Source organism: Ictalurus punctatus, chromosome 13 (genome assembly GCF_001660625.3).
Source record: "Ictalurus punctatus breed USDA103 chromosome 13, Coco_2.0, whole genome shotgun sequence".
NCBI classification, from domain to species: Eukaryota; Metazoa; Chordata; class Actinopteri; order Siluriformes; family Ictaluridae; genus Ictalurus; species Ictalurus punctatus.
This window is the reverse complement of record NC_030428.2, coordinates 16,715,224-16,858,711: the sequence shown is the minus strand read 5'-3', so window position 1 is coordinate 16,858,711 and position 143,488 is coordinate 16,715,224. Positions and strand designations below refer to the sequence as shown.

The window sequence follows — 143,488 nt, the reverse complement described above, 5'->3', positions numbered from 1 at the left end:
AATTTCACAAGTAGTTGATATAGAAAGGGATATATATGATATATGGGAGATATATGATATCACTTTATAGCTTACTAATGTTTGACCTGAGATAACTGGTTTAATGTTTATTTTCTCTTACAACAGGTTAATATATTTCTATGAGGTTAATGGAAATGTACGATATGAATTCTGCTGGCTCTATTACTGCAGCTCAATTTGTTTTGTCTCTATTTCTTTTTTTAATTACCATGCACTTTTAATTTGTGTTTACAGAGACCAGGCGATATCACATTTGTCTTGGTTGGCTACTGTTAGACTGCCTTTGATTACTGCTCAATAGTGAGGCTGAGGAAGAGGCATAGCATATCAATAAGAGACTCACTGACAGCAATTATAGTGAGTAATATGTTGCTTGCATGCCCACTAATAAGTCACAAATAGGTAAATAAACATGTAAAAAATATATATATTTGTTTACAATATATGTTACTAGTAGATGTTCCTGTTTGGCAATTTTAGAGTATTCATATTACCTTCCTAAATTTCAGTCTAGAAACTCTCAAGTATACTTAAATTATATTTGTCTCTATGAGCTATTGTTTTTCACTTCATGATTAAAATTGTTATAGGGCAATTACAACTGCAATATCAAACACCCTTTAATTCTCTGTAATCAAATCCCAATCCCAATTTACTCCACAAGTATTACACAGTTGTCTCTAGGAAGGAAACACACTGTGAACTATGCACATCATTAAATCTCTTAGGAAACCTCTTCATGTCTCTACTTGTCCTATAGTGTTCACAAATATTTCGGTGTCTTTTTCCACCCAACACAACAGCTGTATACATCACCTCAGCTTCAGAATGCCCTTCTCGCTGCTCCACTTAACGATACCTTCACCAGAAACGCTGTGGGGTTCAGAAAGTATTCTGATCTGGTCACGCTCCACAAATCTAACCTACTTCCCGGCCTCTATAAAATCCTTAGGCAGTAAGGAAAGGGACAAAGAATTCATTTGAAAAAATGTTCTCAACTGATCATTGCAATAGATACCAAGATCTGTGCTTGGAGACATTAATAATGCATTTAAAGTTGTTCTGTTTTCTTTACAACATTTTTCTGGTTGATACCATTTCCTCAGAGCACAAATAGTACTGCATTAACAGTCCTGCTGAAGCAAGGACTGAGACAACATCTGAGGGGAATCCAATTAGAACAACTTCAATAATTTAGCATGCTGAGTGTTTTCCCAAAATTATTAAAGTGAGAAGTTTGTTTTCCATTATGGAAATGTTATATACTATAGAATACTTTGAATGCATTAATAAAATTGCATTAAGTACACCTAACATAGCTCTACTAGTTCTGTTCTTGCTTCAGGCTAATGTGGTGGCTTAGTGGTTAGCACGATCGCCTAACACCTCCAGGGTCGGGGTTTGGAGTCCCACCGAGGCCCTGTGTGTGCGAACTTTGCATGTGGGGGTTTCCTCCGGGTACTCCGGTTTCCTCCCCCAGTAGGCTGATTGGCATGTCTAAAGTGTCCATAGTGTATGAATGGGTGTGTGAGTGTGTATGTGATTGTGCCCTGCGATAGATTGGCACCCTGTCCAGGGTGTACCCCGCCTTGTGTCCGATGATCCCTGGGATAGGCTCCAGGTTCCCCGTGACCCTGAAAAGGATAAGCGGTATAGAAGATGGATGGATGGATATTAACCTGAAAGTACACATTAAAATTACATTTTTAAAAATCTAAAAACCAAGCGAATTCTTCCTCTATAATGTACTATTGTTCTGGGAGTGGGAAGGTGCTTGTATGAACTACCTTCTCAGAGATAGGAAGACTATTCTTCCAATGTGATTGTAAGGACTTACAGTTTAGTGGTTTAGTTATTTAGTGGTAAGTTTTATATACTCACTTTTCTTTTTAAGGCACATTCAAAGTCAAGGGTTGGTCAATGTTCTGACAATCAAGTTAATGAGTTTGAGCAGCCGATGAACACCAGAGGCAGGGTTTTGTGTTACAAACCTACACAGGTTTGTGCAGGAAGTAAGTCTGGAATTACTAATGACTCGTTTCAGCTGTTCAGAATCGGTTCCTTCTTTTGGGAGTTAATAACTCTGTTTGTCATGCACGTTGGTTTTTGAAACTTTGCAGATGTTTTTACATTGACAAACAGCTATATAACCCACTGCATGAAAGGTAATATTTGAAAAAACATAATAGGTGTACTTTAAAATGCTAGCTAAATACTCAATAAAATGTATTTTGGCCTTAAAACCTGCTTGCATAAAGCCTAAATAACTAAGTTTGTTCTAATATAAATAGTAGTAGTAGTAGTAGTAATTACTACACCCAGAATTATGTTTAATAAATGTATTATTACTAGTATAAGTGAAAGTAAACTAACAGTTACTACTGTTAGATACGACTACTATCTACTCTTCCCTTTAAGTACTTGTACAAGTGCTTCATCTGAAAGTAAACTTAATATATAAGTATACCCATAGTATACTTTCAAAGAAGTATAAAGTATTTAAAAGTATACCTGACACACAGTGTGATTCTATGATTGAATTAACTTATAATGTACTCAAAATTATTTTATTTTTTTTATTTATTTTTTTTTTTGTAAAGATTAGCGGATACATCCCTGGAACATTATTGTCTCTTTCCTAAACAAAAACTGCTGGAATGGCTATCTCTCCCAACAGAGACAAAGCTAAATATTGGATACAATTTTTATCTCAAGGACTTGTCAGTAACAGTCCTGGTTAACCCAGGATAAAGCTTCATGCATCAGGAAAAAGAGGTTTCAGTTCATTATGTGCACCAGCAAATGTAAGCGGATAAAACTTCTTATTCTAGGGAAGACTGGATGTTTTGACTGGATATCATTCAAGCATTGCTGATATATCCAGGATTTCTGGTGTGTTAAGATGCTGGGGTCGAACCTCACTATAATTCAGAGGTTAATATGGATGCCTCAAGGGAATACCAAAAAAGGGCCATCCAATGTCTCCAGGTTTTTCATTAAATGTGACAAATTATGATTGTGATTGCTCTGATGAAGTGGTACATCCTATTGGAAAGACATCACCAAGGCTAATACATTACATAGTAAACCATTACTAATACACTACATTTATATGTCTTCACAAAATACAGTATCCTAAGAACCTTTAATTAATTTTGTTCTGCCTACCTTCTGTCAGCCTAAAGGGTTGATTTAATTATTCAATTTTATGAAAGATTAATCATCATTAGCTATATTAAGACTGGGCAGAGGGTACTTTATCTGAAACCTGATTGTTAGAAAGGTGCTATAAAAATGGGACTTATTATTATTATTTGTAGTAGTAGTAGTAGTAGTAGTAGTAGTCGTATTCAAAAGCTTTGTGCAACATAATATGAATAACTTACCAATGAATAACTTTTAAAAATTTCAGAAGTTTAAATTTCAGAAGTATAAGTCAGCTGTCCTTTCCCAAACTGAGTATATTATTAGCTTTAATTGTTGCAAGGGATCAAAAATGATATGTTTAAAATTCATTTATTCAGTCATTTACATGAGAGCCAGTAAGTGGAGCAGCAAAAAGTGGAACAACATGATACCTAACAAAATGACAGTGACAACATAATTATACATAGTCTCTTAGCACAGTTTCTTTGCTATTAATACATAAAGGTAAATATGTATAATAATAAGAGACACCAGAATATTAAGCTTAAACCCATGTTCATTCAAAACACATATATAATAGTAGAGTTGGGGTACTCGATCCCAGACTCGGACTCGAGTCCAATTATGATCGAACTCGGACTTGTCACACACTCACGTAAATTTGTACTTGAACCTGACACGGACTTTGACATTTTGGACTTTTCTGAGTACAGTCGAGTCCAAAAGAATGCTAAAAAAATAATAATAACAACATAAATAAATGTGTCCCTGCCTGGCCTGGGGCTTTCTGTGCACACACTTGAAACACGCACCCAGAAAGCTGCCTCATCGTGAGAGTACCGAATTGAATTCTCTTTAGAGAGTTATTACGCTTGGCGGTCAAATAAATACACACACACACATCATGTCTAAATGCAGGCCTGGCCGAATATTAACAAACACAAACACAGTCGGTTATGTCTTAAGTGAATGTGAACAGTCGGGGGAGAAATCGGAGGTGTGTCAATACAGTATATTGGATCTGTGCATTAGGTCTTAAAGTGACAGCAGTCTAATAAACCTGCTGCTGTCTGTGTCATTAATGTTAATCAAACAACAAAAGACAAAGAGAAAATCACTCACTCACTCACTCACTCGACTGAATAACTTCAGTAAATTTAATAAGAATCATTGCATATGTCATACAGTGAAGTCTTACTTGAATACTACTGAGTTCAAGTTCAAGTGGTTTTATTGTCATTTCAGCCGTATACAGTTGGAACAGTACATAGTGAAACAAAACAGCGTTCCTCTAGGACCACGGTGCTACATAAAACAACACACTAACCACATGAGACGACACAGAACTAAAATAAGATCTACAAACATTCTACATAAAGTGCATGTGCAGACGTGTGCTAACAACGCAGGACAGTACAGTAACTACTAAAGCAGGACAATAGGCACAGTAAGTGACAGTGTAGTGCCGAACAGTACACAGTTTTAGTGTGGAAGTGTTTGATATAACAGGTAGTGCAAAATATAACTGCCAAGGAGTAACAATGTCATTTAAAAATGGTATAAATGTAAACATAACATGCTATGACGTAGTATTCAGCAGATTAGCTTATACCAAACATGGACATAGCAGTTATTGTGGTAGCAGCCAGGTAAAGTGTATATAAAGTGTATATAGTGACAATAAATTAGATACTATATTTTTATAATACAGTAGCAGCAGAAAAATGCAACAGTGTTAGTGCAGGAATGTGCACGTATTTCAATGGGAGTGGGATGGTGTTCAGTTCAGAGAGAGAGTGTGTGTGTGTGTGTGTGTGTGTGTGTGTGCGCGTGTGTGTGTGCATCAGTCCCGTCTCTGAGTATTGAGGAGTCTGATGGCTTGGGGGAAGAAGTTGATACACAGTCTGATTGTGAGGGCCCGAAGACTCAAGTAAGTCTTACTTACTTGAATACTATAGATAGACCTTAGAAATTAAGAAAATAAGAAATCATTATCCTGAAAAAATATTGTAGTCATATTGCCCACCCCTACACATTAGAATTTGGTGATTCCAGTCTTGAATTTCATGTAAAATGTGAAATGTACTTCTTAATGTAGTAACTATCATAAACCCTGCTGATAGGGATTTTTTTTTTTTTTTTTTTAATTTTAGGAATTAAAATGGAAAAAAAAGGTTACAAGAACAGCGCTGTGTTCAGAAATGAGATTGTTGTCATTCATAGACAGATTAAAAGCAGCAATAAAGCATGAAGCTTGTTGTTATGACATGTTGCTAAATGTAACTCTAATCTGTACTCTCTTAGCCTATATAATTGTGGGTTGAGAGGCATCAAATCATTGAAATTTCAACTCGAACCGAAGGACACAATATAGTGTGATATAATAACAAATCAGATTAATTTGTATTTTCTTACACTTGTAATATAATAAAAGTTCTACATATACCTCTATATATGTTTTTTTTTCTTTGAAACCATTTCTAGTTGAGCTGTTGACATGAAATAAAAAATTTTAATGGCAATGGCAAGATGTAATAGTGGTATTTTTTGTTGCATTTATGTTGCCATTGGTTTGTGAAGGTTAAAATATTAATTTAACAGCTCAGTTCTGAGTTTACAATTGCAATTTCAAATCTTTTTTTAATGTAATTATTTTCTGAACTCGACTCAGGACTTGGTCAAGGACTTGGTCTTGATTCAAACTCGACAAAGGTGGCCTCGGATCCAACACTATATAATAGTATAAATAGATTATGTTATATTAGTTATGTATTAGCATCTGCCCCTTGTTACTTGATATTGAGGTATTTTTAATACAATAGGACAATCAGTCAACATTTTGCCCCTTATACTCTTTAAAGTGTTATATATCTTAAGATGTTTGTTTTGTTTTGTTTTTTGTTGTTGTTTTTTTTTAAATACTTTTAGAGGTGCTTCCAAAAGTCATAGAGAACATATTGAGCACTGAATTGGGGGGAAAAAAAAAGAAAAAGATGTTTAGGGCTCATGTAAAGGTTGTCAAATTCCGTGGATGGACACCCAGGAGAGAGTTAATCCCCTTAAAATCCCAGCTATTTAGTATTTACAATAAATTATTCAGTAATTATAGTAAACATAAAAATAGAAAAGATAGATAATTATGGAGTTGGGTTTAAAGGGTTAATAAATATCTTTTGTGGGTGCATGGTGGCTTAGTGGTTAGCACATTCGCCTCACACCTCCATCGTCGGGGGTTCAATTCCCACCGTGGCCCTGTGTGTGTGGAATTTGCATGTTGTCCCTGTGCTGCAGGGGTTACCTCCGGGTACTCCGGTTGTGCTTAAGACTCCCTGGGATAGGCTCCAGGTTTCCCCGTGACCCTGAAGGAAGGATAAGTGGTGTAGAAGATGGATGAATACATATGTTTCACCATGATTATTTTGTGCTCTTAGTATATGAGTGTTTATGAGTAGCTGTGTTAAAACAAAACACAATAATCATGCCAATGCACACTAATACTGCTCCTGATCTCATGGGATTTGCGTTATGTTTTTAGCTTTTCTAAAACCGCATTTCAGTCAATTTGGGCTTTTGTGAGCAATCTGGGTGTTTATTGATGCAGAGAAACATGACATCTGTTTTGGTAAGCTAAGTATACTTGTGTGGCCCATCTTGTACCAGTATTAATGCCGGATAGAGGATGATGTGGACATGAGTGTGCCACATTGGGACCAATTAATGCTGACAACGTCAGTCTTTTTTTTATTTATTTGACATGATAGAACAGTAGACAAGGCAATGGAGACATTGTGAATGATGGAGCAAGGACAGACAGGAGCTGCAAGAATGCTGCATGGACAGCCTAAAGTTTTTACCTTGATCAATGGAAAACTCTCTAAGGCAAAGCAGATTTACTGTGAACTTTTTGTTTTGATGCAGATTGGTCACAAAAGAGCTTCTAAGTACCCATTTAAAATCATCTTCAGACACCAAAGGGATTCGAATTTTCTTGGTCATTTCCTAAGATAAATGCAAATAAAAAGTCTGTCCTTTTCAGACATGTGATTAATACCATCCAGAAAGCTGTAATTCAAAAGTCTAAATACATGGCATATATAGGACAAGAAAATAATTGGCTAAGAGCAGACAATCTACTCAGTGGTTATGTTCACTGCCTAAAGTTTAAATAAAACCATTCAAGGTGAATATTCTTTCAGCAAAGAGAGAAAAACTGACTGTCTTCCAACTGTTATACATATTTATAAAATATGTTACATATTTTGCATCACATATTTCAGACACCCTTTAACTGTTGCTCTGTAAAGCTTATTAAAAGTTATTCCAAATATGTTGGAAATCTTTAACACTAGCCAAACTGATCAGTACTCACAAAAGGTAAGATGTGTTGCTATGTGATAACACAGATCTTTTAAACATACATGTTGTATCAAAAAAGCATGACACTGCACAGTAAAGCTCCACGAATGTTAAAAATGATAGCACATTTATAATGACACATATTATATAAAAAATTTTACCACCATCTACTGTATAACTACCACATCTGGGAGTGCGTGGGCTAAAATGTGCTTCCTACCAAACACATGAAGCCAGACACTCCACCTTTCCACTGTACATTAACTGTCCATTTCCATATACATGTACTCACAGAAGCTTGCAATTGCCTAATGTTACTCTGATCATCAAGGGAGAGAGGAATTCCATCTTTCCTGTGCAGAGGGTAGATTCAGATATGCTGTCTTAGGTTCATTTCCATGGGTAGCTTTGGAGACTGGTGGCATTAAGGTAAAAGTTCTCTGAAGTGATGTACAGTAAGCATCTAGTGCATGCAACTCAATTCAACAAGAGAAACGACCAGTCCTGTGGAAATATCTCACATTAGCCTTGTTGTGGGTGTGAAATGCCACCCTTCTGACATAATGCCATCCCTCAGCAAATGGGCACTGTCTCACACATCTGTCTAGAGTCTCACACTTAATCCTACCACATCTCCACACTAGGTCTCTTCCAGATGGTGGCCTAAAGAGAGTGCATTTTCCAAAAGAGTACTACCTAATTTTCCCAAATTTGTTCTGGAGACATTTGTTAGCATGCCATTAAAACAGATGAGCTGTCTAGAGGGGGTCTGATAGCAAACTGGATTAAAGTGTTCAGAAAGACGTGCTAACAGCAGAAAGCAGAGCACAACATCTCCAGACTGTGCGTCCTGCCCTTCATGTCAAATGAGCTGACATGTTCACAATGCATTGCATTCAAACTGGGTGAAGCCAGACTGAGACCTTTATGTTGAGACAAATAGGAGTAAATGGGGTGTGGATACAAAAGTTAATGGGTGATCAAATGGGTCAATACATTCTCCAAGGGCATTGCAGACTGTCAAATACATGGACATTAAACTGAGGGGCAATGCACAGGAGAGTATTATTATGTTTACTGTGTTGCTATTTGTATTGTATGTGACACAAAATGGGCACAAGGGACAAGTTTTTTATTTTAGAGATAATAGTTTGTGCTTTCCACCTAATATTCCTCAACTCAGTAAATTCATACATAATGGGCAGACTCAACAATTTACCTTAGTTTTCCCCTCCATGACCAAGGTTGTCTGTGTTTGAGAAAACAAAGAAAGACAGATGTATTTATTTTAATCTTGGATGTGATCCATTGTCATTGTGCTACCAAGGTTTCTTACAGGACTACAATAAAAAATATATTTATTTCTTTTTTTCTTTTTTTTTTTACATTTTTTTATGATTTGATGATTATTTTTTACAGCACCTCAATGAGTAGACTGATCATTGTTTACTGAAAATCAATATTTCATGTTACTGCTCAGATTCTGATGAAAGGCGCCATTTGTCTGGTTACAAAATCAATAAAATAGGCAATGTTTTATAAACATAGATCTTGATTTGATGCTCCCTCTGGCTTTGTTTTAGGTCTTCATTAGGCATTCAAAATGAAGGAACAAAAGGAGTGTATACACAGTTAAGGCACCCAATTAGCACCTTAAATCCTTGCACACAAGCATATCTTACAGGTAGCTTCCTATCAGTAGAGAAAATCTCACACCAATTATGTAAAATAGTCCCTCACTTACAATCAGATGTCTCCACTGCTATATAATTTAAAACTCTTATCTTTCCACCTCCAGTAAGTCATTGTTTGGAGTTGTTATGAAAACTGCGTTGGTTTGTTGTTATCTTGATATGGTTTATGTCTTTTCCTCTGATATATGTGTATTGCTATCCTCTGTAAATCAGCACTGGATTTGAGACTGTGTTCATTCATTTTTTATAATAACACAGCTCTGACAGTAGTTCCAGCTGCCATTCAAACTGCAAGTTAATATTAATGTGCTTGTTCTGATACGTTATCATATACGTTATATATATGTTAACATATTTATTGTTACATGTTATGTTCTTGTTTCTGTAGATGCAACTAATTTAAATGAAGAATTATAACATTATAACAGCACACCTTGTCATGTTGTATTCCTTATATAACATTATTATTATTATTATTATTATTATTATTATTATTATTATTATTATTATTCATCCATTTTCCATACTTATCCTACGCAGACTTACAGGGAGCCTGGAGCCTATCCAAGTGAACTCTGGGCACAAGGCATAGACACCATGGACAGGTTTCCAACCTATTGCAGGGCACAATGTCACACACATTCACACACCCATTCACACACTATGGACAGTTTGCTTATTATTATTGTTATTATTATTATTATTGTTGTTGTTATTATTATTACATGGTAGCTCCGTGTTTCACTGATCCACTTGTTGTGCAATAAAAGAGTATGCAAAATGTGAAAAATTTTGTTTGTTTAGCCCTTGTGTTTTATGAAGATTCTGGCACTTGTTTGGAAGGAGAGTTTGTCATAGGAAGTGCTGTTGCAGTTATCTGGTGTACTGCTGTCACTGAATAAGGCTGTGTGTCTGAGTTTATTTGTTGCAGCTGAATCTGCTTGTTAATTCAATCCTCATTCATTGGTACAATCAAATTTAAAAATAACTATCGAAGGTGCATAAAAATAAGAGGCTATTTGCACTTCAAACAATCGAATGTTTGTATACTATTTGCACACAGTGTACTGTAGTCATTACACAGTATAACAGTTAGTATAATGTTCACTGTCTTGATAGCAACTAATGAAACTGATCTTGAACAGTCTGGCATGCTACTGTAGGTTATAAATATGACACATTCACATGTTGGAAATCACAGAATTGTAGGTGTGGATAGTTGAAAATAAGCTGTACACTAGACACTAGCGCCTGCTGATTGCGAGTGAGTGAGTGAGTGAGTCAACGAAGCAGTGGTGGGCAGGCAGGTCACTCACACCTTTAATAAGGCCAGCTGACAGGCTGATAATCACTGCCCCAAATTAGGCAACTTCCATCCTCGGGCCTGTAGAGGCTCATGGCTGTGTTTAGCAACGTGACAAGTAAATTGAAAATGAAGTCCCTTTTGGTCCACATGGGTAAATTAAAAATAATGTGTTTTTTTTTTCCAATTGCTTCAAAGGTCTGCTTGTCACATGTGCTTTTTCTACCCATTTTTATCCAAAAGCAGAACCACTAAACCACACAACATATTGGTTCAAAAGAGAGCTGTCTGAACTGCTTTATTTTCTATTTAAAAAAAAAAAAAAAAAATAGAACCTGAAAGCTGAAAATAAAGGAAAACATGAAATTCTTTCCAACAAGCTGGCATTTGACCTCAAGAGTCTAGATTAAGAGAAAAAAAAATCACAGCCACACAGGGAAAGCAGGGAATAGGGAAAGTGTCTCAGATAAGCCTTTGCCAAATGCTGGTCCCTGCCTGGATGCCTGTCTGGCAGATGGGACACAGCGTTTGGGTGTCATGTGAAAGATGGCTTGCCAAATGCCCTTTTCCTCTTACGCACGGTCCTGCTGCTGACAGATTGAAAGCAAATAGGTGGGCGCAATAAACACAGCCACCTGTGAAACTAGGAGTGAGCTGAACTGCCCTGAGATGGCCACGTCTGATGGATGTCACACGCCCAGATTAAAGGGCCAATTAAAGTCACATTAATGCATAATGAGGCCACTTTTGCAAACTGAGTCACATAAACAATATGTGCAAATGATGAAGAGCCAATATAAACAGTTTGTTTATGTTTTTGTCTTGTTTACAAATTGTGACATAAAGAAAAGCACTATATAATTGGTCAGAAAAAGTAATTTCACAGGTGGATTTTTTTTTCTCAGAAACCAAAAGTAGTATCATCCACTTTTCAAGGGCTATTTATATTTGTAATGTAACAATTTAAACGAGAAAGAGAAATAAGCCACATAGATGGTATGGAATGTGTTAAAGGTTTAACCAGGAAAGATGTACGGCTCTTTTCGATGTCATGTCTGTAAAGCCAAACCATCTGTGGACAGTGGGGTGCTTTTAATTTGGACCCAGAAGCCTCACAGATCTGTAATAAGCTCAGGCACCCTTTTATCCCAAATCCCTGTGTGTATTCCAATACGTAGTCTCTGAGGAGGTTGGATTCAAGCCTTCCTTACACCTTACTCCTACTGTTTTGTTGCAGGCTAGTTAATTCATGACATGTATGTATCTTTCATAATTTATGTACGTTTCATATTTACGTATGTTTTTGTTGTTGTTGTTGCTAACAAATTTTCAAAACTTCATAAAAGCTGTTTATGCTTTTCATTGTGAAGTATGTTTTGCAGACTGATGAGAAAAAATATTAGTTACATTTTAGAGTAAGGATAATATAAATAGTAATAATTAATAATAATGTTGCTTTTTGTGTAAACATAAAATGTGAAAAATTAGGGAAAAAAAATCTGGAATATTCTGTAAATGCACTGTAAATGTCAGTGACAAATTTGAGGAAATGTCTAAAATTGTGTATAAAAAGCTCCCTAATTATCCCTTTATTCTCATTTAGGAATACAAGTTTCTTAAATATACAAATACAACCTTCTTAGATATAGCCATACAAAAAAATAACATTCCCTCATATCAAGCCCTTAGCAGTATTTTTGACAAGGGCACAACCATGCCAGTTAGATAGATGGAAAATCATCGTTAGAGGGAGAAAATTCTTTTCCACCCAGTTCATCTGTCACTGAGGTTCGTTTAAATTTATCAGGACACAGTTGAGGATCCATGCATCTGTGGTGTTGAGTATTCAGTTAATTAAAGCGGGACCACAGTGGATAGTCCCTTATGAACTAGACAGTCTCTATAGACTTACCAAGGACTTTAATCAACCAACTGGACACACTCATTCCCCCCCAAAAAAATGGAGCAGAGCGTGACTTTAAAGTTAGAAATGCAGAGCTTGTGCTCACTGCGGCTGTGTAGTATAACTCATGGGATAAACTGGAGAAACTGTTCCCTCTTTCAAGCTAATTATGTTAATGAGATATTTTAATTAACCATCTAAACCTTAAGGCAGATTTTATCCTATTTTTCATGTTTTGTGAATGTTATTAATTTAGTCTTTCTTTAGCCGCTTTGCTATCTTCTTGTTTACCTTTGGCATGGATGAAGACAAATGCAACAGGGGGAAGGTACACCCTCAGGTAACATGATTTCTGCTTTTCAGCTGAGAATCAATATGCCAACAGATAAGTGTAATAAATGGCCTCTCAAACGTTAGACATCATATACCTGCTCTCAAAGGTGACCCTCATATGTCTGAAAAGGATTGTGGAGACCTGTGTTTATCCATTAGGTCTTTTTTAGAGTAATTGATACACTGTATACACAGGATTAGGGATAAGGCAGACACAATACAGGCACAAAAGTAAATCTATTCTCAGTAAGCAAAAACAGAGAGTCAAAAAAAGGAAAGAAAAGGAGACACTGGGAAAAACTGGGAACAAGGAAAACTAGGAAAAGAACAAGAAGAAAAACACTGATAAACAGCTTAAAAGGAAGATAAAGGACACATAAAAAAAGACACAGCAGGGAGTGGTGAAAAACAATTACCGTAAATAATGAAGATAAGATTAAATTGCATTATGAGGGTGTGAGCAGATTTAAAAAAATCTGAAAACAATGTCCAAATATGGAAAGGCAGAAGCTGTGTGTTATGTATGTGTATGTGTATGGCGTATGGGCCAAAACCTGATTGGACATTAATAAGCCTTTTCTAATACACCACTCACAATGCTCAGGCAAAAGAAACCCAGATACAGACCCATGGGGAGTACCTGATTGGAAAGCTGAATCTACTGGGCCTGAACACCTCCATCCCTCCTGACTGGGAAACCTCAGTCAGTCCGGATCAGGAACAGCATCTCCAGCACCACAGTGACCATAGGGCCCCCCCAGGGCTGTATGCTCAGTCCACTGCTGTTCACTCTGCTGACTTATGACTGTGCAGCAACACACAGCTCCAATCACATCAGCAAGTTTGTTGATGACACGACTGTGGTGGGTCTCATCAGCAATAATAATGAGTCAGCAAACAGAGAGGCGGTGCAGTGGCTAAGGGACAAGTGCAGAGCCAACAACCTGTCTCTGAACATGGACAAAACAAAAGACATGGTTGTTGACTTCAGGAGAGCACGGAGCAACCACTCTCTGCTGAACATCGACGGATCCTCAGTGGAGATTGTCAACAGCACCAAATTCCTTGGAGTTCATCTGGCGGAGAACCTCACCTGGTCCCTCAACACCAGCCCCATAGCCAAGAAAGCTCAGCAGCGTCTCTACTTTCTGAGAAAGTTGAAAACAGTCCATCTCCCATCCCACATCCTCACCATGTTCTACAGAGGAACTATTGAGAGCATGCTGAGCAGCTGCATCACTGTCTGGTTTGGAAATTGCACCTTATCAGATTGCAAGACCCTGCAGCGGATAGTGCGGACAGCTGAGAAGAGCATTGGACTATCTCTTCCCTCTATCACAGACATTTACACCACACACTGCATCCACAAAGCCACCAGCATTGTGGATGACCCCACTCACCCCTCACGCAAACTCTTTACCCTCCTACCATCTGGAAAAAGGTACAGAAGCATTCGGGCCCTCGCGGCCAGATTGTGTAACGGCTTCTTCCCCCAAGCCATCAGAGTCTTCAATACTCAAGACACTGGACTGACACACACACACACACACACACACACACACACACACACACGCAGACACTGAACTAAACACCATCCCACTGCCATTGCAATATTTACACATTCCGGTATTGACTCTATGACATTTTTGCTGCTACTGTACTTATAAAAGATATTGTATTTAATTTCTTGTCACTATTACACACTCTTTGCTTCTGCATTAACTACTATGTCCATATTTGGTATAAGCTAATCTGCTGAATACTAAGTCATAGTATGTTTACATTTACACCTTTTAAATTATATTGTTACTCTTTGGCACCTATCTTTTGCACTACCTATTGACACTTCCACACTGGTCTTACTGGTGTACTGGTCAGCGCTACATTGTCACTTACTGTGCCTATTATCCTGTGTAGATCTTATTTAGTTTCACGTCATCTCATGTGTTTAGTGTATTGTTTTATGTAGCACCATGGTCCTGGAGGAAGAATGTTTAGTTTCAGTGTGTACTGTAACAGCTGTATATTATTGAAATGACAATAAAGCCACTTGAACTTGAACTTGTTATTGGGCTGAACCACCTAGGATGAGTCTGGAGCCAGAACCATTCTACAAACTGTGACAAGACTGGAGAACCCCAAACAGAGAAGGAGGCAAAAGACAGAGACTAGGTATGAATTGGATCTTGGCCTAAGAGGGGAGATTAAATTAGAACCACATCACTGGTGAAAAAACAGGCTGAAACTGGGGAAGGACTATAAGGCTATAGCTGAATAGATGACCAAGGCTGACTCTGGAGAGAGAACAGGGCCTGTGAGTGAAATTATAAGGTGAATGTGGCTAGAAACTGGAAGGATTTGGGCTTGATCACTAAGATGGGGGATAGTGAATTCTCAGAGGCTAAGCCTACGAACACTCCATATTCCATGGTTATACATGAAGGTTTGAGACAAGGATATGCTTGACTCAAGGATCAGAGACAGGAGAGAACACAGACTGTGTCTTAGGTGGACATGGGAATAAGCATGAAAAAGATAGGGAATAAGCCTAGCACTGCAAAAGAATCAAAAACTAGAGTGAAGACAAGGCTTAAAACAGAAGAAAAAATAGTCAAAGAATTGACAGGGGCTAAAACAGATATGTGACTAGAGCAAAGGAGGCAGACCAAATAGCAAATAGAGACTGAACAGAGATAGCGGGGGCAGACACGGGGTCAAGAACAGGAGCAGGATCAGAGACAAAGACTGAGTGAGTAGCACGAACTGAACAGACAGATAATGGACTAGAGGCTCAGACTGACACAGGGGCTACACCATGAGCTTGAACAGATAGAGAATCTAGTCCAAGAGAAGGAATGGATACTGATGCAGCATTAGACCCATTGATTAAGCCATAATCACAGGCAGTGGAGCAGTTAAAGGCAGATACATAACAGGATCTAGGAGCATAAATGGGCCAAAAGTAGTGACTGGGCAAGTGGGATATTAGGTCAGGAAACATCAGGTGGCAAAGATAGTTTTAGAGTGAGCACACCAAAACAGACATCATCTGAAGACTGTTATCAAAGTAAGAATATAGCTGTCTTTGAGACAGGGTCTTGGGGATCCAAGGAACACCCCTAGCCATAGTAGAATCACTTATCTGGATGTGATCATGCACTGAAATGTTCCTGAGGCATTGCATTACTGCAAGTAAACATCATTTATGAATTATGTTTTTACTATTTTTTGTCATTAATTAGAATTTCATTTAAAAAGAGAACTCCCAATGAACATTGCAACCTGTAACCAACATATCAATCCATTAGTGAAATGTATAGTAAATGTGCTTTAATCCAAGCACCTCATATTTGAACCATTGAATTAGTTTATGCATGACAATGTACAGTATATTAACCAAGGTTTCAAAACTTCAGTTCAGTTCAGAGCAATTGATTGTTGTCAGGGTTTGAAGGCAGAGATGGATGAAAGTGCAGATTTTAAGTTTTAAGTTTTATCAAAACAAAAACACAAAAAAGACACTATAACCTTGTGGCAAAACTCTAAGACAAAGAATAAACATTAACAAAGACAGAAACAACAGCAATGAAAGACAATGATGGTGTGGTACAGTGGTTGCTGGGAACTGTAATCCAGAGTAGCTTCCGGGATAACCATCACAATTGACTTTGCTCAAATGCTAACATAACAAGTTGGTAGCAAAGAACACAGGACAGAGTGAAAGATCAGGGGACTTTTAGGCAATTTAATATCCTATTTAAATACAGACACCAGCATTTTTTAATGATAAATAACATCCATGCAGGATTAATTTAACAGAATGTGTTTGGTGATATACAGTGCATCCGGAAAGTATTCACAGCGCTTCACTTTTTCCACATTTTGTTATGTTACAGCCTTATTCCAAAATGGATTAAATTCATTATTTTCCTCAAAATTCTACAAACAATACCCCATAATGACAGCATGAAAGAAGTTTGTTTGAAATGTTTGCAAATTTATTAAAAATAAAAAACAAAAAAGCACATGTACATAAGTATTCACAGCCTCTGCTCAATACTTTGTTGAAGCACCTTTGGCACCAATTACAGCCTCAAGTCTTTTTGAGTATGATGCTACAAGCTTGGCATAACTATTTTTGGGCAGCTTCTCCCATTCTTCTTTGCAGGACCTCTCAAGCTCCATCAGGTTGGATGGGGAGCATCGGTGCACAGCCATTTTCAGATCTCTCCAGAGATGTTCAATCGGGTTCAAGTCTGGGCTCTAGCTGGGCCACTCAAGGACATTCACAGAGTTGTCCTGTAGCCACTCCTTTGTTATCTTGGCTGTGTGCTTAGGGTCGTTGTCCTGTTGGAAGATGAATCTTCGCCCCAGTCTCAGGTCCAGAGCGCTCTGGAGCAGGTTTTCATCAAGGATGTCTCTATACATTGTTGCATTCATCTTTCCCCTCGGTCCTGACTAGTCTCCCAGTTCCTGCCGTTGAAAAACATCCCCACAGCATGATGTTGCCACCTCCATGCTTCACTGTAGGGATGGTATTGGCCAGGTGGTGAGTGGTGCCTGGTTTCCTCCAGACATGATGCTTGAGGAGAGTTCAAGCTTTGTTTCATTAGATCAGACAATTTGTTTCTCATGGCCTGAGAGTCCTTCTGGTACCTTTTGGCAAATTCCAGGTGAGCTGTGGCTTCCTTCCTTTCTCATGGCCTGAGAGTCCTTCTGGTACCTTTTGGCAAATTCCAGGTGAGCTGTGGCTTCCTTCTGGCCACTCTACCATACAGGCCTGCTTGGTGGAGTGCTGCAGAGGTGGTTGTTCTTCTGGAAGGTTCTCCTCTCTCCAAAGAGACACGCTGGAGCTCTGTCAGAATGACCATCGGGTTTTTGGTCACCTCCCTGACTACGGCCCTTCTCCCCCGATCACTCAGTTTGGTCGGGTGGCCAGCTCTAGGAAGAGTCCTGCTGGTTCCAAACTTCTTCCATTTATGGATGACGGAGGCCACTGTGCTCATTGGGACCTTCAATGCTGCAGAAAGGATTCTGTACCTTTCCCCAGATTTGTGCCTCTATACAATCCTATCTCGGAGGTCTCCAGACAATTCCTTGGACTTCATGGCTTGGTTTGTGCTCTGACATGCATTGCTAACTGTGGGACCTTATATAGACAGGTGTGTGCCATACCAAATCATGTCCAATCAACTGAATTTACCACAGGTGGACTCCAATCAAGTTGTAGAAACATCTCAAGGATGATCTGTGGAAACAGGATTCACCTGAGCTTAATTTTGAGTGTCATGGCAAAGGCTGTGAATACTTATGTACATGTGCTTTTTTGTTTTTAATTTTTAATAAATTTGCAAAGATTTCAAACAAACTTTGAAATCACAAACAAACCAGCCTCAAATCACCAGCAGATGTCTTTAAAACTGCTAAAGGAATTAAATTGAAAATACATGAATGAAGCAAAAATAGGATCTCTGTGACTTTGACTGTGTCATGGATGTTAGTACCAGAAGGGCTGGTTCCAGAAACTGCTGATCTCATGGGAATTTCATACACAGCAGTTTCTAGAGTTTACACAGAATGGTGTGGGAAAAAATAACATTAATTGAATGGCAGTCCTGTAGGTCTTATTGATAAGAGAGCTCAGAGGAAATTGCCCAGATGGATTGAGTCTCCATGAAGGATATAGTAACTCACAGAATCATTATTTACAACAGTGGTGAGCAGAAAAGCATCTCAGAGTGCACAAAACATCAAACCTTGAGTCAGATGGGCTAAACAGTAAAATACCACATTTGGTTCCTCTCCTGTCAGCCAAGATCAAGAATCTGAGGCAATCATTGGCATAGACCCAAACTGGAGAGTCTGGGTTAGGGTTAGGCTTAAAGATTGGAAAAAAGACTAGGTGATTTTTTTTTCTAATCTTCAGCAGTCTTCAACTAGGCCATCTTTAACCAACATCCATGAGTCAAAGTCACAGAGATCACACTTTTTCTTCATTCTGATGGTTAATGTGAAAATTAACTGAAGCGCTTGACCTGTATCTGCATGATTTTTTATTTAATTTTTTTTGCATTGCGCTGCTGCCACATGATTGGCTTATTAAATAACTGCATAAATGTGCCAGTTGTATTTCTTTTGACTTCCAAGTCAGAGTTCAAAATAGCAAATGTTTCTGCAATTTATCTATGTATATCAAACACTTTGTTTTGAAGGCATCTCAGATGCATTACCAGTGTACCAGAATCAAACTCTGGGAGAAAAGAGCTGTATTTGGGGAAAGAATGTGACACAATACATTTGTCACACAGTGTTTCCTTTGTCCCTAGTGATTAGGAGAAGCTGAAGGCATACTTTAGTCTGTCTCGCTCATGTCTGAGGTTAAGAGGAAAGAACTGAGCTACATGTCACCTTCCCATAAACACAAACTCACTCTCTCTCTCTCTCTCACACACACACACACACACACTCTCTCACACACACGCGCGCACACACACACACACACACACACACACACTCTCTCTCTCTCTCTCTCGCTCTCTCACTCGCGCTCTCTCTCTAACTCCATTGGATGCAGCAACAATCAAATAGAAATTGGAGTGAACTTCACAATCAATGCTTTAAATAATTGTTCTACATTAATAGATCTTTTTTTTATAAAATCATATGTCTGTTATGCCATTAGAATATTGAAAGCTGGATGTTTTGTAATTGATGAGAATATTATCATATTTTAAAAAACTAAACTATAAAGTGTCTATTAAGTATAAACCTTGTGACCTTATAATGACCTTAATGTATCAACCATGTTTTCACTGATTGTTTGTAGAACATTAGACTGAAACAGGTCCTGTGAGACAAAATGCCAACACCAGCTCTCTCTTTATGAACCAACATACCTACTAAGTAGAGTTGGCATCCAATTATGAATGAACTCAGACTTAAACACGCACTCGGGACATTGACAGGGACATTTTGTACTAAATATTTCTGAGTACAGTCAAGTCCTTGTCGTGTAACATGAAAAGAAAGATAAAAAAATAAATAACAACATAAAATGAAGATAACAAGAAATTAATGAATGTCTCCCTGCCTGGCCAGGGGCTTTCTGTGCACACACTTGAAACGTGTGCTCTTTAGCAGTTTATTACTCTTGGCGGTCAAATAAATACACACACATCATGTCAAAATGCAGGTCTGGCCGAGTATTCATGCAAACACAGTCGGGGGGGGGGGGGGGGGGGGGGGATCAGAGGTGTGTCAATACAGTATATTGGATCTGTGCATTAGGTCTTAAAGTGACAGCAGTCTAATAAACCTGCTGCTGTCTGTGTCATTAATGTTAATCAAACAACAAAAGACAAAGAGAAAATCACTCACTCGACTGAATAACTTCAGTAAATTTCATAAGAATCATTGTATATGTCATACAGTGAAGTCTATTTTATTTTACATTTAATTGCTTTATTCAATTTCCATAGTATTTCTTACTTGAATACTACTGATAGACTTATACCTGAGAAAACATATCGTTATTGTGAAATAAGATTGTAGTCATATCGCCCATTACTAAACATTAGCATTTGGTGATTCCAGTCTTGAATTTCACATAAAATGTGAAATGTACTTCTTAATGCAGTAAATATCATAAACCTTGCTGGGATTTTTTTTAAATTTAGGAATTAAAAAAGTTACAAGAACAGGAGCTGTGTTCAGAACGGAGATTATTGTCATTCATAGACAGATTAAAAGCAGTAATAAAGCATGAAGCTTGTTGTTATGACATGCTGCTAAATGTAACTCTACTCTGTACTATCTCTCTCTCAGCCTATATAACTGTAGGGGAGATGCATCAAATAATTGAAAAGACAACTCGAACTGGAGGACACAATATAGTGTGATACAATACCAAAACAGTAGGACTGCACAATTAATCGAATATCAATCGCGATTACAATTTTGAATTTTGACGGCCCACAATTAAATGAACATGATCGACTGCGATATTAACATTTGAAGTTCATCCTCCGCTAATAGAAAACTCCACTGCAGATCAAATCAAGCGCTTCCTAAACTTACAGCCAATCATCATAGAGCGGCGCAGGGATGACGTCATTTTTTAATGCCAAAACCCCGAAACGGATTTATCATTTTAGCACTCGAGCTGTCAGCTTCGCTTCGAGCTCCAGCACGAGGGGAAATCATGACATTAACACGATGCTAAATGGCACTACAGAGGTTGTCGGAGACATTAAACGTCATCACCCCAAACGGGAAAAAAAAATTTGCAGACAGATAAACTCAGGGCTCTACAGTGTGACCATTTCACTCACATTTGTGACTGATAAGTATTTTGTGCGACTGTGAATAAATATTTATTTGCACAAGTGCAAGTGACCTGTTCAGAGTTGTATAATACAATCGGAATAAAAACTACAACTCCAGAATGCATCTACACCAAGCAACAGTTACTTTCACACTGCTTTTCATCATCTCAGTCAACCGAACACGTGTGTAAATTCTGCAGAGAAGCCATTATGATGAAGAGTAACACTGAACAACTTCTGCTTCAACTCACAAACCGCCATCTTTTATTGATCCCGCAAAATGATCTGAACTTGCACCCGCATGTGTAGACACAGCGGCATCGGGCAGAGTAAATTAATAATAATGCTAACGCTACGAGGTGGGTTTAATTCAAACTTCTTTATCAAATAATTCCTCACAAATCATAAACCAGAGTAGCATCAGTTCAGTCTGTAAACATACAGTACACTGCAGCTCTCCATTCACTAACTCTAATTCACGTCATTTAAACTCAGGGTTGCCAGATATCACTAGAAAAGTCAACTCCAGTTTCCATGTTTTGATTGAAACCCCCCAAAACTTAATATTATCAGCAGACATGGCAACACTGTACTGGGAGAACCAATCTAAAACTGATAAACAATAAATAAAACAATAAAACTACTAAAATGTAAAGACAGAAAATGTGCTTAGTTATAAATAAATTATTTAATATAAAAAAATAGATATTACATAACTTCATAAAATATAAATAAAATGAGAAATGAAATGTTTCATTAGAATGGGTTGCATTTAATATCAATTTGACATTAAGCTTACTTCACTATTTCCTTAGAAGGCTCTTAGCCTTTTTCTTAATATGGATCATTTTTGTGTTAGTCTACTTTTAATTAGGATTCTTTATTGTTTAAGATATTTAAAAATAAATATTTTATTCTTGTTTATTTATCAATTAACCAACAGTATTTCTCATTGCTATTATTTTAATTCAATTAACAGTGACCATGAGCAGAGAGATTACATTTAACTGTTTATGACAGACCTCCTGATTAAAGTTTAAACAAAAAAAGATTGGTATCTCGATCGGTTTCGGCTGTAAAAATCCTGATCGGAGCATCAGTACTGAACACCATTAAACTAAAATGCTTTGCATCTGACGGGTAAATGAACTCACCCAATCACATCCTATATGAGATTATTCAGATATATACACAATATACACAGTGCAGTTCGAGAACTGACTCCAACCCAGAACCATGACAGTCTAATAGTCTAATAGTGAATGTCTAATAGTGTAGCTTTAAATATATTTAAGAGGAGCCAACTTCAAACACTGAACATTGATGTTTATTGTATTTGTTTACAAGGTGGAACCGGTTAACTTTTTTTTTTGCATACAGTCTGTAAAATTAACTGAAAGTATTAAATTTAGTTTATCAGAAGGTAAAGTAAAGTGTCATGGCTCACACTATGTTCCTAAATTCTGTCATAATTGACCAGCTCAAGTTTTCTCATGCCTACATGTGTGTTATATTGTGCATGATAACTTAATAAACGTGAAAGTGCAATAAAAATATGTTGTCACTCAAATCAATTAATAATCGTGATAAATAATTGAGATCTCAATATTGATCAAAATAATCCGGATTATCATTTTGGCCATGATCGTGCAGCCCTACAAAACAGGTTAATTTGTATTTTCATACACTTGTAATATAAAAAAAAAGTTCTACACATACCTCTATATATCTTTTTTCTTTGAAACCATTTTTTGATAGGAAACTAGTTGAGCTGTTGATGACCTGAAATAAAAATATTTAATGGCAATGGCAAGATAATAGTAATAGTGGTATTTTTTGTTGCATTTATGTTGCCATTGGTTTGTGAAGGTTAAAATATTAAATTAACAGCTCAGTTCTGAGTTTACAATTGCAATTTCAAGTCTTTTTTCAATTTAATTATATTCTGGACTCGGCCAGACTTGACTCGGACTCGGCCATTAAGGACTCGGACTTAAGTCCAACTCGGCCCCTTTTAGACTTGGACTCGATTGGTTAAGGATTTGGTCTCAACTTGAACTCATTAAATGTGGACTTGGACCCAACATTACTACCAAGCAATGTAGCAGGTGGACCACTGATTTAATTAGAAATATTCAATGACTACTCTGACCTCACATTTGTAGCTGGTCAGAGTTGCACATACAAGGTCATGTGTAATGCTACATGTAATACTAGACTAGATATGTGTATTTAAATCTGGGTTGGCAGACCTGAATCAGCTGTACATATTAGGTTAAAAATATTTAGGGATTAGGTAAACATCATAAGTAATTTATGCATGTGTTATGTGCCATTACATCTGTGTCTGTGTTACAGGGAGAGGAAGTTGTTCTTGTCTTTTGCTCCCCTTAGCTATTGGTTGTAATTTAAACTCCATCATCATCATCATCATCAGAGGTATCACACATAAAATTTCAGTGCTCTTTAGATTCTACAAAATAACTCACAGTGGGACTGTAATCATCAGTGTTGACTTAATGTTCCCTTGATATCATTTCCTTGGTAGTGAGGCTCACAAACACGCTGTGTTAATGAACTGTCACTGGGCCAGTCTTAAAAGTTTGATTATTGATAACTAGTCATTTACTTTAAGCCAAGTGAGTGTTTTTTGTAGTAGTTTTTGTTTTGATTTATTTATTTTGGTTTGGTGCATTTATATTGGCACACCTATACTGTACTTATTCAAATAAAAAGACTAGTTTATATTTACAATTTCAAATAGAATATAATATAATTCAATGTAATATATCATTCAAATAAGATCTAATTGAAGTAACATTGAAGCAATCACTTCAGACACACATCTTGGACCTGTACATGTGAGACAAACAAAACTGTTGTATTTTGTTTGCCCGTTTAAACTGCGATCGTGATGCAGTCTGAGTTGAGTTTGCACTGGATTATTTGTTTTCTCTCAATCAAACAACACAGGCAGCATCAAGGTGACATCTGCTATGTTTATGTCCAGCCATATTGACAAGTTTGGATGGAGACCGGTTAATACACAACACAGACTCACGCACACACATTTTCAGAAACAACTCTGACCACAATGATCAAAACTAAAATCAGCAACACATCCGAGACCTGTTTGCTCATCAGTGATGAATGATGGACAGAATTTAATCTCAGCTGGCCTACTAATCGGTTAACCCTCTACTGCATGCATTATTACATTTACATAAAAATGTTTTTATGGATTTTTATTACTTGAATTACTTTGAGGTAATAAAAATATATAAAACATTTGATAAATATTGGGGGGAGGGGGGTTCGTTGGTAAATTGTTGTGCAATGGTGGAAAGTATCATACACTTTGTGTCAAGAATAACTTTTTCCAGTTACATGGGAAAAATTTGTTTTCTATTATTGCCTATCAAACAATTGGAGATAAATTAATTACCATGTAGTAAAGGGTTAAATACAATTAACAGCAGTGCACCAATGGCATATGTGCCCATGTGTGCACGTGCACACACACACCGTCTATATTCATTCCTGACATTACATTTCATGCTTATTATTCGCACAGTTAAAAAATGTTAATGTCTAATCTAATTTAAAATGACTACAGTCGATAAACAGCTGGTTTATACTAAAACCAAATTTTGATTCTTTAAGAGGACAAAATGGGATGTATTTCGTATATATTTGTATATATTTGTATTTCGCCTGAATAAATTATTAGGCTATATGATGACAGAAGTCGCTTCAGTTGTCTAGTGAAGACTGGAGAAACATTTGTGCTATTAATATGTGTACTGGCACATATACAGTGCTGTGAAAAAGTATTTTTCCTGATTTCTTCTGTTTTTGTGTGTCGCTCCTACTAAATAGTTTTAGATATTCAAACAAGATATGACATAAAACAAAGACAACCTGGGTAAACACACAATAGCATTTTTATGTATTTATTTATTTTTATTGAAGCAAAAAAAAAAGATCCGTCTTTCACTTACTTCTAGGACTAGGATTTAATCCTATGCTTTGGATTATTGTCTTGCTGTATAATCAAGTTCCTCTTGAGTTTCAACGCAAGATCTGTAGACCAGACACTCTCCTTTAGGATTTTCTGGTAGAGAGCAGAATTCAGGTTTCCCTCAATTATTGCAAGTTGCCCAGGACCTGAAGCAGCAAAGCATCCCCACACCATCACACTCCCACCACCATGCGTGACCGTAGCTATGATATTCTTTTTGTGGAATTCAGTGTTTGGTTTACGCCAGATTTAACGGGACCCCTGTCTTCTAATCAGTTCCACTTTCGACTCATCAATCCACAGAACATTCTTCCTAATGGTTTGAGGATCATCAAGGTGTGTTTTGGCAAAATTCAGATGAGCCATAATGTTCTTCTGGGTGAGCAGTGGTTTTCACCTCACCACTCTTTCATGCATGCCATTTTTGCCCAGTGTCTTTCTGATAATGGAGTCATGAACAGTGACCTTTACTGCTGCAAGAGAGGTCTGTAGTTCCTTCGATTTTGTCCTTGGATCTTTTGTAACTTCCTGGATGAGTAGTTGCTGTGCTCTTGGGGGAATTTTTGTAGGTTGGACATCTCTGGGAAGGTTCACTACTGTGCCGAGTTTTCCCATTTGCAGATAATGGTTCTTGCTGTGTTTCTTTGGAGTCCCAGAGCCTTTGAAATAGCTTTGTAACCCTTCCCAGACTGATATATTTCAATCACCTTCTTCCTCATAATTTCTGGAATTTCTTTCAATTTTGGCATAGTGTGTTACTAGGTAAGACCTTTTAACAACTTCATGGTGTTGAAAAAGTTCTATTTAAGTGTTGATTTGATTGAACAGGGTTTGCAGTAATCAGGCCTGGTTGTGTCTAGTCCAGCTGAACCCCATTATGAATGCAGTTTCATAGATTTGGGGAATTAGTAACTGACAGGAGCAAAGACATTTTCACACAGGCCCAGTTAGTATTGGATAATTTTTTTTGCTTCAATAATTAACATTATCATTTAAAAAGTGTATTTTGTGTTTACTCAGGGTGCCTTTGTTTTATCTTATATTTTGTTTTAATTTCTGAAACAATTTAGTATGAGATATACACTAAAACAGAAGAAATCAGGATGGGGCAAATACTTTTTCACAGTACTGTATACTGTACATCTGTATTAATATCTCTAAAAAGCTCATCACCAGGTGCGGAAGGCACAATTGTACCTATGAATTACTTGGCTTAGTTCCTTCAGAGCCTGATGGTAGCCATTTGTCCATTTGTTCTGTGAGTGACAGGCCAGTCAAGGATGGGATTGATTGTCAGGGTTGTGAAGGATGAGAGGAGCTGGGGCTCAGTGTCCTAGTCTGGTGAGGACTGATGGACTGACAGAATATAAGGAGTGAGGTCTTAACACGGCTGGGCTGAGAGAAGCATATCCTTTGAGATATAAGCTGCATAAAGCCTTTGATACATGGCACGTCACAGTCCTTTTGTACTACGCTATGCCCAGATTAACAGATAAAACCAGTAGACTGTTCATTAGTCAAAAACTTTATACTTGAACGTACCAGACCTGAGTTTCAGAGAATTGAAAGTATGTTCACTTTGTTTGCCGGAAGCATTTTGTCTTTGTTCTTGATCAGACTGACCTGAAGCAAATCCTCTGAAGAGAGCAGATGGTTCCTTTTCTGACGTGGGTGTGAATCAGCCTAGGGACCACAGTCCATGGTATTAAAACACACACACACACACACACACACACACACACACACACACACACACACACACACACACAAAACCCTCATCTCATCCAGTCATCCAGACCATCCCTTCTCTGCTTGAGTGCCAGAGTGATGGATATGTGATTTGAAAAGACAGGCAAACCTCCCTGGGCTCCTCCCTAAGGAGGAAGAGCAGAAAAGAAAAGAGAGAGAGAGAGAGAGAGAGAGAGAGAGAGAGAGAGAGAGAGAGAGAGAGAGAGAGAGAGAGAGAGAGAGAATATCTCAATGTGAAACTGAATTAGATCTAGTCCAAATTGTTGATACATCCTGAGAGGGACTTAATTTAGTAGAGATAGGATCAAAGCCCAAGAGATAACATGTCAAGTTCACACAGAGTGAATTTTGCTACTTCACATGTGGGTCACACTTTATATTCAGTAGGTCAGTTATTCTCAGATAAACAAAGCACTCATGGGAAAGTTTTAAATCACCAAACGCAAGCTTTTACTCCTGCTGTGAGTGTGGGCTGACAGGTAAATTCAGCATGTGACGACTTGATACCCAAGAAAAGAACTACATTGTCAATCACACATGATTGCCACATGCATCAGGATCCACACGAGTTCCATCTGATGATTAGCAAATTTGATTTATATTAATATTGCTTTTTGCTGCATGTATGGTCTATCACACTATAAAACATCTTTTACACCAGTACAGCCTCTACTATTATGTACTACATACTATTTTGCTACGATGATAATGAATTCCTTTATCAACACATATTTCTTTGACTGTGTGGTTGTATGTGTGCTGTTTCTGACACTGATTGTGTTGTTGGACACAATACTCAACTCTCCTCCCTTTCAGCCTATTTTCATAAAAGAGCACAGCGCCGTTTCATGCCAAACCTCCTGCTCCTCCAATGGCTCAACCATCAATCTTCTCTGACATCTTATTAACTCACAACAGACACCAATACCCACAGATAGGTTTTGCTGGCTATAACTAGTTCGCTTATTTATTTATTTTCACATCGATTTGTCACAATGTGTAGGAAGAAACATTTAGCCCATGTCCAAAAATAGCCACATGGCACATGGTAAAGACAATAAATACATCCATTCACATTATTCCATTCTTCCCTATGTCCAAGAATAAAGGGCTGTTTGAGGTTTTCTGAAATGTTTCCTGAAATTCTCCATAGTGATGTTTAGTCTATTTGACAGTAGACAGTGGAGCAATTCATAATTCTCAAGACATTGTCCAGAAGCAAAGAAAGAAGAGAACTATGGTGTGATCCTGTCAGGGGAAGTGATTACACGTCCAATAACTCCACTGGTTATCTCAAGAGACACATACTCAAGCACTGAGAACACACATGAGACCCACATAAAAAGCACATCGCTATGATAAATGGTGGTTATAACAGAACTGATCACATCCTTCCGTCAATATCATCATTACTGAAGAGATTAAAACCACTCAGGAACTTCCGAAGAGGATTTAAATTGAGACGCTTGAGCTGTCAGTGTGCCATGACGTCTGGGTCACAGGGAGTTGGAATGGCAGGAACAGACATCAGGCGTAGACGTGGCATTATCAGTTCAGCAGGCGCCTCTTCCTCAGATTGATCAACCTTAATGAACTCATCATTCCCCCACAGAGAGACGTCCCGATTACATCTGCAAGCCACATGGGGTCCAAGAGCACTTGTAGAATTATGTGCTGCCTGTCATGCACATACAAGTACACAGATAATCGCAGGTAAGATGGCCTCTGATGCTGCAGTGTCAGTCCCACTAATGCTATGCCTTCATCTTTATAGGACAATAACTGGATGCTTTATTGGAGGCCCTGAAACTGTATGCATGATGCAGAAAATAAAAAGTGTTTAGCAATATATATTGGGAGGGAAAATCTACTTTTTTCCAGTGAGATGATATATATAATAAATAACAATTTATTCAAGAAAAATCCAAGCCAAAAAGGAAACTACCAGAAATTCAAATTCAAAACAGAGTCAAAAACTTAAACATTAACCTAAAATAAATTCATAACCTCTGCAGACAAAACAGGGCTGTTATCTGGGCCGGGTAGGTGCTCCGCAGTGCTAATTGCTTCCAGGGTGAGACAGAACCTTCCTTTGGCCTCATTAATCAACAGAATACATTATAATCAAACCAGTATAATTAATAAACTAAATTAATTACACAATAAATGGATGCGTAAGTGCAAAATATGGCCTTCACAATTCTTTCTGCACCCCATTTTCAATCGCTAATTAAATTTAAACCATTAAACTACATAATCACCTTTGCCTCTCACATATATCCTTGAAAATGGTACTAGAAATTAAAACCAGCAAAAACACTCAAATATATGCATTATTGGTCCAACAAATCAAAACCCTATACATTTCTCCTATCTACTGTATATATAGACTGTAACTGACGTTTCAATTTCAGTGAGGTTTTCAGTGAACTTGGAGTCATTAACTTGACAGTTCATTGAGATGCATTGGCAGAAGGTACTAGTCTTATCCTGTGCCGTCAAAAAGGTCCTATTATCCTCTAGCTGCAATTTTTTACTCCTTCATTGATGTCCACTGGATGGGGGACACCAGGAAAAAAGGTTGCACCTCCCATTCAGAAACTGGTATTTGTCAGATCAAGTCAATGTAATTGTTGGCAGAGAGGACACAGACATGCCGGTGCTGTCATTAATCCTCGTCTTTGAGGTGCAGACAGAAGCTCCGTATTCTCAACTTCTCATATTTCAGCCTGTTTTATACTTTAAGCAAACAAGTAAGAGTGCCTGGTAAAGCTGCTTATTTTAGAATAGAACCTCTAGATGCTTAAGAACAGCAGATGTTTTGGGAGGTTCCTAAGAATACAATGTGAATATAATCCGGTTTCATTCAACTTCACAGCTTCTAGTTCACCACAACAGGAAATCTATCTAGAGATGATACAGAGTGCATCCTTATTACTTTTCTTATTCCTCCATCCTATTTGCATGTGCACCTCTCATTTTACGCCTTTTAATTTTTTTAAACGCATTTTCAAACATTTCACATATTGATTGATCAGAAACTACTCTCTCTTCTCTCGTTTTGCCTCCAGTCATTACAGCAAAACCAGTGACTGTGCTTAGTGTAGACAATGCACTGTAACTGCTGCAAACATTGAAATAAAAATACTTTACTCTTTCCTTAATCGTAGTCATCCCTTCCAATAACTACTACACTCATACTTACCTGTTAAATCTAATGAAATTGTGCTGTAATGGAAGCACCATTCATTGTCATGGTAGTACGTATGGTAGTAGTTCATACCATTTTATAAACTAAAGTTTTTCCAATTGACCTTTCTGCTGAAACATGTGGTATTACCGTGAAATTTAGTGTTTGTTACAGCTTTCTGCTTACTTTGTTTAGCAAATAATTATACAACATCATATACATATTTCATCATAATTCCTCTTAATTTATGGTCTTTTCAAGCATTTCATGAAATTATTTTTAAATTGTCTAAACTGTTTAAATTGTACATTGTTTTACACCAAAATAAATAACCAATTACCACACATTAACTTTATACTGCACACATACTTGTTAAATAGCTAGAACCTGTCAGGCATTTCAGATTAATTGTGTCAGTACTTTCACGATTATAACCGAATATGAACACATTATTTCACAGATAACGTGTTGTAATCAGATGCAAATACAGGTAAGCATAGGCTAGCCAGAAATTTGATTGAGCCTAAAGGTGTGTATTAGACTGGGAAATACAGTCTGGGTATACAAACTGGGTATACAAACCAAAACAATAATTTTGTGAATGGGATTTAAAAGACAGTAAATACCCGTACAGGTGTGAGTAAATCCAATTGTGAACATGAGTGAGGCTGAGGAACTGTCAAGATTCACAGACAATGGATAGGTCATAATAAGGTTCTCCAATAAGATTTATGCCAGCATCGTAAGCTTCATATTTAATTACCAAAAAACATCCTGTCTTGTTCAGGTAATTCCCACTTTGGGTTAAATCTAAATACAGATACTTATACAAATATTTGGAGCATTAAACAGATATAAATACAGATAGTGGCATTACATTACACCACTTGTACTTACCATTTTTACACAAAATAATTGTGCAGTATTCTGGCGTTTGTACTACACACTTAACCACATAATACATACAGCTTACAGTACAGGACTATAACAGAAAGCAGTACATCAAATCAGTTTTTTTACGAGGTGTATACTACTGTAACCTTTGGAGTTTCCCTCTAAAGCATGAGGCTCAGTAGTTTTCAGTGAGGAGATTTAAAGTACCTATATCTTATTCCTCTGAAGGGAATACATCAGTGTTGTTATTTACATTATTAATTAACAAATGATAAACCACACCAGTACAGTAAACACAAGTAACAAAGTTAGTTAATAGTTGTATTACAGCAACTGCCATTTGTTGAAATGTTTATTTGGCTTATTTGGTTTCTTATTTTAAAAAAAATATTAAAGCTGGCTTGTTCATGATAAATATTGTTTTAAATAATGCTAGATAAGGGAAACTTAATCTAAAGTGTCCTAACCCTGACAATTTTTTTTTATGTTAATAATACAATATCAATAATAGAAATAAAAGGAAATTTAGAATCTAAGTGTTCTTTTGTCCTTTTGCTTCTGGGCTCTTGAGCAATTTTATCTTTAATTACTTTGAGAAATCAGTATCTCAGGGGTCATAACCATAATTATCATTTATGTATCTCATTAAATAGGCTTCATTTCCACAGCACTCATTCTTGGTTATGAATTAGACCTGTGCAGACATCTATGGTGCCGATCTGTATATGAACAGATTTTGAAGAAACAGCTTATGGAGAAATAAATCGTTTACCCATGTTTGTCTGTAATGTACACACAGAACACAGCAAAGGTAGGGAGCTGGAAGGTCTGTCAGTGTATGAATGTATTCTATGTGAAAGAAACAGCTTGTCCACTATATTCACCATGCCTGTCCTTTTTCCAGACATGCACTTTTTCATACAGAATGCAATACTATAGCCAAAATGAAGCTCCTTCCCCCATTTTCTACCCTTTAATATGTACACGTTTGTTACTGTTAATTTGCTTTTTTAATGTCTTTGTCATGTAATGGAGGCTGAGACGGAAGCAAGTGCAGGTATGGCAGTTTAATCAAACAACACTTCCAACGGATAAGGCAGAAGACAATAATCATGGGCAAACAGCACAAACAGGCAGGGCAAAGAGATGAAGTCGTAAATGTAAGCAAAGTAAAAACTCCAGAATAAACAGACACGAAATCAACGCTTGGTAACCACCAGAGACAAACAACAACTGAGTTCATACTTCGCAAAGAGTGAATGCATTGAAAGTCTGTTTAAACTGTGGTTGTGATTGTGCTGTGAATTGGATGCAGGTGTGCATGATTAGAGTGAAGGTGTGCACTGGGAATTGCGGTCCATGACGGCTATGTTTGTAGGCCACAGTGCAGGATGGTAATTGTAGTCACTGGTTTGATGTGACATGACAGGCTTTCAAAGACAAGTAAGTCATCTTATTACTCAAGGCACACTCCATTCATCTTTGACTCAAAGACTAGAACTTATACTGTCCTCAAAATGCAAATAAACCTATTAGTTCTTTTACGAGTCAAAACTATAATGGTTACAGATATGGATATTGTATTAGAAGATATTTGCATTTTAAGAACATGAAGACAAAATGAAAATAGTCAACCGCTTATGAATAGTGAATTGCTGTGCTTGTGAATGATGAGGTCAGTGTGTTAACTGTGTAATGGACATGAGCTTATTCAATCAGTGAGTCATGTGTGTGTAGCACCTGGCTGGCTGTCAATGTCCTCTCTCTAATTCAGTGCTTCCAGCTGAACTCCAATAAACCATCAACTCTAATAAACAGGCAGCAGTGTCATCTTCCAGCATTCTTTCCACACTGCCACAATGGTTCATACATCCAAAACACATCTCCTAAACATACAAATGGCATAAATACAAAAGGAGGGCGTAAACAACAAAAGGGATTTGAAGAATTTACACACATGCAGGTGATTAAAGGAAAATTCAAGGAATACATAGCATAAAGTTTGTTATGAAGATGCTGGGCCAACAAAAGATGTCAGAACAGCTTCAGTGCACCTTGGCACAGATCTCTGGATCTGTACTGGTGGGATGTAACACCATTATATTGATTTGCAGTCACGCATCCTTCTAAGTGGATGAGTAGACCCAAACAGTGCCAGCAAAATAAAGCCACAGATTTTCCCTTTAATTTGTCAAACAGCTGTAGGTTGAACCTGACTCAGGAGCATATTTATGGTACAGTATTGTTTCGCTATCTGTGCAGAAACACCACAAGCTAAAAGCTTTTCATAGCTTTTAGCAGGTTTGGCCCAGCTGCTCATATCACATGCAGCATTGCTGATGTACACTTCTAAAATACACTGTTGTATTTCTGTTTCTTGAATATAAGGATAATGTTTTAATGAAGAAATTGTGTGATGAAGAAAGTGTTATAACTTGCAGCAGTGTCTCTGTAATTACTTGTGATCAGATTTATGGTAATTAGCTTCAGCTAATTAGCTTTCAGAAGAGCAAGATAATGTACAAACTAAATCATAATCATTCTGGAATCTCTAACTTTTGATACGGATAATATTCCTATACCTACAGTATATAATACTTATTATATATTTTATGTGCTTTAATGAAAGAGAGGTTATTGTTCATGCCTGCACTATTATGTAAATAACGTCAAGCAGAATCACACATGCAATAATAAAACAGAAGTGTAATTATGTTCTGTTGTTCTCTGCGAATACTCTGAATAGTTAGACTATTAAATTTTAATGGATTCGTTGTCATCAGAAGCAAACCGAAATATTAAATATTTCATTTCATTTGACTTTCAAATGAATGTTTTAGTATTGTGTACTTTCCAGTCCAACATAATATGATGCTTTTTCTCAGACAGTGCCAGAGGGTTAGTCAGTTATTGTCTTTTGTACTCTGATAGTAAAAATAGCACACTTTGAGCTTTAACAACTATTGACGGCTTTCAAATACTGAATCAGATTACAAACAAAATGTACAAGGAGCACTTCATATATGGTATTAAAAAAACACACAGATCAACTGTTACTGATTTGATAGAAACATTTCTAATAAACCAAAATGAACACTACAGGCAAAGGCTATAATAGTTTTTAAACTGATACAGTGTAGGGAAAATAAATACAAGAAATGAGGGTCGGTTGGTATCCATATTTGGCAAACAATTAGCCCTGAAATGTAAAAAATATAACATTCTATATATATAATAAAATTGCTTAGATTAAAACTAATTCAATGTCACTGCCAGTTTGAGAACAGTCAGCCAGTCAAAATCATCCACCCACCCTGAGGGGACTCGAGGATAAAGAAAAAACTGTACATGGAAAAAGATAAAAGAGATAGTCTCTAAATATAAGTTTAAAAACCCCAGCATCACTCCTGTGCCTGATACACTTACATGCCACTACCATATCAGTACTGAGAATGGTCGACCACTTATATAATATCTGGTCTGTGGTGATCTCTAAAAAGAGTCCTAAACGGTAGGTTTAACTGATAAAACACAGCTGTGTGAGTATATAGACTGCAGACTGGCATGGCATGGCATGGCATATCATGCAGCTGGACGCCTACACTGTGACCAATGCCAACAGTCACAAAATCCACATTAGGGACAGGACAGTGAGGGACAGGCTCCATGCTGCTGCTTTAAGAGTCATTTCAACCCCATAGCACTCTAGATCACTACATCAGGAGACACTGGGACCGTCCAGCTCCCAAAGACACGCAACTTCACCAGGCTCTGTACGTGAGATGGGAGAAATGCTCACAATAATACATTCACATGCTTTTCTTTAAGCACAAGTGGTTAAACAGTGCTGGCTACTGACCTTGTGTCGTTGTATTGTATTTGGCGTGTACACAGTGAAGGTTACAACATCAGTCGAGCAGGCACTGCATGTTGTCAGTATGTGCAGTATGTACAAGTGCATCTCAAAAAAATTTTATATCATGGATAAGTTATTTTTTTCCATAATTTAATTCAAAAAGTGGAACTTTCATATATTCTAGATTCATTATACATAAAGTGAAATATTTCGGGCCTTTTTTTAATTTTAATCTTGATGAATACGGCTTACAGCTCATGGAAATCAAAAATCCAGTATCTCAAAATATTAGAAGAAAGAATTTATAATACAGAAATGTCAACCTGAGAAGAGCTTTAATCAGCTAATTAATTCAAAACACCTGCAAAGGTTTCCTGAGCCTTTAATCTCTCAGTCTGGTTCAGTACACAACCACAATCCTGGGAAAGATGAAAGTAAATTTTGCATTTCATTTGGAAATCAAGGTCCCAGAGTCTGAAGGAAGATTGGAGAGGCACAGAATCCAAGTTGCTTGAAGTCCAGTGTGAAGTTTCCACAGTCAGTGATGATTTGGGGGGCCATGTCGCCTGCTGGTGTTGATCCACTGTGTTTTTTTTAAGTCGAGAGTCAATGCAGTGTCTACCAGGAAATTGTAAATAAATTAACATACTTTTCAGAAGGTCAACATTTCTATATTACAAACTCTTTATTCTAGTATTTTGAAATACTATGGTGTGGATATTTTAAATACTATGGTGTGGATATGGAATGGATTTTTTATTTCCATGAGCTGTAAGCCATAATTGTCAAGATTAAAACAAAAAAGGCTTGAAATATTTCACTTTATGTGTAATGAATCTAGAATATATGAAAGTTCCACTTTTTAAATTAAATTACAGGGGAAAAAATAACTTTAGCACGTTCGCCTCACACCACCAGGGTCGGGGGTTTGATTCCCACCGTGGCCCTGTGTGTGCGGAGTTTGCATGTTCTCTCCGTGCTGCCGGGGTTTCCTCTGGGTACTCCAGTTTCCTCCCCCAGTCAAAAGACATGCATGGTAGGCTGATTGGCATGTCCAAAGTGTCCGTAGTGTATGAATGGGAGTGGGAGTGTGAATGTAGATGTGAGTGTGCTCTGTGATGGATTGGCACCCTGTCCAGGGTGTACCCCGCCTTGTGCCCGATGCTCCCTGGTATAGGCTACAGGTTTCCCCATGACCCTGAAAAGGATAAAGCGGTATAGAAGATGGATGGATGGATGAATGGACCTGTAAACTGAGGAGAAGCAGTTCTATTGAGAATCATCTAGTGCCCCCTGGAGGACTGAATGAGAATCTGACACCATCAGATTATATTGATATCATAAACTGACACAAATATGCTTATTTTAAGATACACAAGACACAATGCTCAGTGCATTTTGATTTGGTTATTCATTCATCTTCAAGAACCGCTTTACCCAGGTCAGGGTCACACTGAATCACGGGTCTATCACAGGATGTCATGCACACACACAACCACACACTCATTCACAAACTAGGGGCAATTAAGTGTTGTCATTTCATTGAACGGCATGTTTTTTGGAAGATGGGAAGATACCAGAGAAGCTACATGAAACTTATGCAGACATGTGGGGAACATGTGACACCACACTCCACGCGGACATTAAACCAAGCTCAAGATAGGGCTGGGAACAGGCTGAACCACACCACCCATGTCATTTTTACATCACTTGTTGTTTCAATTGAATGTTAAACCTAAACAGAAAAAGCTGAGGAGAATAATTAGTGAAATTTTACTTTTATGCTCAAGAAATGCTAAAGGAAACAAAATTTATCAATAATGAATGGACCAAAAGAAAACACTTGTAATCCTGATCAAGTGTTTCATTCTGCTTATAAGTGTAGAAATTAATAGATGGTCCATTTCAAAGTGCAGCAAGTACACAAATGTGGCATATGAATGAAAGAGAAATTCCTTAACTATATGCATCATTCTCTAGTGATGGTGTAATGTCACTTTAGAATTCAGAAAGTGTGATTGGAAAAAGACTTCTGTAATTACTTGATTTGTTTTAATGGAAATTAATGACTTATACATTTACATCATTACCATTACAGTAATGCCTGGAAATTAACACTGAACTGCTGGCAAACCAAATAATTAAGATTTTAAAAATTTATCTTTTTAGCACACATGCCAGAGAAAGAAATTGAAACACTAAAAGTCAATCCATCGAAATGAATGGTCTTTCATGTCTCCCCAACTTTACAAAGGAAAATATTACTAAGTAACCCATAGTTTTCTGTTACTACTGTACAGATGAGGAAGAAATGACCTTTGACTTTGCTAAAGTCCAAACTATGTTTCCTTTCAGACATGGAGTGGAACATTGTATTATCAAACCTTACAAATAAGTCGAAATTAATCATAGATCTTTAAAGGACTCCAAAAATGACACATACACATTATTACACTTATGTACTTATAATATAAAGTGCCTATCTTTTCAGTGCTTTTGACTACTCCTGTGAATTTCCTGTAATATAACCCAACGTGTCAAGGAGGATTTTTCTGGAGTATATTAATTATACTAATTAAAAAGCATAATCACCCTGTGGTAGACCTTGGAGCTATAGAAAAGTCTGTCTGAGCAATTAATCTTCCTCTGAGCTCCCGCTAGCACAACTGTGTCCCCTGACTGTTGACTCCTTTTGCTCTATGTGTGCTTGTGTCGACAGGATAATCAAATGGATGGGGGTCTCGGATAGCTGTGAGGAGAGGGCAGCCCTGTCCACTCAAATTGCCTATCATGCAAGGGTTTCCCAAAGGATCCTCCATACTCCTGCCTCATCAGTGTCACTCAAACTTGTCCCACAGAGTGACACAGGCATGTGGGACTCCATTAAACCTGCATTTAAAAAAAAATAATAAAGGAAAGTGTTAAGCTTTTTTTTTTTTTTTTTTTTTTTTTTAGATTGACAGAGCTTCTGTCTTTCCAGAATGAGTGATGGGCTGTCAGTGGCCATCAGGCTTGTTCAGGGGCAAATGCCATTCACTCACAAAGTAGGAAAGTGATATAATTCAACAATACAAACTCTACAATGAGGATAAATCAGATAACTCTGATCTATCATTAGATTCCCACCAACAAAGAGAACAAATAAACATCATACCTGTTCTTCTAGAAAAACAAAAAAAAAGCTAAAACTCCTTCAGTCCTGAATACTTTCTTCTTTTATAACATAATATCAGACTCTTTCACGCTCCCGCTCTCATTTGTTTACTTGATCATACTGTCACTCTCTCTTCATTGGCTGCCAGCTCCTGCCACTTCTTTTATGTTTAAAGTTTGAGAGCTGGCATATGACACGTGCTAAAAATTATACACAGAGCAGAGTGTGAGTTATTATTACAGGATTGCACAACCAACTCACAGCAGCTCATATCATATTTTAAAGTATATTTTGTAAATTGATTATATAATCATGTTGGGGTGGGTTTGATTGTTTGTTTGTTTTTTACTTTGTAACAAAAATAATTATATGCACTTTAGTTTTAAATATTATATATAATAGGTTCACCTGGTGCATATATGTAGATTTGACCAACAGATGTCACCAGTGTGCTGTTTCTAACGTTACACTCATTCAGTTCACTCATTCATTCTTATATCTTCAGTATCCACTTTACCCTGTATCAGGATCCTAGTAAATCTGGGAGTCCTGGGCCATTTTCAGAAGCAAATGAACTTACACTTTTTGTTGTTTGTTTGTTTTTTTACACATACTTAGCACTGCAAAACTGTAAAGACAATAGTATGGCAACTCCATAAACCTTCACTGTCTCTGTTACAAGCCCTGGAGCCAGCTATAGTCTACATTCAATACTGTAACATTTATTTTGTTTGTCAGGCCCTGTAATACGTGTATACATTTTTGTAATACTTGTCATATTTTTTCTTTATAATCAGTGTTACTGATTAGTTGATCAAATTGTATTAACAATGTTAATATCTGCTCTGATGAATAAGCAACACCAAGGGAAGAGATGAGAACTCGCAATACTCAAGACCATCTCATTGGATGACAAGTCAAGCCTTCACAAGTCAAGGCTTCAAGTATCATGTGTGTTATCCTTTGTGCCAGGTCTAAGTTTTAACTATGCTTCATAAAACAAATGCTGGATTTTACACCAAAGCACATGTGCCAGTAGATGTATGAGATCTACTATGAAATTGCGGATTATGAAGATAGTCTGTAGATAAAGAATAAACCTAAAGTTTTCAAATTTCACACAGTTTTCAGTAGGATATGTATTCTTTTGTTAGATGTGAACACTTCTTGCGTCTTTAAAATCGTATATAGAAGACAAAGAACATCCAAAATCTGAAATTTAATCCAAATTTACCTCTTCATGGTAGGTGTTAAAACAGCACGGATTTTCTAACTAGAATGACATCAGGTCTACAGAAGTGCAACAGTGTGTTTTAAGCACCATCAGCCCTAACTTCTATTGAGTCTTGTGTATCGTTAGTATGTGTGCCCGTCAGATGTTTTCCCTACTCACTACAAAGTGTTTCTCTCTGGGAGTTTAGCAGATGGTGCTGTAGACAGTTCATCGAGCTCATCCTGTTCACAATTAATCCATCATTTTGCTGTTTCATGAAGTGTGTAAAAAGACCCAAATCAGACTAAATCAGAACGGGAAAATTCATTACCACACATATATGTTTTCCAAATATTCCATCATCATCAGTAAATAAAAGTAAACAAATAGTCAAATAGTATATTAATAGTGAAAGAAAAAAAATAATATTACTGAATTTTATATAAACTTGGCCTTTCATTCCACTTTTTTTCCCTTTGTATTTTTGGGTATATGTTTCTTACTTTTCTGGAGCATGGTTTTCACTGTTTATAATCCATATAAACACTTTATAATCTTTATGAACATCTTTTTATAGCCTTCCCAACTCTGTAAAAAGTCAGTATTAGTTTTAGGTTTTGTGGAAGCTGCTTTTCTGTTCACAGCAACATGCCTGAGAATGAATCTAAATACTTCTATTTAAATATATCATGCCTGAAATAAGACTTATTTCTTAGTAAACACTTGTTAACTGTTTTGCCTCTTTTCACATTGATATGAAGCACATTCAAATAATATAAATCGAGTCAATGGTGTGTGCTAATATTTTCTAAATGGTTTTCAATAGAAAATAGACCATTAAACGAACATGAAAGTATAGTTAAATTTTGTTCTATGAGACACCCTTGGGTGAACATTAGGAACAGATTTGCATTAGTAAGAGCTGGAATTCCCTTCACTAATTGATATGGTGGTTTTCATTCTCTTACAACTAGATATGTATTATTTGTAAACTGCAGTCTGTTTGTTCAGCTTTGCAAAGTTTTTCCACAATGTTCACTCTACTGATGCTCCTGCTTTATGTCTTTGTGCACTATGTTATATGTGTTGTGCTGCACTCATCACTCTTACATTACTCATTTACTCTACATTACAGGTGTGGCTTTACTGGCTGCAAACAATAAAACGCAATACAAAAAAGTGGCAAAATGAAGGTGCAAAGGTTTATTTTTAGAAAAGAGACATGTTACAAATGCCTGAAAAACAATTCCTGCTTTAGAATGTTCATTAACCTTTTGCCAAAGTTTTGCATAAGGCGATTTGAGTGTTTATAAAATATTTAATTTTCTTTTATAGAAATGGGTGACAATTTGACTTTTTTTTACACTGTAATAATATATACACTATCCATCCACTTTATTAGGAATACCATTCATGCCACAATCAGCCAATCATGTGGCAGCAGTGTAATGCAAAATATTACACAGAAACAGGTCAAGAGTTTCAGCTAATGTTCACATCAAACATCAGAATGTGGGAAAAGTGTGATCTCTGTGGCTTTGATCAAAGCATGGAAAGTGAAAAAGTGAAAATCCCAGGAGTTCAGCAGTTTCTGAAAAACTCAAACCAGCCCATATGGCACCAACAACCAGGCCATGATTACAGAGTCACAGAGATCAGACACAGATTCTTCATTCTGATGTTTGATGTTAACATTAAGTGAAGCTCTTGACTGCTCGGTATCTGCAGGATTTTCTGCACTGTGCTGCCACCACATGATTGGCTGATTGTATAAAAGTATGAATGTGCAGGTGTTCCTAATAAAGTGCATGGTGAGTGTATATTTCACTTTGCAGGTACTGGGCTAATGATGAGAGCATAATAATGTGTCACTGTGACAGGAAAAAAAAAAGCATTGACTGAGCTTATCTTATACAAGCAAATTTTTAAGCAATTTTACATTCACTAGCCAACACAAATCTGTGGTTGACGTACAAATACTGTCATATTATAGCTCTTGTGCTGGCCCATCTTCTCATTGCCATGTTTAGTCCACAGATAGCACACAGCTTCTTGGTGGTTATTTAGTGGGGTTGTTCAATACTCAACAATTAATTAACTGGAATTCTTTTTGTCCACAAAAACAGAAAGGTCCCCTTTTTTGATTCCCTCAGCTGCAAGAGTAGTTCTCTGATGAACTTTCTTTTTCCTTGTGTAGCTGCAATTTTGCACGGAAAACAATCATCCTTTTTTGACAGTTAAGATGGTGGCCATCCTGTTTGTCTGCTTTCAGCACAGGTGAGCAGATATGTCCTAGCATAGAAGTTGTCTGATATCAATTGTCCCCTGCATTTCTCTTCTCCACCAGCTCTTCTATTTGTTTCTGCCTCCTTTCTAATACTTCTAAGCGTTTGGCGTCGTTACGAGCTCGTTCCTGAGCTCGAAGCTCTTCCACGTCTTCAAAGAACAAGTGCCTTCAGAGACAAAGTCATGTTTAATCGCTGGTAAAGATGATAAACATGTTAAATATGACCTTTTCTGTCATTGCAATTCCAAAGCTAGATGTTTGTGAATATCAAACGACTTGCACTACATAATGCATTTCGTGCCATTAACACACTAGTTTTGTAACACACAAGGTGATGTAGGGCTTGTGAACGCTGCATTATTGTTACCTGTTAAAGAATGCTGTTGCAAGTCCTGCAATCAGTGTGCCGAAGAGAATCGGTTTTATAAGGCGTTTCTTTGCAGACAGTTTATGCTGCTTCATGTTGCAGTATTAAATTCAGTCTTTTAGAAGGAAAAAGTATTAGAGGGCTCATTGAGCGTCTTTTCATACACGACTTCTACGCCTTCTAGGCTCTATGACCTCGAGACGCACATCAAAACACGTACGCATTACTTCCGGAGACCATTTCGTAATGTGTTTTTATTTCTGTTATTGATTTCATATGCGTTTGATACATTTTGGAGTGCTTTGCATAGAATCGCTTATACACACGGCATCAAACATTACATGTCTGTTTACGAAGTTTTAAAATACTTGCACTATAAATCCGGAACTAATCTTGTATGCCTGATCATGGGGATATATTTTTAGACGGACCGGATGTGGTTTTAATTTAACGTGCGCACCAGAGAAAAATGTTCGGGCTGGTCAATTGTTCACAAGCTCTAGTACAGTACGCATGCGTAAAATTGTATTCTGCCACTTTAGGAGGGACCGAAAAACGGGTATAAATAACTGATAACATTTACTTTCGTTAATAATACTGTGACAAACGGTTTTGTGTGTTTGTGGTCATGTAATGATTTAACGTGATCGTTTGTAGAGTTCGCAGAATATCTGTTGGGCGCAGTTCTATAATCTACATCACAGGTTCCCAACCTTGGTCCTGGAGTACACCGGTACCTTTTACACTAGTGATGGGAAGTTCGGTTCATTTTTACTGACTCGGATCTTTGAATCTCGTTCAGAAAAATGAACGAATCTTTTTTCCGAGTCATTGCGTTCATTTCAGCAGAATATAATTAAAATGGTATATGTTAAAATTCCCTCAACACATCTAGTGCTTACGCAAACGTTGAGTATTTCGTTCATCCCGTTACCGCCCCATAGGCTGAATGCAGTGGAGCTGCGAGGTGATGAACAAACGACTCGAAAGATGAACTTTCCGGTACTGCATGGTGCATTGCCTATGCAGCGGTCACCGGAAGAACGAACGACTCGAACCCGAAGACTCGAGAGATGAACTACTCATATCTGTTTCCAGTACAGAACCTATGGGGATGTTGTAGCGCATGCGCAGTCAAAAATTAACGAATCACTCTCTGAGACAACTCGCTGTTCCCGAGTCATTTTAAAGATTCGTTCAAAATGAACGACACATCACTATAACATATATCTTACAGAAAGAGAGAGTAAGTTAGTTAGAACAGGAAGGGCTGTTCATTGGCAGATTCACCTAATCACTATGTATGTTGGGAGCATAGAAATCACAGGGGGAACTAAAGGACCAGCATTGGGAACCAGTGCTGTAGATGATTTCCTGTTAATAGAGTTTAATCTAATATCTATCCCTATACCAAAACTGTGTCTGAAATTTGTGTTACTTGGAATAACATTTCAAAAATGCTTAAGATTGTTTTTCTTAGTAATCCTAAGAGGAAATCTGACTTTGACATTTTATCTCCTTCAGATAACTTAAATATCTTCCGCTCCCAAATTTTACAGGTGTTCTACAGGAATGAATCGATTCTGTGCATCAGATAGGTTGGAATATTTGCAGGGGCTTGTGACAGAATTTCAGGACACTGACAGTGAAGGTATTAGTCTCATGAAAGGCATTTGCATGAACATACACCATTTTTTGTTTGCATAAATATAAAAAGCAACTCCAGCTCTTTCATTCATTCTGTCTAGAAGCTAAAGAGCAAATTCTGGCCAACCTGGCCAACTTTGCTTATGATCCACGTAGCATGGAAGCTTTGCGGATGCTTCAGGTCACTGAGCTCTTCTTGGACATGCTAACAGAGGAAAACGAGAACTTTGTGGAGTTTGGAATTGGTGAGTTTAACTAATTCATTTGCCTTCATGGTCACAATTTATGCTTTAAAATGTACAAATTCTATAAAATGTGTACAAGTAATTATAATTATATTTGTATTATTTCTGATGAAGTAGTCTGCACTGTCATTCCATTCTCTACCTGAGCTTTCATTTTGTTTCTGTCTCGTCAGGTGGCCTGTGTAACCTCAGCATGGACCGGGAGTGTCGTGATCAAATTTTGCAAAGTGGAGGAATTCCTTTAGTCACAGGTTGCTTGTCGAGTCACAGAGACGAGACTGTTTTGTCCGCCATCACAACGTTAATGAACCTTACCACAGCAGCATCACGCTCCCAAACCACAGACAGTGCAGTAGTGCAGAGCATGCTGCGCTTCTCACTTACACAGAATCCTCGCCTCAGCAACCTGGCCACGGTTTTCCTGCAGGACTACTGCACTCAGGACCAGGTAGACAAAGCCAGAGAACTTTTACAAGGACACAGCCAGTCAGCTGTTGGAATTCCTCTCCCCAAGGACTAGGATCTTGTGATATCTGTGCTGGGCTTAATGAAGATGGACAGTATAAAATTTTAAATGGACCTTGTGTAGACTTTTATTCAACATTATTGTGACTGATAGATTTCTCCATATGCTGTGTTTCAGGCACTGCTTTATTGTTCCTCAGGTGCAGTGGTGCAGAGCTACAACTCACAGTTTAATGATTTTTCTACACTTACACTCATTTATACCACAATGGGCTTGATAGTGATTTAGTGTACAGATGCTTTAAAGAACATGCTTTATTTTTCCATCCATCCATCCATTTTTGTACCACTTATTCTACATAGGGTCACAGGGGAATCAGTCTATCCCAGGGAACTCGGGCACGAGAGGGGGACATCCTGGGTGTAGTGCTAACCCATTGCAGGGCACAGTCGCGCACACACGTTCACACACTCCGGACAATTTAAAAATGCCAAACTACAATGCATGTCTTTAGACAGGGGAGTAGACAGAGGAAACCCCCAAAGCACGGGGAGAACATGCCAATTCCGTGCCCACAGGGCACTGGCGGGATTCGAACACCCAACCCCAGAGATGCAAGGCAAACGTGCTAATCGCCAAGCCTTCATGCTCCCTGTGTTTGATTTTTCCACTACAAAAAAAATTGAAACTACTAGTTAAGTTTTCCTTGTTTCCTTGTAATAGCAGCCTAATAGTATTATAGTTAATAATTTAATAATTTCCCAGCTTCTATCTGGAGATCAGTTTACTGTCTGGAGTTTCACTTGTTCTCTCTGGGTCTGTGTGGGTTTCCTCCAACCTCCCACAACATAAGCTTTATTGGATATGCTACATTGCTCTTAGGAGCGAATGTGTGTATGAACAGTGGCCTACAATGGACTGGAGTCCCAATCTGGGTGTATTCCTGCCTTATGCCCAGTGTTTGTAGTATAGGTTCCAAATCCACCGTGACCCTGAGCTGGTTCATGAAAATGAATGAAATTTTGATGTTTTTAGTAGGCTACTTTGGTTTAAGCTCTAAAAAGGCAAATACTGTTAAATGATTGAATGCAAATTAAATATACTGAAATATACTTCACATACAGCAGAGCAGGTGATACTTTCTATCTATTTCCCCAGTGTGGGATCAATAAAGGTTTAATCTTATCTTATCAATCATTTCTCAAACTCTCAGACAGATCTGCCATGTTTCTGTTTACAGTTGCCACAGTATTTTACCAGTTGTTATGGACTTTTATGCTGACTTGATTTATGGAATATTTTATAATATTAAAACTTTTTAACATGAGAAATTTCCGTTAGCCTACAGTAATGCATAAACCTATTATATAAGCCTAATTTATGTTTGCACGGACTAATAATATTTAATTAGGGGTGCCTCGTATACCAATTTAACACCAGGGCACAGCAATTCTGCATCTAATTCACTCCTGTATTAAAGTTCTAGAGGTTTAGAGTTCTTCTTTTGTGGTTTCTAGCTAGAAATATTACAAGATATAATTAACATGTTTTATAGTGTATACCTTTAATCTAAACAGAATGAGTGATATTTCAGAATGTAGGACATTACTACGTTCTGGGACAGTTACTGTAGCAGTGTGCACTCTGGCATTGGTTTAAATCCAAAGTTTGTTAAAAGTTCTAACCGCCACAGAACAGAGGAGAAAATCCTGTTGGATTATCAAACTTCAATACAGGAGTTTTTTTTCTCATTTCTTTTGGTCGTGAGAATTTTGGGTCATGACAATGTATTTAACGTCCAGAAAGAAGTCTTGCAAAAAGTCTAGTCTTGCCAGCTTTCTGTATACAGACCTTAATTCTGTATTTTTGCACATTTCAGCATAATGTTAAACAAAATCAAGAGTGTCAAGTAATCTGCATTATAAGTCACTATAAATTTGTGTAAGATACATTCTTTGTTGCTAAAATAAGTAGTTGACCGTATATCAAATTCATAACATACATTTTATAACATTTAGTATCATATTCATTATTTTTTTAAATCATGAGTCATCATAAAATGGGATTTTGTTTCATTATTTACAAAAATAATGAAACTTGTTTATTCTTGAATATAATATAATTGATTTGATGCAAGGGTGTAGAGAAGTGTTGTTCATAGTTACATAGTTTGTTGTCATAAACATTTCATGAAAGACCTTTAATATGGGTAACATAACAAATATAAAATGAATGTTAATGAAATTCAAATAAAGATGCATGTTATGAACTGGTACACTGATAGAAGTTCATGTTAACTTTTTAACATATTTGTTTAAAAATACCAAAAGTCTCTGAGTTCATAGTCCCAGCTGATTCTCTGTCTGCTCCCGCAGTTTGTTCTTCTGAATCTAAGAAAGGTGAAGAAAAGTCATTTATTCAGTGCTATTTAAGGATTCCGTCTTTCCACACTTAAACTTGTACAGACTGCTGCCCCTGACTATAGAAACCACTGCTGCGGATTTTCTGCAGACAGGGAAATTGCTCAAATTTCTCCAGTCCTGAGATCTATGTGATTAGGCCCAAATAAAAACCACACTTACATTTTTAACATTTTTCCCAAAGTGCCTACAGATACAAATTTTATAAAAAGGTGGTGACCACAAGGAATTTGTGAGGGTATTTATCCAGACTGTGGGACTATGCAAACAATATGGATGGAATGAACTTCATCTTGCTGAACCTATTTATAGATTTATATAAAGTTTCACTGTGTAAATGGTCAAATAAATTCACTTGTGCTTATGTAAAGGTTTATGCACTTACTTTCCCTGAGACAGTAAGAGGATAGCCCTTAACAAAAGTAAAATAGCGGGGGATCTTGAAATGGGAAATCTAGAAATAAAGAAATAAACAGAACAAGTGAAATGGCTTCATGTGGTGTCTGTTATACAGGCTGGAATATAATTTAGTCAGATGTTCGAGCCAGTTAAATGTGTCTGACCTGGCCTTTGCAGTATGTCCTTAGCTCCTCTGCAGTACATTCCTGTCCAGCCTTCAGTTTGATGCAAGCACAAACCTCTTCACCCATTCTCTCATCTTTCACCCCAATCACCTGCAAATAATGAGAGAAGAATGTCATCCGTGTGTGCGGTAATTAATCCGCCTAGTAAAAATTGTTCTACCATCAGCCAGATCGTGAGTCAATGTATGTAGTGCAGCAGGTGATGGGATTTGGAAGCATGTGCTATATTTACAGCTTCAAGGTCGTACCACTATAAAGTACATTACATTAACAAACGAATAGCCCGGACACAAAATCTGTTTGTCTAGGGTGCCCAGGCTAGTGATCTGTCCACCCCTCTAGAACAAAATACAATGGCATATGTGCAGCTTCAGGTACATAATTTTTCAGACATTCTGATCAAATTGTGCATGGAAATGAATGATAAAAAGTCCAGACTCCCTGGATATGCTTGGTCCACCTGTGCTTCCTGGACTTTAGGGTGTGTGTGCAGGAACTGCTCGATTTCAGCAGGATAGACATTTTCTCCTCCACGGATAATCATGTCTTTGATACGTCCCTCTATCTTGCAGTAGCCAAACTTATCCAAACTGGCAATATCACTGTGGAACATAGGTATCAGTTGAATGCCATGAAAATGTAATGTTTTGTAAGTCCTTCAATGCTGAAAATCAACAGTGCCACTCGACGCCCACACATACCCAGTTTTGTACCAGCGGTCTTTAGTGATGCATTCTCTGGTTTTGGCTTCATCTTGCCAATATTCCAGCATGACACAGTAACCTCTGATCATAAGCTCTCCTGGAGTTTCAAGAGGAACAATGTGTCCTGTTGTAGGATCAACCACTTTTGCCTAAAAGAAAAATAAATCTTGAATCATTACTCACTAAAAATATATTATATTATATTTAAACCTGTAGGTAATTTTGGGAATCAAGAATACAGGGATGTGTTTGTGTACCTCAAGGTGGTGGCCGATACATCCAACAGTTTCTGTCTTTCGCTCTATGTTGTCAACTGGGAAGCCACAGAAGGTCACTGGACTGTTCTCAGTGGTACCATACCCTATCTGTTCCAACATAACAACATAACCTCTATGTATAAGTATTGTGTTGAAGGCATGCAGGACCATAAAACATCAATCACTGTCAATAAAGCAAGTTTTTTTTTAAAGTACATTTTAAGACCCTCAATTCCATTATTACCCCGAACTTTCAGATGTCTGGATCCCAATGTTTACACATTTTCATACAGTAGGGTTTGTGTGCCCACCCTCAGTCTGGTATATTGGCCAAACTGGTTATATGAGAGGCTGAGTGGCAGCCAGCTGTGTCAGCCTGTGAAGGAAACCTGGCTTTGAAGGCAGGTGAGGTATGTGGTACACATTTGAGAATTGGCTCTCAATTCTCAATTAATTTAGCCGGCCATCAAAACACTGTACTTCTCGGACACATTAATAGCAATGGCCTCATAATAAATCAGAAACATTTTGTTTTATGTTGCCAGGTGTAGTGATATACTATATATATGGCCTGGGAAAATTCCTCACATGGTGAAGTTTTAACACTTTCTTCTACAGTGAGGGGAAATAAGTAATTGGAATGTATGTTTAAATTATATATAATTTGTGTGTGTGTGTATTATATATATATATATATATATATATATATATATATATATATATATATATATATATATATATATATATATATATATATAGTTTCAAAGTTTCAAGTTTCAAAACATTGAAAAAGGTTTTAGTTAGAAATGCTGCAAAAAAGGCAAATTGCACCTGGTGTCATTATAAAAGATCTTGCCATTGGTTGGGAAGATTATCACGCAATACAAAGCAATCAAAATGAAGGTGAAGGAGCTTTAGGAGAATTTAGCCACACTTCCATCTGATGGGTTTTCCCAAACATATGAGGAATTTGTCTTGGTGAGTGCTTATGTAACTTAATAACAGACTACATTGGACTATTTACAGAATGACATATGGTAAATTATCTAAACTAATTATAGCATAAATAATATACTAGAGATACACCAATCAGCCATAACATTAAAAGCATCTGTTTAATATTGTGTAGGTACCCCTTGTGCCACTAAAACAGCTCGGACATGTCGAGGCATGGACCCCACAAGACCTCTGAAGGTGGTGTGGTATCTGGCACTAAGATGTTGGCAGCAGATCCTTTAAGTCCTGCAAGGTGGAACCTCCATGGATTGGACTCTGTCATGTTCCTCAAACAATTCCTGAACAATTTTATGCAGTGTGACCTGCTGAAAGAGGCCACTGCCATTAGAGAATACCGTTACTATGAAGGGGTGTATTTGGTCTGCAACAATGTTTAGGTAGGCGGTAAGTGTCAAAGTAACATTCACATGAATTCCAAGCCCCACAGTTTCCGAGCAGAACATTGCCCAGGGCATCACACTGCTTCTGCCAGCTCGTCTTCTTCCCATAGTGCCTCCTGATGCCATCGCTTCCCCAGGTACGTGACTCACAGGGACCCGTATTTTTACACCACATTATGTAAAATAAAACGTCATTCAACAGATCAGACCACCTTCTTCCATTGCTCCATGGTCCAGTTCTGATGCTCACGTGCCCATTGGAGGCACTTTCAGCGGTGGACAGGGGTCAGCATGGGCACACTGAGTGGTCTGCGGCTACACAGCCCCATGCGCAGCAAGCTGCGATGCACTGTGTGTTCTGACACCTTTCTAACATAGCCTCTTCTGTGGAATCTGACTAGACAAGCTAGCCTTCGTTCCTCATGCCCATCAATGAGCCTTGGGCACCCATCACCCTCTTGCCAGGTCACCAGTTGTCCTTACTTGGAGCACTTTTGGAAGGTACTAACCACTGCAAGACCTGACCTGCCACACAAGACCTGCCAGTTTGGAGATGCTCCGACCCAATCGTCAATCCATCACAATTTGGCCCTTGTCAATGTCGCTCAGATGCTTACACTTGCCCATTTTACCTGCTTCCAACACATCAACTCTGAGAACTGATTTTTCACTTGCTGCCTAATATAGCTCTCACCTTGACAGGTGCCACTGTAACAAGAGAATCAATGTTTTTTACTTCATCTGTCAGTGGTTACGTCTGATTGGTGTATAATGAGGAGATGCAATGAAACAGCAATTTCAAGGAATATGTACACACGCACACACATATGATGCATTATGGTACAGATGATGCATTTTGTTCACAGTGGTCCTGAGTAGTGCAGAAAAATCGACTTTTTTGTTACAGTGAAGGAGGCCTAGTTTCCAACAAAGCACATACACAATCAACATTAGGTTTTAAAACAAATATCCTGTTTGAAGCAAAGTCAACTGTGTAAACTAGTCACTGCAAGGGGTGGACTGAGATTTGACCTGGTGTGAGCATGCACTTGACCTGCTAGAAAATATGCTTTCCCAATAAAATGTTACATTTGTTGAGCAAACACTAGATTCCACCTATGGTGCAAGTAGCTGTAGCTGTTAGATCCATGGGCAAAACATTTCCCTTAGGGTTTTTTTTTGTGTGCGTGTGTGTTTCTATCAACCAACACAATTTTATTGTGCTTTTTTAAAATTATTATTTATCCAAAGACTAACAGATACAGAGATAAAGATTTATAACTCTTTATAGTATCATATTAGACCTGAAAGACTTGCTTAAGGCAATGATAGTATGAGAAAATGGAAATACAAGCCCACTATACAGACTTAAAAAGAGATGCAAGAATAAGAAGACTGACTTAGACCCAACTTTGCAAAACTACTGAAGTAATTATTCAGTCCATGAAATTCTTGGCATATTTGAAATAGAAGGATACATTTGTACAAAGAATACCCTAACCTTTGAGAGCCAGAAGAAAAACACACTTCTTGTAAGCTGATTCAAGCCACACATCTGGCTATGCTTATGTGTTATAAAACACATCATGTGTCTACACAGGATTGGCTGCTTTTTCTCTTACCACTGACTGCAAAACAATGGAGGTATGGCGAAACATTTACTATAGTTCTCCTTTAACCTCCTAACACCTGGCACAGAATGTGAGCCATTCCACATTTTATGAGCTTGACTGTAGCAATAAAAGTTATCAAGTTTTTTAAATATTAAAGCGGAAAGCAACTTTTCTTTCCAATGTATATTTCTCTTAGAAATTCCACAAAACTCTTTCTATAACTCCAGTTATGCTGATGGATCTGTATGGGGTCATTTGTTTAACATTTTTGTTAATGTAATAAGTTAATATTTCTGTAAAAATGCACTTAACTGACATGATAATGGTGGACCTCTTTTTAAAAGGGTAACATTCTCCATCATCTCCTACCTAAAGAGAGCTACATTTTCAAAGACATCCTACTTCCTCCAGGAGGCAACACCACATAAAAAAAATCTCTGGTCAGTCCCAAACCCAGGAATATTTGTATTTTTTATTTATTTAAATTTTTTCCAAGAGCAAACATTATAAATGCTGGTGCAATCAGACGATAGCCATTCCTCTCTAAAGTCAATCTTTTGCTCTGCCCACCTTTACTTTGTCACACACCCCCTCTCCTTCTCACTTTAGCTCACCTCTAGCTCTCCCTTTCAGCACTCTTACCTTCTCTCACTTACTCTCTTTCCATCCTCCGGATCCCTGCTGCCGTCAGAGTACCTTCTTGCTTCCAGACGCTTCAAGACAGCAGGAGGCAAGAGAAGCACTAAACTGACAAACAACTGGGTCATCATGCAGGTTATAAGAATCCAGTTAGTGGTGTTTATACAATTTTTTGCTATCTTTATAGTAGGTACAGAAAGCCAGTGTCCTAGTCCATGTCACTGTCACGGTGACCTACAGCATGTTATCTGTGACAATGTCGGCCTGAAGAAGATCCCTCGCATCACTGAGGCCACTCGCCTCGTCAACCTGCAGCACAACAACCTGGGTATGCTCCCAACTGGGGGCTTCAGCGAAATGAAGGGTCTCGTCTCCCTGCACCTACAGCACTGCCAGATCCGTGAGATTGCCACTCAGGCCTTCAAGGGCCTCAAAAAGCTCATTTACCTTTACCTTTCGAACAACGAAATCAGCAGCATAAAACCTGGAGCCTTTGAGGACCTAACTGAGCTCACCTACCTTTACCTGGATGGGAACCAAATCTCAAGTCTTTCAAAAGGCATCTTCTCCCCTATGATCAACCTATTTACCCTACAGCTTGATAACAACAAGATCCGAGACCTGCAAACAGGTACCTTTGTTGGCGCTAAGGACCTTCGCTGGCTGCATATCAGTAACAATGAGCTAAGGTCAATGCAGCCTGGCTCTCTTGATGAAGTGGAGAACCTGGCCACTCTCACTCTGGACCAAAACAAGCTGTCTTTATACCCTATCGAGGCCATGAGCAAGCTACGTGTTGTTGAGGAGCTTAATTTGTCCAAGAACCCACTCACCTTCATTCCTGACTATGCATTCAGGAGCTTTGGACGCTATATAGAGAAACTGTATCTTAATGATATGGGCCTGGAGAAGGTGAGTTGCTCTGTAATGCAAAAAGTTCATTACATGTCTAGAATGATGTTTGAAATTCATGTTATGGGCATTTTTTTTATTTTTTTAAACAGTATATTTAAATATCCTTTCATGCATAGCATTAAAACACAAGTCCTGTCAGACAGTTTATTTGTGTTGAGAGAAAATGTAGGATTTGTTTTGGTGCATGATTGAAGAGACTCCTATAAAATACAGGATGTTTACAAATCTCAGACCACAAGGAAACCAAAAGTGTACATACCATATTTCTGAGCTAATGAGACTAGTAATAACCTGCCCCATGAATCAAGCAATAAACTGACCCTCAAAATGCTTCTACAAAGACTATTTGTTAGTAAATAAGGAAATTAAGATTTTCTTTTTCATGCAATTCAGGATCTATGGACTTGTAAATATATTTAATACTTCAGATACAGATCAGCTTCCTATCTTCCACACTTTTATAAGATCCACTTGATGTTGCTTCCATTCTCCTCTTTTCCTGATTTACAGCTCGCATGTGCTCTTTGTGAACCTGCACATGTACTGAGATCAGCAGGATTCTCCTCCTGATCAGTAATGAATTTCAGATATGCATGGAACGTGAATATAGCCCGTACAGTGTTTGATTCATACTTCAAGACAGACACACTACATATCCAAAACAGAGATCATTCAAAGACCATGAATTCAGGTTCAGCTTCAATACCTTTATATGTCAGCTAAATCTCAAAAACCATTTATTTATCACACGCAAACTATTGGCAGTTAAATGTGATGTGTGGATCTCACTGACCTAAGATCCACCACACTGTGGGGACATAGTGCATGAAGGTGCAACAGGAGTTTTCTTGTTCCAGATTTAAGATCCATATGTACATTAATGTCATGACATGGGAAAGCCATGAATGAAAGTAGCAGGGCTAACAAGGATATTTTTAGCATCTGTTTGCTTGATGATTCCCATCCAAACATGCCTTCATCGAATAATTACACGTGTTGTTTTAAAAAGTGTTAATTTCCCTCACGAGGCAAAATGTAAACAGGTCAGTAAGGGTTAGAAGACAGGTAAATAGTAACAGGCTGTTCTCAGACCCATGAAGAGAGGTATTTTTAGGATCTAGTTGCCTCACCTGAATGCACAACTGGTCTCTTTGGAAGCAATTTTGGCAAAAAAGCATGTTGGTGAGGAAAGAGAGTGGGCAAAACAGTCCCTCTATGCTGGAAGTCATCTTCCATAGCCCTCAAATTTCCAACTTTTCTAGCTCTCCACTCTACTCTAACTTGAATGGAAATTTCCAAAAAAGGTCTTCAATCACTGAAGGACCAACACACTCTGTTTGCAATGTCCCTGCTCCTGGGTTTTCCTTTAAGGTGAGCCTCATTCACACCATGCAGAACTGTTCTTCTAGCACCTCAGTGTAGTTTTTAACAGCCTTGCAGTTGCTTATGAAGTTTAATGGAAGGTTAGGATAGCAGTGCAGAAAGGTTTACACAAGCTCTGGCACATGAGAAAAAATAAATAAATCAAAGCCAGACCTGACTGCAAGTAGCACACAAATTAATAAAATACTACTTTTCCACAATAAAAACTGAGGTCTGTCTGTGAGTAGTTCCATGTAAACACAACTGTCAATAGATAACATATCATTCAAAACTAAAAGGATAGAATTCAGTAGACCTAAAAATGCAGTAGGCTTTACAGATATGAGATCAAAAGACACACGTTACATATCTTCAAATGAATTGAGCACTGTCTATTATTTCTATCCAATCAGTTTTCCAACGCAGCTTTTGAGGGTGTGACAGCTCTAAGATCTTTGCATCTTGAGAACAACAAGCTGAGGATCCTACCAAGCAACCTGGTTTTTACCAACATGCAGAATCTCACCCTGTTCAACAACCCATGGAGCTGCACCTGCAATCTAGCCAACCTTAGAAAGTAAGGGCTAACAACAAGACAACCTATGGATCACAAACCAGAGGAAAAAAAAAATACTATTAATACATACTATTTCCATTTAAATGACTCCAATTATGTGCCACTGCTAAGAGTTCAAGTTTAAGACACTAGCTTAAATTTGTTTTCAACATATTTGCATCTCTAGATGGATGGACTCCAGTCGTCATCGTCCTGATGCAATTTGTGCATCACCTCCAAGTCAGAAAGGGAAGCAAATCAGAGACAGCACTGCCTTTAGCAAGTGCAAAATAAAGAAAGACAAGAAGGGATCACATCAGTGAAAAGGTAACAGATTACCGTCTAAAGTTTACGGTCATTGAGGTGCACTTTATGTTTCTTCTAGACTTATTATAATCAGAGAATTTCAAAGATGCTTAGAAATACCAAATTTGAAATAGTGCCACAGAGTGGATTTGGCTAGTTTCCTCAAGTTAAGCTTCTGTTTAGGCATAATTTTTCTGGTCCAGATATTTAAGCAGTGAGCTCAATAATTACACTGAATTTTCTGTAAAATATTGATCTGAATCTAAGGCTTCATGTTACAGCAATGAGGGCTAAAACCTTCCCCATGCCTTGCAAATAAACAAATCATGACAAATATATGTAGTGCTGGGAGATAAATGTCCAGCCACAGGAGTTCTCCTGTCAGGAGGGGAAAAGCGGTTTCCAGAAAGACACCACAGCTCTCCCATGGTTTCTGTAAGAGACTTCTTTATAGGGTACATTTCTAAGACGCATGCTTACTAATATAGGCACTATTAATAATTTTAAGGTACTATCAAATATATGATAAATTAAATAGTCTCATAATGATCACAGAAAGTGAAAGTTTTTGTGTTTATTGCGTTACAGATGACATTTGTGTTTTAGAAATCTCACAAATTAATGATAATCTTCACACAGTGAAATGACATTAAATATAATTAAATTATATGAAATAATTCAGAAATCACCACTGAAACTGAGTTAAATATAACTGCTAATCTATCCGGTTTATTGTCAGGTTATATAGTTTATATATTCACCTCAATTGATGTAATTAATGTTGAATATTTTGTTTAATCCATTTTGTTTGGATTATATTTAATATACATTAAAGAACTACACAAAATACTGACTATTAATTCAATGTTAACAATAAAAATGACAACACTAAAGACAATATTGAATGTCTAAAGTTTAATGCTCTACTTAGTCATGCCAGTTAGTGCCATTTATTAAACTGATGATTAGTTTAATTTGGTAAATTATTTTATAACTATGGTCTGTTATAGTTGTGTCCTTTATTCCTGCAATCCTACTAATCTTTGGCTTCCATTTTGTCTTTGTGCTTTCTGTGCTTTTCCATTTTGTCTCTCTTGCCATGGCTAGAACAGGTTATGTCAGTCAAAGATGTTTAGTACTCGGGCTGGTTGTTTGATTTGGCTCCCTTCTTTGTCTTTCCACAGGAGACTCAGAGGAAATGTCTGTCCAGGGGACTGGCCTCGTGTCCAAACAACAGACACAAAGCTACTTTCTACTTCAGGACTGTTCATTTTTTTCAAGTTCTATAAAATGGCATGCATATGAACATTCAATTTATAACAAATAAAATGACAAGCAAAAGTATGTGTTTGTCAGGAAAACAGACTAATTCTACACTACACTTTAGAGACACAGAGAGCTATACACATGCTGTGACCCTACTCTAAACACTGAGGATTGTAGATGTAGCTGTAGTAACATTTATAATGTCAAAATAACAGAGCTGGAATTTCTTAATCCCCATGAGGCCCCACTGTCCTCATATGAGGAGATCACATTTTCTCCCAACTACATTGTGTGTATATCCTTGTAAGATTCTCACATAGGGACCTTTTACTCTTGTGGCATATGACTTCCTGTTTGAAGACAATGATCAAGTTCAAAAGTTTACAGAAAATTACAACACACATAAAATGAAATTTTGGGTCTAAGAAGGCTGTAGGTCTTCCTAGAAACATAGAGTAACACGTGTGATAGCCACCTATTCAATATCAACAGAAAACTGCATGATGTACTTAATGAAGTACTTTGCCTTTGACTATAAACCCTGGCAAAAACGATGGAATCACAACACTTAGAGGATGCTCACCTGGCTTTTTCACTTCGTAGCAAATGAACAAATCAGATTTGACACAAAACAATTTTTGTTTAATAGCCGTTTAAAAATATTATGGTTTTTTGAAATATACCTAACTATATAAGTAATGACATAAACTATTCTCTATCAAGCTGGTTCCAAATTTCTCGAATAGTGGTTGACAGATCAGTCTTGCAGGATGGAGCTTTGTCATGGACCAATTTTTTTTTTCCCATTTCCACCATAAATTTTTAATCGGATTGAGATCCAGACTGTGTGCTGGCCATGTCATTCCATAATTTTTTCCTCTACTTGATCTGGGGAAAAATGCCATTAATTAAAATAATTCCATTTAACTTGTTTGAGGCATGTTTCACAAAGCCAGAATGTTGAGCTATTAAACAAAAATTGTTTTGTGTCATATCTGTGATTTGTTCATTTGCTACAAAGCCAAAAAAGGCAGGTGAACATCCTCCATGTGTGATGATTCCATAATTATTGCCTTAAATCCATGATTAGTATTAAAGGTTGAAGCATAAACACATGGCACTGCATGAATGACCCATAACAGTATACAAAGATGTGTAGTACAAAGTCCAAAATACACTATGAAAAGCAACCAAGTCATGGATAAACATAAAATTCTCATAAAATGCTGCTTTATAGTGCTTTTCCATTCCAATAAAAAGAGCATACTCTACTAACAGGAAGTTGAAATGTACAAAGAATATTTGGAAAATTAGATTTTTTTTTTTCTTTTTTTGGCCAAATAGCTGCATGGCACACTACTATGTACATTTACAGATTATACAATTTCTTAAACTTTGTATAATAAGTGATCATCACTTTTTCAATAAACAACCAATCTAAAAAACAAACTGTGTGTGATTTTTGTCACTGGATGCAACAAAAATGTAAACAGGTCAAAAACACTAAACGACTTTCTGCTCTATCAAACGATCCTCGATTAGAATTGTTTATTTTTATGCATGACCCAGACGACGATGTTTTTGTACATGGCATCCCTTGGGTTTTTTTTTTTTTTTAGCAGAAATGCTAAAAACAGGTAGCACAATCACATAATTGATGGGAAAATAAGAACTATCTAAGAATGGATAAAGGGACGTGGAGTCTAATATATGATTATTACAGCAGCATAATTTAGTGTGCACAGTATCTGCACTCAAACATTTGAAGGTTTGCCTTTGTTTCAACTTCAAAAAGTTACGTTTTACAAGTTTTACTAGTCAAAACAATGGATTACATTAAGTTTAATTTCTGACAGCTTACCACCTAGAGTTCAATATACAAAACTTGGCATGGCAATTGGAGTTAAAGAGAAGAAATAAGTTCATGTAACTTAATGGGTTAACCTGTTTTACAGTGTATAGAATATCTGAGTTTGCAAAGACACTACCTATGGCGAGAACACCATCTAAAGATAGCACCATTTGATACAACAGACTGCAGCATGTGAAAAACAGATTTTCTAGTTTGCAGAGTGTTATAGCACCTTAAAGGAGAATCAGAGTGTTTATTTTCAAATAAAAATAACTGTTCTACTGACAGCATGGTCTCTCTAATACTGACAACAAAGGTGCCTTTAAGTGCAGTTAACAGCCCCAATTTTAAAAGCATAAAGCTCATTTAAGAGTATATTTTCATTCAGTTTTAATTTATATCCCACAATGGCCCATGTGTATAGCCCCCTGTCTCCCTCTAGTGAATTATTACACAGTGCATTTAAGTCTCTTAAAGTATTCTTTAAACTTACCCTAACCAGTTGATAGTAGGAATGGGAAAGATACATATATACAGTGCTGTAAGAAAGTATTTGCCCTCATCCTGATTTCTTCTGTTTTTGTGTATATTCATACTAAATTGTTTCAGAAAAATCCAAGATAAAACAAAGGCTGAGTAAACACAAAATACAGTTTTTAAATGATAATGTTAATTATTGAAACAAAAAAGGTATCCAATATCAACTGGTGTTTCATTTGCCCCGCAGTTACTAATTCCCCAAATCTATGAAACTGCATTCATAATGGGGTTCAGCTGGACTAGAAACAACCAGGAGTGATTACTGCAAACCCAGTTCAATCAAATCAACACTTAAATAGAACTTTTTCAACAGCATGAATTTGGTTAAAAGGTCTTACCCAATAACACACTATGCCAAAGTTGAAATAAATTCCAGAAATGATGAGGAAGAAGGTGATTGAAATATATCAGTCTAGGAAGGGGTACAAAGCTATTTAAAAAGCTCTGGAATTCCAAAGAACCACAGCGAGAGCCATTATCTCCAATAAAAAAATAATAAATTCGGCACAGTAGTGACCCTTCCCAGAAGTGGACAACTTCAAGAGCACAGCAACTACTCATCCAGGAAGTTATAAAAGAGCCAAGGACTCTCTTGCATCAATAACGGTCGCTGTTCATGACTCCACTATCAGAAATATCAGAAAGACACTGGACAGAAATGGCATCCATGGAACTATGACGAGATTAAAACCACTGCTAACCCAGAAGAACATTAAAGCTCATCTGATTTTTGTCAAAACACACCTTGATGATCCTCAAACCAAAAAGAACATCATAGCTCCAGTCATGCATGGTGATGGGAGTGTGATGGTGTGGGGATGCTTTGCTGCTTCAGGGCCTGGGCAACTTGCAATAATTGAGGGAAACTTGAGGGAATTCTGCTCTCTACCAGAAAATCCTAAAGGAGCATGTCCGGTCTTCTGTCTCCAAATTGAAACTCAAGCGTAAATGGATTATGCAGCAAGACAATGATCCAAAGCATAGGAGTAAGTCCACCTCTGAATGGCTCAAAAAAAGCTAAATTACAGTTTTGGAGTGGCCTAGTCAACATTAAATGGGGAGTTAATGTTCGAAAACCCTCCAGTGTGGCTGAACTAAAGCACTTCTGCAAAGAAGAGTGGGCAAAAATTCTACCACAGTGCTGTGAAAGACTGATCTCCAGTTACCTGTATTGTGCATTTACTCAGGTTGCCTGGGTTTTACATTCTATTTTGTTTGAAGATCTAAAATTATTTAGCATGAAATTACATCACTAGTTAAAGTAATACAGAGTTATTTTTTGATTTTATGATAATGTAATTTAATATTAATTTAAACATACTGCTGAAAAAATATATGCAAGATATTAACAATGCACTACCTTATTTTGAAGAAGAAAAATCTAGAAAGAATAGTTCTAGTGTTTCAATAGTTAATTTAAATAGTTAATAATGTCGTGGATTGAGCCGCTTAAACTGCATGAGCTGAAGCTGAACAATGAATGAACACCAGTAAACTGTAGCGCTTTACTAGCAGGTTAATGAACTCACCCAAGCGCATCCTATACACGTATGAGATTAATCAGACATATACACAACATAAACCTAATATTACAACTTGCTTCTGCACAAAATGACACAAATGCACAAGTGAGCTTTAACTTAAGTAACACGCTAGAATGGTAAGTCACATTGTGAATACGCGCTTTCTGTAACAACGCACTAAAACACGGACAATGAGTAACTAAAGCCTAAAGAATTCACAGTATTGTATTACAGCAGTGTAGTCATTTTAATGTTATTATTTCAGGAGATCAGAACAGTTTTCACGGTTTTTTTTTTAAAGATGCATGTTTAAGTTAATGAATAAAATGTGCAAATATTTGGTTTAAGTTTTTGCATTTTCTCATCAACTAAAATGCTGTTGACTAATATTCAAAGAGTAAAATTGACTAAAATGACGACAAAATATATGAATATATTTAAAGGATATTTTTCATCAGATGACCAAAACTATTGTTTGACATTCCAATTGCAATGTCTGAATATTGTTAAGAATTAAACATTCATTGCTCTTTGAAAGGGTGTACTTGCATTATTATGCTATTATATTATCATTATATCAGTGGCATAAAATGGTCTTAAAATGACAATAATATAATTTATTGCAATTATTTCTGAGACAATATATTGTCCAACAAAACTAGTTAGCATGCCTATTCTCATACATAACTATTAAGTAGCCTCTGTAATAAAATAGGAAAACTTATTATAGGAAAGGGTAGGAATTAAAGGAAAAAATTATTAGTGTATTACTTTATAAGGTAAGGTAAGGAATGTCACAATTTCCGACATTATATAAGACATTATGTTTTTACAGTAGTTAGGAACAGGATGACATTGAAATTATTTAATGTAAATCTCAAAGTGTAACTCCTAATAATAATAATAATAATAATAATAATAATAATAATAATAATATTCAATATTTTACAATATTCACTGCAATGTTAAATTCAATTGCCAGTAATTTATATACATTTGATTGCCTGCAGTTTTCAGGGAGTGACCAGTATTTCCCAACAATATAATGGCATCAAGAATATGTAGTTTATATGAGGCCAGTACTCACCGTCATTTCCTTAATGCCCATGATTTTCATTACTTTCTTCAAAACTTCAGGAGGACAGGGAGAGCCAGCAACAATTCCTGTCATACAGGAAATGTATGAATGAATGAATGCCTTTTATTGTCACTATACACATGTACAATGAAATTAAGAGCCACTCCTTTTTTTTGTTCCGTGCCAACATGTACATAGAATAAACAAGAAGAATAAATAGGTAAATAAGATAAATAACCAGATAAATAAACAAGATAAATAAACAAGATATTGGGGCGGATGAGGGAGGTACTATGAAATGCACAGTTTTGAGACACTATATACATATGCTGTGAACTCAGTACATGTATGTGTTTAGAATGGTAATAGCTTTTGGGAAAAAACTATTCTTAAATCTATTAGTCCTTGTTTTGATGCACCTGTAACGTCTCCCTGAGGGCAACAGATTGAACAGATCAAAGCCAGGGTGAGAACTGTCCTTAATGATGGTTTTTCCTCTGCTGAGGCAACGGGAGGTGTAAATATCCATCAGGGAGGGGAGAGGGCAGCCAATGATCTTCTGTGCTGCTCTTACTACTCTCTGAAGCCTCTCCCTGTCTGCTGCGGTGCAGCTATCGTACCACACCGTGATACAGTATGTCAGCAGGCTCTCGACGGACGAGCGGTAGAAGATCAGCAGCAGATTGGAGTCCAGATTGTACTTCCTGAGAACCCTCAGGAAGTGTATCCGCGTTTGAGCCTTCTTGATACCGCTGTGATGTTGTCCGTCCAGGAGATGTCTGCAGAGATAAGGACGCCAAGAAACCGGAAGGTGTGGACCCTCTCCACACACTCACCATTAATGAAAAGGGGGGCCAGCTCAGTGTTGTGCTTCCTGAAGTCTACAATGAGTTCCTTGGTTTTCTTGGTGTTTAGAGCCAGATTGTTCTTTGAACACCAGGCTGCCAAGTTTAGGACCTCCTCTCTGTAGGCTACCTCATCTCCTTTTGAGATGAGTCCGACCACTGTGGTGTTGTCAGCAAACTTGATGATAAGATTATTGTTGTGGACTGGACTACAGTCGTATGTGTAGAGACAGTACAGGAGGGGGCTCAACACACAGCCCTGTGGAGAACCTGTGCTCAACGTGCGAGTGGAGGAGAGGTGGGGTCCGAGTCTTACTGTCTGAGACCGGTTGGTGAGAAAGTCCTTTATCCAGGCACACGTGAGGCGGGGGAGGCCAAGGGTGACCAATTTGGTGATGAGAATGTCCGGAGTTATTGTATTAAAAGCCGAACTGTAATCCACCATATATCCACATATATGTGTACCACCATATATTATATACACATTCACTGTCCACTTTAATAGTAACACCTGTACACTTGATTTATTCAGTTACCCAATCAGCCAATCATTTGGCAGCAGCACAATGCATAAAATCATGCAGATACAGGTCAAGAGCTTCAGTTAATGTTCACATCAAACATCAGGATGGGGAAAATGTGATCCCTGTGACTTTAACCATGGTATGGTTTTTGGTGCCAGATGGTCTGGACTGAGTATTTCAGAAACTGCTGATCTCCTGGGAACTTCACACACACAACAGTCTCTAGAATTTTCACAGAATGGAGCGAAAAACAAGAAGCATCCAGTGAGCGGAGGGTCCTCAGGATGAAACACCTTATTGATCCGAGAGATCAGAGGAGAATGACCAGACTGGTATGAGCTGACAGGAAGTTACTCAAATATACTAACTCAAATAATCATTTCTTTACAACTGTGATGAGCAAAAAAGCATCTCAGAATGAACCAGTCTGGCCATTTTCCTCTGATCTCTCTCATCAACAAGACATTTCCACCCACAGTACTATCGCTTACTCAGTGGTTTTTGGTTTTAGCACCTATATGTGTAAACACTATAGACTGTTGTGTGAAAATAGATAGATATAGATATGAAATCACACACATCACATTATACACAGAGCATGCCACCGGTACAACACTCGGTTTAAACTTTAAAAAAAATACACTTTGTATATTAAAAATCTAAGTGACTCACTCACCTGCTTCAACAGATGACAGATCAAATTTGGCCAGGTCCGGCTGTCCCAGCATGTCTATGTACATTGTAGGGGTGCCATAGACAAATGTGCATCTGCATAGTGTGAAATGAACTGTGATCAAGTTCAGTAAATAAATGAGAGGCATGTTTCAAGATAGTACATTTTATAACTTCAGCTGTCACTGGAAAAGCACTAGTTTTTTGAAGACTAGTTATCATTTTGTAGATCACTATGCTGGAGAATTTCACAAGGTGATGGAAAGATAAGTGAGACAGAATGGCATGCAGGCATACTTCTCATTCTGCATAGCAAGCAGGTTGGCATATCCACTGTATGCAGTGGAGGGAAAGACAAGTGTGACACCATGTACTGCCATCACGATTCCCCCACCCACTGAGCCAAAACAGTGGTACAACGGCACTGGCAAACACACTTTAATCTTCCGCTGGGGGTAAATGAGGACATGGGAACAAGTAGTCAAATAATGCACATGTACTTTAACAGACACAGGAAATTCTTCCCGTCATTTCACTGTAAATTCCAGTAAACTTATTAAACCAGTGACCAAATTCCACTACAAACCATGAGAGAGCACTCACCCTCCACTCATATCCTACACGCAAACCGACGAAATACGCATTGTTGACAATATTGTGGTGCGTCAAAGCAGCTCCTTTGGGATTCCCAGTAGTTCCCTGGAATGAGACAAAACTGTTAGCTAGTCATGTAGAATTTGTGTTCAGTTAGATCTGTTGCTAAATTAGCTTTCACTAAATCACTAAGTAGGCTTCTTCTGAAATTCACTCCTCAGTACCGATGTGAATTGGATGTTAATAGGGTCATCAAAGTTGATTTTTTTCTGCAAATCTTCTAGCTCCTGGTAGTGCTGGCTGCTCCCCGCCTGCATCAGATCATTCCATTGCAAAGCACCAGGCTGCTTACTGTCCGTTACAATTACTGTACTCAAGTCTGGCAATCTGAACATAGAAAAAAAAAAACACACTGTTTACACACTAATGGCAAAATATCTAGTTACGTTGTAAGTGCCTCAGTCAAAGTACAGAGTCCTGGAGAGACCAAAAAAAAGGTTGTTTTAATCTAATCTATACAGTACAGTTTTATGTTTTAATGTTGTTACAAGATACTAAATCATGTTCATGAATCCTTAATGCAAGCACACAATTTGCTTTTTTGTGCTCTTAAATGTCCATTTTAATTCATTCTGGTTCAGTTTTCCACCTCTAAAAAGACATCAAAGAACTCTCAAATGTGCAGTTGTCTTTGTTGTAATGAGGGATTTAAACCTGTACTAATGAAGTCTAACATAAAACCGTAATATATAATCAAACCCGACTCTTCCTGACTCTTGCACTGATATTCTCAGCCACATGAAGAACAATTCCTCTTATATTTTAATTACATGTCAAACTGATGTACAAATCTGTTTACTGATGTTTTTCTCGTAGATGGAATCATGTTGGTCCGTTATGGTTCTTCAATCATTTATTTAAGGGTTTCCAGTAATGAAGACTTATTAACTAGACCTACTTGAACTGAGTTGTAACCAGCCAGCATAGTCATTTTCCATTAAGCCATTTTCTTTAGAAGGGAACATGAAAAGCACACATTAACTATAGGTACATTTTCATTAGCTCAAAATAGCAAATTAACATTTTTTTTTAGCTTTGTGAGTTAGTCTTTCATGGCCACATTCAGATTTTTGCCAATTATATAGTTACAATTTCCATTATTTTTAAAGAACATACTTTTCATAAGTGTCTCGTCTGCTTTTGTTATGCTAGTTCTTTATGCGCACCTGGAGCTCTTGAAACCCCCAGGGGAAGCGGTATCTATATCAGAACAGAGCTGCCTCAACATGTCATAGTACTTCTGGGTCTTAAACTCAGTTGGACACACAATTGCTTTGCACTGCACCTAAAACAACGGAAAACACATTTGCCTTATGAGAGACTGGATGCAAAAACTAAACACAAAAAATAAAAATTAAAAATTAAATACCATCAAAAACAGCTGTACCTTTTTTAGTGCAAATTCCAACTCATGCAACTGATAAGCTGGATTCACTGATACCTGTTAAAGAAAACAGCAATTCTTCACAGTTAAAAAAGTATGTAAGAACTTCAGAGGTCCTTCTTAGATAACAGTAAACATTCTGAATCATTTCAATCTGGCTTCCCTACACTACACAGCACATTTGCACATCTTTAATTAGATCTTTCTGTTGGACTCTGAACAGTGACCTACTTCTTGATCCTGATCTCAGCACAGCTATGATATAGTAAATCATGACATATTCATTTATTGTCTCTCAGTATTACAATCAACCTTCGGCTGGTTTGCATTTCATCTTAATGGAGCTCAGTATGTTCCCTAGGGATCAGTAACATAAAAGCGTTCCCTTTTTTATTATTTACATGATGTCCTCGGAACATATTAAGTTGTGTGAGATTTTTTGTTTTCACTGTTATGTCAATGATCTCTAGATTTAGGTTAATAGGTAATATAATAGATTAAGAAGTACTTTTATTAAACCCTCTAACATTTTACTCCTCCAATACTACTACGATCTGATTTTTTTAAGGTCTCCCCAAAAATATCCTCACTACACTTCTGTACATTCATTAAGGTCCTCTAATTCCGGGCTAGTAACTAAGGGAAGATTAAGAGTCTTAGCAACTAACATTTGGAACACCCTGTTCATTTCTTCAAAACTGCTCTTTCATTTCCACTTTTAAAGCTGAGTTTAAAACATTTTAAAACCTTCCTGTCATCTTAACAATTTCACCCTTCTTCCTCATGTTAAGTTTTTTTTTTTAATAGTAGGTTCCTGTTTATGTTAGATTATCTGTTCCCTCTGTAAAGTGGATTTGAGTTTAAGAAAGGTGATATGTAAATTGGTGTCATTATTGGTAGTAGTAGTAGTAGTAGTAGTACTGAAGTGTAACACAAGGAATTTGCTGCTTATTCTACCTACTGGAACAAATAAAGGAACACCGAACCCAAACCTCACCAAAATGATGCCAGCCTTTGCTGTGGCAAACTGCATCAGAATCCATTCATATGTGTTGGGTCCCCACATGCCTAATCGATCTCCCTTCTTCAGACCCAGAGCCAATAGGCCTGCAGCTGCCTGATCTACCTACATAAAAACAACAATAATTTCAACACAAATCTTTGTCAAAATGATTATGAAAGATTCTTTGTCATTTGTCTTTAGGGAGTTAAAAAAAAAGGAAAGCAACAGATACTGTCTAACAGGTGATTATAATAGTCTATAGAACAATGTACAAGTATTCGCTAATAAAAATCATGACTATGAATGAAATAAACACATACTGAAAACAAGCCTCTAACCATATCCAGATATTATCATAAACTAGCAGTGTTCCGCATTGTATGTTGGAGGTGTTTGTGTGGTTTCAGATGATGAATAATAAGCAAGGAGTAGGAGTGCAGCGCCACTGCACAAAAATGCGGAATAAAATGTATTAATGGTAAACTTGCAGTCAGGCTCAAAAAAAAGTCTTGTTATCAAGGTCCTCTCAGTGGAAATGGGTTGATGTTATAGTAATAGTGCAATGTATCAGTGCTCCATGTCACACTTGACCTTTGGACTATAAAATTATATTACATGAAAGACCTATGTTTACTTTTGCAGGTCACTAACACTATAAAGCAACGTATCTAACAGCAATAATATATAAAACAACGGTAACGGTCAAAAGTAAGAAAGATTAGGAAAGTACTAAATGCAAACAAGGTGGTTAGAAATTTAAACTGACCTTTGAACCAAATGTTAACAATTGATATGTCCCTCTTTTTATTATTCACTCTTTAATGGTTTAATCGTATTCAAAGAGCTGGGTGTAAGTTTTTGGTCCGTTGAAGGAGCACACTCACATCATTTTGGAACTCAGAAAATGTTTTCCTGATGCCATCCTCCAGAAAGACAACAGCCTCACGGTCAGGGTTGCGCTCTGCTCTGATCTGCAGGCTCCTGCCCACAGTGAGAGACTGTAAGGAATATGAGGTGATGCCATGGGCATAGCTGGTGGTGAGGGTCGGAACACTGGGAGGAGTGTCTACATTAATGTAACTGGGGGAAAAAAAACAGACAGATCAAGAATTAATACTGCTAAAATATAGAAGGTCATTAAAATGTACACTCTCAGAAGAATACAAAGTTAACACCAGAACCCTAAACTTTGCTTCAGTTTGTCCCTCTGGTGGAACACTTAAAAGGTCCCATGTAGAACTCTACAAGGGTTTGTCCCATGTAGAAAGATAGAGAGAGAGAGAGAGAGAGAGAGACAGAGAGAGAGAGAGAGGGAGAGAGAGAGCGCGAGAGAGAATCCCATATAGAATCCCTTTAATAATCAAAAAATATTTACCCATCCAAAGAATGCTTTAGGATCCACTTTTGTTCTAAAAATCTATTGTTTTATAGTTAGAAAACTTTTGAGTTTGAGTCGCTATAATTTGGCACCGAACAAACAAGGAAATGATTTTTTGTTGAATTCTTTGTTGGAAGAATAGAACAACGCGTTAAAAGAAATGAGATATACAGTCGGGCCCATAAGTATATGGACACTGACAATTTTTGCAATTTCACCTCTGTACACCACCACAATGGATTCAAAATGAAGCAATCAAGATGTGATTGAAGTGGAGACATTCAGCTTTAGTTCAAGGGGTTAATGAAATAAAAATGTTTAGGAATTACAGCCATCCCCCCCAGAGTCCCACCATTTCTACAGGATCAAAAGTAACTGTACCAACTAACATAATTATAAATATAAGGATTATTTTTACTACTTGGATGCATTCGATGACTGCCTGAAGTCTGGAACCCATGGACATCACCAAAAGCTGAGGTTCCGCTTTTCATGCCTTGCCAGTCCTTTACTGCAGCCACCTTCGGTTTCTGCTTGTTTATGGGTCTTTCTGCCTTCAGTTTAGTCTTCGGTATGTGAAAAGCATGTTCAATTGGGTTGAGGTCAGGTGACTGACTCGACCATTAAAGAACATTCCATTTCTTTGCATTAAGAAGCTCGTGGGTAGCTTGCGTAGTATGTTTTGGGTCGTTATCGATCCGAAACGTCCTGTTTCAGTTCTGCAGCATTTGACTGAAATCTGAGGAGAGAGTCGAGCTCTATACACTTCAGAATTCAGCCTGGACCTTTTATCAGTAGTCACATAATCAATAAACAACAGTGACCCAGTTCCACCATGTTTGATAGATGATGTAGTATGCTTTGGATCATGAACCCTTTCTTTCCTTCTCCATACTCCTCCCTTATAATTCCTAAGCTTCACATGAGGTAATGTGGAAACAGCCCACACCTGTTGAAAATGGAAGGACTATGTCAAATATAAATGGCTGTAATTCCTAAACAGTTAATGAAATGTTTTTTTGTTAAACCCCTTGAATTAAACTTGAATGTCTACATTTCCATCATATCTTGATCGCTTCATTTCAAATCTATTGTAGCGGTGTACAGAGGTGAAAAGTACAAAAATTGTGTCGTTGTCCAAATACTTATGGACCTGACTGTAGAACTAGACTGATACTGGCGACACTGATACTGGCTAAACCGGTTTAACAATGTCGTATATAACTTTAGAGACGGTCACTTAATGTCCGCATATTTTATTATCGAAGCCCAATCTCAAACCAACTTCATGCCAGTGTTCCAAAAAAATACCCATACCCGCCCCTGTTTTTCTGTTTATTCGGGGGAAAATATAATGCCAGAGACAGAAAAAGCTTTAAAACAAAGGGTACACATGTCTTTTTTTATATAACTCCTCGTCGTTGGAAGATAACTTTACAAAAAATAAAAGAAATACACAGTAAACAGGAAGTGTGAATTAGCCCTGCAAAGGGGTTGTGGAGATTACTGTCAATCTGGCACTACTGTATAATATATATTTATTATGCCATTACTGTTTGTGTTACATGTACCATCAAGCAGTTAGGCAAATAGTGTGCTGTTATAAGCTTTATCAGAAGTATAATATGTATCTACTTCAATAAAGCTCTGAGTGTGTGTGTGTGTGTGTGTGTGTGTGTGTGTGTGTGTGTGTGTGTGTGTGTGTGTGTTAAGGCTTACCAGCTGGGCTGAATTGATAAAAAAGGTGTCTTGTGGAGGAATCTCGGCGGTTTGGAGAAAACACCAATCGCGCGCACAGCTGCCAAAAACTTCGGCCACATTTCCACCGCTATTTGCAAATGCAGATATAAATAAATACGCAACGTTGTTTCCTGCAAGCTGCACCGAGTTTTACTGCGCCGTAACAACCTCTGTACAAGTCGAAACTGTAACCTCACGGCGTGCAATGATGTAAAAATAAATAAATAAATAAATAAAAACGAAAGAAAAAGAAAGGCTAGAGATTTACCTCGCTCTTCAGATGCAACTCTGACCACCTGACTTAATATGAGGAGATTTTTTATTGGTCACTTGAGCGAGACCAATAAAATTTTGAACTGTAGTAAAAGTCAAAAGTCCGCATCCTAAAGCCACTGCTAGACGTTACCTCTAGGGGGCGCAATATATACTTTTTTTCTTTTTTTTTCTGGGCATAACTTCCCGTACTGGGACACGTTTGGAGTGGGTGCCTGACTTGTCTACTCACACTCCAGTCCAGAAGGTGGCGGTAACACCCCTTTTAGTTAGAATGTGGTTTCGAAGAAGAAGCGTGTGGCACAACATTTGAAGAAGAAGAGAAGAAGAAACTGAAGAAACTGGTTGTGACTGGATGAGTAACTCCAGAGTTACTGTGGTGTTGGATTAAATTACCACGAGGACAGGCTATGGAAGGGGTGAGGTGTCTTGTGGAGTGTTGGGCAGATTTTGGTGACTTGCTTTCTGCGAAAGTGATATGTCATGGCCCAGATGTGATCTTAAGCACCGGGTCTGAACACATCTTTGTTTTTAGTGGCCAAGAGAGAAGAGTTAAGGCAAGTGGGATTTCCTGAATCTGTATTACTGTTTCAGTGCTGATCAAGGTCACTGCTTCTGTAAGAGAAAATGTATTTTTTTTACAGACTGTCCTGCAGTTTGATTCTCCAGTCACATCCCTGGCCTTAAGTGCTGATCAGTGTAGTCTCTATGCTCTCTGTGAGAATAATCTCCTTTACTGTACCACCCTCTCTCCGGAATCCAGGTAACATGAAACTTTTTGAGAAATGCTCTCTAGATAACTGACATTTTTCATTATGATTTGTTGATGATGATGATGATGATGATGATGATGATCTCATTTTCCAGTCCTAAATAAAGTCTTCCTGCACCATTACATGTTTCCTGGAAAACCTTGCTGTCTTGCTGTCCCTCACTTTTATTTACAGCTCCTTCTCAGCAGAACAGGGTGATGACCCTGCCTTGTCCGTGGTGTCCAGGGACAACGTTCTAGTGAAAGATGGCACTGCTCTCTCCTTCACTGTAGCAGAGGACATACTCATTACTGTCAGTCTGCAAGAGTCTTTCTGGAGGTTTCACCTCTATGAATTGGCACCTTTTTCATCCAGATCCCCAGGACTTCAGAAAGGTGCAGGATTTCAGGTCCCAGCTGTCACGGGAGTTTCTCAGAATGATGTGGTTTTGCAGGCTAGGACGAGCTCAGCTCCAGCTTTGACATGCATCTACCCCAATTCCTCACCTAAAGGACATGCATGTAAACGCCAGCCTCGTCTCGATCCTCTCCTTTTCAGGCTCTTATTTGGAGTTGATGCATCTCTTATAAATTCTCCCGTCATTCTTTGTGGTTTACCCGATGGACGTCTTGTTTTTTCCCCACTACTCCTACCTGCTCTAACCAGCTCAAGGGGAGAACAAAAGCCACAAATCAGGACTTTATACAGCTTAGAGCAGCCAGTAGCATTTATTGGAACGTCTGTTATTGGGGATCAGGGCCCACAATGCCTGGTTGTGATTGGTCAGAGGGGTAGAATCCTGCTGATCAGGGCCAATCAAAGAAGCTCTGATGGAAAGGCAGCGGATTGCGGTAAGGTTTCCAGTTTAATATTGTAGTTCTGTGGTCATAGGAATGAAGTATTTTGTGATAACACTAAGCACTATGTTGATATCTTTCTAAAGGATTCATTGAGCACATTGTGCAGGGGCCCGTGGTATGTGCCTGTGTAGATGGTGAACATTTATACTACAGCACTGCCACAAACCTATTCTGCTTGTCCCTGAGCAAGACCTTAACGCGTTCGTCGTCATCATCACCCATCACAGCAGTGTCAGAGGGAGACAGCACAAGGCCAGAGAGTGTGGTCTGTCTGAATATGTGTCGAATAATCGCACTAACTGAGCCTTCCATCAGTCCTACAGGTACACTGGTTCCCTCCTTGAATGAAACTCATGGAAGAGAGAATGTTTTATTAACCAAAACTCAGTAATTGATGACTGATTGTGATGACATGTCGAATGGACTGAGAAGTATGTGTTTGTTCTAGTCATCATCTAGTCAGGGTCCCTGTCACTAATCGAAAGTGGTAATGTGAATCACCACTATGAAACAAAACATAACTACTTGAAATGGTCTTATTTCTAAAAGTCCCAGTGAAGTGCCTTGAAACATGCAGCGTTATTTGATTTGTTGTTATAATTTCCACTGAAACAGGAAGTCAGGGCAGGACATATTGAGTGGCCCCTACCCCTTTTTAAATGGCCAATAGTGTTTAGCTTACCTCAAAACCAGGAAACCTGCAGCTGTCGGGGGCGGGACACCTCAGATTCTAGCGAGCTTCTTCTGAGAAGCTGAAGTGCAGAATGATCTCATCAAAATTGTTGATCTTTATTGGTGGTAGAGAGGGAGACAGTAAATTTTTAATGCATATATTTTCTAAATGCAAATTTTGTCATTGTTTTGGAGCACACTATCTTATAGATAACCTTAAGGCTAACATATTTATACTAAAATCCACAAAACTTCCATTTGGATTTCGTGGGAACTTTAATAACTAAGCATTAAAATATAATTATAGTTGCCATTTAGTCATGTTAGTTGGTTATTCAGACCTTTTATAAGCAATGAATTTTATGTAACTGGACCTTTTTATACATTTTGGTTGAATACCCCTGCTATAGTTAATTCATTTGATAGTGTCTCATTAAGGTGGACTTGAAATAATTACCACTTGTTTATTTTGACGTGAAAAGTTTAAACAGCAGTTTGCTGTGGAAAGTCAAATGGAACCAAGATAGATCGCTGCCACAAGAACTACAACAAAACAAAGAGATGGACCTTTATTTATATCACTTTCAAAAATATCATTAGATTTTTACAATTAATATATTAACATAGGCTTTTTAGACATTTTTGTTCCTTGTAGTAAAACCTTGCATCAAATTTATCAGATTTACCTGTTCAAAGTATGGGTGTACAAACTTTTACACTTAACTTTGTGCATTGTATGAATTGTAGGCAGTGTGCAGCTTCTGGCTGTGTCTCTCAGTGGAAGACTTCTTCAGGTGACCCTCCCTCAGGACTCCGACAAAGCCAACATGTCTAGACTGGCTTCATCACAAGCAGGGCAGAAAATCAAAGACCTCTTGGCTGGTATTGGAAATGTTTGGGAGAGGTAAGATTATTTAAAGGTTTTAACTTGAGATGCTTTGTACAAAAAAAAAAAAAAAACAACTGACACCATTTTGACAAAACTGAATTGACTGAATTTTTCAGAGCAACATTAGAGAAACAACAGCTGGAATTGAAGAATAACACACTCAAGCGTTTGAACCATGTTCTCAACATCTGCCACTTGCTTTTAAACTGTCAGAAGACTGACCAAGAGGTGTGTGAGCGCCAGCCTACAATCAGCTGTCATGGGGCAGCCAAATGGAGTACGCTACTTCAGAAAGACTCTTTGGTTCTCACTTGCATATTGGAAAACCAAAGTTCTTGTGCCTTAGACCAAGGATGGACTCTTTGTCTTCAAGTGCAGCCAAGTCTTTCTGTCAGTGCAGGGGGTTCATCTAGAACCTACTCCTTTGCCTTGATGAAATTAGACTGTGGTCAAAAAGCTGAAGTGACGTTACCTCTCGAACGTGCCGGGGACTTATTTCTCCCTGTGCAGATCTACTGCTCGCTTGTGTACACTTTACAGTCTTTATTTAACCCAGAGGAATACAGACAGCTCTCAACCAGTGACACCTCACTATCTCAGCTTATCACACACACAGGCTGCATCTGTCTGTCTCTGAACACGTTAACACTGGACTGGCTAGACGCCTTAAGGATAGGAGAGCCAACTCCAAATGGTGATCATATTCCCAAACAAATCAGCACTTGGGAAGCCACTCGCATGCTCCTGAGCTCCAGACAAATTCACACCGATGAGCCGGTAATGCCGACTGCTGCTCCACATACAGTAGCAATCCACATATCCTCAGAGCTCCTGAGGAACCGACTCAGCTTACCTGACTGTGGCAGTGCACCTCTGTGCATCTCCGTGCTCAAATGGCTGCTGTGTGGAACTTCTAAGACAGAGGGGCAAGAGGTAGTGCAGAGTCCAGTTGTGTGTGCCAAAGGGCCAGACAGACAGGCGGTCAGACTGCTGACCAAAGAGGTATGCTTGTGTATTGAATGTTAGAGATTTGATCTTTGGTTTCCTTGTAATGTACTATTCCCAATGCAGTACATGACTGCATGACAAATTCTACCTCCTGTGCTATGTACATCTGGTTAGTAGTTTTTACTCACAACTGACAGACAGTCTGCTAATTAAACATCTAAGAAGTGGTTCACGTAGCAAATCAGTAGAATTTGAGAAGCATTGCATGTTATTTTATTTTGTTCCAGTTGTATTTTATTTTTTTAATGTCTTTTGTTGGATATGTTTTACTTTGTTGTTGTATTCCATCTTTTTTTTTTTATGTCTTGCCTTTTGTAGTCCGTCATGGACTGCTATATTGGTATTACGGTACTATGCAGGGCTGGGCAATATGACAAAAATATCATACCATGATACGATATATAATTTAGCTAATAAACTGTCTGCAAAGTAGGAGTAAAATAAACAAAAAAAAAACCTTAGTTTGATGTAACTTTTTTAAAATTCCTCCAAAGACAAAGATTTTTTTTTTTTTTTTAAAGTACCCTTTAATTTGTTATTATTAAAAATGTTTGTTTTTTTTTTAATTACCATACCAATGATATCTCAGAAAAGTGTATCGCATAATCATTTATCACAATATTAATATTATATCGATATATCACCCAGCCTTAGTACTATGTGTGCATGCAAACATGCTTTTGTTCTTGTGTTCATACTTGGTGAAGGATATATTGCAGCGAGGTAGCATCTTCTGTATGTGTATAAACCTCAGGTCATGTGCCAAAACTGTAACTTGGTTAGAGCCATGAAAAATCTGTGGGTTGTTTTGTTTTTTGTTAAATAGCAGAATCTTTTGCTCCCACCAACCCAATGACTCTTATTTTCTTATATTAGCATTTTGTATATAGTGCAAGCATAGCGTAATGTGGAATTTCTAGGTGGTGGTGAAGCTGTGTACTCATGCCCAGTCTCTCAAAAATCCTACTACCTCAAAAAGAGAGAGAGAGAGAGAGAGAGAGAGAGAGAGAGCACCTACACAAGTTGTCCACGTCCCCCACTAAATTGTAGATTCCAAGCAAACAGGTGGACACACAGAAAGAACGGATAAATAAACATACCAGGCAAATAAAGATTAGCAGACTAATGACAAACTGATCTGGCTCAGAACTACAAAAAAAGTGGGACATGAATAACCCAAGGTAAACATTGGGTAAAAAGAAACACTGAAATCAAAGGTGAATTCTAGAGGGACATTTCTTTATCCTGTTACAGCTTACTGGCATCCCCTTGCGGTCTGCTGTTCGATTTAGTTGCTACTGTATTAATATATTCCTCATTCTACTTCAGCCTGTTTTAATGCGCACTAGTTTTTATTAGTCAAAAAACCTCTATAAACATCTGATTAAAAACTCCACACCAGCTCATTATTACCAAATAATATTACAAAATAACCTCATATAACCCATTTATTGGGGTTATGTCTTACTATGGTTACTGTACAATTGCTATTACTATTATTGTACTATTATGGTCTGTCTATGTCTGCAGGTCATATTGAGTGACTTTCGTGCTGAAGGACCCCTGTCTGTTGTGGAGGTTCGGGTAGAGAGTGTTTCCGTCTCTGCAGTGTGTGGATTACATCATGCCATCCTGCGACGTGTTCAGGTGCACATACATACGAGTAAAGAAAAAATCTCCTCATTGTGTAAATCAAGCCTACTTATACAGTTAATGTAATGATTCATGATTTCAGGCCCTTCTGAAGGATGCTGCCATGCAACTGGAGAAGCCAGCAGAGCTCAGAGGACAGCGCTTGTGTGAGGCTGTTCGGCATATGGAGGTAAAACCCACATGTAATCATATCCCATGACCACTGACACATGCTGAGATCACTAGCCATATTAGTGTTGGCAAGACGATTGCAGGGGGACTCGATCACATACTAACAGACAGTTTATTTCAGCATCTATATAAGGACCTGCAGGATTTTCATGACCCAGCTGATGGAGTTATGAAGACAAGGAGGATGTCAGAATCACTGTTTCACCTCTACTTGCAACTAAGAGAGAAGCCATTTGTCATTCTGTGAATGCACACACTCATTCATAATATAATCATGTTTGTTTATTCTAGGGAACAATGTACATAAGCAAATATATACATGGGTTTCAAATTTTGGAAAAAAAAATTATATTTATAAAATTTTTAATGTGGCTTTATACAGTCTATGACTATTTTTATCTCAACTTGACCACTGCCCTTTTTTTTTTTTAAACAAAATAAAGTGATGTCTTGTACTACATTATTATTATTATTATTATTATTATTATTATTATTATTATTATACATAATGATTTTGAATAGTTTTTATTTTTGTTCTCACACATTTATTATTACTCTTCTTACACATTTAAACCTTGGGTTTCAATGTATAATCCATAAAGATTTAGTTTACTTCCATTATTCAAACCAATGTCGATCTTTCTGAAATATGAGCCTAGAATCATTTCCCTCAGAAAACTGTTACTGTCATAGCAGGCTAACTATAATGCTGCAGAAAGTTCATGCATTAAACTTATGCCATACATACATACATACACACACACACATGTGTATGGGTGTGTGTGTGTGTGTGTGTGTATATATGTATGTATGTGTCACACTCACACGCACCCTCACACACCAATGGTAGCAGAGCTGCCATGCAAGGTGCTAACTTGGGGTTCAGTGTCTTGCCCAAAGACACTTCGGCATGTGAAGTCATGCTTGCTGGGAATCAGACCGCCAACCCTACGATTAGTGGACAGCCCACTCTACCAACTGACCCACAGCCACCCCTATATATAATATATATATAATGTGTGTATATATATAAAGCTATGTAGGGACTTTTCTTTGGTTCATGAATGGGTATGATAATTGCTGGTGACTGTTATAGCAACAGCCAAATGAGGAATTTGATGGCCGGAAAATAGAAACTCATAACCAGACACATAATCCACAATTTTCCTGGGCAGCTGGGTTATTTGATTTATCCACTAGTATAATACAAATTATGAAATAATTGTTTTAAATTGATCTTATTACTTCCACTTATAGTTGATGCTTGCAAATTCATACTTAATGGTAATGAATCTGCTCAGTCTCGGTCTGAATCCACTGCAAACAGTTTTTCCCTAAGATGGAAATATCGTCCTCCTTTGTCCATAAGCTGCTCGTGCGTTCCTTGCTCCACGACCATCCCGTCTTCCATGTAGATGATGTGATCGGCTCTCTCGATAGTCTGCAGACGATGAGCGACCACCAGCATTGTCTGACCCTTTGAGCCAGAGAGGACTTCCTGAACCTGAGTGGGAAAAGGAGTGAGCAAATATTATACTTCTCCTCATACTGAATTTATGGTTCAGAACTGAATATAGCCTTCACACTGACATCTGTCGACCCAGAGGTTAATTTGAGCTGATTGTATGTCCTAATCTCTGAACTTATATGCAGCCCAAGGGAAATGTTTTATAGATACTGTACAGAGACCAATCATTTTTAACTGGTAATACTTTTTTAACCACCAGCTGTATCACATGATGGCTACCAATCAGAGCTAGCATTCAAAGAAGGTCCGGGCTAAAATGTACTTCCTCCAAGACATGTAAGGTCACCGTCCATATCTTTCTGAACTGCTGTTTATGTACCATCACAGAACTGCTGAACACACTCACAGGAAAGTGCCAACTGCCCTCTTCCACATACATGAGCTCATAAATATCACTCTGATTGACAGGGGAAAGAGTAACACCATGCTACCTACTAATAGAGCAGAGAGCCATTACGCTCTCTTGATGGCTGTGGCATTGTCAGGTGATCAGGAGTGTGAGGTTTTTCTGTTGCGTCACTTGTATAATAATGCCTGCTCTTTATTCTGGCTTGTAGCTTTAGGATTCAACTTTATGAGCTGCTTTAATCTGTGTGAAAGATTGTCAGTGAGAACCGATAGCTGTGATTGGAGCTGTTTTATGAAGTGTGAAGGCAGGTACCACATGCTGAGTGTTGATGTCCAAGTTGCTGGTAGCTTCATCCAAAATGAGGATTTTTGGATTTCTGATCAACACTCGAGCTATAGCAATACACTGCTTCTGTCCTGAGGACAGCTGCCCACCAGACTCTCCAACATCTGCAGCACAGTAACATTGCTAGTGTAACACCTTTAATGTAAAATCAACTAAATGCTTTGTTAATGATGAATCTCGTAACAAACTGAAATTTTCACCTGTATCATAGCCTTTGTCCAATCTGCATATAAAGTCATGCGCGTTGGCTTTCTTCGCTGCCTCCTCCACCCTCTCTATGGTGCAGTCACGTAGGCCATATGCAATGTTGTATTTCACAGAGCCAGAGAACAGCACTGGGTTCTGAGACACAGCTGCCATCTGTCATAAGATGAAATCACATTAAACACTTTAGTTCGACTCATTTAAAAACCAAATACACCACTAGTTTGAAGTGTATTTTGACAGACAGACAGGACTACTGCTATTTACTGTGATGTAAAGAGGTTTTGCTACATATTCAGTTTCTGTATCTATTACATCAGTGTCTGGGTTACAGTGTTCACCTGGCTGCACAGGTACTGGTGTTGGTACTCATTAAGTGGTGCGCCGTCCAGTAGCACATGGCCCTGCTGAGGCTCATAAAACCTCTGCAGCAGACTGACGCAAGAGGTTTTACCTCCACCAGAGGGGCCAACCAATGCTGTCATCTTCCCTGGACTCAGCTCTATATTCACAGACTGACACAAGGGTTTAACAGGTTATTAATATGTGAGGTCAGAGCGGTTACTTTGGCAATTCTGCCCTATTTTTTCCCCCACATACCTTTCCAAATTCCAAAAAATACTGACCTTAAGTGCTTTCCATTCAGGACGGGATGGGTAAGAGAGGGTGACGTTATCAAAGGTAATTCTTCCTTCCAGTTTCTCAGGTATCCACTCGCCTGCTTCTCGCATGTTCGGTTTTCTGTCTAGCAGCTTAAACACCTTCTCTGCTGACCACACTGTGTTCAGAATGTCTCCATAGACATACACCAGTTGCTGAGAAAACCAGAGAAACACAAGCACTTAAGAGTTTTGTTTAAATCTGGTAGTGGGCCTACAACACCCAGAAGAAGAAACTCGCAACATAACATTTGTGGTTAAACAGTTCAGATTATTAAACTCACCCTCATGTTGGTCAACATGTCTTTTTGATACAGCACAAAAGCTAGGAGGCTCCCACTGCTTAGCTGACCCGAGATGATGAGGCGCCGACCAAGAAGCAGCATAGCCACCCTCAAGCTCACCGTTAGACACTACAACAGGACAAATGCAGCGCTACGGTTCATCACACACTGACTCAAACATGAGGAATCACCATTATTATCAACAGCACTGAACTGTGCACTGCAGACTAATACGACATGCAGGGATACAAAAATGAAGTGAGTGTGACTGGAGACTAGACTGTAAATAATAGGTGTGCATCAGGATTAAGGTCCCAAGGAGCTAAAAAATATTGCAGATATGTGTCAATTTTGGTCAGGAAAGAAAGTTTCAGCAAAACAGCAGCATTTCCAATTCTGTTCTGTGCAAAATTCCATTACATCTCTTGCTTTAAATAAAAAGGTAAGACATTTGTCTCATTTTGCTAATTATTAAAAGATGATAATAATAATAATAATAATATATTCATGATGTTATTTCAGAGCAACAGAATGATAAGCCTGGCAGATGTTCAAACGTATTAAAAAAGGCATATTTTTGGATCATTTTAAGGCTCCCAATTAAACTTAACACATCAGGAGCTGTTCAGGTATTACAACAGTCTATAATAGCCCATGTGCTGTATTCATCATGCATATTAAGTGTATGAACTGTTGCTCATCATTAGAGTTCATTAGAAATATCATTTACAGTTTCAATCAGGAGTAACTGTAGGAGCAGATGGGAGTGATCCAGATACACTATATGGCCAAATGTTTGTGGACACCTGACCATCACACTCATATCTTATTGAACGTCCCACTCCAGATTTAGTCTCCCTTTGCTATCACAATAAGCTCAACTCTTCTCTCTTTTTTCCCCACTTGATTTTGGAACATGGCTGTGCGGATTTGTTCGCTTAGCCAAAAGAGCATTAATGAAGTCTGGCACTGATCTCAGGCCATGAGGCCTGGGGTGCAGACAGGCTTCCAGTTCATCCCAAACGTGTTCAGTGGTTTGAGGTCAGCATATAAAGACATTCTAGACAATTGTGTGCTTCCACCTTTGGGACATTAGTTTGGGGAAGAACTACATATGGGTGTCAGGTGTCACCTCAGGTGTCCACAAACTTTTGGCTATATAATGTATCTGTGAGAACAGGTGGGTGAGGGATTAAAACCAGTCGCATGCACAATGCCATAGTATGTAATGTATGTTGTGGCTCACTCTACGCAGAAGGAGGTGGACTGCACTGAAAATGCCCTTGCGTTTCAGTATCTTAAGCTTCCTGTCCAGAGCCTCCTGGTACCTCTTCAGCTCCTGAGCCTCAGCCCTGAAGCTCCGCACCGTCTTTATAGACCTGATAGCAGAAGATGCCAACTGCTCAATTTCAGCCATGCAGTCCTGCAGTTCCCTCGATGTTTTCTGCACATCAGGACAGAATGATAGTGGGATGATAAAACTAAAATTACAAAACAGTCATTCTACTACAGAAGACCTGGTGATGAAGCTTTTCCTTTATGCAACTGATTTTGATCAGATCTTGATTAAGTAATGTCAGCTAAAAGAATTTTTTGTTAAAGGGAAGCATGGGAAAACTATTAGAATCCAAATCTTTGACTAAATATGTGGAGAGAAGGTCAATTACCTGGTAGTGAATGCTGTAATGGTTCTGTAGCACAGCAAGAAGAGGCATCTCCACACAGGTAAGGAGTGTGAGCTGCCAGGACAGGCTGAGCATCTGCACAAGCATGCTACACGTCTTAACCAGACTCCTCAGAAGCACGTTCGAATTCATGGCGATAGAGCGGCCCATTTTATCAGTGTCTGAAACCAACCGCGATGTCAAGCTTCCTGTAAGAGCGAATTCATTTGAGCAAGTTTTCTTTGAAAATACAACTAAGAAAATCAGCAGCAGCTTCAGGATCAACTATTTATATATTGCACATCACCTGGCTTATTTTCTTCAAAGAAGCAAATGTCCTGTTTGATCAGGTTCTGAAACAGCATGTGCCGAATTCTCTTGTTTAGTCTGTTCAGGCTACACATGAACATGCCTCCTCTCAAGCCAGTGAACATAGAACTAAGAAATAAAAAACACACTGTGAGTTTTGTACAAATTCAGAAAGACAACGATATCAACAGAGGAATGCAACATGCATTTACCTTCCAAAAGAATAAAATGACATGCATGCAATGGCCCACAAGAAGTTGTCGTGCTTGTATTCTCCACTCAAACCATCAATGATTTTCCCCACGTAGTACGGAATACTCGACTCAACTGAAAAGGAGGAATAACGTTACACTGGACACACTGCCACATGCTATATTGTTGTATAGTATATTCAAGCAATACATGTGCAATTCAAATCACTATGTTAGGCTCAGACGTTAAAATTAGACTCACGTGAAGAAGCGCAAACGAGCACAGGTGTTAAACTTACATAACGCAGCCAAGATGAGAAAGAAAAACGCCGCCCCGAGGTGAAGGTAGTCTGGTTTTGAGTAGTGAATCACTCTCATCAGGAGGACCTTGGCTTCTTGCTCTTTCTTCACCTTTTTACTAGGGAATGCCTTGTCCCACATCAGATGGACCAGAGTGCCAATCACTGCAGTTAAAACCACCATGGAGGGCACAGGCACAGGACTAAAGACGCACCTCCCTCCTAGAACTAGTGTTTGCACCATATCATACACAGGAGGTGCAAAACACAGTAACGCTACCCAGGGCTTCAGAAGATTGTGTATGGTCTTGTCCAGGCTGGCTGAACTGACTGTGTGAAGCAGAATCCAGCTGAAAGCCCTGAAAGCCCACAGCCACGTCAGGTTGACGAGCAAAGCCCCTTGAGAGCACAGAAGTGCGGTCAACAGGGAGAGCCAGAGGATCAGGTCGAGGAAAAGGAGAGCTCCGTATGCACGCCATGCGGAGCCTAAAGCCGGGCCAGCCATCATGAGCTAGTGATCAGGAGATGATTTCAAATCCCAGGACTGCCACGGAGACTCTGGTGGCTCTTTCAGCATGCATCAGCTGCTTGGTTCATAGTTCCTCTTGAATGTAAGTGAACTCTTCCCTGAAAAACAAAGAGAAACGAATACATACCTGTAATGCTCTCTGAAAGACATCCTAATCATTCTGCATGCCAAAAACCTCAAATGTTTTAAAAACAACAACAACAACAACAACAACAGCAACAACCCTATTTAAAACCAGTATTAGCTAGTTGGTAGTCTGGGTGATGCTGGTCTTATTGCTGGTTTAGCTGATGAGTAAACAAGGCTATATTAGAAGAGCAGCTAAACCAGTATAGGCATACTTGGTAGTGACCAGTAAAAACACAACGTGTACTGGTTTAAAACCAGCTTGTCCTGGTGAACAACAAAAATCAGCACAAACATGGTCAAAACAACGACAACAAAAAAAACAAAACAAATGACGCTCACCAAGATTCGAGCAGCTTACAGCTAAACGTTACAGCTCCCTTCCCTTCTCCGTCAGTAGTTTTTCTTTCACTTTCAGAAGTGCACTAACGTGACTCTCCTACAGCAGAAAGAGAAGCAAACACACAGCCGAGTGCATTCATTTACATTAAATAAAAATTTCCAAATACTGAAATTTGGATGTTTTCGTATTATGACTTCATTATAATGTCAACACTAATATCATTTTAACCTGTTTAAATTTTTCTGCGACTGGTGTAAACAGTGTCAGTGTCTAAACAGCCACTAGAGGGCGACCGCTAAGCTGCATTATGTGGTCGGTAGATTTTAGGCTTCAAAATAAAAGTTTGATTTTTTTTTTTTTTTTTTTTATCAAAGTAAAGGTCAAACCAATTTGCCAATTCCAATTAAAACAGTGGACAGAATAAAAGAATGATATTAAAAATGACCACCACCATCAAAAAACATGACTAATGGTCATACGTGCATTTTTCCCCCTTGAACGGGTCAGAGATTTGTATCAGGACTCGGAGCCAACAAAAAGTCAGAGGAGCAATTGTTTACTTTCTTGCAGGAGTCATTGGTCAGATATTAAATTCAGCACATTCATTAACAAGACAGTGTAAGGCACTGGTGGTGGTATGGTGCTGCGTGCTAATTTGGTTAAATGTGATGAGAAATAGAACCAGCTAAGTTGGTCTGAAAATATCATGGCAAGTGCGAAGAATAATAATTGTAAGTACAAATAGGATTAGTCAAGACTGTCTGTGGAAGTAGGAGGAATTGGTCAGAATTCCTTCAGGAGCAGGTAGAACTGAGACAGAAAAAAACAGTCCCGGACACACCAGAAATTTTATGATGATGATGATGATTATTATTACTGTGGTGGTGGTGGTTGATGTTGACTCTGGAGCCAATCTCGGGAACACTGTGCAAGGCCCGAACACATCCTGGATAAGATTGAATTTTACAGATATAATAGATTTTTAAAAAATGTCTACCATGGAGAAAGCATCTGTTTATCCTTGGTCTGATAATGTCCTCTCTCTTCAAGCCTAAATTCTTCTGAAAGAATTTAAAGAATTGATATCATTTCCATATTGATGACAGACTCATAGTGTACAATTTCAATTACGTGGAAGCAAAACTCAATTTGAACTGAAATACGCTTTTTTTATTCGAAATGAAAGAGTATTTATTTGAAAAGAAGACTTGTAAAGAACATATGACCTTATACAATCTATAGATGTACACAGTGTTAAACAATGGCAACAGGACCAATGTTTTACATATAGACCAATATATTGTGTATAATATGTATATACTCTCTAAAAATATACTAGAACCAGCAGGACCTTTGGTGTACAGTGCAGATGAACAGCTCTGGGAATACATAAATATTTTCATTCATACGGCACTTGATTTGTGTACAGTTCCCTGATAGCATTAGATAAGGCATTAACAGTGAAGCACGCACAATCTGACTCTAGCTAACGTTCAGCTGTAAAACAAGTGTGTGCTTATAATATACAGCTCATGTAAAGGACATGTAATGTGAAGAAATCTAAGAGATATGAACTTTGTCTACTCTGATTGACTATGTGCAGATGATAACTGTATAAAATATAATAACAGCATGATAATGTAAAACAGAGCAGGGTACTACAGCCACAGACTAAATTTGGTTTCCATTTGTGCAGACCTAGAAGCACTGAAGTACTGGCAATGTTCCATAATGGGGTGCAGTACACAAATAAACATGTAAACAACATAAAGAATAGTAAACCCCAAAACGCTCTGACGAACTGCTGGAAAAAGTGCAATATCCAATAAGGTAATGTGATCATTAACATTCTGAAAGATAAGATTCAGGTCAACAGCCATTGACAAATGTCATATTGGCAAGCGTACTGTAAAATAGCATATAAAAAAACGAACATGCTTGGAAATGTGTAATAGTGTAACACAAAGCTTGATCTAGCAATGTAAAGCAATATAACCCTCACAATCTGACAAATACACATCATATTTTTAAACAAACTTAAAGTGTACATCATTGGTGTTATTGTTAAATGCCCCAGATATAATAATAAACCTTGAAAATAAATCAATTTGTATTCAAATTATGTGCGTACGTTTCATTCATCTAACACAGATGTTGATTGTCAATGTACTCGGTTCATACAGTTGTGGTGCATTCAGTTTCTTTTACAGGTTCCTGGACCTTTCCCCCCACACACACTATGAGAACTTCCGGTGTAACTGTTGACACTTGATTCGATGATGCATCCTTAAGTGCTGTGTCACGGCGGTCCAGCAAGTAGAAGGACACCATGAGAAACAAAGCTGATAAGACCACTGTGATACTGCAGGCGAGGAAAACATACATGTACAGACCAGTGCGGTCCACAAGGCTGCCTGAACCACAGAAAAGACAAACAGATTTGAATGATATAAATATCAGAATACGTTTTCAGTATAAACGGTGCAGTTAATACTGGAACTCAGCCTAAAGTGTGACATACTGGACAAACAATCTGTACTTGACCTGAGTGTTATCAGCCAGTGATAGGTTAAGCTACGTCATGTGGTGACTATCAAAAGACCGACTGTACAAATAACAGTGAGTAATAAATTACAAATACATGCAACAGGTCAAATTTCCACAAAGATATCACTGAGAGCACATTTGTAGGTGTCTCCCAAGTGATATGTAGAAGTGAGGGAGTTTATTATGGAGAGGCTAAACAGTGTTGGGTTGCATGTTTGACATTTCGAGTTGGCTTGTTGCTTACACAAGCGTACCAGCTGTCCAGTCAATCTCACACACCAGGTCAAGAGAGCCTGAAGCCCTGGCACCACCCGAGATCTACTTTGTAGATTTAACTTTTTCCACGCAAAGAACATTTCATTCTCTCTGATTGCTCCCAAGCACAAACAGACTAGTACAGGTGATTAGACATAATTAGATCCGATTTATGCTTTGTCAGAGCTTGTGTGTGAAAACCAACTGCTTCCTTAAGCAACAATGGGAGGGCTGGAGGGAGTTTCATGCAAAAACAAACAGTTTTATGAACCCAGTGGATAGATAAATTCAAGGTCATGGGAGTAGAAGGAACAAGGAAACTGGCCAGATTTAATTACTCAGCAACGTTAGAGGTATGGTAAACTAATACTGGATGAATAAATTTTCTATTCATAAAATATTGGAGGTCTCTGAAGGAATTACTTACAGTGAGGGAAAAAAGTATTTGATCCCCTTCTGATTTTGTACGTTTGCCCACTGACAAAGAAATGATCATTCTATAATTTTAATGGTAAATTTATTTGAACAGTGAGAGACAGAATAACAACAAGAAAATCCAGTAAAACGCATGTCCAAAATGTTATAAATTGATTTGCATTTTAATGAGGGAAATATGTATTTGACCCCTTTGCAAAACATCACTTAGTACTTGGTGGCAAAACCCTTGTTGGCAATCACAGAGGTCAGACGTTTCTTGTAGTTGGCCACCAGGTTTGCACACATCTCAGGAGGGATTTTGTCCCACTCCTCTTTGCAGATCTTCAAGGCTGACGTTTGGCAACTCGACCCTTCAGCTCCCTCCACAGATTTTCTATGGGATTAAGGTCTGGAGACTGGCTAGGCCACTCCAGGACCTTAATGTGCTTCTTCTTGAGTCACTCCTTTGTTGCCTTGGCCGTGTGTTTTGGGTCATTGTCATGCTGGAATACCCATCCACGACCCATTTTCAATGCCCTGGCTGAGGGAAGGAGGTTCTCACCCAAGATTTGACGGTACATGGCCCCGTCCATCGTCCCTTTGATGCGGTGAAGTTGTCCTGTCCCCTTAGCAGAAAAACACCCCAAAGCATAATGTTTCCACCTCCATGTTTGACGGTGGGGATGGTGTTCCAGGGGTCATAGGCAGCATTCCTCCTCCTCCAAACACGGCGAGTTGAGTTGATGCCAAAGAGCTCCATTTTGGTCTCATCTGACCACAACACTTTCACCCAGATGTCCTCTGAATAATTCAGATGTTCATTGGCAGACTTCAGACGGGCATGTATATGTGCTTTCTTGAGCAGGGGGACCTTGCTGGCGCTGCAGGATTTCAGTCCTTCACGGCGTGGTGTGTTACCAATTGTTTTCTTGGTGACTATGGTCCCAGCTGCCTTGAGATCATTGACAAGATCCTCCCGTGTAGTTCTGGGCTGATTCCTCACTGTTCTCATGATCATTGCAACTCCACGAGGTGAGATCTTGCCTGGAGCCCCAGGCCAAGGGAGATTGGCAGTTCTTTTGTGTTTCTTCCATTTGTGAATAACAGCACCAACTGTTGTCACCTTCTCACCAAGCTGCTTGGCAAAGGTCCCATTCCAGACTTGTGTAGGTCTACAATCTTGTCCATGAAATCCTTGGAGAGCTCTTTGGTCTTGGCCATGGTGGAGAGTTTGGAATCTGATTGATTGATTGCTTCTGTGGACAAGTGTCTTTTATACAGGTAACAAGCTGAGATTAGGAGAACTCCCTTTAAGAGTGTGCTCCCAATCTCAGCTCGTTACCTGTATAAAAGACACCTGGGAGCCAGAAATCTTTCTGATTGAGAGGGGGTCAAATACTTATTTCCCTCATTAAAATGCAAATCAATTTATAACATTTTTGACATGCATTTTTCTGGATTTTCTTGTTGTTATTCTGTCTCTCACTGTTCAAATAAATCTACCATTAAAATTATAGACTGATCATTTCTTTGTCAGTGGGCAGACGTACAAAATCAGCAGGGGATCAAATACTTTTTTCCCCCTCACTGTACTTATCACCAAAATAGTCCGGTGTAATCAATTAGCATGTAGTGTGTGAATGGGTGTGTGAGTGTGTGCACATTTGTGCCCAGCGATGGGTTGGCAACCTGTCCAGGGTGTCTCCTCTGGGATAAGCTCCAGGTTCCCCGTGACCCTGTGTAGGGTAAGCGTTACAGAAAATGGATGGATGGATGGACATTTTGACAAAAAAAGGACAGCAAACATAGAGAAAGTTGAGTGTCTGGAATATAATTAATAATACCATAGTGGTTGCAATATGTTGCTTAATTTGTCAAAATAAACCTAAAGGTACATTTTATGAAATGTAGGCCTCCACTTTAAAACAAAGCCACAGGGTGTTGATAATTACCACCACACATTCATATGGCTCTGCATATTTATACTGTACATCCACCCCTTTGTCATTTTTGCAAATTAAATTCTGTCTAAAAAGAAGATCTGATAAAGAGTATTGGCTCTGGACCTGTAGTGCTGGATCAGTACTAGATTGAATTTGAGATATTTTCTGCTGCGCGTATGCGTTCAGTGACTCCACACAGATCTTACATTGAACATAGAACATGAGCAATCATATCTGCTGATATTTTCCATAATTTGGTGTCAAAACATTGCAAAGATTCAGCTCAGATACTAAGATGGTGTCAGCATCAGATATTGATCTTAGTATTGGGCATCTGTCAATACTCAGATCTGATTTTGCATCACATCAAAAAATGGAAAAGGTGGGATAAGTGCAAACATTTTCAAAAAGACACATGCACATCCCTAATGAACACCACTATGATTAATGTAATATACCTTATAAAGGATTTGGCCTACGTTCACACTCATTGGCAATCGTATATACACTCAGTTATTACTATTCCTACCTGCTAGAGGCGGTCCAATCAGCAGCGTGACGCTCTCCATGATAGCGAGCAAACCAAGTGCTGAGGGGAAGCGGTTCATCTGCACTATGTCCATGAGCACAGTGAACATCAGTGTGCCCACCACGCTCATCGACAGACCATAAGTCAGCACGTAAGCCAAGAGTACTGGAAATGTGGGCGCAATACAGCAGATGCTGTTGCTCAGTCCATTCAGTAGCAATGCACTTGAAAATACATAAACATGGCGGCCTTTGAACCAGGGAAGGCCAAAGAGCAGGCCAGCAAGCGGCCTCACGAAGATGTTGATAAAGCCCAAGATAGAGAGCAGCAGGGCAGCCCGACTCTTCTCAATGCCGTTGTCTGTAGCATAAGGTACGAGGAAAATCAGCGGAACCACAAATCCCAGCATCATCCATGTAATGCCAAGTGCATACACGCGAAAGCGCTGGTTACTGCAAAACAGGTCAAAGGCCATGTGGCGATGGAAAGAGGACATTAAACTCCTCCACGCCACCCACATCTGTTCTTTAAAGCCCTCCTCAGCCAGTGGTTTGGTGCCATTTTTCTTTTCTTTGACTTCTTTGTGTTTCCGTGACACCAGGGGCCTCATGACAGCACCACACACACAGCAGTTAAGCAGCACAGCACCCAGCACAAGGAAACTCCCCCTCCAACCTAGTTCACTGTGTAGGTAGTGACCCAGGAAGGGCAGCAAGCACAGGCCCAGAGCTGTGCCCGTGGATGACATGCCATTGGCGAAGGCACGGCGGCGCACAAAATAGTGACCAAGGATGGTGACTGCAGGTTGGAAGCTGAAACAAAAACCTAGACCTGTGTGAGAGAGAAAATATCTATATACGGTATGCATTTTTAACATTTAAAAGTCTCTGAATTATAGAAATGATTGTTTTATCTAGTGCCACAACTGATTATGCTGGCTAGGGGATGTGTTGCAAAACAGCTTTTGAGCGTGACTAAATAAAATAAGGTATAATGATCTAATTAGATAAATAATTTAGGGGTGAATATGCACAGACCTGTTATTACTCCTGCAGTAATGTAAAGCTCAATGATGGAATGTGTAAAAGAGCTGGCTACCATCCCTAATCCACTCAAGACTCCCCCCATCATCACTGTTGCCCTGCAACCGAAATGTTCCACGAATATGCTGCACAAGGGCCCTGAGAAGGAAAAGTCAAATGTCAGAACACAACACTAAACAATCATCTGAAACGACAGGGGAACTAGTACAAAGCTGGAGGATTAAACACTATAATCCGATATTCTTTCTGCGCAGAAGCAGGAATTCAAAAACTTTTCATGTTTCCTGCAGAGCTAACAAAAACTAATCTAAATGTTATCACTATCCTTTGTACATTTAATTGAAGGAATTGTACATTCTGTATTGTCCTTCTTGTGAAGATCAAATCAGCAAATATCAAACAAACAGCTGTCCAACAAGACACACATAATTTGCTAGGACTTGTCCTAACAAATGGGCATGTCTGAGAGACGATCCATAAATATATTAAGTAAAAGGACATGTTCAGCTTTAAATGAAAGACCCTTTTGAAATATCCCTTATCAAATAAAACATTTAACACATTAATGTTGTAAAAATAAATAAATAAATAAATAAATAAATAGATAGATAAATAAATAAATAAGACACCTCTTAGAAAAGTACAGTCATCATGAGATTGCAAATTTGTGCCAGTTTGGAAAAGCTTCTTCTTTGTTAGAAAGCCCAAACCCAATACAAATATTTAAAAATAATTCAATATATACAGTGGGGTCTAAAGATCTGAGACCACATTGGAAATTTGGGATTTTTTCATTATTATTTAAAATTAAGATTTTAAATGTATGAATTTATCCCTAATGAGCAAGCCAGAGGCGATGGTGGCAAGAAAAAACTCTGAGATGCTATGAGGAGGAAATCATGAGAGGAAACAGACTCAAAAGGGAACGCATCCTCATCTGGGTGATACGATTATAAATAAGTCCCCTCTATAAATGTGCTAATACTACATGGTCAATAGTGCAATTGTGTAACCAGGAAAATTCATTACAGTTTTTACATGAAGTCTGTTTTGTTGAACTTATCCACTGTTCACTGATGGAGACTTGAGGGCAAAACTGTTTGTGGCAATTGTAGTCCTAAAGCTATCAGAGCATAACTGTTCATATGAATTGAGGTCCAAAGCCATCTTATGGTTTTTAAGTGGTACCATCCTCAGCAATCGCAATGATCTTAAATGTAAGCAAATGTGTGATATTAACCATGTTAACTGCTTTGTACAAAATGTCAGACTTTCTTCATGCCTAATCTCTTCTACTGAAGCATGTGTTCAGAAGACACTTCTATGGATTTGATCTAAAATGGATCATAGGGTTTGCACAAACTCATGTGTAACACAACACGGTCATGATAGCAAAACGGGGACATACCAAATACTAAAAAGTCTCAAATTCATGTAAATATTTAAAAGATTCTACTTTTCAGAATTAGAAAAGATGCGAAATAGAAGCATTTTCACTAGTGGTCAGACTTATGGAGGCCCCACTGTGTGTGTGTGTGGTACAGCTAAAAAGATCTGAAAAATAATTGTGATATCTTCTGTGTTTTTATTGAATTCTTGCTTTCCTGTATCACTACCTCCAGCATGTAGGGCTGCTATCATTATGGATGGCACCCAGGATGTCTCACTGTTGCTGGCATTGAATTCAATCTGAAGGTCGGTGTAGAAGATGCCCATGCAGGATGGGAAGGCCAGGGTCATGGCTTGGACTAAGATGGTGGCCACCAGCACCACCCAGCCCCATCCTCCATCAGGAGCTTCAAGTTGTGCTGCACGTGCCTGAGCCTGCGGCGTCACTGTGCTTCCCATATCTGCTTCCTCAAGCTCTGGATCACATGACTCTTCTGCATGAAGATGTTTTAGTTGAGTGCCCATTTCTGGAAACTGAGAGTAATCTCGTACTGCTCCCGTTCAGTGTATGTGAGCCAAAAAGCTTTGGGGATGTCTCAATGGTGGTTTAGATGTGCAGTTATGCATTTCCACATGTGACATATCACCTCTGATCCTCACAAGATCCCCAAGGGTCTCTATTGGATATTGGACAAAAGAAGATAATGGGATTTTTTTCCCTTATTTTGTACAGTATAAAGTTGTACACAGAAAGTTTGAGAGGTTTGCAAACTGTAGTATATAAATTTAACAGTTTTAGTACAGTCTATTCTCACCTGTAACCCAGTACGAGCCTCAAGTCGTACATTTCTTTAAACTGGCAGTTCTCTTTAGTGTCTGTTATTTTGTTAGCCTATTGTTTTAATTGTTGTTATTATAGTTATTAGCCCAAGTGACTTGTCATTTTAACTGAATTAAATCAATTGATTCCCTGCTGAAAAAAACTCCAGTAGGAATTCAACAGAAATCCATCACAGAAATTGTAATGGCTTCCACTACAAATACCATAACCATAACCATAACCATTAAAATCATTACCATTATTGGTCCTTAATGGTTCTAGACATAACCTGGCACCAATAGAAGGCAACAAATTACCAGTAGAGACCCACGGGGATATTACAGTTTCCATTCAAACCATTAAAACAATTCCCATTATAGCCATTAAAACCATTACAAATTCTGTAAGGGTTTCTATTGGGTTGAATTTTAAATGATCAACTTAAATCCAGGTGCAGATTTAACCTTGCTGAACAAAAAGTAAAGATCTGGCAAAGTCCCTCATCTTCACCAGCTCAGAGTTTTGGGCACCTGGTTAGACCTAACTTTATTTTTTAAGTAAGGAGGAAAACTAAAATAATTTAATATACGACATGTTTTTAAATCTAAATTGGTTTAGGTTCTGTCGGTAAGAACTTCAGGAATGAAAAAAAAAAAAAAGCTTTATAGCTGAATAAATACGATATCACACTTGTACCAAATTTACAATACGGAATCATATTCATAAAATAGCAGCGTTTTTGCATTTTTAAAGAGACTGGAAGGAACTTCCTGCTTGGAAATGGATTTAAATCTAAGGGATGAAAAATGGAAAAAATAAAATGTCATTTAATTAAAAAAATTAAAAGATGTAACTGTTTAATTACTAGAGGCTTTAAAACAAAATCTTCTGTCTATACTAATGACTAAAGTAGCTAGCAATCTTCCTTATACTGCTCTGACTGACTAGCATTCAAAGCTTTTTTGTTTGTTTGTTTTTAATCTTTAGTTTCAAACTTTCAGGTTTTACATTTCACTCAGAAAAGGAAAGTCCACAAGAGTGACTGAGAACGTCTATGCACCCATGTACACTGGATATACAGCTACTAAGGACTACGGAAGAATGACAAAACTCTGACATTTTAGCAAACATAAGGCGGTTTTACGCTTAGCATCAATCAGACAGAGCTGTGTGCTGTTGGTGGGATGATGTCTGTAACATAGCCGCTAGGGAATGAACACACTTCCATGTACCAGTCTCCTCAGTTGGATCTGGCCAAGCAGCACAAATCAGGAGCTTACCTTCAAGCAATGAAAGTATTTGCGTGTCTGCTCATCTTGTCCTTCTGGTTCAGTGCTGAGGAACATCTTTTTCCGCTCGGGGATATGAGCGGTGTCGTCTTCACCAAGCCGGCAATAAGGGGACCAGTACTATCAGATCAGATTAGATCCCTGAGACCTCCAGAACTAAATACATCTGTGATACGGCTTTGAATGAAAGTGTTTGATGATTTATAGCGTGCAATAATAAATCAGGCACTGCCCCTTTAAATACTGCTGGCAGCTGTAATGTGAGCTGAAGGCCGGGGTGGAGTTTCTTTCAGAGCGGATAATGGAGGGAGTGCATCACTGTTAACACACAGCTTCTCTCCACACCTACTTTCTACAAACCAACACACTCCGCATTCACATATTTATCTATCTTGTAATACACAGGCAGGGTAATACATTTTTCACATTTTGTTTTAGCACTCTGATAAACACTCCCAAACAGTTTGTCTTTCTGCTTGTGTAATACATGTTTTGGTGTACATACATGCTCAGTTTTCTGGTAAAGAATTACAACAAAGTTCTGTGATAAAATGAGAAGTACAACATTTTGAACACAAATACTTTATTATTATTATTATTATTATTATTATTATTATTATCATCATCATCATTAATAATAATAATAATGCATTATTATTGCAGTATTATAATAATGCATTATTATTATTTATTATTATTAATAATAATAATAATAATAATAATAATAATAATAATAATAATAATAATAATGCATTATTTCTATATAGGAATCAAAAATTCAGTACAAAATTTGGATACATTCAAGTCAAGATGACTTCCTATACATTTCACATAAACTGTGTAATACCTATTGAAAGCAAATTGGGTGTAGATTTGATTTTGACATTGGTGGGGACATAAAAGCAGTCCACAGAGACAACAACATGTGCCTATTCAAAGTTTTCATTTCAAACACACATGGATGAACCATACAGTACATCCCAATACAACCTAACATTTCTCACAATACTGAATCTCACTGCTAACATATCACCATGTCATATGTTAGGACCTCCCCTGTGACCCTGCCTTTACACCTGCCTCACTTCCCTCTTCTCTTCCTCTACATTTATGCCTTAATTAAGTATTATTAGAGTGATTTGCACTTTGACTTGTTGTAAAGCAGTTCCCAATATCCGCTGGTGTGTGTGTGTGTGTGTGTGTGTTTGGTGATATGCTGCCGCAGGACGGTGGCCAAAAAAAGAAAGGTGGGAATTAGGAGCTACATTACAAGTCAAAGTACACGCATGCACACACAATACCGGTCCTAGCACAAATTAAAAAATAAAAATAGCCATCGTGGATAGGCATAGCCACAAAAAAAGAACATAAACAAAAAGAAACAAACTTTTCTGAGGTAATAAAAGACATGAGGAACTTTAAATGTCGCTCGGTACTGTTCATTGGATTCGGTGAGGCGGCGCCACAAATATGGTGACGCCCTAAGTGGCTGCTTATGACACCTAATGGATTGACCGCCCCTGCGACGTGCACGCGCACACACACACACACACACACAAACAAACAAACTAACTAACGTTTACGCTTGCACCCATCCCGTTAATACAGGATTGTCACGCATTGAAAAAATGCACTGTCACTGAATCAGTATGAGAGGCGATTGATTTGTCCTGTAGTTTCACATCCAGAACAGAACTGATGGTATAAGGATGGTGTCTTCTTCACGTACCGGTAGCCTACATAATGCGCATGTAGTTGAAGGACCTTTGGCACTTTGTTCAACCGGATGTAGCTACAGCCTCTCACGCGTTAGCAAGAAACGGCAAAGCCAATCCTATTAGCGACGTGGCTTAGGGAGGCGGGTCGCATAGTAGAGAATGGGATCTGTTAACCTTTTGTGTACCAAAAATTGTGCTGCTGCCTCTTTTGGCCAGGACACTGTTGTAAAAGAGATTATTAATCCCAGTGAGATTTTTCCTGGTTAAAAAAAATACAAACCACAAGACACAGATGGACAACAGTGGTTATATAAATGCATTTTAATTGTTTGATCAAAATTATTGCTAGGTACAATTCAGTAGTTACTGGATATTTGTAGGGACATGTCCCTAGCGTCCCTACTAAATTTGACACCCCTGAATTGCAACTAAAAGACACAGGGTACAGTACAATGTAATAGCACATTTACACAGTTACAGTGTTTACAGCAACAATTTGTGATGACATCTGTTGTATAGTTACTGATTCTTGGGGTCCACAAATTCTTTCCGTCTTCTCCAAAAATAAAACCCCTTTTGTTTTTTGTTTTTACTTTTAAAGAAAAGGTAAGGATTTCCATCTTGTATATCTCAGTTACAATTGCCTTCCAGTCATCTCCAGTGGGTGAAGTAGGTTGAAGCCATTTATAAGTAATGGCCTTTTTGTTTGCTAACAGAAATATTTTCCATTGACATGTAGAATTAGTCTCATGGAAATCCAATTTTCCAAAATATAACACATTAAATTGGAATGGGAATGTTAATTTTTAATATAGCCCCTAATGTCCTATGGATGTCTTTCCAAAATATATGAATAACTGGAAATGCCCAGAATATATGATGATGATTTGCTACTTCGGAGTGACATTGTCTCCAACACTGAGATCCTCTTTCATTGTAACTCTCTTGCACTGGAGTGACAAAAAATCGAATTATGTTTTTCCAGGCAGATAATCTCCACTGGTGGGAGCCTGAGGTTTCCCATTGAACTTTACAAGTATTTAACAAAACATCTTCTGTTATTGTCATATTTCCTTGATCCTCCCATTTAGTTTTGACATAGGAGGTAGATACTGATCTATTATTTTGAAGAGACTGATACAATTTAGAAATTACTTTACTAATTGCAGAAGCCTTATAAGCAGACAAGAATATCTTCACTAGATCATTTTGTGCCCAATTCCTCTCCTTATTTACAGTTTAATTAATATCCTATTTGAAAGTATCTGAACAAGTCGTGAGTACCCAACCCAAATTGGTTCTTAAAGTCCTGGAAAGGTAAGAGGATATTATTGTTCATAAAAGAATAATTGATCCAGTTCATGAAGGCTTCATCCACTGTATTTGGAGTAAAATCTGTATCGCATGCACACCACCTCAATACATTTATTCTTTTAATTTACACATTAAAAGTCTTTTTACACAAGTCTTTTAATTTACACATTTTAATTACTGTTGCCCACATTTCTAAAGTAGTAGTAATCCATGGATATCCTTTACTTATATAAGTTCTTAATAAATTTTCATCTGCAATTACTGCATGGGTTGGTACATCAGAAAAAAGTGAACATTCAATCTGTTTCCATCTAGAATTATACCCTGGATTATACCAGCAAACTATGGGTTTTAATTGGACAGCTATATAATAATCTTTGAAAGATTATTAAATCCCCCCATTTCTTTAGATATCTGAAGTGTTTTATACCGAACTCTGGGTTTTTTGTCTTGCCAGATAAATCTTATAATCCATTTGTCCCAGTCTCTAAACTGTTCCTCTGATATCTTTACTGGGAATGTCTGGAATAAGTATAAGAGCCTAGGGAGAATATTTATTTTAATAATGTTGACTCTCTCCCCTAAATTAAAAAAATAAATAAATAAATAAAAAATAAAATAAAAGGGATAACAGTCGTTTTTATGGAAACCAAATTGTTCTAAGACTCTATATAGGTAAGACCACCTAACAGAATCAAAGGCTTTTTCGGCGTCCACACTCACTATCATTGCTGGTATGTTACTCCCTTGAATGTGTTTCATTATATGTAGTGTGCGTCTGACATTGTCCTGCGTTTGTCTTTGCAAAATGAACCCTGACTGATCATTATGAACTAATTCTAGAAGTATTTTTTCTGTTTTCCTAGTAAGTATTGCTGTATCTAACTTATAATCAACCGAAATAGGCCTATAAGAACCACATTCTAGCTTGTCTTTTCCTTCCTTTGGAATGGGGGAGATAATCACCTCATTCCAATGTATAGGAATCTCCTTAGCATGAAGTGCAGTGTTACAGGCAGGAAGATGGGTAGGTACAAGCTGTTGCTTCAATTTCTTTCCACCGTAAACCCATCTGTGCCTGGTGATTTGTTTGATTTTAATCTGGCTATCTCTGTCAGCAGTTCATGTGAGGTTACAAAACTTTGACTCCTCTGTTACTTTAAGTAAATTGAAAGAAAATAGGAATGCCTTGATATTTATTTCCAGTCTGGATGCATTTTCTGTGTATAATTTCTTATAAAAAATCTTCAAATTGTTCATGAATTTCTATCAATCTATGTAAAGGTTTTTGTTTTGTTTTGTTTTAGGGTCTCTTATTTTGTAAATTGTGTTATCAACTTTGTTGTTTACGGAGCTTATGAGCCAGTAGTTTTATGGAGGTACTCCCTTCATAATAGCTGTGTTTTATAAAACTGAGATTCTTGTCTATTTCCACATTATGTATCTCTGTGATTTCTTCTCTTACATTTCCAATTTCTTGCATTAAGCCTGGTCTTTGAGCTTGTGTATTTTTATGTTCCATTTCCAGCGCTTTGTTTGTAATTTAAGGAACTTCTCTTCATTTTTTAGCTAATATGGTTTCTGCAATTATTTTCTTCTCAATACAGCTTTACAAGCATCCCAAAGTATTGCCAGGGACACCTCTCCATTGTCGCTCTCCTTCAAGTAATGTTCAATATCAGTTTTCATCCATGCTGTAAACTGCTCATCATTTAAGATGCTAGAATTCAATCTCAAACCTGTTTTTTTATTATAAATTGTTAATTCTCTTATTATGGGATTATGGATTCCATTTATATTATATGTGACTAATTGAAACATGCACTGACACATGTACTAGACAATACATTTTAACACTTGTGTACACATTCAAAAAAATTATTCAGGCCCTTCATAGATATGACACATTTCATTTTTTTTCACTTTATTTAAACATATGTATTTAGGAGTGATACATATATATATATTTAACTAGTCCAACATAAAATGTATAAATAGTGTCATCTGTGAGATTTGATTAACACAAGTTAGTTTCACTTGGGGAGCACCAAGTTCAGACAAGGTGCTCACAGTGTGTGACTGCCATTTTCTGTGACTGAAATCAGTTTAATTACTTGCAAGAAGTGTAATGTGTGTCTTATTGAAATAGACAATAGAACCATGTAAACAAAAGCATCTGTTTTCATGAGTGTTCAAATGCACTTTAGAGGAGGTCTATGAACTTACAAGTACTTGTTCCCACTCCTAATATAAATCTTTCGCAGTTTGATGAACGTCACCAAGTGAATGTGACAACCTCCTACTGATAGTAAATCATATTTGATCAAATAATCTGATTTACTTATGTCATTTGTTAAATAAGGTATCTAATACTTTTTTATTCTTCTTTTTAGGATTGTGAATATGGCAGTGTAAAGAATGCAAATTGCAACTAACTAGCAGGTATTTGTTGCTGCAGCATTTTAGACAGTGTGTTTTAGGAGCAGTCATCGCTATCCATGCCCATACACAGATTGCCCATGCACAATTAATAAATGGAGTAAGCTGCTAAATGTAGTCTACTTAGAGTTAGACAAGTCATTAGGCCATACCTGTACAGTGGTGCAATAAAGTTTGTGAACCCTTTAGAATTTTCTATTTTTCTGCATAAATATGACCTAAAATGACCTCGCAAATGACTGAGAATTCTGTCCCAATGCTGGCAAACCAGTTCCTCCGACTGCGCTAATATCAGCCAGTCATCGAGGTAGTTCAGCATACGGATGCCTTGAAATCTCTGTCTCTAGATCTCATCTCTCTACTATGGGTGGCAGGTCTTTCAGTTTTGTAGCACCAAAGTTCCGGAATTCAATCCCTCTGACTCTTTGCAGTATCACATCTATCTCAGAGTTCAAATCTCAACTTAAAACGTATCTGCTTTCTCAGTGTAATTTATGTTGCTAATGTGTTGCTATGCATTTTGCTCTCAGTGACTACTATCTGTACTGTGTTTTTCATATTTTGTGTTTGATTGTTCATTGTTTTTCACATTTTGTGTTTGTCCATGATTGTTCATTATTTATGTATTATTGTATTGCTATTGTAAAGCGTCCTTGAGCTCTGGAAATGTGCAATATAAATTCAACATATTATTATTATTAAATGTCAGCGGACCCAAAGCAGTATCCATGCACTTTGTGAATGTGCGAGGTGCCAGTGCTAAAACAAAAGGAAGCACCTGAAATTGGAACACTTTGCCCCCGAAAGCAAACCTGAATAACTGTTTGTCTGTCTCTGAAAAAACTGAATGTGAAAATAAGCATCTTTCAGATATATCATGACAAACCAGTCCTTGAACCTGCACTTTGCAAGTGTGTAGTTCTGGTGACGCAGGTCCAGAATAGGACGCAGACCTCCATCCTTCTTTGGTACTAGAAAATAATGGCTGCAAAATCCACTTCCTCTAAAGGAGGAACTTCCTGCAGGAGTGAGAGAACTTGATCTATCTTCACATCATAAGGGACCACTCCGTTGAAGCATGGTGGAATGAACCAAAACTGGATGGTATACCCCTGTTGTGTGGTTCATAGAACCCATGGAGATACTCCTGGGTTAGGGTTAGGGTTAGGGTGCCAAAGCTCTATAAGCCCTCTGAATAAGCAGGTCTGTCGCTGGGTTAAGCCCCAGCCCATTCTTCAGTAGTTCTTCAATGAAGCTGATGGTTGATGGGTCATTTTCGCTGCCTTCCGGTTGCCCGTATATACGGATGTTTTCCCGCCTGGACCTACCCTCCTGATATGTCAATTTAGCCTCAAGCTGGGCCTGAAGCGTTAGCAGTTCAGACAGCACCTCCCCCGTCTGTTGTATTTGTTCCTCAGCCTCTGCGGTACGACTCTCAGCTTCCTCCCTCCTCTTGGTAATGTTATTTAAATCCCCCTTAATGACCACCACTTTTTCATTGTTTTCCTTTCGAATTCTCTTAACTCTTCAAATATTCTCACCAAGCTCATTTCCCCCTCACTGTTAGCATATTGACTCGTTGCAGGAGCTGTTTAGCCCAATACTTCAGACGCTATCTATCTCATCTCGACAGCCTGGGAGTTTCTTTTGTCTTTCTTTCCATTACAATGGTCTATGTCAAAATTCAGTGAGCAAAATTGGGAATAATTAGGGGTTTTTAGGAAGTTTTTGTCAGGAGAATGGTTTTCTCACACTGCCTTCAGAGTTCACACACTACCGACAACCTCAAACACAGACATTTTATGACAAAAATCGGATATTTTCTTTCTTCCCGCCTCATTGCAATCTGTACCCTGAAAGAAACGGCATCAGATGACATTTAAAAAACAAACAAAACTGTTTATATATATATTTATATATTAAAGGACAATCTGACTATTCATTTCCAGAACACTTAGCTCCACAAACTTTGTTTAGACAAAAGGTCACACATGACATCAATACAGTCGATAACTTAACACATTCAAAACATCTGGTGTAAGGAGCAGGTTTGCAATACAAGTTTAAATGCCTTTCTTGGTATGTGTGCCCACGTGCACACGTGTGTATGTACTGTATATCCAAGCATGCAGGTGATGCTGACTATTGTGGCAGACTTTAATGTGAACAAATAAGACAGGTCTGCGCCCCTGACCAATTGGGTCACCTTCTAAATATCCATTTAGTGCTAAACATTTTATCCAGATAGGTTTGGACAAAACAAAATGAAAACACAATAAACAGGAGTTGCGAACTGACTGACTGACTGAAAGTTTCCCCTTGCACATGGCATCCAGACTCTCTGAAAAACTGTCCATGCACCATTTTACCCCTACACTACCACAAGGCTAGACAAAGTCCCAGTATAGAATATTATATACTCTAACACAATGCATGCTTTCAAGTTCACATACCAAAAAACACAGTCCCCCTTCCCTCCCCACAGATTGACAGAACACCAAATAACTGCTGTGAAGTTTTTTCCCCCCCCTTCTACATAAAACATTTTTGACTGTTTCACACACACACACAAAAAAAAAAAAAAAAAAAAAAAAGGAAATGGGAGAGGAAACATGGAAAATAAATCTATAATTCAATGGGACTACATGCTCCAATGTCTTTATGATACATAAATCTTACAAAATCCTCCCATTAATTAGGGAACCGTTACATAATTGTTTTTTTTGTTTTTTTCTTTTTATAAATGACCTAACGTAAAGTGTACTGACATGATATATCTCCATGTCTCTGCTGTTTAACAGAAAGTTTAAGATGCAGACATAATTACAGTGCAAGTAAAAGATTAAGGGTGCAAACAAAATGTTTCTTCAGGATGGGAGAAAAAACATAAACCAGTTACACTCACACAATGAAAATGTGAAAAGCCAACCTGAACTAAATACACATGGAATCTGAAACAAGGGATCATTATACACTGACTTAGCCAGGCATTTGTGTTAAGAACCCTGTATGAAGGAAAATCTTAAGAAATGCTGTGCACAACATTAGACACTGATAGTGGTACAAATGACAACTGTGTATAGTACAGAGTATAGACACAGCTGATTTTGTCTCAGTGATCCCCCCCCACCTACCTTATTTTGCACGAGTCATAAAACAAATACAATAGCGAAGATCAAATCTTACTTTCCTGCAGCAGGGAGATCTATAGCTCAGACACTCAATATGAAAACTTCAATAATAAACAATTGTAGGTCAACAAAAAGAAACACTCCGCGGGATACATTTCATCAGATCAGATTATTGTTAGGAGTGGAAATCGAGCCAAATTCTAAGCGTCCAAATGCAAGAAAGGATAAGGAACCTTTCTACTGGGCTATCTAGAGTTGCCTTACAAATTATCCCTCTCATAAAATTCTGCTTTGTAAAATCAAAGTGAAAATTTAAAGACTGTTTAAATTGGCAACCACTTCTCCTTTGCTTCACATTTTATAGCAGGGGACAGAAAAAATATATATATATATTCGTGCTTTTAAATGTGCACTTATAACCAAAAAAAAATAAAAAAAATTCACATTGACATGCTGCCTGTGACAGCCATCAGCTGCTTTTCAATGGACATTGAAACAAACATCAAAGCATGCAGTTTTACATTCTATGTGATACTGAACAAGGATCTTATGTTAAAATACTGTCAGAAGATCATGAAGCACACTTGTTCCTAGCAGATAACTTTTAAGGGTGTGTAATTTGATTTAGAAAGGTAGTCTTAAGTGGCTAAATATCAAACAATGAGGGCAATTCAGTGTAAAACAGGACCAAATACTGGCCCTGATGTCAAAATATGAAAGAAGCACAGTTTACCTGAAGTAATACAAGATTTTTGACATGAGGGCAAGCATCTCAATCCATGTAAAATAGAGCCCTTAACATTCACTGCTATTCCACTACAACTTATCTAACATTTTAATTGTTTTGTTTTTTAAATATGTGATATAAACAGTTAAACAGCCAAAATAGAGTTAGAGACAGAGTTCTATGGAGTGCTAGAGCTGAACTTACTAAGTCAAAAAAATTAACAATCATTCAACAGAACAAAGTTCTGCCGTGACTTTCATTTGAGTATGTTGTCCATCAACAGTCTCATGGAGCTCATTTGTGATAGACAAAGAACTGATGCACTTATATAAAGAGAAACAAAACTATTCTTGAGAAATAGTGTGAAATAAGACTATGGAGTGACCAGTTTTCCAGTCACACATGAATAGCCAGAGGGAGAACACAACACAAAAATTTACATACAAGTGACGAGGCACTGGACAAAGTAGACTAGGACAAGGAGTTGATTCATAAGCTTCCCCAGTCGAATGTGACTGTTACAATACATAAACAACTTTATAACAGCCTCTATTGTAATACAACCATATTCATGATCTTTACAAGCCACCAACACTGCATGTTTCTTTTTGACGTGTCCATGTTAGGAGGGGTGAATAAACACCTCCAGCATGACCTGGAACATTTGATTCCTGTCAATGAACTCAGGTGGGTCAAATGAGAACAGGTAAATTATAAGATACATTACAAACTGAAAACAAATGGCTCTGCATGTTCAAAGGCCAAGCCAGGCTGTGGTAGACACTGAAATGATAACGAGTGAGTGTTGCTGTTGATATTCACTCATACACTCGCTCAGTTTTACACAGTGAGTCAATGTGCTTGCTATGAGAAGGGTGTAGGGGTGCAAACGATTCTGTTTTGTCTACTTTTTTGCACCCCTGGAAGTCCTGAGGAGATTCTGATGATGGAAACACAGCCTAGCTGACCAGGGCACAAGCATTCCTTGTAACTAGCATGCCAGCAATGACATAGTCTATAGATAATTATGACGAGGATATGAAGGCAATTAATGATCAAGTTCCGAGGCATTGTGGATGACTACATTAGTTGTTATAGTGACGACCTCGAAAATCTTACTTGGACTCCTCCCTAGTCATCATGGTGAGTCCCGCACGGAGTGAGGCGAGTCAACACGGATCAACTAACTTTGTAGCATTTTTTACATTTTTGATAACAGCAGTGATCTCAGGTGATGGTGCTGGATGGGCAATGTTGCAGCACTGCAGGGAGGGGGGGGACACCCCCACTGTGGAAAGGCACAAGGGAGGAGGGTGATAAAAAGGAAGGGCAGCCATGTGAGCTGATGGAGTCAGCTGTATGGTTAAAGAAGGGAGACTAGAGGAGAAGAGGGGAGATGGGGGAAATCTGTGTCAGCACAGCGAAGAAGGTCTCCTCACATCCGGGAACCTCTCTCCTGAAGGATCTGTGTGAAAGACGGAAAAATCAGCCAGTAAATCAACACAACATGGACCATAAACAGATCGCAAGAAGAGTTAACAGATTAATAAATCTGATGATGGAAAAACCCCTATATTTTATGTAACAGTGGTTTGGCTGACCAGAAGAACAATGCAAATGATCCTGATACATTGCATGTAAGCATGGATACATTTTTCTCAAATCTACTGAATTCTATTTACAACTCTGTGGTCGCAGATCAGGCACAATATACTGATACCATGGTCAACTGATATTTCTCGTGTTTTACGGTAACCTCTGATATGGGGTTTGTGATAAAGTCAATTTTATATTGCAATCGTTAAACATTTTTGGATGGTAAAGATCATAGAATATACATTTGATGTTAATGTGCTCTAATGAATGGGTTCAACATAAGCACATGACAATATTCTCATGCCATGACAATCTGTCTGATAAATGTCAATAATGTCTTGTATTCAGTCAAGTTATTTAATTTCTAAGGGAATAATTATTTATTTACAAATTAACCCAACTACGTGATTGGGTATAAAAATTTGTCAATAAGCTATTATAATTATTAACATTAATTGCAGCCCTTAAAAAATTATCAAATTTTGAGCAGATCTATTTGAAAAAATCTAAATGATAAACATAGACTTCAACTTTGACCTCACCTTAGCCTTCTCAGTTGGCTCAATAACAATACCATTAGTGGAATTGTTGAGTTCCCGGGAAACCACACACAGAAACTCTGCTTGGTCCTCATTTCCGTAGTTGTAAGAGGAGCCAATGCTTATAAGCTAGAAGAGTAAACAAGTCAAATCCATCAAACTCATGGCATCAAAGAGTTCACTAAATAAATATAAGCAGTTGAAATACAAATAATTCATACAGACTGCAAAAACAGATAACGTCACAAACTAATTTACGGCATGCAAGCTTGAAATGTGAAAAACAACGGGCTAAACTTTTAAGGCTTTACAAGAGCTTTGCAGTTCTTCAGAGTGAATGAATAGATGAGTAACTACCCATCTACTAATAGATGAGTTCAAGCATTTATCTAATTCACTTAGACTGAAATTACAGATGTGCACTTCCATTGAGTAAATGCCATTACCAAGGGACTAATGGAGAACAAGCTAAGAAGAACAAACCAACTTACAGAATAGGGGGCTATACAGTCATGTGAAGAAATAAGTACACCTCATGGAACTTGTTGGCTTTTTTTTTTTTTATATATTTGGACAAGCAAACATTTATTCATGTTTGAAACAGTGCCTGTTAATAAAGTTGACATACCTGAACAAAACCACAATGAAAATTATATTCTTCAATCATTTCTTCAGAAATATCAACAGATTTAGATCAATAGATGTGATCTTGTTCTGTGGAAAAAAGTAAGTACACCCTTGGCCTAAGAAGCTAGTACTGCCCCCTTTAGCAGAAAGAACGTCTTGTAGGCATTTTGCATAATTGTCCACCTGTCTCGGACATAGGCTTACTGGAATTTTTGACCACTCTTCCATGCAATATTCTTTCAGTTGCAAGATGTTTGAGGGTTTTCTGGCATGTACTGCCTGTTTCAAATCCCCCCCATAACATTTCAATGGGATTCAAATTCAGGCTTTGACTAGGCCATTCCATAACTCTCCTTTTCTTCTTTTTTAGCCATTCCTTTGTGGATTTGCAATTGTGCTTAGGATCGTTATCCTGTTGAAAGGTCCACTTTCAGTTCAACTTCAACTTTTGGACAGATGGCCTCACATTATCTTCAAGCACTCTTTGATATGATGCAGAATTCATAGTTGAATCAATGAACTGTCCAGTTCCTGAGGCAGTAAAACAACCCCAAACCATAACATTTCCACCGCCGTGCTTTACAGATGGTATGAGGTGGTTCTCCTGAAAAGCTGTCTTTGGTCACCGCCGAACAGGTCTCCTGTTACTGTGGCCAAATAGCTCATTATTCCAAAAGGTCTGGTCTTTGCCTATATGCTCATTGGCAAACTGTTGTCTTGCAAAGGCTTTTTCATGCCACACCTCCCATGCAGGTCAAATTTGCGCAATCTCTTTCTGATTGTGGACACATGCACTTTGACACAAACAGTTGAAAGACTTACTAGGAGATCCTGTGATGAAATTTTGGGGTTATTGGAGATTTCTTTTTGCATCAGACGGTCTGCAGAATCTGCAGGTCCGGTCCTGGACAAATTGGCAGTCGTTTGAAATCTACGCCACTTGTAGATTATTTTCCTTACTGTGGAATGATGTATTTCAAATAATTTGGAAATCTTTGACAGACTCATAGGCAACCACAACCTTTTTTTCTGAAGGCCTTACAGAACTCTTTAGATTTTGGCATGATGACACCACACACCTCAATAACAAAGGGAACAACACTAGATATGAGAGGGGTATAAATAAAGACAGGTTCCACCTGCACTCCCTAAGCAGGTTCTAATTATTGGCACCCAATCTTGAACCCCTGAGACAAATTTTATGGATTTGAAGGTGTGCACTTACTTTTTCCATGTGACTGATATGGGTTGTTTTTTTTTCATCTAAATTGTAAAAATTACTACAAAAAGTACATTTTATGTGTAATCTGATGGAGTGCATCAACTTTATTAATAGGCACTGTTTCAAAGAGGATCAAATGTTTGCTTGTCCAAATATGTCAAAAAAGCCAACAATTTCCATGGGGTGTACTTATTTTTTCACATGACCATGTATTCAGAATGGCAGTGTGCTATTCCGTGTAACCCATGTTACGGTTAAACAATTCCGTACAAAAAAAAAAACAAAACCCTTAATTAAAGGGTCGAGCTGACACAAAGGCAGCTCACCTGTTCAAATTTCCACCCATCAGACATTGTGGAGACCATTTGAGTGAGTTCCTCTTCTTGGCACTGAAGTACACGATACACATGTTTGACTGGGCCCTGAAAATACAAAGACCCTTTTTTACAAACCACAATCCAGACAGGAAAACATGTTATTGTAGAAATCAAAAACAAGTAATTAAACACTGAGATAGAATAAGAGAGGCAAGAATACCATAATGAAGGCAGTGAAACAGTACTTAAGGTCTGGCTTAACATCTCCTCCACATACTGTTACATTCAGTTTGGTTGGGTTTTTTTATTAGTTAATTATTCTGCGGGATAGGAAAATACTTGTCTACTTAACACCAATTTTCAGTTATTTTTCACTTAATTGATTATAAAGCTTAAAGAGAAGGGGCATGCTCCTTATCATAAAAGACCTGAGGGTGCAATTTGTAAACTGCGAACTCAAAATCCAGCTCCGGGACTTAATCCACTTTCTCAGCTGACCTGCCAAGTAACAAGCTCACAAAAGCACCCTTCGTCCTGGCTTCGTTCTCACACACCTGAGACGTCCTGTTCTCATTGTCTCGTATCCTCTCCTTTACCAGCCTCACCAATGACGCAATGTTGTAAAATTCAGCTTCCTCTAGAACACCTGCAGGAGCCAGAATGGACAGCATTGTAAGGTTTTTTTTTTTTGTAAGACAATTCAAGACGTGGAGGAATGCTACCACTGGCAATCTTTACTTATCATTCCTTAAAATATAAAGTAAGCATCTTGCAATTAACAAAAAAAAAAATCTTCAGCAACATGTTTTATAGATCACGGACAATTTAATGTGCCCAAGATAAAACAATGCGTTAAAATGCTTCGGCCACAATGCATTCATATTCTTTAGTCTGACTGATATGAAGGTGTTGATTTTTATTTATTTATTTATTTTTTTTTTAATAAAAGCATGGATCTGACAGTAGTTTGACTACCAGGTTTATATTAATGCCCTGGTTATAATAGAACATAGCTTTCTATAGTAACAGGTAATTCACAGAGACGTGCCACATAAATCAGTCCGTATAGGGTTTTGCAGCGTTTTTTTAGTGATTGTTGCAGCCAAAAATGCTTGAATTTGTTGCGTTTTTCTTTTTTTCCATCAAAATTTGCATTGCAACTTGCGGAGATTTACGTTCTTTTTTGCGGAAAACTACCTGAATTCCAGCAATTGCTTGAAATTGTTTTGCACGGTCTTTCAGTGTTTGTTGGTAAATGCAACCTTTCAGCAGTACCCATGTTCGACACACATGAATCAAAGAGGCATTTGACTGAATGCTTGTTGTGATGACGTCACATGACACGTGTTGGTCCAAATCTAAGGAAAGATGGTAATTCTGAAAAATTCCTAGTTCCTACGAATATTGTGGAGTTTGCTTGATTTTGCATTAATTTCTGCAATCACAAAATCCTGGAGGGACTGATTAATGGATTTAAAACCTATGTGCAATCCATGATATGGTGACATTTTCTTTGAGGAGATGTTTTGGAAGATTTCTCCAGTGACAGCAAATCACAGGTGAGGATGTTCGTCTAAGTTGTGCAACATGACAGTCTTCAGGACGGAGAGCATTGTGGTTTCTTGGTACCATGAAATGCAGGTTTTTTGGTTTTTTTTGTCTTATCAACTTTAAAAGAAAGAAAAGAGTAGCTGGAGAGGGACCGACTGTTTATGGCTGTACAATAATCGATAATTAAAATAATGGACAACGAATTTCATTATGGATTAGTTGGGTCTGTGACATCACTGTGGATACCCCCCCCCCACCCTTACCAGTTAACCCTTAGTTTCTGCTTTTGTTTTTTTTGCTTTTTTAGCATTTTAATATAGTGATTTAACTTCTGCTTTAACGCTTGTGGACAATCAGTTGTTTTTAGTTTTTCAAAAAATAATGTTAAAATTTTGTAAAATCTATTTATTCATTTTTTTTTTAAATATTAACATTAATCAAATTTAATACCTTTTTAATTACCTTCAATTTGCAAAGTGTTTGAAGGACAACACTGGGCAGAATGAAAAAAAGAAGTTTTTTTTTTTTTTTTTAAATTCCAGAAAATAAAAATTGGCCATTTAATCCAACTAATCGATTAATCAAAGAAATAATCGACAGATTCATTGATTACCAAAATAATAATTAGTTGCAGCCCTAATATATTGTTATAAAATGTACAGCGTTTCTCATTTAATCCCCTTCAAAGTACTCTCCTTGTGATGTGAAACACCTGTCCCAGTATTTCTCCCATTCCAGGAAACATTTCCAGCACTCATCTTTTGTCATCATGTCTAGAGCCTCCTGTGATTTTTTTTTCTTCTGGATTTCCTCCACAGTAGCAAATCTTTTCCCCTTCAATGTCACTTTTAATTCTGGGAATAAGATGACGTCACAGGGAGCGAGATCTGGCGAATACAGTGGATGTGAAGCAATAACCACATGGTTTCTGGCTAAAAACTCCTTGGTTGACAACACAGTGTGTGCAGTTGCATTGTCATGGTGCAAGATCCGGTTGTGGGTGTGCCACGTCTCCAGACGTTTTTTCCTTATGCTTTCTCATAGATGCCTAAGCACTTCAATGTAAAATTGCTTAGGTGCGCACGGCAGATTGAAACTCCGGGAATTTTTGGGTCCCATCTAGTATAATGTGTAGATCTTTAAAAAAAATTTAATGTTAAAAACTAACAATCAACTCTGCATTGCTCTGAGCTACCTCACACCACCATAACATAGCATGTCCAGTCACGTTTTACTAGCTACTCAAGCAGAAAAAAAGTCATTGAGTTTGTTTAACTCCTATATCATGAAACATCAACAAACAGGTTTAAATTAGTATAACAAACACCATGATTTGGACACGCTTTACCCTACAATGATGAAACACTTAATGCAGCCACCATTCCTGCACTTTGTATTCTCTCTCTACACATAAAATAGTCACTAAAAGAAAGCCCACAGCACACTGTTATTATGACATAGCAAGCACAGAACACAGACTATCTCACCCTCCTCTGCAAGGTTCTTGTTGATGATCAGCTTTCCGTGCCTCAAGTAATTCAAGATAGGTCCAAAGTATGTGGGGTCTCTATCAATCAAATAAGCTCCTGTCTCATCCTGTGCAGAAAAAGATAATGTTATGATTACATAAAAAAACAAAACAGAAAACACATCCACCCAATATCGAGCATTATTATCTTTGCAGCAGGAGTCACAGCTGACACATTAGACTTTATTTCAACAACACTGTCTAATATAGTATCTGTTACAAAAAGTCTTACTTACACTGTATTTATATTAGTTAAAGACCTCGGTAGGGATTACATTGAAACTGTCATTACCTTCAACTTAAGCTTAAACCTTTTTAACCTGTGCACATTTTATACTTTTGTTTGTATATAGTTACATGGTTTTTTTTAAAGCATTTAAATCATGTCTCACATACTGGATTATACAGCATCACTCACACAAGGCAGGGTTGCATGTGAAATATATACCTTAGAGAAAAAGGCATGCCAAAATGAGAAACTCGGACTAAAAGTGACTGAAGAACAGCAAGTACTGACCCGTTTGATGGTGTGACTTCCATGACGTAGTTCTGTATTTTAATTTATATGTGTGTCATTGTGGAAAGTGTTTATACAGTATACTCCTACTGCAAACAAAAGCGTTTTTAAACTGGGTTTAAATACCCTAAAGTAACTTGGATATCTGCAGACACTCTGTACATGGTTATATTGGTACATTTCAGTTCATGTCATTTTCCTGCTCCTTGACCTAAATAGAGCTAAAACACAGAAGCACAGAAGAGGAAGAAAGGCACAGAAGTGGGACAAGTTTAGCTAAATAGGTTGCGCACTATTAATCATAGATAATGATGGAATAATAAGGGGTTTAATGAATGCCTGCATAATAAAAACCCTTTCTGATTTCTGATCAAGCCCAGTTTTAGTATCTGCTTGTAAGAGTTGTAGTATCTGCTGGAATGCATAGCTTTGAAGGGATTCTCAGTGGAAATGTGTATATCTGATCTAGCCTAGATCTGGTAGGATGGTGCACCGTATACGCAAAATCAATGATTCATGTCACTAACACATACACGAGTATGCATATAAAGCCTTCAGGTTTCAAAAATGTGCACGGCGTGTTGTTTAAAAACGAGGTGGAAACGTAACGAGCAAGCATCTCCTGAAGGCTCACCTTATCTGAGTCTAGATCAGGGTCTTCCTGACAGAGTCGGTACAAGAAGGATTTGGGATCCCTGCATAAGGTTTGTTTGGTTGTGATGAAGTAGGTGCCCCCGACGTTAAGCCGGACCCACCGGGACCCCGGTTTCTCTGTGGACTCTGATGGGGATGTGGGGCTGCTTTTCATCGGGAAGCCGAACACAGCTCTGGACGCAGACAGGCCCGGACTTGCAGAACCGCTCCGAGCTGGAAGAACGAAGCTGGGCGACGGGAGGCGCATGCTAACGGAGCCGCGGGTCTCCCGGTGCTCGCTCTGCTCCATGAGGCCGCACGCGTTCGCTTCAATGTGTAGCTCTGCCATGCTCTCCAAACGACAAAACAGTCCGTCTAATTAGTGATTTCTCCACGTGGCTATCTCACCTTAATGTCAAATTATGTAAACAACCGCTCGCTAGGTAAACTAGCCAGCAAACTGCTTTTTCCTCTAATGAACTGCACGTCTGTAAGGCGTTGTTAAACTAAACAAATAAGCTCTAAGCGCACTGATAACGGCGACCAAAACGTCGTAATGTATTAGAAATACTGCCTTGCAACGACATAGTTCATAATTTCCTAAAACACGACATTGCTCCACCTTGTTTATTCAATCGACTCCTGCAAGCGCCCTAGTATTGTGGAGGAACTAAAAAACATCATTTCCGGGTCGCGCTAACGCGTACATAATAAGAGCGTCATAGACGCCATGGAGAACTTTTTCTGTAACAAAAAATAAATAAATACTACGGACCCCCTCAATTTTGTAATGAACATGTTCTAACGATTAAAATATTAGACCCGTTATTAAAATATGTACAGTAATCATCTGGCTATTTATTATAGCTGTGTAACTTTTTATTCCTAATTTCTCCCATCAAAATACATCACACCAAGGTGACAGTATTTATAGGCCGACATGTTGCTGTTGTTGTTGTTTTTCCCCTCAGTTATTGAGGTTTAGATTAAACCCATTCAATGCCAGTGACCAGTCAATGACTTTGAAAGAACTTAGTAATCCATTCATCCATCCATTTTCTATATCGCTTATCCTTCAGGGTTATGGGAGCCTGGAGTATCCCAGGGAGCATGGGGCAAAAGGTGGCGTACACCCTGGACGGGGTGCCAATCCATCGCAGGGCACAGTCACACACTATCACACACTATGGATACTTTGTACATGCCAATCAGCCTACCATGCATGTCTTTGGACTGGGGGAAGAAACTGGAGTACTTTCACACTATCCGTTGTTACCCAGATGAGGACCATGAATGCCAACATGTACTGTGACATACTGAAGCAAAGCATGATCAGTATGCAGTATTTCAGCATGATAACGACCCCAAACACACCTCCAAGATGACCACTGCCTTGCTAAAGAAGCTGAGGGTGAAGGTGATGGACTGGCCAAGCATGTCTCCAGACCTAAACCCTATTGAGCATCTGTGGGGCATCCTCAAACGGACGGTGGAGGAGCACAAGGTCTCTAACATCCACCAGCTCCGTGATGTCGTCATGGAGGAGTGGAAGAGGATTCCAGTGGCAACCTGTGAAGCTCTGGTGAACTCCATGCCCAAGAGGATTAAGGCAGTGCTGGAAAATAATGGTGCCACACAAAATATTGACACTTTGGGCCCAATTTGGACATTTTCACTTAGGGGTGTACTCACTTTTGTTGCCAGCAGTTTAGACATTAATGTTTGTGTGTTGAGTTATTTTGAGGGGACAGCAAATTCACAGTTACACAAGCTGTGCACTCACTACTTTGTCGCAAAGTGTGACATTGTGACATTGTCGCAAAGTGTCATTTCTTCAGTGTTGTCACATGAAAAGATATAATCAAATATTTACAAAAATGTGAGGGGTGTACTCACTTTTGTGACATACTGTACATATATATATATATATATATATATATATATATATATATATATATATATATATATATGTGTGTGTGTGTGTGTGTGGGTGTGTGTGTGTAAGAAAAGCTGTCTAAGAAAACATAGCTAACTACAGTTCATTTGCAATAAGTTGGTATGGTTTTGTTATTGGGTTCTTAAGGACACTGTGTTCACTCCTGCATAGTAGAATGAAGTTGAGTGCACATTGTAACAGTTACCTTATTAATTTATGTCTATTTCTTTTCTATCTTTGAATGTCAGGGGGTTAAAACAACAGTGCCATTTTTCTATTTTGCAAGGAACAAAAAACAAATTGTGTTTTCTTACAAGCGACTCATTCTGATTTGAATGATGAAAAATTTTGGAAAATACAATGGAGTGATTTAGCCTTGTTAGCACATGGATCTGGATTTGGCTGGAGTAATGTTATTATTTAACAGATTTGAAGGCTCTGTAATTGTTCATAAAGGGGATACAGAAGGTCACTGGTTAATGGCAGACATAGAAATAAATGACACGTTATATATTATCATGTATTTATGGTTATAACGACAAAGTGGCTAATAGAGAAATGTTTGAGAAACTTGGTAATCTGGTTAGAAAATGTGATAATGGGGGAGACTTTAATAAAGCCCCTGGTTCATGGTTAGACCGGAAACCCCAAAGAAGTTCACATTCTGTGTACAACAACAAATGTGGTTGACTACTGGAGGGTTTAACCCCTCAGGAAACAGACAATGCTTGAGACTAGCTTATTGGCTTATTTCTAGTGAATTATGTAATGATGTCTCAGACTGTATAATTTCAGCTTCCCCACTTACAGATCACTGTATGGTTACTCTGTCCTTATCAATTTCTAAGAAACCTCAGATCTCTCCTAATATTTGGAAGTTCAATAATGATTTGTTAAAGAATGACAGATTTCGTCAACAGGTGATGACTCTCATTGAGGAGATTGAAAAGCTTGATATGTATTGCATTAATAAATGGGAATGGTTTAAATTTAAGGTCAAGTAATACAATTAAGGCCATTGATACAGGAAATATCTTAGCAGTGATGAGAAAACAAAAACAAAAGGAACTGATTGGGAAAATAAATTTATTTGCAGTTAATACACAAGTGTCACCAGAAAACACAGCAAAACTACAATTGTTGCAATCTCAGTTAGAGGAGTTGTACTCAGAAAAAGCCAATGGGGTTTATATCCATTCAAGAGCCTGGTGGATTGAAAAAGGAGAAAAAAGTACATCATATTTTTTCAGCCTTGAAAAAGACAAACAAAGAAAAAATATTATAAGCTTGAGATGAATGCAGTTTTTTTCAAGAGCATCAGGCCTATGCCTAAATGTAAAAAAAAAAAAAAGTGAACTGTTACTTCTGTATTCGTGTGTTGAGGAAAGTACAGAATCCATTCCAGTTAAATCTGAAGAAAAATACTTTGGTTTAACAATATCTAAAGATTCCAATACAGGAGAACTAGTAAATACAGAAGAGAGAATTGGTAGTATGAAAAAATCTCATAATCACTGTCTTAAGAGAGATCTGTCTATTATGGGCAGAATCCTTTTGACCAAAGCAGAAGGCATATCTAAACTAACTTAACCATCTTATTCTCTTTATGTTTCTCCTCAACTGATTAAAAAGGTTAACTCTGTAATGTTTAATTTCATATGGAAAAACAAACTCATTATTTTAAAAAAATCCCAGATGATTAAAGATTATAAAAACGGAGGTCTGAAAGCCACTGAATTGGAGTACTCAACTTGAATTGGATTAAATCGTATTTAACACAACCTAATTCAATATGGTTTCATGTACCAAAATGTGCATTCAAGAGAGTCTGAGAATTAGAATTTTTGCTGAAAGGTGATTTTGAGATGTCTAAATTGCCTATTAAGCTTTCAAATTTCCACTAGCAGATATTACACTACAGGAAAAATAATATTTACTCACAACTTCACACCACATGGCTCCACCCTGTGGAAAAATAGGACCATTACAATACATAGGAAGACATTCAACAAGAGTGGTATGACAAAAAAGTTTTATATGTTGCTGATTTGATCGATGAAGCTGGTCATTTGATTCAATATAATTCATTCATGGAGAAATTTGCGACAAAATGTTCCTTTAGAGAATTTAATAGTGTGTGTAGAGCAATCCCTCTTTCATTGAAAGAACTAATACAAAACACTCTTACATGTTCAAAATGCATGTTAATTTGCCCGAGTTGAAGATTGGGGAAGTGTACATTGGGGACAAAAAGTGTAATGACAAAGTAATAGGAAATGTATTAAAATGTAAACTATTCTACGATTTCAACACACCAGCAAAAGTAAAAAATTTTGGTAATGAAACATTTAGAATAAAATTTGAATTTAGACAATTTGCACAAGTAATAAGATAGCTGATAAATAACTATGCAATATCCAGCGATATGGCATAAACATTAGGAAAAAAACAACAACTGTGCTCCTTATTTTCTCTTATTTCAATAACACTTTTTTTTAAAAAATGAAACTCAAATGAAACTCACTTTCAGATTTGCTAATGTAAAGTCCCATATCCTCCAAGACTTTTTGGATATCTGTCAGTAAATCATGAATTGGCTTCCAGACTGGAGTGACATGCTGAGTAACCCATTCCTCCACTGTTAAGTCTGGGTAAAGCAGGATCATCTCCTGCCTCACCTCCTGCACCTTGACCGCTACAGCTTCCAGAAACCTGGCATAAAAAATAATGCGTCATATTATAGTTAAGGATTATGCCATATAGCAGATATTATGGCATGATAAACAGGGTGTGTGAGCTTTACTTTTGAATTGATGTTCAATACAAACTAGTACAACGACGAAATCATTATAAAATCTTAATGATGTTAAACTACGCTCAACATTATAAAGATAATGATAAAATCAGTTTCAAAGAATTTAAAGCTTACATTTGTGCCTGTTTCTGAATTTGTTGTGCAATAAGTGGGTTGACAGTCTTTTGCTGTCTGTGATAAGGTGAAAACCAGCCTCTCACATACCTAGAAAATTTCAAAAAGTAAATATGAGCAGTTTGGTTACATATATGGCCAGATTTAATGAATGTACTTACTTATTGTCTAGCATTAAATCAGTATTAGCATAAGTATATCATTCTGCACAAATACTGGCTTTAATGATGCTATGTTATGACTTTAATGACTTACATATTGCTCTCAAAGTGTCTGAGATCTTCAGACTCAAGCATTGCCATTAGCTGTATAATTAGTTCAGCTAGTTTCATGCCAGTATATGAGCGGGAGCAACCTTGAGACAACCTGAACCAGAGATGCAACAGTAAACAAGTTAACAAATCTTCTGAATTAGCGTGTACAGTAACACACTTTTATAAAATATTTTACAGCAATTTTGTGTTTTGTAGAAAATATCCATCCACCCATCCATTTTCTGTATCACTTATCCTGCTGATTCTCACTGAACGCTCAATATATGAGCATGAACGTTTAATACCTCTCTACATCTCCAACTTCAGTTGTGCCCGTGCCAAGTATCTCCATCACCATGTGCTGAGCTTCCTGAGTAAAGCTTCCTAAAACAGCCGCAATGAAAAAAAAGAAACAGTTATGAGCTGTTTTAAGTGTTCTTTGTCTGTTTTTTGTCTTTGGGTATCTTGTGTATTATTTTTTTTTAAAGCAACAATGGAGCTGTTTAATGTTATTGTTATATTGAGTGATTGTACTATATGCTCTCATAAAAAGGAGCAAATTGTACAGACAGACCATGTTGTAGAGTCTGCAGACATGAGGCAAGAGAGTGCAAGCCGAGGGGCATCAATTCACACAAAACAGACAGGTGGTCATATCTGTTAAAATATAAATAAATACATAAGCATACATAATTCAGAATATATTCTTTAAAAATATCAGCATGCACATTCTTGGATTCAGAATTTAAACATCATGGTACCTTTGCCAGCCAGTGAGTGCAATGCCCTGTAGATCAACGCCAGGAGAAAGACCAGCTACCACTTTTAACCACTGAACATGATTGTCCACATGCCTTTGTGTGCTGGTTACGCAAGTGTATACAGTGGTGGAGCCTTTGAAAGAACTCGCAATCCACTGTTGGGATAAACCAGCAGTCTTGTATTTCTCCATTAGCAGAACTGAGTGGAGAGAATTAACCAAACTTAACCTTGTACACTCAGATAATTACTCAGTTATTCATCTTAATACATCTTGTTCAGGAACAGCAGCAAAACTAATAGAATAAATATGTAGTAACAGATGTGAGGAACGTAGATCTGGACCTGATCATGGTCCCGAGTCCTTAAAGGGTTAAATGTTGTTTTGTTTGAATTAGTCTGCATTGACCTACAAATATATATACATATACACATACACATATATATGTACACACACACACATACATATATACATATATATACATATATATATACACATATATATACACACACACACACACATACATTATATATATTATATATATATATATATATATATATATATATATATATATATATAAAATTACGGATGTGCTAATGTCATACCAGACTGATATTGGCCAAAAATGCTAGATCAGTATCAGCCTAGATCTGACATATCTGATGTATGCTGTATACACACCATAAACATGTGTGATGTTTTCCTTCTTGTTTTTTTACTTACCATAAGTAAAACATGTATTTTTAATGGAAATTCAAGTAGCTGAGTTTTAGACTTGTAATCAGTATTTTCATCTGCAGTTAGCTGAAAGAATATAATAGCCAATGGGGCACGCTCACAGATTTTGCAATTAAAATATTGTGCATTTCATGCAACATTCATGTATTTCTTCTGAGCAAATGATAAACAAATGAAGCAAAACCAAACTTACTGTTGTGGGCCACATCCAAAGTAGGTGTGTAGTCCCACAGCATGGGCTGCACTAGTCCGACTAGACCACTGTCTAAAAACGAAGACAAATATATTCACTAAATATAGTGAATGACAAAGGCACAGACATTCGCAGTATGACTATAGATTGTCACACTGTAACAATTTGCTGTTTTAAAACAGTATGCTTGCTCTAATGAAGAAATATAGCATAGCTCAGTCTCATCGTGATAGAAAATGCCAATTCCCCCAAATAAATGTTTTTTTCTAATGCTGTTCTTTCCTGAGTGCTTATAAGCAAAACAAAACTGTATAATGTGAGTTCACCTTTAATGGTGTCAGTGGTCATATTCCTCAGCATGTCGTCCCACATTATCACACTGAGGCTGGGATAAGTCTCCCTAATGCCTTTTGCCACCTTAGTGACATGACTGAGGAACAGCTTGTCAGTACTGTGACCTGGAATGCTTAACCACTCTTTAGACTCCTCTCCTTGACCCAGCATGTATACCTGGGAAAATAAACAATGTAAAGCCTTAGATTACAATCACTATATGTATATAAATAGATCAACATTCATCTTTGTTAAACGCTTTAACCTGCTCAGGACAGCTAATTTTCAGTGCTACAGACCCTGAGGAGAAAAATGTACATAACCATTTTAAAATAGGTCCAAATAAAAAGCAGTTACACAGTTACACGTCAAGTAAAGAGTAAAACACAATGGGATATGCTGCAAAATAAAAATAGTCAACGATGTGGTGGAGCAGAGTTATGCTTGATACAGTTATTACAAGCAAGGGATTTGCAACCAAATATTAAGTGCTATTTACTTTACTTTAAAACTATCTGTTCCTATACTTTTGCTCACCTAAAAATTGGGTGGTCTGATACAACATGTGCCATGTTTTAAGTTGTTTAACAAATCTAAATGTAAATGCGAGGAAATAAAAGATTAAATTCTGATCTATCGTCTCATTCATCTTTTGATCTCAAACCCAAATGTCTCCAATGTATAGCGAAAACAATAGAATTGGCCTTGCTGTAAGGCCTGTACGGGAGGACTGTAAGGCCCTGTGAACAAGCAATAACATATTAGAACAAGCATGTTAATATAATCCTGTGAATTGCTGTTCAGTCAGCACTACTGTCATGGCTGTGATGTTATAGAAAATTAATGAATACCTTTTGACCAATCAGATTTGAGAATTCAACAGCTCTGTGGTGTAGTACACAATAACAAATCAAGCTTGTGCTGTACCTCATCTGCCCCGATATGCAGAACAGTGCTCCTCGGATGAAGCCCCATAACCTGATGCAGCATCTCCAGTATAAGCGCAAGTCCTTGCTTGCTGTGTGGGTTCAGGGTCCCCAGGCAGTGGCTTACTTCTCGCAAATTGCTAAAGGTGCTATGCTTCAGGACAAACTGGCAGGAAGATGGAATTTTAAAAAAGTATGTGATGAAAATCAAATCATTTCACAAACTATCTGTGTATTTGTATTACATGCACGATTGGCAAAACTCAAACGAGAGTTTGATATACATCTACTGTATATGACATATCATTTTTCCAGTACAAAACATTATTCACCTCTATCACTCACTTCAAGGTGTCCAAATGTCTGCACCAGAGGAATGATCTCCAACCCTCTGGAATAAGCGGCATCTTGAATGGCAAGAATTTCTTCACGGCTGTATGTGGATGAGCGACAGTGACTTCAGACAAACATCGAATAAATGAAAAGGTTGATATTCCTGATGGCACTTTGGGTAGAACATACAGTCTTTTCACCTGTATGGTGGGTGAGATTTTGACTGAAGAATCGTCAGCTCTCCTTCATAGGGAAACATATCCTCATACTCAATAAGAATGCCATTTGCACCAAGATCAGAAAAAAGCTGGATCAGCTGTAGAAGAGATGGTCGAGGTCAATTCCACAGGGCTGTACTGAGACTAAACAACGTGCATGAAGATCACAGGATCTGTAATTTTTTTGTACCTCATATAAGTAGTTAAGTCTGGGAGGTGCCCCTTTTAAATCCAAGTGAACCAATTTTTTGCCTCTTGACAATGCACTAGCTTCCATACCAGATGCTGTTGTGTGATCTGTAACAAAATGCTTGGAGGTGTTCATGGGTCATGAAATGTATTAATATATTATGTTTTAGTTTGATATTGTCTTCTGAATACTGCATTGTGCATATGTGTAAATTGTGCGCGTAAACTGTATGTATGACTATTATGTGTACATAATCCATCCATTTTCCGTACCGCTTATCCAACACGGGGTTGCAGGGGAGCCTGGAGCCTATCCCAGGAACTCGGGACGCAAGATAGGGGACATCCTGGACAGGGTGCCAACCCATTATGCACAATCACATACACATTCACACACTGAAAAATTTGGAAATGCCAATTTAGCCTACTACACCCATTTATGGACTGGGGGAGGAAACCGGAGTACCCGAAGGAAACCCCCAAAGCACAGGGAGAACATGTAAGCTCCGTGCACACAGAACAGGGGCGGGATTCGAATCCCCCAATCCTGAACGTGGAAGGCAAACGTGCTATCCGCTAAGCTTTTTTGAAAATAACATTTTTTCCCCCTGAGGATCAGTAAGGATCAAACTTAAAGTCATGCCCAATGCCAACCAATCATGTCAAACAATAAATCAGCACATTATGCAAAAAATGGCAAGCTATTAGATGGTGCAGTGATGCATTGGGTAGCATTGCCTTCTCACAGCTCCAGGGTCCCTGGTTCATGCTTGGGTTCTATGTTGAGTTTCAGTGCATGTTCTTCCTGTTTCGGTGTGGGCTATCTCTGCATTCTTCGGTTTCCTCCCAGCTTGTAAAAGAGATATTAATTAGTGGACTGACTAATCAGAATTGCCCTAGGTCTGAATGAGGGTGTGAATGTTTGTGTGTGTGTGTGTGTGTATGGTGATCTGCGATTCAGGGTGTGTCCCCACCTCACCAGTGTTCCTGGAACAGGCTCTGGATCCACAGTAACCCTAGCCAGGATAAAGCAATGCAGATGGATGAAAAAGGACCATCCATCCATCCATCTATATCTCTTTATATACTCAGAGCTAAGCATTACATCGCATAGGGTCTACTTGTCTAGTTTCAACACAACATATTTTTTGAGAATGGCTGCCCCTAGACAGCACATCAAAGACTGTGGATAATATTAGCTACATTTTATAAATATGGCTGTTAGGCTCAAGGACTACTGGTAACTCTATTTAATTAAATAATAATAATAATAATAAAGCATCTAATACCGTTGTCTCTGCTGGTGCGCCGTGCTGAACTGATAACTCTTGCTTACACGACTGAGTGTGTGTGTGTTTGTGTATCTGTATCCGCGCGCATCTGATAGGTCTGTAGCAGATGACGTAGAAACGAAACGCTCACGGAACCGGAAGTGGACGTGGCACAAAGTTGCTGTGCTTCCGGCGCGAATGTCACCGCGGTGCTAATGCGACGGGCTGGAGAAATCGAGGTGGAAGAAAGAGATTAACGACAGCTAGTGGCGGTACAGATTCAGGAAGGTGACGTTTGTGCTTTTCTTCACAACAAAAAAACAGAGTAGATCTCGGTGATCGAGTAAAAGGAGCAGTTTCCCTGCCGGTTCAGTTATTTACACATCTGTCTAGTTCGGAGGTAAGTGGCAAATGTCTAATGCTTAGACGGGGCTAACAGGTTTGCTAACGTTAGCGTTACTGCTAACAGGTTTTAGATAGTATCGACGATCTTGACTCGTTTTGTCATTAGCTAGCTTTATATTACTTATTTATTTAGTGTATGTGGTGTCGTGAACATTAGCTGGTAAGACAGTCCGTGTTATTTTATTCGCTGTCTTGATTGAAAAGTTTGCTAGCAAGTTAAGGCCAAGTGTTCCTGCTTATCTTTAACCGGCTCAGTAACATGGCTACGCGTTACATGATTATGGTTAGGGTTTATCTACAGCTCACATAGACTACGTTTACATGGACAGCAATAGCCCAATTATTGACCTTATTCTGAATAAGACAATATTGTGATTAAGGTGTTTACATGAGTCGCTTTTAGAATACTCCTCTCATGTTCCCGTTTTACATGTTATACACGTATTTACCTCCCGACGCCACGCCAGAATTTCACGTATCAACATACAGTTCATCTACGTTATGGTACTGTATACAGTTTTGGGTGTTTTTATTTAAAAAATTTACGAACGCTTCAAGTGCGGTTAATTATTTGTCATGCTATACGTGCAAATAGACGACTGTTTGAAGCCGTGGGCTGCGTCATAAACCGCGTACTTACGTTATATATATATTAGCCGAGATACATGTATTTCGCCTACTATAGGCCTATAGTAGCTAAGTACGCGGTTTGGGACGCAGCCTTGCTCTCTTGTTTGCCGTAAAACGGTTGAGCACTGCCGTGTGTGTGTACGTGTCCTGTCGCAAAATGCGGTGAAAACTCTCACACGGCGTTAATAGTGTGATTAAGGTGTGTACATGTCAGTAATACACCTCGATAATGCGACTAAAACAGGAATACTCCACATGTCTTAATTCGATTTGTGTTTACATTGAGTATGACTTTAATCGGAATAATGTCATTTAAAAAAAAACTGTTTACATGGTAGTTTCTTAATCAGAGTACTGTCTTAATCAGGTTAATATTGGATTATTGTTGTCCATGTAAACGCACTGACTACGTTTACATGGACAGCAGTAATCTAATTATTGACCTTACTCTGAGTAAGACAATATTGTGATTAAGGTGTTTACATGAGTCGCTTTTAGAATACTCCTCTCGTGTTCCCGTTTTACATGTTATAGAACATAGTTCGATTAACAACACACATCATTACGTCACCGCGCCACGCCATCCCGTATCAACATACAGTTCGTCTTCGTTATGGTACATGGTAGTTTCTTAATCAGAGTATTGTCTTAATCGGCTTAATAGTGGATTATTGTTGTCCATGTAAACGCACTGACTAAGTAACAACAGGAGTCCTGACACCACATGTGATGTGAGATATCTCTAATCAAAATATTATATTGTCCTATTGCCAAATCCTATCATATATCTAATCAATGTTATTAGTTTCAGTTCATATTCATTTTTAAACATGAATAACATGCACATTTATTTGTTATTGGTCATCTGCAATAAACCTACTTCTAAATGTAAAACAAACCAAAGAAAAAACCCACATGCCCTATCAACCAAACGTTATGTGAAGGCAGGCGGTTATGCCATGTCACTGCTTAACTGTCGTAACCAGCATATGATGTCAGTCAGCGAAGCGTTACGCACGCTGGCCACTGTACAATGTTACGGTGTCGATTACATTGAATTATTCAGAAGTCCATGTCGTGTCGGTGCTGGTGTGCTACTCATCACGGAGTCTATCATCAGTGATGGACACACGACGCTTACTGGGTTTAGTTGCTTTCAACGCTTATGATCGAACCACGGTATTGATATTTTAATAGTTTTTTGACCATTGTGGAGTCCATCTCAGCATGAGGTATCAAGATATGCAGTGGCAAGGTTTTAATACAACACAAATACTACAGGAGACACTGATTTTGAAAGAAGCTTAAAATCACCGACTGCAGTGTCGTCTCAAACAGCTGTGTGCACTGGACCTGCAGGTTTTATCTCCGATGCTCCCCTTGTGCATGTTAACTCTGTGTTTGATGATAATTTGCTTGTTTGGTGGTTTGAGTCAACATGTACACAAACAAATCTGTTTTTACTTTTTAATATCTATTGTTGAAGAGGAAGTGTTTTTGCTCTTCATCTTAAGCCCACGATTTTTCAGGTTTAGTAACCCTGGTCAGATTTTTTTTTTTTATCATCTAGTACAGGGGTGTCCAATCTTATCCGGAAATGGCCGGTGTGGGTGCAGGTTTTCATTCCAACCAAGCAGAAGCCACAACTGAGTCTATTGAAAGCCAAGCTCAACTGATTAAACAGGTGGACTCAGGTGTGGCTCCTGCTTGGTTGGACGGAAAACCTGCACCCACACCGGCCCTTTGCGGATAAGATTGGACAATCCTGGTCTAGTAAAAATGAATAAAATGTTAACAAGTTAGAAAGCATGTAGGTCTTTTAGTAATTAGTGTCCAACAAGTCCAACCTCTCACTCAGTGCTCTCTTTTCTCGTTTTCAGACTTAGGGATGAACTGAAAATGAACGTCAACCAGCAACCTCACATGGCCTCTCCTTACGGACAGCCACAGTCTGGCTACCAGGGCAACCCACACTCCGGTTATGGGGGTCAGCAATTGCCCGGGGGTTATGTGGGTCCGTATGCTCCGTACAACGGACCTGCGTCTAATTACCAAACAGGCCCACCTCAAGGTAACTGTGTAAATCTACAGACTGATTTCATGTGAATAACTAGCAATACTTAAACTGTTCATACACGATTATCTATTAAAGGGTATCTATAAGATTTTAAACTCTCTTTAATTAGTAGTTTATATATCATACTAGTGCCTCAGGTCTCGAGTAAATCCACAAGCACTGATGAGTTTGAATCATCCTTCCCCCTGACTCCTGATTGTTTTCACAAATGTGTGTTTTTTTTGTTTTGTTTTTTGCCTATCCCAGTTTTCACAGCTATCTCTCTTGTATTTCAGGATATTCTCCTTATGCAAGCTTTCCTTCTAAGGCTCTTGCAGCAAACTTAGTCTCTGACCTGTCCTCTTCCTCTCCTCTTGACTTAGGTAACTGTTTTCATTATGCTTGGCAGGCTGTCCTTCTCACTGTTCCCTCTGGTTCCTACTGAGTGTATAGTGCAGGACAGCTGGATCATGTCTCACCTGCAGGCTCACAGACACGGCAGGATTTCATTTTAGCCTTTATACTGAGATTAAAAGTCAAAAGTGGACACTGTCACCCAGTTTGTCCCTCACATTCAACAATTACTCACATTCTTCTTCCTCTTCTTCTTCCCTTACCTTTTCCTCTTCTCGTTTCCTTACTTTGCCTCTCCCACATCCATCTCTGAGAATAAAAATATTTTCCTTATTGGTAATATAAAGAACACTGAACAAATCTTAAGATTTCTCAATTGTTCTATTAATTGATTTCATATTAAATATGTTCTTCAAAATGTAGCACATTTGAAGCATATTTATTTCAAGTGTATTTTTTATTCTTTTTAATAGAATGAACATTATTGTTAACGAATGGCATTAAAGATTTTTTTTCTTTTCTTTTTTTTTTTTTATTTTCTTTTTTTTTTTTTAATATATTATACCCGTCATATACAGTATACAAGTTCAGGTGAATTTCTAAATTACTGTTCTCGTTATTCTGCAGGTATGAGAGGACCCCCCACCTCTGGTGCACCCCCAGTGTCTGCAGCTCAGCCCTATTCACAGTTTGGGCAGAGTGAAGTACAGAATGGACCACCTTCTATGGGTGCCCCTCCACAAAGGTCAAGATTTCGTGTATTCCTGCTGAGAGATGTCTTTTTAAAAACTCTTTTTATGGAACCGAACTTGAGTGCAGAAGTTAAATGGCTTAAGTCAGCAGTAGAGACTCTTTCCCCCAAGCCTGGGTTTTCAAATGCAAGCATTTCTTTGAACGATTTGTTAGTATTATTAAAAGTCAGATTTGTCTGACCCCTCAGGAGATTGTACATATTGACAGTTCAGAGTAAAATGTTATATAGGGGCTCCCGAGTGGCTCAACAGAAAAGTGTTCGCATCGTTGTCAGGAGATCGTGAGTTGGAGTCCATAGCAAGAAGTCAAGGGAACAAAATTGGCCTTGCGTACTGTGTGGGACTTTCTCTCCTGTCAATCAGAGCAAAAGTAGTCAATCATGAGCATGTATTCAATCATGGAAGACGGCAGATAACACTTTCCTTAGAGTGTGTTGTGCTGCCCTGTGACACAACCATTGAAAAGATGCGGTTGATGCATGTCTTGGAGGAAGCACGTGTTAGCCTTCATCATCCTCCAGTTGGTAGCTGTTGTATGACGGGAGAATTGGCAGGTGACCAATGAGGAAAGGATGTATACGAATGCCAGTTGCTGTTTTTCCCCCATGTTCTGTATGAATATGAATAGTAACTTGATCCCTGTAGGTTTATCTTGAGAAGCACCTTAACAAACACGCCCACAGTGTATTAGGGATCATGTTGCTTTTGATGAAGTTTCTGAACCAGAGGTTTGTAACTCCAGTCCTAGAAGCCATTGTGTAGTTTTTTTCCTGCTTCAACACACCTTCTCACCATAGAAATGAACCAACGTGTTCATTCAGGGGGCAGGGAACAGACTGTGGTGCTTAAATGAACATGAATAGGCTATTTACTTTTGTCGGTCATGATTGCATAGTTAGTATGTGTTAAATTCTGATTTGCCATTTAATGTATTTTTTTTTTTTCCCCTCCCTTTCTAATGTATAGGCCATCTGCGTCTCAGCCGTACACTCAAGGATCAGTGAGCTTGTCAGGTCCTCAGCCTGCATACCCCCAGCAGTTTGGAGCACCACCCACCACTATGCAGCAGGTGACCAATCAGATGGCAGGCATGCAGGTTGGGTCCACTATACCCTCCTCAGCTGGCCCGGGCTACGGTAAATACTCTTTGGCTTACTCAGTTCATTTTTTTTTGTATGTGTATGCTATGGAACTAGATAACATGCCCCCACGATGCAACATAAAATAGAATACAGTGGCTCTGTATACAGGACAAGGGATAATCTACAGCTAGGTGTGCATTACATGATTTTTGTGAAATTTGACTGAAAGGAAAAAAAGTAGCAGTTAATTTCCTTTAGTTATTTTATATACGGGTCAATAGATCTAGAATTCTGCCTGCTGTAAATCTGTAAATCATGCATGGATAAAGTAATGTGATAAGATCACGTTTATTTGAATTAATTAGAATGAATAGTTATCTGAGAGAGAGAAAGGGATGTGTGCGTGTGTGAATTCCCCATGTCTCTAATGAAGCAGTGAGTTTAAATGCTGTATGCCACTGTAACCGTATGTTACTACTGTATGGTTACAATTGTTTATAGGCGGCGCATTCATGTAGCGCGGTGATTATTACATGTGGATTCAATGGTTTGAACGCACACCTTCCAGCCAATCAGAATCAAGTATTCAGGCCGACCGTGGTATAATTGGAAATAGAAAACGGCTACAGTTTCAATAGAACTGTGGATAAATACAGGTGGTAATTGGTGTTCTGCCTTTCTTTCTTTTTTTTTTTTTCCAGCTCTACCTGCCATCTCCCAGGCTCCTGTTCCAGCTCCTCCATCCTCTTTTGTTCCCACGGCTCCTGTCCCCACTCGGCCCCCGCCCACCTCGGGTCCGCCACATACACCAGCTCAGTCGTACTACGGAGCTCCTCCTGCTCATCAACCATTCCCAGCTACAGCCCCACCTTTCTCGTCTGCACCTGGTCCTACCCAGCTCCCTCCTCCACCCTTGGCTTCACAGCAGACTTTCAGTCAGGCCTCTCCTCTTTCACAGCCTCAGTTTTCATCAGCCCCACCTACAGGCCCTGCTGCATTGTATGGAGGCCCACCTCCATCAGTGCAGGCCACTCACTCTAGAGCACCCCTTCCCACTTCCCAGCCTTCAGCTTTCTCCGGAGGGCCTCCACCGAGCTCTGCGCCATCCCAGTACTCAACAACCATGCCCCCTGCATCACAGCCTTCTCCATTCCACTCAGGTCCTCCTCCACCCACCACTGCTCCTGGATTTCCACCTCAAGCAGGTGCACCTCCTAGGCCTCCACACTCAGGCATGCAGGGGCCTCCTATGGCCTCCCAGGGGCCTCCTATGGCCTCCCAGGGGCTTCCTATGGCCTCCCAGGGGCCTCCTATGTCCCAAGTGAATCATGTGACCCCTCCACAACCCGGGATGTTGCATGGACCCACCACTCCCGGAATGGCACCACCACAGCCAGGGATGCAGGGTTATCCACCTCAGCAGAACGGTGAGTGCCTGAATATTTATATTGAACAACTGGAACATAAGGCTTACATTTTGTAACTGTAAGAACAAAAAGGGCAATTATTGCTCCTTTTAAAATTAGATTAGCACATTTATCAAACGGTGACGGTGAAGGGCAGTTGTTGGAGTATGGAGTTGGAATCATTCCATTAGTAATTTGAATTTAAGTGCAAAAAAAGTCTTCGTTTAAACGTTATTCTTTTTAAATTTGTATCATACCATCTGATTCAATTTAAACTGAAATTGAATTTTGTGATTTTGCCAAAATCTGAATCTGAAATTCAGAGTTAAAGGCATGCGACTGAACATTCGAAAATTACAATTAACACATTAAATACACATTAAAAAGAAATCACCCTCTTCATTCAAATGTTTAGTTTCACTTTTAAAATATTATTGTGTAGTGTACAGGCAAAAGCAGTCGAACATGGCTCTCCTCTGGCCACACACACACGCACAGTAGTGTATATAGTCAGATGTTTCTCAGGTGTTATTTTGAATGCAGAAATGTGAATTAATAGAGACTTTTGAATTTCAAACTTTTCATTTGCACATCCTGTGAGACTCTAGAACTAGAGTTGAACGTTTTAGATTGCGCTTTAGCAGGCCACATGCTTCAGTTGGAAATTTACTTTCCGATGATGATACAAATTCAGATAAGCGTTTCTATTGAAATGTATTAAAGCACAAGCACCCGATTTGTTAAGAAGTTCTTGTGGTATTTGACCCTATAAATTGTTATGCCTTCATAAGAATGTATCTAATTCTTTGATGTCCTGATAATTCATCCTTAGAAATCCTACCAGAAATGTAATAAAAATGGTAACCCGACTTTGCAGTATTAAGGTCAAAGGCCTAATATCATAATGATGGTCTGTGATCTGCAGCACTGATGTATAATGTCTAATGAATTACACACACACTCAATAACTATATCAGAATTGCATATGGGACGATATTTATTTGACCACGGCTTTTGTGTTTTGTTCTTTATCAGAGTGTGTGTTCTCCGGGTTTAGCATGGGCTCACTGTGCATTGTCAAGGTCTCAAGCTCGTGTCCTACTTTGACACTTGGGAACATTAGCTTCTGGTCTTATAGTGCATGGAAATTTCCAGTGCCCTGACATTTTCCAGGAGATCCTATATGGGCAAGAGAATGGATCATTTGATCCATCATTTGATCAAAGATAATAAACGTCATGTTACCTCGATGAGAGAGATGTATGTGTGTTTATTCTACAGTATACTGAAGCGCTATCTGAGAATCATGACGTCTGTGCTGTTTTCACCTCACCTCATTATTGTTCACTGTATATGTGTCATCTTAATGACAGTAATGTGTGTGTGTTTCATTCAGGTGCTTTTGGGCAAGTGAGAGCTCCTCAGCCTGGCTATGGTGGACCATATTCTGGGCAGCAAGGCTACGGAGCTCAGCCCTCTGCACAAGCCCCTCCTCCTGCAGCGAAGAGACTTGACCCGGACTCCATTCCCAGCCCGGTACATACACATTAGTCCAGCAGCACACGCACGTACACAGTCTATTACACGTTTCACATTGTGTGAAACACTCACTGTATGTTGTATGTCCATTGTCTTTTTACCCCACCGTGTATTCAATTTTCTCTACTCTTTTTATTCAAACACGTACATCCACAGAGTTCTGTAGTCTTGGGTATTTTATTGCTTTACCGAGAGTAATAGTTCCAGCTATGTGCAATGGTTTGTGTAAGCTAGGCCATGCTCTGGAGTCTCCTGTGTCTGACATGCATGCACCATGGCGGAATAACAGATATGCAAATCCAGTGGAGATTTAAGGCTTAAAAAAAAATTGTTCTGCTTGAATATTGCATGTGTGACTGGCAATATTTGCATCCACGTTCACTGGTATTGCTTTCTAAACACAGTAATTAATCATTGTTATTCTAGTCTTGAAAGCAGAGGTAACTGTGGTTACACATCTGTTTATCTTCTCTCTGCTCTCTTTCTGTTTTTGCTTTGGCTTTTTTTTTTCTCCTCCTCTCTTTAATCTTGCTGGACTAAATTGTTAAATGTAAAGCAAGCCTCTGACATACCGCCTGTGCAGAAAACAAGACATAGAATAGACCCAGACGCTATTCCCAGCCCAGTAAGTGCCCAGTGTCTCTCTGCATGTCTGTGTTGTTGCACTAACCCTAATCTTTCTCCTTAGTCCTTGTTCTCCTCTCAGCCAATCTCCTAATAACCCCACTGACTGTCAATCTATTCAGTTGTGATTTCTACAGCTGTTAATCATTTAACTGTGTAATAGATCAGATTGAAGATTAGATTAGATAATATTTATCGATTGATCACATAAACATTAGTCACCCATTTTCAGCTAGCTTAGTTTTTTGCCATGCATTGTGTAGTTTTGTAGTATGGGTGTTACAGTGTCGTACCAAATCAAATTCACAAACCCCTACCTTCTGGACTCGCCTTAAATCAAACGGCAGTGATTACTTTTTATCAACATATGGGTAATGGACTGTACTGAAAGCCCACTGACTGTGTAATCCTCTACTGTAAATGCATTACATGCATGCTACCTCTGCTGCCCCCCCCCCCCCCCCCCCCAAAGCATGTTCTTTGTCTAACATACAGAAAAACATGACCTTAACATTAAGATTAACAAAACCAAATGAGGAAAAATGATCTATTTTTGGCTAAGCAGCACTGTGCACTGCTGCTCTAGTTGGATGGACTTTTATTTATTTATTTACTCAGAACACTGCCTTACTTTATAGCTTACAGACCCTCCAGGATTTTGCAATCACAGTAATTAACGCAAAATCATGGAAACTCCACAATATTCGCAGGAGCTTGCAATTTTTCAAACTTGCCGCAGATTTTCAGCGGATTTGTGACATCACATCACAACATGCCGCGCAAGGTGCATTCAGCTAAAAGGTCTCGTTCAGCAACAAACATTAACGTGAGAGACCGGGCATAGCAATTTTGTGCAATTGCAATTCCATGAATTCAGGTTTTCCAGCACGTTCGCCTCACACCACCAGGGTTTGGGGTTTGATTCCTGTCGCTGCCCTGTGTGCCCTGAGTTTACATGTTCTCCCTGTGCTGCAGGGGTTTCCTCCGGGTACTCTGGTTTCCTCCCCCAGTCCAAAGACATGCATGGTAGGCTGATTGGCATGTTCAAAGTGCCTCCTGGGATAGGTTCCCTGTGACCCTGTAGGGTAAGCGGTATAGACGATGGATGGAAGTAGTTTTCCATAGAAAAGCACGGCATTTTTGACCGCAACAGTCACAAAAACTTGGCGAAATCCTGTACGGACTGAGCTTATAACGCTGATGTGATGAATACTGATCATGTACGACGAATAAAAATGATCAAAGGTACTTTTATGTGGATTTCTTATTTAAGATTTCCTTTCATTTTTATTACCAGCGTGTGTGGGTTTTATATGGTCAATTAATACTTTTTACCATGATACTGTTATTTTTTTTTTGACTAGGTTATGATGCCCTTAAAATTTGAAAACTGTAACACCCCTTCTTTGTAGGTTTTGTGATCAGCCTCGCCCTGAGAACTCATGTAGCTTAGCAATCGACCTACAGGAAATTAGTTGCATTTAAGAACATTGGCTTTTACACCTGTTGTAGGTCACTGGTGCTCACCCGATCTAGCCCCTTCCTCTGTCTTTGCATGCTAATTCAGCCCTTGCATGTCTGACTTACTAGCTGAGTGCAAGGTTTATGTGTCTGTGCATATGCATGATCCATTCTCATATTGTGTTTTTGAAAGGTGTGTACGTAGGCCAATCATATGTCACTGCTCTCTCAGATTCAGGTGATTGAGGATGACAAGGCAAACAAAAGCAATGAGCCTTTTGTCACTGGGGTCAGAGGTCAAGCCCCACCCCTCGTCACTACCAACTTCCATGTTAAAGATCAAGGTAAGGGGTGTTATTAGACTCTATTTTGCATGTGGCCAAGCACTGTAACACAGTCCTCTATGCTGCTTGTCCATGCAAGTGTCTTGTATTGCGGTATTGGATTTAAGTGCTGAATATTGTGTGTTGTATTTTTAAAGGGAATGCGAGTCCACGTTTCATCCGTTGCACAGCTTATAACATGCCATGTACCTCAGACATGGCCAAACAGTCCCAGGTGCCGCTGGCTGCAGTTATCAAACCACTGGCTACTCTGCCTCCAGATGAGGTGAGGCACTGTTTCATTATACAGTCTCTTGAGGCAAGGCCTTCCTTCACAATATAACTGTGTGACTAATGGTCTCAATAAATGGGAAATGGGATTCCTACCTGTCAAATTGACAATGTCCTAAACTCTCAGGTACTAAATTCATTTTGCTTGCCTATTCAACGGCAAAGCTTTAGTTTTAGATTTCACTGCCTGGAACCAGGGAATTGACTCTTTTGGTGATCAACTTCATATAAACTGACTTGATGACAACACACAGCATGTATTACAAAATATATTGTGCACATTAAGAAAATTACATTTGTGTGTTTTTTTTTTTTGTTTTTTTTTTTAAAATAGATCTAGCTACTTATAAGCTAGTTAATGCAGTTTGTGGCATGGTGTAAAATACTACGTACCACAGTGTGCTTCCTAACACAGACCAACTAGTTCATAATGAAATTCACTGCGGACTGTTATTACTGAATTTTATTGATTCGTCAGTTAGAGCCATAATTAAGCTGTAATTGTAGTAATGTTTGTTCAATCGCAGATGTTGGGCCTCATTTAGTAAAGTTGTGTGTGAATGTTTGTATAGGCCAAACCAAGCAAAACATTTCCACTGGATTCACCAAAGAGTCAGAAAGGCTGATTTTCTTCAGACTTGCATGTGTATGTTGTATGAATGGTAATTTACATACGATTGGCAATCATGTGCATGGCACAGCTGATTTGCATGTATTGATGCCCACAAAACTTCATAAAAGTTCACGTGCACAGACTGCTGTGAGCACGAAACAGTCAATATAAAGCTAAATCCTGCAAAACAGATATGGAAATTATTTTGCCTTACTGCTATACCAATATAAATGCTTAATTGTTCTTTACAGCATAAAATCATCCGTCAGCTAAGGCGTTTGTTTACGGCTTACAGTCACGTACAGCCATACCAGCCCGTCCTCCATTTATACACCGCCGTTTATTTAGTCATAATTCACTGTTTGGTTTTAATTCTATATTTATAGGTTTGTGGTGTCTCCTTTTTTTTAAGCATTTTTATATTCTTTAATTAATGCCATTAATATAAAACGGCTTATTTTCACAAAATGTACTTCGTCCCCGACCTAGTGAACTAGCATGAGGATGTATAGACTCCAAAAGCGTTTCTGTAAGTCAATCTCCATAAGGACGTCTGCTAAAGGATGTAAATAAAAATGAGCAGTATATTCCAGATATAAAAGTGCATGTACATTATATGATTTGAAGTCGATCAAGTCGAGGTTTATTTAATTTACAGATGCTCGGGAGCACGAATGGAATACAAATTTTTTTTTTTTTTTCACATATTTTTATGGGATTTTCATGAATACCAAATTAATGTAAATGCTTCTACGAATAACTTATGCATAAATGCATTTGATAATCCGACTTGATAAATGAGGCCCAGTGTCTCAACCTTTTGACTGTTTAATCTTGCATTGAGAATTAACCAGCTGTCTCACGTTTTTTGTTCAGAATCCTCCTTATATAGTGGATCATGGGGAAAGCGGTCCTATTCGCTGTAATCGCTGTAAGGCTTACATGTGTCCCTACATGCAGTTCATAGAAGGTGGAAGACGCTTCCAGTGTAGCTTCTGCAACTGTGTCACGGAAGGTGAGTCACGTTTTTTTATTAATGCGTTAGTTATCAGGGGTTCTAGTCAAACGAACGTTCATTTCAGAAGTCTGTCCTTTGTGTCACGTGAGTCTGTGGGTAGACTTTGGAAGTAAATGAGATTTAGGTGTGACCTACATGTCTGCCTCAAGGGGATGGACATCTTTAACTGACTGTGTCATCGTGTTTTGATCTCTTTCCTGTTTTAGTGCCTCCCCATTATTTCCAGCATCTGGACCACACAGGGAAGCGTGTAGACTGCTACGACCGACCCGAGCTGTCCCTGGGCAGCTACGAATTTGTAGCCACAGTGGATTATTGTAAGGTAGGCATTCGGGTCGTAAGGAATGACTAATTAGCAAGTACAGACACGATTACAGTACTGTACACTACCAGTCAAATGTTTAGACACTCATTCTTTATTTTTCATTTTTTCTCCACATTTTATTATAGTAATAGTCATCAAAACGCTGGATTAACACAAATGGAACTATGGGAATTCTGTTGTGATAAAATACTAAATTATTTGGATTTATTTTGGGGATTTTTTTTTTTTTTTTTTTTTTTTTTTTTTTTTAAGCATCTTCAAAGTAGACACCCTTTTTGCATAGAATTTCCAGAAATGTATTCTTGGCATTTTCTCAACCGATTTCTTGAGGAACCCCCCTGTGGTGCTTTTTAAACAGTATTAAATGAGTTCCCACCTATGCTGGACTCTTATTGGCTGCTTTTTGGAATATTTTGCTCCAAGTCATCCATTTAAAAAAAATCTTTTTGTAAATAAAATGGGAGTTTTCTAATGAAAGAAATAAATACATTGGCACGATTATATTTTTGTCTACGACACTGATTTCAATCATTTAATCGTACACCTTCAGATCAAAAGTTTTTTTTTTTGTTTTTTTTAAGATCATGAGAAACATTTCAATCAAGTGTCTCCAAATTTTTCACTGGTAGTGTACATTATGTGCTTCTTTTATTTTTGTATCTTTTGTTCTTGTTTATAGAACAACAAGATTCCTCAGCCTCCAGCCTTCATCTTCTTAATTGATGTGTCATACAATGCTGTGAAAAGTGGCATGGTGAGGATTGTATGCCAGGAGCTTAAAAGCCTGTTGGACTATTTGCCCAGGTACAGATTTCGAGCCGTTAACGTAATCCTTTTAGTTTCAGTTATTATTTTGGACAGTTATATTTTTCTTTCACCATTGAGTAAAGCACAGTCACTCTGATGCTTCACTGTCTCAAATACTGCGGTGTTTCTTTTTTAGAGAGAACCCTGATATGGATTCCAATATACGAGTAGGCTTTGTAACCTACAACAAAGTGCTGCACTTCTATAATGTAAAGGCTTCTCTGGCCCAACCTCAGATGATGGTGGTCTCAGATGTGGCAGACATGTTTGTACCCTTGTTGGATGGATTCCTTGTCAATGTCTCCGAGTCCAGGGTTGTCATTGAGAGGTTAGTTTGGTATTTTGTTAGAAATAAATACTGATGGCTATTTTTGGCTGATAAGCTTCTATTATCTATGGTATGGGTTTTTTTTTTCCTCTCTCACTCTGTGTGTGTGTGTGTGTCTCTCTCTCTCTCTCTCTTCAGTTTGCTGGATCAGATCCCCGAGATGTTTGCTGACACACGAGAGACGGAGACAGTGTTTGGCCCTGTTATCCAAGCTGGACTGGAAGCGCTTAAGGTATTTAAGACTTTTTCTATGTCTGTAGAACACAGTAGCTTTAATCTCATTGGGGTTGATTTTGCTATGAAATTATTGCTCGTTGTTGCTGGTAGACTGCAGAATGGCCCGCGTTTTTATTCTGCATGTAAAAGATTAATGTGAAGGCTGGTCTGTGTGTCTCAGGCTGCAGACTGTGTTGGAAAGCTGTTTGTCTTCCATACCTCTTTGCCCATCGCTGAAGCTCCAGGCAAGCTGAAGAACAGGGAAGACAAAAAACTGGTGGGCACCGACAAAGAAAAGGTAAAGTCTTATTTGCTCGCTTGTTATAGTACCAGTTCCTTAATTCAAATGATGCAGCACCTCTATTCTAGTATCACCGAGCTTTGCATGAACTTATAATAATTTTTGTTTATTATTAAAGATATTTTCTGAAATGTCACTGCCTCTTCTCTTTTCTCAGACATTATTCCAGCCCCAAGTGAGCTTCTATGCTAACCTGGTGAAAGATTGTGTGGCACAGGGCTGTTGTGTGGATCTCTTCCTGTTCCCTAATCAGTATGTAGACGTGGCAACATTAGGGGTGGTACCCACTTCAACTGGAGGTTCCATCTACAAATACACCTATTTCCAGGTGACTGGAATAATTGTATTTTTGTTGTGCTGGATCTGCAAATAGTAGTTTGGATCTTTAGTGTAAATTATGTGATGTAATATGTTTAGTCACGCAGTCACGTGTTTGTGTGTCAGGCCCAGTCTGACCAGGAGCGGTTTCTGAACGATCTGAGGAACGATGTGCAGAAGCAGGTGGGCTTTGATGCGGTGATGAGGGTCCGCACAAGCACTGGTGAGTGGGACAGGCTTTTTCTGTATATACAGTATATTTGTATCTTCGAGCAAGAACACGGAGCAAATTGACTTCAATCCTAACAGGCCTAAATTTAAACAGGCCATGTTTAAATTTAATGGTCAGGGTATTTTTTTTCTATTCTAAAAGTTTTCTAACTGGAGATGGGAAGTATTAGAACGTCTTTGTGTTTGGTTCTAATGATAAATCTTTCACTGTGTAAGGCACGCTGGAATGTCAGTAAGATTTGGTAACAATTTTCAGTGCCGTAGTTTTAAGGACAACTGACAACCAAGTGTGTGTGTTTCATTTGTATTTTTGGAACGGAAAAATACAGATTTTTGTGAATCTTTTTTGTGAATTACATAATTTGTTTATAATATCGCTAAATATAGCATCAAACATCATGTTTGATCAAAATGAATATTTCAGTCAGAGTTATTGCGTTTCCTTTCTATCGCGCGCTGTTTATTGATGTGTGTGTGGACTCATTCAGTGAAGTTTAATGGAGACTCGCTCGCTGTCAGGACGAGTCTTTATGTAAAATGGAAATACTGGTGTGAATTTCTAACATGTACAGATAAGGATATAAAGGTAAAAATGTTATTTCTGTGCTGAAGAAAACATGTCTGGAACATGTTATATGTCACACGCATCTGTCGCCGCTTCTGACACGACAAGCCACGTTAATACACTTAAGAGTTTCTTAGAAGCGCTTAATATAAAACATTCTCCTGTTTTGGACGACCCGGATCGTGCACTTTTCCCGCAGCAGCTCACTCTGTGACCTCTACTGTTTTTCACATTTTTCGCATGATGTCACAGACCCAACTAATCCATAATAAAAATTCGTTTTCCATTATTTTAATTATCAACTATTATTAGGGATGCGCCAAAACGAAAATTCTTGGCCGAAGCCGAAACCGAATATAATGAAAAACTTGGCCGAATGCCGAACAGGTTTTTTCGCGTTTTTTCCATTTATTTTGCCTTTTTTTTTCACCATTGTATAAATTAAATAGTCAAAAATGTGCTTTTTACTATTTTGCCTTGCTTTTCAAAGAAAAAAATCAATTACAAAAACTACAATTTCAAAATATTTATTTAACACTGAACATTTTTTTTTTCATTCCAGCAGGCATAGGCTACCAACAAGGCACAATGTAACTTTAAATAAATAAATGAGTAAAATAAAAAGATTGTGATGTGGTCATCTTTGAGCCCTCCTTGAATAGTCTATGTTAGGTCTATAACTGACTGCTGAAAGAATGGAACACTCTGTAGCCTACAGCAAAAACGTCCATTGACAAGATTGCAAAAAATGGTTCTATTGGGTTCTATACGGCTGATTGTATTGGGGATATATACCGCTCGCGTCCCTGTACACCCCGCGGAGTATTATAGTAGATATAGTATAGTTAGATGCCTTGTTAATGTTATGTACCGTGATAGATTTAGTTAGTTTAAACTATAGATTAGTTCATTTAGTTCCTGCTGGTTTTTTCCGCTCCCAGTCCATAGTATTAGTTCATGTTTCTTGTTTTGTGTTTTGACCCTGTATTCTGTGACCGTGACTTTGATTCCTGGTTTTCCTCCATTTATGCCTGTTTGCCGATCGCCCGACCCATTGCCTGTCTTGACTACGTTTTTTGGATTACGATTTGGATTTGTCTGCCTGCCCTTAAATAAATACATCTTTACCTTCTTCCGTACTCTACTCCCTTACGTCTCACGACGTGACCGAATACTCCGGAACAGAAACAAAACAAACACACGCCCACGCATGTTTACTGTCCACAGCAAACTTCCGAAGAGCACGTAGCTCGTGCACGTAGCTCGTGCATGCGCGCACCCCCTCATCGAGGTCGTGACATTCGCGCGTCTCACTCTGGTTGCTAGGCTATATTGTCACGTCATCAAACGCGTCATTGTTCGGTCAAATTTATTCGGCCCTTTCACTTATTCGGCCGAACACCGAAAATGCTTTTTTTTTTTTTTTTTTTTTTTTTTTTTTTTTTTTTTTTTTTTTTTTTTTTGCTATTTTGGTCGCATAATTTCCGTTGCCGAACATTTGGTGCATACCTAATTATTATCGATTTTAACAATTAGTTGCTGCAGCCCTAGCGCTCTGCCACTAAGGCTATGGATAAAGGCAACGCTAATACAGTAGAAATGAAAGCAGCTGCTTTTCACAGCTTAATTTTCATCTCATCTCTCATTCATTTCTAAGTTTCGTTAGCAGACCACACAATTAAAACGTTTGAAACCGTACATACCGGTACCGGAGGTATGATTAGCAGGACATTTCTGCCTGAAAGTAAATGCAGCGGAAGCCTGATGTAATAAATCTGATGTAATTAATCAGCCCATCTCCATGTGGAAACGATGTATGAAATCTGATCACAAAGGGTCAGTGGAGACGCAGTTTAATGCCAGGTGTTAACAGTTATGCATCACCCAGGACACAAGTTAATGCTAGGTGTGAACAGGGCCTTAGTCCAGTTTTTAATGTCTTGTGTATTTGTATCCTTACACCTGCAATGTCAAGCGTTCGTCACAAAAATGAAGTAGTGGCTTTTTATTGATTTGGCACAGCCTTGAATCTGTGTTTTGTATCATGCGCTGCCAGGTATCCGGGCCACAGACTTTTTAGGTTCATTCTACATGAGCAACACCACAGATGTCGAGCTGGCGTGTCTGGACTGTGACAAAACCATCACAGTGGAGTTCAAACATGACGACAAGCTCAGTGAGGAGACTGGCGCACTCATCCAGGTATGTTTGGGAGAGAGAAAGTGTCGACAACTAATGTTAAGCCTCTTTTGTGCCTTTTAGTAACCATACTTGTGTGTGTGTGTGTGTGTGTGTAATACAGTGTGCTGTACTATACACCAGCTGTGGTGGTCAACGGCGACTGCGGATCCATAACATGGCAGTGAACTGCTGTGCACAGCTGGCTGACTTGTACAGAAACTGTGAAACAGACACCATTATCAACTTCTTTGCTAAGTATGGTGAGTGAGAGAAAATCATGTGACACAAACGGATGATGGTACATGTTTGGTGTTTTTTGGGGGGGGGTTATTCGTGTCCCTAAAATTTGTCATGCAGATGTTGTACATTGTTGTAACAAAATCTGTTTTTGCTTTTATGTTTGTTTACAGCATACCGCAGTGTACTGAACAACCCTACCAAGAATGTTCGAGACAGTCTGGTGAATCAGTGTGCCCAGATCCTGGCATGCTATCGCAAGAATTGTGCTAGCCCATCTTCAGCTGGACAGGTGACTACAGCTGCTCTCCTAATTCCTGCTAACAACAGTGTTACTGCTGAACCCTTGTTCACAGAGTATAGCAGTAAGCACTACTCTCATGAACATTTCTGATTATCTGGTGGCTTTGTGTGTAGCTGATCCTCCCAGAGTGCATGAAGCTACTTCCTGTGTATCTCAACTGTGTACTGAAGAGTGATGTTCTGCACCCTGGAGCAGACGTCTCCTTGGATGATCGCGCGTATCTGAGACAGCTGGTCAGCGCCATGGATGTGGCAGAGAGCCATGTGTTCTTTTACCCACGGCTGCTTCCAGTGGTGAGACACACACACACACTTGTACAGACACGTTCACTACCGCTGGTACCGAACACACACAAAATGATAATGTAAATGATTACATACTGAATGATGAAGATTATTATTCTAGCATATTTTGATTTTGAGTCCAAAATCTAAGGCGATATCCACATTAATCTGGATAGATCTCAAAACTGTATTGTCATTTTAAAACGTTCTCCGACACCGCCATTTTGTTGAAAGTTTTTCTGAAAATTTCTCGTCCGTGGCGAAATGTCTGAAAACGCTTCCGTCCCTGTACTGCACATGCGTAAAAACGTATGGCACTTTCCCTCAGGCGTTTATATAAAAATCCGAAGGTTGCACAAAGTGCCATTAATCTTTAACAGAGCCATCAAAGTGGATAGCAGTTACGGCATTTGGCAAACGCCCTTATCCAGAGCGACTTACATTTATCTCATTTATACAACTGAGCAACTGAGCTAAGGGCCTTGCCCAAGGGCCCAACAGTGGTAGCTTTGCAGTGCTGGGGCTTGAACTCCTGACCTTCTGATCAGTAACCCAGAGCCTGCCCAGGCACAATTGCAGTACAACACCGTCCACCATCTTGTTTGTTTTGAGTCAAATGGGTCACATGACTCAAAATAGCGTCGTCATTTTTTTTTTTTTTTATATCTGTTTTCTCAGTCCACGCTACAAAGTGAAATCTATCCACTTGGGAGAGTGTTTTTGAAAAGTCTGTGTGGATAGACGGCCAAAACAAAAGATGCGTTTTTCAAGTGCTTGAGTCAAAGTTCTGTTTTTCCCCCTTAAATAGTAGACAAAGTATTACAAAGGTAAACTAAAAACCTGCTATTTGTGATGATTATTATTATCAGTAAATAATCATATTTTTTTTATATATATATATATATATATATATATATATATATATATATATATATATATATATATATATATATATATATATAAAATTATTATTATGATTCTCAGGATTAACGGTAGTGAAGTTCTTGACTGCTTCACGGGATCAGCTAAATTTTGCCTAAATAGAACTTAATCTCTCTGTGGTTATCATTGATTATGATAATGGTTCTAATACATTTCTGGCTATTGATGAATCCATGTATGCATTAGCGTACATTATACATATCTATATAAATCTATACATGTTTATTATTCTAGAGCCATAAGTGTTGATGTTGGTGCTTTGTTTTTCTGCAGCACAAGTTGGATGTGGAGAGTGATGCTCTGCCTGTGGCAGTCAGGGACTCTGAAGAGAGACTGTCTAAGGGGGGCATTTACCTTCTGGAGACTGGCCTGAACCTTTTCCTTTGGGTGGGAGTCAACACCCAGCAGGAGCTTCTCCAGAACATCTTTGGCACCCCTGCTTTCAGCCAGATCGATCCTAACATGGTACAGCTTGCATTAACCTAACATCAATAGCATGGTGTATGCGTTGTGAACATAGTTCATATCAGACTTGTATTTTACCGTAGACGTCTTTGCCGATGTTGGATAATCCATACTCGAAGAGGCTGCGGGAGATTATCGAGTCTTTCCGCACACAGCGCTCTCGCTACATGAAGGTAAGTCTGCTTGGAGACGTCTACTTCTTACGGTCACTGTTATCCTACGCTACTTGTTTTCATGTTCCACTTTGGTTATTCCGTGCAATATACAGTCTCTATATTGATGTTTCTCGGATTTAAAATTAAAAAAAAAAAAAAAAAAAACTTTTTGTTTTTCAGCTGGTGGTGGTGAAGCAGGAAGACAAACTTGAGCTCATCTTTAAGCATTTCCTTGTGGAGGACAAAAACAACAGCGGTGGGGCTTCTTATGTGGACTTCTTGTGTCACATGCACAAGGAGATTCGCACACTTCTGAGCTAGGAGAGCTCCCTTTGCCCTTTTTATCTGACAAACCAGTTCTGTCCTCCTGTCATTTCCCCTCCTCTAATGTAATGTTCTATAAAGTGCAGGAGGAAAATCAGTTTCTCTCCATGTGCTGTCACATTCTGGTGTCTATCTGTGATTTGGTTTGGGGGGGGAATTGCGAGGTGTGTGTATGTGTGTGAGAGAGAGTGAGTGAGTGTGTGAATTTGGTGAGAGAATGTTGGTGTGCATGAATCGGCATATGTATGAGGGATGCTATTGATATTTCCCACCACATCCTGATATAGTAACAGATTATCCAGCACAGCTGCTGTAAGGATAACTTTATTCTGAACAAACACTTAAGTGCAGAATTAACAATGTGTTAATTAAACTGCAGGATAATAGGCTTTAAAAGTGTGTGCATGTGTGTGGACTGTGAGTGCGGGAACACTGGCACTGTAGGCAGTAGTAGACGGCATTAATTATTGAGCCCGATTTTCTGAGAAAGATCCCGACAAGTAGAAACGAACATTTATTATTTTTTTTCCTCTTCCAAATAACTTATTGTTTCTTCATGTAATTTTTGCAGTCGTGGATGTTTTGTTCAGTTAGTCCTCGTGTTTCATTTTCAACCATGGCCTTACTGACCCATCTCTCCATTTCTCACCCGTTTTCTGCTCGTCTTCGTGGGGTTTTGTTATCATTTATTGTCATCGTTCTTGGTTTTTAAACGTGTGCAGGAACCCTTTGACTGATGGATTATATGGGAAGCAGTGTGTTTTTAAGTGTGCTTTTCACTGTCCGTACATCTAACTCTTCAGATATAACACTCGCTCTAAAATTCTATGCATCAGATTAGCTCTGGATGGAGGAACATGTAACCAAACAAGCCTAATATTGAAGTTACGAGGGAACAGGATGCGTGCTGAGTTAACTGGCATGCCTGAAGCTGTGTTACAGTGTGAGCATTTGAGAACGGATGAAGAATTCTCCTATTGTGGAGAGGGAATGGGACCTATCAGAAAGCACTCTGACTGGGCCGGGTGATGTAGTTCAGATTAGCCAGCTGGACGGGAGTTTATGCAGTCGAGCTCTTCTTAATGAGAATGGAGACTGTAGTCCAGATGGCAGCCATCTTCAAAGCAAGCTTCAGTTCCTGGGCTTATATTACAGGAACAGCTACTTGTACTGTTTCTAATGTCCCCAGGTTTTCTGTTTGTTACTCTGTTGTTGTTTTTTTCTTTTTTCTTTCACTGTATGATCAAGTGCTAACCTGTACCATGAATCATTATATATCATTTTACAATCCAATATTCATTTCTAAATGTTTTGAGGGTTAGAATCCCGGAGCAGGCAGAGTCAGGCGCAGACCTCGGCGCTGGGTTCTTGTCTGCCCTGGTCTTGTCTTTCTAGTGAAAAAAAAACAAACAACAAACCTTTGTACAGTGAAAGCATACGGCAAGAGTAACGTAAAAAAGTTTAGAACTGCCGATTTCTAACCGTTTTGAAGCATGTGCAGGATTGTGACCTGAAAAGCAATCAACACTGAATACCTTGTCATCACATGTATTTACATGTACAGAATTAAAAATCACATTTTAAACATGATGCTCAGTTAGTGTGCTTTGTTGGATATATACCGCAATGAAAACCTGCCCGTCATACCTACAGACTTAGAAAGGAAGTGTTGCATCATCACAGACTTCTCTCTTTCTGTCTTTCTTTCATTTCTCTTGGTTTTCTTTTTTTATAATTATGTTTGCCCAAGTACAGCCTCCAGAGTTCCTCTCAAAGCACTGATGAAGCGAGAGCTGGAATGTCTGAATGTTCATCCTACTGTAATCTTAACAGTGTTTATATAAAGATTGGTCCTAATGAAATTCCTCAGAGAAAGGAGGGATCTACCTTTAATAACTGCCCTTTTGTAGATTTTTTTTTTTTTGTCCTTTTCATTTCTTTTGTATCTGACTTTTTTCCACTCGTATCCTAACCCGACAATCTGTGTTTGTGTAAGTTTAGAATTCATGACTCGTGTCTTATCTTTGCCACCTAACTGCAAAATAAATATCTAAATCAAGTTGTTGGTTGACTCTTCCACGTTGATTCAAATAATCAGGACATCTGGAAGCAGCCTGGTGTTGGTTATACCTCATGCATCATTTGCTTCTGAGCTCGCTTTTTCTTTATCGTTTCTTTATTTCATAGGTTCCCTGCATGTTCTTGTTGTCCGTCAGCTAATTAACAGCACTTCCTGAGTTTGCAGTACATTGGTGTGTTAGGGTATGAAAAAGACACAAAAATATGCAGG

The 143,488-nt window shown here is 38.4% G+C and overlaps 9 protein-coding genes and 2 long non-coding RNA genes across 24 annotated transcripts; 4 read left to right on the top strand and 7 right to left on the bottom strand.

Moving 5' to 3' along the window:
- Positions 1–40,346: 40,346 nt before the first annotated feature.
- On the bottom strand, positions 40,347–41,952 carry LOC108273872 (uncharacterized). Its single transcript, XR_001814383.3, has 2 exons — positions 41,813–41,952; positions 40,347–41,611 (listed from the first exon to the last, which is right to left on the bottom strand). It is a non-coding gene; the product is annotated as an uncharacterized LOC108273872 (long non-coding RNA).
- Positions 41,559–45,287, top strand: armc7 (armadillo repeat containing 7). 3 transcript variants are annotated; one of them, XM_017483509.3, is made up of 4 exons: positions 41,559–41,641; positions 43,372–43,463; positions 43,561–43,704; positions 43,878–45,287. In XM_017483509.3, the coding sequence occupies exons 1-4, from the start codon at positions 41,628–41,630 to the stop codon at positions 44,222–44,224; spliced, it is 597 nt and encodes a 198-aa protein (XP_017338998.1). In that variant the 5' UTR covers positions 41,559–41,627; the 3' UTR covers positions 44,225–45,287. The 3 variants fall into 3 exon arrangements, with proteins under 3 accessions (XP_017338998.1, XP_053541270.1, XP_017338999.1); XM_053685295.1 differs by lacking the exon at positions 41,559–41,641 and adding an exon at positions 41,955–42,028; XM_017483510.3 differs by lacking the exon at positions 41,559–41,641 and adding an exon at positions 42,252–42,371.
- A 1,208-nt stretch (positions 45,288–46,495) lies between these two features.
- acsf2 (acyl-CoA synthetase family member 2) lies at positions 46,496–69,790 on the bottom strand. 2 transcript variants are annotated; one of them, XM_017483506.2, is made up of 17 exons: positions 69,651–69,790; positions 69,362–69,470; positions 67,149–67,344; positions 66,259–66,387; positions 65,265–65,318; positions 65,044–65,162; positions 64,042–64,204; positions 63,827–63,922; positions 63,521–63,672; positions 63,228–63,319; positions 61,192–61,268; positions 48,136–48,243; positions 47,876–48,027; positions 47,635–47,776; positions 47,154–47,264; positions 46,976–47,044; positions 46,496–46,560 (listed from the first exon to the last, which is right to left on the bottom strand). In XM_017483506.2, exons 2-17 carry the CDS (start codon positions 69,460–69,462, stop codon positions 46,510–46,512), a joined length of 1,812 nt encoding a protein of 603 aa, XP_017338995.1. In that variant the 5' UTR covers positions 69,463–69,470; positions 69,651–69,790; the 3' UTR covers positions 46,496–46,509. The 2 variants fall into 2 exon arrangements, with proteins under 2 accessions (XP_017338995.1, XP_017338994.1); XM_017483505.2 differs by having other exon boundaries at positions 69,362–69,758.
- chad (chondroadherin) lies at positions 51,634–56,432 on the top strand. The gene is made up of 4 exons (XM_017483507.3): positions 51,634–52,696; positions 54,475–54,638; positions 54,805–54,944; positions 56,108–56,432. The coding sequence occupies exons 1-3, from the start codon at positions 51,914–51,916 to the stop codon at positions 54,938–54,940; spliced, it is 1,083 nt and encodes a 360-aa protein (XP_017338996.1). The 5' UTR covers positions 51,634–51,913; the 3' UTR covers positions 54,941–54,944; positions 56,108–56,432.
- Positions 69,791–69,870: 80 nt separating the features above from the next.
- faap100 (FA core complex associated protein 100) lies at positions 69,871–76,120 on the top strand. The gene is made up of 9 exons (XM_017483504.3): positions 69,871–70,212; positions 70,300–70,418; positions 70,603–71,258; positions 71,351–71,590; positions 72,687–72,843; positions 72,945–73,830; positions 75,367–75,483; positions 75,572–75,658; positions 75,782–76,120. Exons 1-9 carry the CDS (start codon positions 70,066–70,068, stop codon positions 75,905–75,907), a joined length of 2,535 nt encoding a protein of 844 aa, XP_017338993.1. The 5' UTR covers positions 69,871–70,065; the 3' UTR covers positions 75,908–76,120.
- LOC124628809 (uncharacterized) lies at positions 71,957–72,680 on the bottom strand. The gene is made up of 2 exons (XR_006983493.2): positions 72,397–72,680; positions 71,957–72,054 (listed from the first exon to the last, which is right to left on the bottom strand). It is a non-coding gene; the product is annotated as an uncharacterized LOC124628809 (long non-coding RNA).
- tap2t (transporter associated with antigen processing, subunit type t, teleost specific) lies at positions 75,928–82,788 on the bottom strand. Of its 2 annotated transcripts, XM_017483512.3 has the most exons (13): positions 82,719–82,788; positions 82,490–82,586; positions 81,493–82,119; positions 81,215–81,329; positions 81,001–81,131; positions 80,697–80,902; positions 80,276–80,473; positions 79,030–79,158; positions 78,713–78,901; positions 78,428–78,601; positions 78,083–78,242; positions 77,850–77,986; positions 75,928–77,164 (listed from the first exon to the last, which is right to left on the bottom strand). In XM_017483512.3, exons 3-13 carry the CDS (start codon positions 81,998–82,000, stop codon positions 76,958–76,960), a joined length of 2,154 nt encoding a protein of 717 aa, XP_017339001.1. In that variant the 5' UTR covers positions 82,001–82,119; positions 82,490–82,586; positions 82,719–82,788; the 3' UTR covers positions 75,928–76,957. The 2 variants fall into 2 exon arrangements, with proteins under 2 accessions (XP_017339001.1, XP_017339002.1); XM_017483513.3 differs by having other exon boundaries at positions 82,490–82,767.
- An 850-nt stretch (positions 82,789–83,638) lies between these two features.
- On the bottom strand, positions 83,639–93,014 carry slc16a5a (solute carrier family 16 member 5a). Of its 2 annotated transcripts, XM_017484406.3 has the most exons (6): positions 92,714–93,014; positions 90,841–91,290; positions 89,219–89,362; positions 88,182–89,012; positions 87,399–87,445; positions 83,639–84,904 (listed from the first exon to the last, which is right to left on the bottom strand). In XM_017484406.3, the coding sequence occupies exons 2-6, from the start codon at positions 91,136–91,138 to the stop codon at positions 84,728–84,730; spliced, it is 1,497 nt and encodes a 498-aa protein (XP_017339895.1). In that variant the 5' UTR covers positions 91,139–91,290; positions 92,714–93,014; the 3' UTR covers positions 83,639–84,727. The 2 variants fall into 2 exon arrangements, with proteins under 2 accessions (XP_017339895.1, XP_017339894.1); XM_017484405.3 differs by lacking the exon at positions 87,399–87,445 and having other exon boundaries at positions 92,714–93,012.
- Positions 93,015–100,071: 7,057 nt separating this feature from the next.
- On the bottom strand, positions 100,072–111,257 carry kctd2 (potassium channel tetramerization domain containing 2). Its single transcript, XM_017484331.3, has 6 exons — positions 110,583–111,257; positions 109,391–109,499; positions 106,907–106,998; positions 106,362–106,457; positions 104,190–104,315; positions 100,072–103,516 (listed from the first exon to the last, which is right to left on the bottom strand). Exons 1-6 carry the CDS (start codon positions 110,928–110,930, stop codon positions 103,487–103,489), a joined length of 801 nt encoding a protein of 266 aa, XP_017339820.1. The 5' UTR covers positions 110,931–111,257; the 3' UTR covers positions 100,072–103,486.
- Positions 111,258–113,586: 2,329 nt separating this feature from the next.
- Positions 113,587–120,841, bottom strand: hexdc (hexosaminidase (glycosyl hydrolase family 20, catalytic domain) containing). 5 transcript variants are annotated; one of them, XM_053684923.1, is made up of 17 exons: positions 120,680–120,790; positions 120,365–120,406; positions 119,664–120,240; positions 119,392–119,498; positions 119,184–119,299; positions 118,996–119,107; positions 118,652–118,816; positions 117,718–117,901; positions 117,392–117,463; positions 116,462–116,660; positions 116,275–116,357; positions 116,006–116,084; positions 115,702–115,812; positions 115,447–115,536; positions 115,042–115,229; positions 114,459–114,482; positions 113,587–113,722 (listed from the first exon to the last, which is right to left on the bottom strand). In XM_053684923.1, the coding sequence occupies exons 4-16, from the start codon at positions 119,476–119,478 to the stop codon at positions 114,463–114,465; spliced, it is 1,506 nt and encodes a 501-aa protein (XP_053540898.1). In that variant the 5' UTR covers positions 119,479–119,498; positions 119,664–120,240; positions 120,365–120,406; positions 120,680–120,790; the 3' UTR covers positions 113,587–113,722; positions 114,459–114,462. The 5 variants fall into 5 exon arrangements, 4 of the variants coding, with proteins under 4 accessions (XP_053540898.1, XP_053540897.1, XP_053540896.1 ...); XM_053684922.1 differs by having other exon boundaries at positions 120,370–120,406; XR_008397642.1 differs by lacking the exons at positions 119,664–120,240; positions 120,365–120,406 and adding an exon at positions 113,881–113,928 and having other exon boundaries at positions 120,680–120,841.
- An 18-nt stretch (positions 120,842–120,859) lies between these two features.
- Positions 120,860–142,788, top strand: sec24c (SEC24 homolog C, COPII coat complex component). 5 transcript variants are annotated; one of them, XM_017483687.3, is made up of 25 exons: positions 120,860–120,949; positions 123,577–123,767; positions 124,049–124,135; positions 124,734–124,851; positions 125,825–125,994; positions 126,642–127,367; positions 128,743–128,882; positions 129,442–129,510; positions 131,203–131,314; positions 131,452–131,579; positions 133,074–133,212; positions 133,422–133,537; positions 134,220–134,344; positions 134,484–134,675; positions 134,814–134,907; positions 135,073–135,189; positions 135,350–135,520; positions 135,637–135,733; positions 138,363–138,508; positions 138,609–138,747; positions 138,898–139,016; positions 139,142–139,321; positions 140,528–140,719; positions 140,803–140,892; positions 141,055–142,788. In XM_017483687.3, exons 2-25 carry the CDS (start codon positions 123,596–123,598, stop codon positions 141,193–141,195), a joined length of 3,780 nt encoding a protein of 1,259 aa, XP_017339176.1. In that variant the 5' UTR covers positions 120,860–120,949; positions 123,577–123,595; the 3' UTR covers positions 141,196–142,788. The 5 variants fall into 5 exon arrangements, with proteins under 5 accessions (XP_017339176.1, XP_017339175.1, XP_017339178.1 ...); XM_017483686.3 differs by having other exon boundaries at positions 120,879–121,061; XM_017483689.3 differs by lacking the exon at positions 124,049–124,135 and having other exon boundaries at positions 120,880–121,061.
- The last annotated feature ends 700 nt before the right edge of the window (positions 142,789–143,488 follow it).

Coding starts and splice junctions, on each gene's coding strand:
- armc7 (XM_017483509.3), top strand. Junction 43,464..43,560: donor TCAGGACACTGACAGTGAAG/GTATTAGTCTCA, acceptor CATTCTGTCTAG/AAGCTAAAGAGCAAATTCTG. Junction 43,705..43,877: donor CTTTGTGGAGTTTGGAATTG/GTGAGTTTAACT, acceptor CTGTCTCGTCAG/GTGGCCTGTGTAACCTCAGC.
- chad (XM_017483507.3), top strand. CDS start 51,914: ATGCAGGTTATAAGAATCCAGTTAGTGGTGTTTATACAATTTTTTGCT. Junction 52,697..54,474: donor ATGATATGGGCCTGGAGAAG/GTGAGTTGCTCT, acceptor CTATCCAATCAG/TTTTCCAACGCAGCTTTTGA. Junction 54,639..54,804: donor AATCTAGCCAACCTTAGAAA/GTAAGGGCTAAC, acceptor TTGCATCTCTAG/ATGGATGGACTCCAGTCGTC.
- acsf2 (XM_017483506.2), bottom strand. CDS start 69,462: ATGTGGCCGAAGTTTTTGGCAGCTGTGCGCGCGATTGGTGTTTTCTCC. Junction 63,320..63,520: donor CTTGCTATGCAGAATGAGAA/GTATGCCTGCAT, acceptor CACACTATGCAG/ATGCACATTTGTCTATGGCA. Junction 48,244..61,191: donor TGGGCATTAAGGAAATGACG/GTGAGTACTGGC, acceptor ATGTTGGAACAG/ATAGGGTATGGTACCACTGA.
- faap100 (XM_017483504.3), top strand. CDS start 70,066: ATGGAAGGGGTGAGGTGTCTTGTGGAGTGTTGGGCAGATTTTGGTGAC. Junction 71,259..71,350: donor TGGAAAGGCAGCGGATTGCG/GTAAGGTTTCCA, acceptor ATCTTTCTAAAG/GATTCATTGAGCACATTGTG. Junction 71,591..72,686: donor GCCTTCCATCAGTCCTACAG/GTACACTGGTTC, acceptor TATGAATTGTAG/GCAGTGTGCAGCTTCTGGCT.
- tap2t (XM_017483512.3), bottom strand. CDS start 82,000: ATGATGGCTGGCCCGGCTTTAGGCTCCGCATGGCGTGCATACGGAGCT. Junction 77,987..78,082: donor GGACAAAGGCTATGATACAG/GTGAAAATTTCA, acceptor ACTGTGCTGCAG/ATGTTGGAGAGTCTGGTGGG. Junction 77,165..77,849: donor ACATCAACACTCAGCATGTG/GTACCTGCCTTC, acceptor TTTCCCACTCAG/GTTCAGGAAGTCCTCTCTGG.
- slc16a5a (XM_017484405.3), bottom strand. CDS start 91,138: ATGGGCACTCAACTAAAACATCTTCATGCAGAAGAGTCATGTGATCCA. Junction 89,013..89,218: donor TACTGCAGGAGTAATAACAG/GTCTGTGCATAT, acceptor TCTCTCACACAG/GTCTAGGTTTTTGTTTCAGC. Junction 84,905..88,181: donor GATTGGACCGCCTCTAGCAG/GTAGGAATAGTA, acceptor TCTGTGGTTCAG/GCAGCCTTGTGGACCGCACT.
- kctd2 (XM_017484331.3), bottom strand. CDS start 110,930: ATGGCAGAGCTACACATTGAAGCGAACGCGTGCGGCCTCATGGAGCAG. Junction 109,500..110,582: donor CTGATCTAGACTCAGATAAG/GTGAGCCTTCAG, acceptor TTTTCTGCACAG/GATGAGACAGGAGCTTATTT. Junction 106,999..109,390: donor CAAGAACCTTGCAGAGGAGG/GTGAGATAGTCT, acceptor TGGCTCCTGCAG/GTGTTCTAGAGGAAGCTGAA.
- hexdc (XM_053684921.1), bottom strand. CDS start 119,478: ATGGAAGCTAGTGCATTGTCAAGAGGCAAAAAATTGGTTCACTTGGAT. Junction 117,902..118,651: donor TGCATATCGGGGCAGATGAG/GTACAGCACAAG, acceptor TTATTTTCCCAG/GTATACATGCTGGGTCAAGG. Junction 115,230..115,446: donor ATTCAGAAACAGGCACAAAT/GTAAGCTTTAAA, acceptor TTTTTATGCCAG/GTTTCTGGAAGCTGTAGCGG.
- sec24c (XM_017483687.3), top strand. CDS start 123,596: ATGAACGTCAACCAGCAACCTCACATGGCCTCTCCTTACGGACAGCCA. Junction 124,136..124,733: donor TTCCTCTCCTCTTGACTTAG/GTAACTGTTTTC, acceptor GTTATTCTGCAG/GTATGAGAGGACCCCCCACC. Junction 134,676..134,813: donor TCCAGGGTTGTCATTGAGAG/GTTAGTTTGGTA, acceptor CTCTCTCTTCAG/TTTGCTGGATCAGATCCCCG.